This window comes from Ambystoma mexicanum, chromosome 2q (genome assembly GCF_040938575.1).
Source record: "Ambystoma mexicanum isolate Mex_15411 chromosome 2q, UKY_AmexF1_1, whole genome shotgun sequence".
In the NCBI taxonomy this organism is placed as follows: domain Eukaryota; kingdom Metazoa; phylum Chordata; class Amphibia; order Caudata; family Ambystomatidae; genus Ambystoma; species Ambystoma mexicanum.
Window position 1 is genome coordinate 1,076,003,732 of NC_090924.1, and position 144,179 is coordinate 1,076,147,910.

Consider the following 144,179-nt stretch of genomic DNA (forward strand, 5'->3'; position numbering starts at 1 on the left):
CTAACTTCAGCCACCAATGCTGTGGCTACAGCGAGAATCACAGCTATGACTCGGTTATATAAAACAACACAGGTGAAATTTTGAAACATGCAATAACAACTTAGACAGATTTAATTTCAATATATCCGAGAGAAAGCATTCACAATCTAATACAGGGTCCACAGGAATGTCTTACTTTGAAACAATACCTTTCTCCTCTTAACCCCAACCCTTCAGGCCTCAATTTAATATGACCCCTTTGATTGAAAGGCAAGATGCAGGGAGTGAGGACACAATGGAAACGTTGTTTTGATGTTGATTTAAAAAGACAATGTTGGGAACAAGGAACCCAAATGAAAATCATTTTTCAACACACTTGAAAATAAAAGGCAGGACTTGATAGTTTGAGGTCAGAGAAAAATGACAACAAAAGAAATATGTTGTTTTACACCACACATGCAGATGAGATACAATATTTTGTAATTCTAGTTGAAAAAGAATGGGGAATTTCGTTTTTCACCCTCCACACTGACCTGAAAGGTGGTGTTTTATGGATTACTTCTTTTTGGGATGATGGACACTCCGCCTTTTTCTATGCGGAAGTCAAGGATTTCAGAAACAGTCAACCAGGTCGTTATGGGCCATACCAGCTCTAACACACTGGGCATGAGCTATTGTTTGTTTGGAATATTAACAAACCTCCTCCCGTGATTTTCTATATGGGAGTTCATTGATTTACTTTAATCAAATGTGCTAAAGATCTACACAGTTTCCCCCCTCCCCACACTTTAATGGAAAGGTTTAAGGATGGCTGCTCACAACTCAATGCAATTTCAACAGAGGGGTGATTTTCTAAAGGGGAAATAAATTTGATTACGATTTAATAAATTTGCGAAGGGCCTACCCTGTTTTATCCCCCTCTACCCACTAATGGAAAGGGATAAAGGCAGGTGGCTCCCCATGCAATTGATGGCTTTGGGATATCTGCTTACATGGGAGGCTTTGGTGAGGGAAAACAGCAGGGCTCCTCTGGTGACAGCACATGTCTGGTCAAGGGCTTTCAGTCAGGGATTTTCTCCTGCACCCAGACTCCTTCTGCTCCTCTGGTTAGGGTCCCCGCTAGCTTCTAAAAGATAATTCCAGACTTGTATTAAAGGACACAGAAGTCTCCTTTGAATCATGTTAAAACAATTTTTGTGTGATAAACATAACAGAAGTTATTAAGAAAATTTGATTCAGGCCTTACCATGATTCAGAAAGATTTGGTGTAAGGGTGAGGGACACAATTAAAATTTGTATGATGAAGTGTCATATTTTTCAGTTGTACAGTGTATGAGGAAATCAAGAAAAACAGTAAACCTGCCCAGGAAGGGCATGCTGAGAAAAAATTAGTATGGTCTGATTCGCCTCAAAGTATAGAACTTATAAATATATATCATCATGGGGTTATTCGAAAGACACAGGGAGTTATTACAGTATGAGATTTTTCAGAACAAAAGATGCAGGAATTCTTGTCAATTTGAAATTATGTATCTGTTCCTCTCCCTCAGCCTACATCATGCATATCTCTCAACTCCTAGTCCTATCAGAAATCAGGGGGGTGTAGTGGGGGGAGGTTAAGGGAACAAGGTAGCCAATCCTGGTAACGGGAATCATGACAAGGTTGCCGTGTCACTAGCCATATAAAAGGATCAGTTTGCATCAGAACTGGACTTTTTGTGAATTATTCTGTGAGAGAGCTGCTGCTGGACTCTTGTGAGGAACAACTCACAGAGAGGCCTCAATCTTTGCATTCGAGACAGTGGCTCGGTTAGAGGCCCTCTAACTAAAGAAGGGAAGGAGAGGCAATGAAAAGATGGTTTCTGTATGTATTGTGGGACCAGAGGCCATTTTGTGCAAGAGTGCCCAACCAAACCCAAGACCCAGGGAAAGGCCTCAGCTGGGCTCTAGTAGGGGTCACACAGCCAAGCATTGTTAGTGAGGGAACCCCATCGGTAGGCAATACCAACTATGTACCACACAGTGTGCTATCTGGCCTGTCAAGTTATCTAGACTGGAGTCAGTCGGTTATGATGTTAGTCAATTCGGGGGGAGGGTGGGCACAGGAAATGTCATTGATGCTTTTTATGCCCCCAACATCGGGGCCCCCATACACTGGAAGAATAAGCTAAAATCCATTAGGATAATGGGTGGTACCCCACTAAATTCTGGTCCCATAGCCCATTGTACCCAGCGGAGACAAACCTCGAGAGGAGCACTGTTTTGATGTCATTGCTGCACCACAGTTCGGGCCTATTCTAGGACTACCATGGCTCAAGAAACACGATCCTCAGATTCAATAAGCTGCTGGAACCATTAGTCTTGTCTCCTTGTATTGCCAGGAACACTGTGTGCAGTCTGTTCCGTGGTCTTCGAGCTCAGTACACATGGTACATAATGTCAGTACAGAGTCGAATAGCCCAGCTAAGGAGACAGGTCTCAGCCCCCTACCGTGTGAATACCATGATTTTTGTGACTTATTCAATAAGCAGGTGGCAGAAACATGAATTCCCCACTGGACGTTTGACTGTGCGTAGACAGGGAGCCAGGTGTAGTAGTACCCTGCAGCCGAGTTTATGCACTGACCTGAGCCGGAAACAGAACATCTGCAGAAGCACATTGAGGCAAACCTCTGGAACAGGTTCATAAGGCACTCAAACTCAATAGTACCCTCGCCCCTTTTCTTTGACCCAAAGAAAACAAGGGACCTCTGCACATCCATAGATTACCATGAAATCAACTGCATTACAATAAAAAAAAACTATCACCTGTCCCTTATTCCGGTTCTGCTGGACCAAGTAAGGCATGCGTCCTTGTACACTAAGCTGGATCTAAGTGGACCTAAGTGGTACGTACCATCTGGTGCAGGTGAGTGAAGGAGACAAATCGAAAACTGCTTTCCGGTCTTTACAAATATCAGGTTATGCCATTCAGTCTCTGTAACGCACCAGCCACCTTCAGGGAAATCTCGATGTTTTTGCTGTGGTGAATATCAAAAATATACTCATGTTTCCTAGAACATGCAGGACCATGGCAAACATGTCAGAGCCTTGTTGCAACGGTTGCGGGAGCACCATCTATTCGCTAACTTGAGAAGTACACATTTCATTCCGCAACAGTGGAATTTTTAGGATATTTATTGACTCCCTCAGGAGTTCAAATGGATCTCCGGAAGGTGTAAACCATCCTGGATTGGCCCTCACCCACATTTTTAAAGACATTCAATCATTCTTAGGATTTGCAAATTTTTATCAGTGGTTCATCAGGAATTTTTCTGAATTCTTCACACCAATAACCACATTAAGTCGAAAGGGGCAGAAGTTTTGTTGTGATGCCGCATCCGAACACAAGTTTCAACAGTTCAAAGCAGCCCTTACTGCAGCCCACAATTTTGCGGCACCCCAATTTGGTGCAACCATTTACCATAGAGACAGATGCATCGAGTCATACCCTAAGAGCCATACTCTCCCAGAGAGATCCAAAGACCGGGTTGCTCCATCCTGTAGCGTATTATTCCCACATGCTATTACAGCAGAATCAAACTACATCATTGCTGATCTAGAATTGCTGGTGGTAAAGTCCGCCTTCGAGGAGTGGCACCATTATCTCTTAGGAGCCTGCAACACTGTGACCGTGATGACGGATCAACACAATTGGCAATTCATCAGAACCGCTTAGACCCTGAGCCTGCGGCAGCTTCGGTGGGCACTCTTATTTGCTGACTTTGATTTCTTAATCACTTATAGACCAGGAACTGAAAACCAAAAAGCAGATTTTCTCTCCCACTATCCAGAACCCACCGATAAGGCACCCACCTCTGACTCTCAGCCGATTGTCCCATGGGTCAAATCATGGGAGCTACAAAAACTACACTGGACTTCTTTGTGGCAGTCAGGAATGCCATGACCATCAAGGGGCTGCATGACTGGTGAAAGCTCTATGCACAACACACTATGAACGATGGGCTTCTTTTCCATTCTCAGGCCCTATATCTGCCCACTTTGTAGTTCTGAATAAAAGCCATACATTGGTGTCACAATTCCCCACTAGCGGGTCATCAGGTTATCACCAAAACACAAGACCTGGTAGCCCGGCATTTCTGATGGTCAATAAATACCACCAGAAATGTCACACCAATGTCTGAAATGTCTGGTGGTCACACCAGGATGTGTGGCATTATGTCTTGAATTGCAAATTCTGCTGTAGAAACAAAGCTGACCACCAGAAGCCAGCAGGTCTACTCCTTCCCCTGTGAACACCGCCCATGCCTTAGCTCGTCTCGGAGTTGACAGAGATTTCTTTCTTTCAGAACTGCATGCACGGACTCAATGCAGTCTGCCTCCTCTCTCCATCACTGTAGCCAGTGGATTGACTACTGTGGACCTTAGTGTCCTGGTTGGGATTTCCTCGCTGGATGGAAACGGTACGGCACTTCAGCCTCCGTCTGTTTTTAGACTTTTAAAAACATATCCTGTTTGATAGCATATGGCACGTTTATTTTCCTTTTAGGCTACAGGTTGTACCTGGTGCTGTGGCGTGTGACTCAGCGCCTCTCTGGCTTGCAGACATTTAAAAATATTTAATATTTTATTTAACTTTTTATTTTATTTCATTCTTATTTCCTTGTAAGGCTAATCCCTCTGGCTGAGGATGCCTGGTCTCAGGGCATTCCGAGGCACGATTCTGGGCTGCCAGAGCTTTTTTTCTTTCGGAATTGCATGCATGGGTTAATTGCAGGCTGCCTTCTCTCTTCATCACTGTAGCCAGCGGATTGACTAAGGTAATACTATGTGTAGGTTAAATGTAGTGAGGTGCCAACAGCACAGCGATCGGGTGCAGCGGGCGCGGGCTTCCTTTGCTGAAGTCGAGCCAAAGTCAAGCCTGACCGAGCCCTTCTGGGCTATAGACGGGTCGGGCTGGTTCACTCGCCACTTAATGCTTGACCTGGCTCAGAGAGAGACTATATTCCCTCACAACTTTGACTGTGTTGGGAGGATACAGGCATCTACCATGGCTACCCAATTAAACTTGCTACCTCTCAATCCATGACCACTAATGGCTCATGCAGCCTTTGTTCATGAGCAGCTATCTAGTCGGGCACCTGATATTCTATGCCTATCATAAACCTGTCTTTCTGAAGCCTCAGCCTACATGCTGAATACTGCACTCCCTGATGAGTACAGTATGGTTCATCTTGACAGGATAGCACTTCACCTTGGAGGAGGTGTTGCTAGTATTGCTAAGTCACCTCTGATTCTCACCCTAATTCCTATTTCACATCCCATTAAGATGAATGCTCTTTTGGTGTGTATGAAGGGTCCTGGGACCATTGGTTTGCATCTTCTTATAGTGCACCAATCCCCTGCTGCCTACTGAGTTTTCAGATACATTTCTGGATTTTATCGCTGTGCTTCAACTAAAGTGTCTCAATGTACTGATCTTGGGAGAACCCCCTCTTACCGCCGGTCTGGGTCAGTTTTGTGATTCAATGGCAGACCTGGGGTTGAATCGCTTGGTTTTAGAGCGGTAAGGGAGGCATGGTATCACAAGTATGACACTGATTCAAGAGCTACAAGTTTCAAACCCTTTATTCAATTATTGGGGTTTGGATAAACTGCTACTTTGCCCTATAGCTATGATGGGAGTAGTCTCTCTACCATCAAATAATGAAGAAAGCACAGTTCTAATCAGTCTTTGTTAAATCAAAATTGCCTATACTAACAAAACCTAATGCCTGCCCTATCTCTTATACAAAAAGTGTGTTAAGGGGAATGTGGATGCAAAGGAAAGTCAGTGTTTCAACATAAAGGATCCAGGTGGTTGAGTCAGATCTCCTCCCCACGTTGGACAGTACGGAGTAAGGCGGCCCCCATAAATAGAATGACACACTCTGGCTCAGGTTATCGAAACAAAGGCAGTCCAGAACATGGGTCGAGGCCCGCTTGGCCTTCCATGTTAAAGTATCACTTATTTTCACTTCATAAAAAGTTCTTTAACAGTTCAACAAAAGTACATGTAGGTCTCTCTCTGTCGGGCTCGGACCTCTCAAGGCATCAACAGTTCACGTAGGTCTCCCTCAGTCGGACTTGGACCTCTCAACATAAAGTACCTGATTCAAAGTAGATCTCCCTCAGCCAGGCTAGGACCTCACAATCACAGCCCTTGCAGGGGTTCCCTTCCCCAAGCCCCATTCACATTTTTTAGGGTTCCCTTCCCCTAACTTATTTCATGTTTCCGGTCTACCTCAGTCGGGCTCGGACCTTTCACTGATGTTGAAGACTTTTGAATGTGCAAGGCTTTTTCCATAGACTTCCACAGGGCCACTTCAACTTTCACTTGAGCTCTCCCTTATGTTATTTGCCCCAGTTTCTCCTAGTCTTGGTAGTTCCATAACACAATCAGAAATCTTTCTCTTAAAGCAATCACCTTTTAACTTCCCCTTTTGACACAATTAATCTTCACCATGTGCATTTCAGAGTTTGTTCACTTTTGCCGCTTTATAACAAGACACAAACCTTTTGCGAAGACTTTCAAGTGGGCTATTTCTTTTCGCCGAACCACTCTGCTACTCTGATTCACTGGATTTGCAGTTATCTGTAACTTTAAAGTTCACTACTGGTTTGCTTTATTTCACATCTCATCAGCACATGCGCAACCTTCAATTGTGAGATACACTGTTGCGGCTTCAATCTTTCCTTGACAAAAACTAACCTTTCATGTCTTTCACTAACTCACCGGTTGTATGCATTCCTTTCTTGTCTCTGTGGCTTTGATTCACGAGTCAAGGTTGATACCACAGGCTTGGCCTTGCTTCCCCAACTCTGTCGTTCACCCGAGAGGGTCATTGACATCCTTGAAACACAATGCAGGCTTCTTCTTACTGGGATTTGGCTTTCACCATGTATTTTTCCCAGAAGCAACAACCTCCTGCAGGGATCTTCAGGGTTTCTCTACACTTTGCTCTGGTCCCTCGATCAGTCGTCCTGCTCCAGTGGGTTCGCCTTCACCCCGGAAGATCTGCTCCTTCTTGCATCTCACCTGGCTCAGAGTGTGTCTCTATGTTCTGTCTTTTACCCACGTGGAGGAAGCTAATGGGTATCAGATGTATGTGATTAAGGTCAAGTGCCTCAATTTCCATGACCTTATTAATAGGACATGTCCAATGAGATATGCAAGTGTTAGTCTATTTACTCTCAGTCATCCTCTTCCTCTGGCCTGTTTTTTTGTAGAAAGGGGGGGAGGCAGTTGGGACATTGGAGAAACCTATAAAATAGGATGAGGTGTGGGTACAGGAAAGGGGGGAATACTGCATCTCACCATCGGTTGCCTCACCCCCACTCCCCAAAGATCCCTCATCCAGGTGATGCTCCTGCACTGGTCCACCCCCAGGGGCTGGATCCAAAGGTGATGGCCGTGCCCTGGCCACCTGAGAGAGAGATCCCAGGCACTAGTAAGTGAGACACCCTTTGGTTTCTCACAGAGCTCACCCATATATATGGTGGTATTATTGATCTTATTTTTACTGCCGAACCTAATATACAAATTGATCCACCTAGGTCAGTGATTTGGTCCGATTACTACCTTTTATCCTTTCGTATCACAAATTCCCCATGCCCTCCCACTGTATGCCCTATGGCCATTCTACGCAGTAACTGGCAGGGGTTGACCGTAGGGCAATGGCAGCTTTGACTACTGAAAAATGTAACCTTGCTAATACACTAGATCTGCCTTTTCCGACCCAGACTCACCTACAAGTGGCAGACATTGTTGCCCCCCTTAAACTCATTCACCCATGGAAACATCCCTCTGCACATTGGTTCTCGGCAGAGCTGAAAACATCCCACCTGGAGCTAAGACACACGGAACAGAAGAGGCGTAGGAATTATGATATGCAGGAGAAGGCTTGCTTTGAGAAGCTGACTTACAACTATCATACCGCAATTAAGCTTGGCAGCACACTTACTTTATGGGCATAGCTCTATTGGCTCTTAATCAGTCGAAAGAGCTGTTCTCGGTTGTTAAATCATTCACCTCCACTGCTGCAATTACATCTAACACTGACACTGTGATTCCTTGGTGGAATTCTTTATTACCAAGGTTGCAGGTATCCGCAATTTAATCCAGAGTAACTGCTCTGAGAGTGCGTGTACTAGCATAAGTAAGCCTAACACTATGCCCTTACCCTCCTTGTCTGATTTCCCAGAGTTCTCTTCTGAGGACATGCTCAACGTGATTGTCAAAGTGAAATCTGCAGCCCCGTCAGACCCTATCCCGGGCGCCGTGCTGCAGAAAATTCTTCCTGAGGTAATTACCTGTGTCACCACCATGGTAAACCACGGTACCTAACACTATGCCTTTACACTCCTGGTCTGATTTCCCAGAGTTCTCTACTGAGGTCTTGTTCAATGTGATTGTCAAATTGAAATCTATAGCCCCATCAAACCCTATCCTGGTAACTGTCCTGCAGGAATATCTTCCTGAGGTAATTACATGGGTCACTACAACGGTAAACCACAGTACCAAACCCTATGTCCTGACACTCCTGGTCTAATTTACCAGGGTTTTCTTCTAAGGATGTGCTCAATGTGATTGTCAAATTGAAATCTGCAGCCCTGTCAGACCGTATCCCGGTCGTCGTCCTACAGGAAATTCTTCCTGAGGTAATTACCTGGGTCACTACCACGGTATACTGCTCCTTTCAGCAGGGTATCATTCCCTCTGAGCTGAAACGGGCCTATGTTCTCCCACTTTTGAAAAGCCCTCACTTGACCCTGTGGTTTTGACCTATCATCGTCCTATCACACGTCTTCCTTGTGTCTTTAGTGTCTCCCCTTCCCTCTTTTCTCGAACACTCAAATGGTATTGATCCGTTTCAGTCTGGTTTTTGACCAGGGCGGGGAACCGAGAGAGTCCTGGTGTCGGTGATGGATGATCTCACCATGCTGGCAAATCATGGGTTAATAGGTGCCTTGATATCACTAGAGTTGTCAGCAGCTGCTATCCCACCTAGCTACTGCAGGCCTCTCGGGTACCGTCCTGGATCTCCTCTTTTTTATCGGATCACGGTCAATCACTTTCCCTTCCTCCTTTCCTGTCATTGTCTCATGCTGTATCTTGTGGTGTTCCTCAAGGCTCTGCCTTGTCCCCCCTTCTATTTAACATCTACGTTCAGCCGCTAATTGCTCTCAACTGCTCCCGCAGCTTCAAATACTATGCCTACGGGGATGACATACAAATTTTGGTGTGGTTAGATCTTGACCGATCTGAGGTGTCGTAGAGGTTATGCGAGTGCCTGTGAGCCATGAAGTGCTGGATGGACGGCAACTGGCTCAAGGTGAACGGGGACAAGGCAGAGGTGATGGTGGTGGGTTCTTCTTCCAGGGTTTCTCTTTGGACTTCTTCTTTTGGGCCGTCAGCCCTGGGGGATCCCCCTACTCGGTAGCGTCATTCAGGAACGTAGGGGTGTTAATGTCATCCACTTTATCAATGGTCTGGCAAGTGAGCACCATCTGTAAGATGGGGTTTCTTTCGCTTAAGCTTCTTCGCAGGATCCTGCCCTTATACCGTAGGCCCTATGCACCCAGGTGGTTGCTCTTCTGATAACTAGCTGCATTGGATTGGACGCATCGTTTAGCTCAGTGGCAACGTGCATGTCTTGGACGCAATATGACACAGAGCAACACAGTTTCGAATCCTGGGTCTATGCTTAGAAACCTCTTTGGTATTAAGCACGTTATAAAGAAACAATTATAACGATAATTGACTATTGTAATGGCCTTCATGTGGCTCAACCTAAGGGTGTGATTCAGCGGCTTCAGCGCCTACAGAACATGGTTGCAATGGAAGCTACAGGATCACTGTATGGAGCCCACATTAGACTAGTCATTTGTGCCCTTCATTGGCTCTCCCTGGAGGAGAGAATGAAGTTTAAGGCCTTTTGCTTAGTCCATCATGCTTACTACAGACTTGGCACTGAGTTCCTACAGGACAAATGTATGCCTTACATCCCGGCCCAGTCCCTTTGCTCTGAATAGGCCAATGTGGTCATCATCCTGAAATCTCTGAGAGGCCGGGTAGGTGGCTGCTTCTTCTTGGTTGCACCGGGCAAGCTCTGCAACGAGCTGCCCACAGCAATGCAGACTTAAAGAATCATCTGCAATTCTGGTGCTATCTAAAAGCTTTTCTTTTCTAGCCAAGGTAGTCTGCCTTCTGCCCTTAGTGTCCTAGCACCAATATGCCCTTGTGGTGTATGTGTGCTGTATAAATGCTTTTAAAATAACACAGCATAATATAGAAATCACAATGGATCTCATAGTAGACCTACCTCAGGTGCAGGAGTTTATTTCAATACCAAGATGAGTCATTTTGTCCCATGTCAGGGTGTTCCAACATTAGGAGCAGTAGCCAATCTATTTTTACAAAACATAGTACGATTCCACGTCATACCAACTCGAACCATCACGGATAGGAGGCCTCAGTTCAGGTCATGATTTTGGCACTCGTTCTGTAACCTAGTAGGTGTGGATGTGCGTTTTTCCCCTTGATTGCACCCAGAAACGGATGGAAAGACAGAAAAAGTAAATCAGGGACTTGAACGATTCCTACGTTGTTTCACCACAAATACCAAAACTTCTTGGGTCCACCATACATGGCTAGCTGAAGTCATCTACAACAATGCGATTCATATGTCTACCAAACAAACTCTGTATTACAGCCTGTATGGTTTCCATCCATGGGTTTTGCCCATCACTACGGCTTTGCCGCCCACCGAGCTGCCTACACTATTGGGCCAACCATATGTAATAGGTGTGGAAAGACATTCAGACTAACCTGACCTTTGCTAAAGACTCTTATAAACAGTATGTGGATACACACTGTACAGGCCCTGAATACCAAGTAGGGGACAGAGTAAGGTTGTCCACCCACAATATCCCTATGCAACGCCCGAGAAAAATATATCCACGTTATCTGGGCCCATTCACTGTAAACAAAGTCATTAACCCAGTTGCTGTGCGACTTGACATACCGCCCACATGAAAATTCACCCTGCGTTTCCCAACACCCTGCTAAAGCCAGCACGATCCACTATCGGCACAAGAAAAGCCCTGTCAGTGTTGGTACATGGACATCCGAAGTACGAAGTGCAGGCCATCCTCAATTCTTGACAGCAAAAGGGTGGGCCGACATTCTACTCAGTGGACACGGTTGGATATCGTGATGAAGATCGGTCCTGGGAACCGCCCCAAAGTTTACATGCCCCAGGACTACTGTAATCACAGTAATCACCTTGAGAAACCTAATTATGTACCTTCTGTGAGGGGAGAATGTTTACAATTGTTTTGTAGGGTAACACCAATCTAAAAATCCAATACATGCAAGTCACCAACAGTGCACAGGAACATTAATGCTTTAATTAATATAATGCTTTGCTATTAAAAATTCCATGCCACAATGAAAACATGTCCATCTGTCTGCACAATGTACAGCAGTCTAGACATGTAACAACATATTACAGTAAAGCATGCCAGGCCACATTTAGACTTACCTAGACTGGTTGCAGCAAAATGCCAGTTTAAGCAATAACACTTATCATGTTTATTGTATCACAGATGCCCAGAAACATATTCAATGCTGCAGTAAGAAATGGCTAGACCGGCAGCAGCCAAGTGCCAGCCTAGCCAGGTAATAACACTTAGCAGGACGTTTTTTTATCAGAGATGCCCAGTTAAAAAAAAAAAGCCAAACTGAGAAATTACTAGACTGGCTGCACCAATATGCCTCTCTAGCCGCTAATACCACATGGCAAGCCTGCTTAGCCTGGACATGGATGACCATTATGATTTAACGCACAAACCCCATCCCAACCCATCACCCCACACATCCCCTCTCCCTCCCACCTCCTGCCACAATCACCAAAATCAGCTTCTCAGCCCAGAATTACCTCCACATCCCTTTTTCTTGTCCCAGTGCTCAACTATGAAGCTCCTTGCCTCAACGGTAAGTACTGGGATGGAGAAGAGTGGGACTAGGAGTATTGAAGATTACTTGTAACTAAGCCAGGCATTACATCCATGCCGCTCTACCTCATCCCCCTACTTGTGTATCAGTCAAAGTGCCTCATACACAAGCACTGTGACGAGGAAGAATAGGGCTATGAGTAATGAAGATTACCAATAAGTAACCAGGATTTAAACACAAGTAGTGGCGCAACACCATTGAGCTAGCTTGGCTTCAGCCCTCTCTTTCCCACCACCCACACCCCCTAGATATTTTCGGCTATGTTGACTCGACCTGGCTGACCTACAGAGTCGTTGCCGGACAGAACAAGACAGAACAAGATACAGATGTTAAACGGTACCTGGGTCAGGAATTACTAAACTAAAGCATTTCACTGTTAGTACCCACATTCAAATGCATAATTCTTTAGGCAATTGTAATCTTGAAGTGGGTTTAGTACTTGCATGCCAGGGAAGTGATTGGAAAGGTAGAGAGGGGGCAGGAGACTGCTTATTCTCACAGCAGTCCATAAGTGGGTGCTTTCAGACTTAAAGGAGAGAGTTAACTGCTTGTTACATTGAAGCTGCACTAGAATAGTCTAATTAGAATGCATAAAGAAGTTAGATGCCCCACACAAATAAGTTTGACCCTCCCCCACCGCCCGTGAAGTTAGCACCTCTCCCAACATTTGAAGGGTAAGCAGCCCCCAAAAATGTAGGTTTTGTTGCCCCATGAACACAAGCGCACACACCATTCAACATACACACACGCACACCCAGCCACCGATACATTTAAGTGTGTACTGTAGGGAAAACATGGTATCACAAGTACGACACTGAGACAAAAGGTACAATTTGTAATACCTTTATTAAAGTTTCTGGGTTTGGAAAAACTCTTACTTTGCCCTATAACTAGGTCAGAAGAAGTCTCGACCATAAAACAATGAATAAAACAGTCTTAGTTCTGTCTGTCAAATCAAAATGGCCTATGCTAAGAATAACCTATCCTACCTCTTGTACAAAAAGGTGTATAAAGGAGATATGTATTTAAAAAGGAAAAATCATTGTTCAAATATAAAGAATAAATGTGGCTGCGTCAGCTCTCCTCCTCACATTAGATAGCACAGAGTAAGGCGGTCCCCATAGGCCTGAAGACACGCTCTGGCTCGGGTTTTCAACACTCAAGAACAGTTCAGAACGTTGATCGAGGCCCGTCTGGCTTTCCACACTAAAGTCTCTTTTTAGTTTGAAAGGGGCTCAGACCTCTTCACAACACAAGTTCATGTTGCTTCCCCTCTGTCGGGCTCAGACCTTTTACAATCAGAAGTTCACATGGGTCTCCTTCTTTCAGCCTCAGACCTTTCACAGGTCCGCCTCTGTCGGGTTCAGACCTTTGACAGTTCAACAATGCTTGCAGGGGGCTACCTTCCCCAGACTTATTACACTTTGGGTCTCCGTCAGTCGGTATCAGACCATTTTCATATGGTGAAGGCTTTCGAATGTTTGTGGCTTTCTTTACAGACTTTAGCAGGACGACTTTGACTCAAAGTTCAATGTCCAACCTTTTACTCTCCCCTTCTCTCAGGGTTAATTTTGATCACTTTGCTTTTACAGCTGATTCACTTTACTTCTACAAAAAATGTACCTTTCACTGAGATTTTCGAGTGGGCTGCTTCCTTTCCTTTCACTGAGATTTTCGAGTCGGCTACTTCCTTTCGTCGGACCACTCCGTTACTCAGTATCGCTGGTTTTACAGCTGCCTTTACTTAAAGTTAATTCACAGGTCTGTCTTTCTTTGCATCTCATTCACGTGTGCAGCCTTCACTAGTGATATAATGTTGCAACTTCAATCTTTCGCTAGCACACACCGGTCTCTCAGGTCGCTTGCTAACTCACTGGCTGTGTGTGTTAGTTTCTTATCTTTTTACTTTTCTAATTCACGAGCAATGGTTTGTACCACGGCTTGATCTCACCTCCCCAACTCTGCCGTTCACCTTGGAGGATTGCTGGTGTCCTTTAAACACAATGCAGCCTTTTGCTTTGGGACATGGCCTTCTCCACAGGTATTTTGCAGCCTTTTGGATGCAATGACCTTCTACAGGGAACTCCAAGGGGATCTCGACCTGCGGCTCTCGTTCCTTGGTCCGTTTCTGTGCTCCAGTATGTACACCTTTGCCCCAGAAGTTCTGCTATTACTCGTGTTCTACCTTGCTCAGTGTGTGTCTCTCTGCCCTGCCTTTTATCCATGTGAGGAGAGATAATGGGTATCAGGTGCACGCACTTAAAGTCAAGTGCCTGACTTTGTCTGACTCGATTAGTGGGACATGTCCAGCGTGATGTATAAGAGTTAGTCTTCCTCGGCTCAGTGTTTGTGTAGAAATGGGGGGTTTGGACATTGGATAATCCTAAAAAGTAGGATGGGTTAGGTGTACCAAAAATGGGGAAATGCTGCATTTCACCATAGGCTTCCTCACCATTACTCTCTGAAGACCCAGCCATCCATACATTTCATTGTGCACCCTTTCACCATACACTCACACAGGCAGCCAACTATACATTAAAATGTGCACCCTTACACCGTACACTCACACAGGCAGCCACCCATATATTTAAGTGTGCACCCCTGACCATACAGGCATACCCAGGCAGCCACCCATACATTTAAGTGTGCACCCTTTCCCCATACACTCGACACGCACACCCCACCACCCATACATTTAATTGTGCACCCTTTCACCAAACACTCACACAGGCAGACACCTATACATTTAAGTGTGCACCCTTTCACCATACACTCACACACGCGCATTTCATGGGATTGAGGGGAGCCCTATTACATCAAAGAGAAATTATTTCCATTAAGCACTAAACAATAATGGAAATAATTGCTTTATCAAGGCAGAGTGACTTCAAAAAGAAACTATTTCTTTTTGAAGTCATAGAGCTCCCCCACCCCATGACATGGAGGTGTACAGCCTAGAGGCTTCCATGTCATGGGGTGGGGGGAGCGCTCAGAAATACATATTTTCTATTTGTAGTCACTCTGCCTTCATAAAGAAATGATTTATGTTATGCTGGAACAGAAATAATGTCTTTATGAATGCAGAGTGACTGTAAAAAAGAAATACCCCAAAAAATGTTTTTTAAAACCAAGGGTCCCCCTCCCAGGACATGTGGTTATGGGGCCCCCTGCACAGTGGGGGTGCAGGGGCCCCCGTTATGCCAGTGCTAGTAGCAGTCCATGCAATACTCTGATTCTTCCAGGGAAGGAAGTTATTGCTTTGTCCAAGACTTAAGGGCTGTCAATGCCATGGTGATACCTTCCAGCCCAATGGTGCTGAACCCTGCCACCATATTGTCCTTGCATGCCACCAGAGGCAAATCACTTCACTGTAATTGATATCTGCTTGGCCTTTTTCTCAGTACCAATTTATTTTTCATTCTCTCATAGAGCAGTCCAGTACACGTGGACCTGTTTTCCCTAGAAACATACAGAGTCCCCCACCTTTTTTTACAACTTTTACAACAGCTAAAGAAAAATCTGGATGACATGGAACTTCCAGGGAAATCAGTTCTGGTACAGTATGCTGACGTATTACTGATTGCCTCACCATCATACGAGGCTTGCAAGGAAGACACCAAAGTACTATCCATAGCATTAACAGAGAAGGGGCACAAAACATCCAAGAAAAAGATCCAGTTTTGCACCCGTAACGTACCTTATGTAGCTCATGATATCCTGGAGTGATATTGGCTAATATTCTACTCCTAGAAAGGGACTGTTTATGAGATTCCTAAAACCAAGACACTCACACAAATTCAAGTATTTTTTAGGATAGTCGGTTACTGCCAACGGTGGATCCTGGGATATGCAGAGATAGTCAAAACACTTCAAGCATACACCCATCTGAATACCATAGAAGCCTTGCAGTGGACATCAGAGGCAGAAGAAGCATTTTCCAAAATCCAGTCACAGCTGGCAGAACTGCCTGGTCTGGGCCTGCCTGATTATAAGAAGGGATGTACTTTGTATTACCTTGAGAGGAAGGGTTTTGACTTGGCTGTTTTCACTCAGAAGTATGGGATCCACTATAGAACAGTAGCATACAATAGCAATAAGTTAGATCTGGTTTCAGCTGGGATGCCACCCTGTTTATGCTCAGTGATGGCTGATGCACTGGGCTCACCTTTAGAGGTGACTGTCCCACATGTTAAAATGTCTTTACTACTGAAATGGAAGACCCAGCATGTGTCTCCATCATGAGCAAACAAACATGAGACACTTTTACTAAATTCATCCAACAGTACCATAATTAGATGCTCTGTCTCGAACCCATAATCTCTGTTGCCCACCGCACTGTAGGGAGAGCCACATGACTCTACCCCACTGACTCTGTAAAAGCAAGAGGAAATATCGAGGCTGAGTACCCCAAAAGGAAATATACCAAACACAAGCTTATAAAGATTCACAGATCTTTATTTTAAGACTGTACATTTTCACAAAGAAACAAAGTATCAGATAGCTATCTGGCCCCTAGTACATCACAGCAAATACCAGCCCTTTCGATGTGAGAAGTGAGTGGTACTGGACGTCTAAACAGTTGCACATTTTATACATTTCCAATTATAATGTCCAGCCCCTCTACAGGTTAATCATACTCGGTCTAGGGTTCGTGCTGAGTTCACTTCTAGTTTGTCCAACTATAGGCATATGGATCAACCTAAATTCACATACAAACAAGTCACAATGGCAACAGTGTATTCACGGGATTAACAATAAGCCTTAACACATGTCCTATACAATGCAGTTCAGCTAGTGTCCACGTTCAGTATTGGTACTACATTGTAGTCGATTTATGTCCGCGGATCGGACATGTTGGCGCAGACAATCCTCTGTCTACAATTCAGACATGGGACAAGGTCTCTTTACTCAACCCATACATTCAGCCAACGGACAGTTTATACATTAACTCATGTACAAAGTTCAGGACAGCTCAGTTACAAGCGGTAAACACTGCCTAACATTTTAGAACACAGAATTACTTTAGAATAGAAATCAAAATGGCGGACGGACCTAAAATGGCAGCTAAGTCGATCTAAGATCGGAACTTTGCAACATGGTTTTCTTCGCAGAGCGACTGGGCTTAGGCCAATATGTACAATAAAGGAGGCACAATAAGATATCCCATTTAACAACTCTCTGGTGATGCCCTGGACAGATCTATTTAATTTCCACTGCAAGATTTTGACCGTGAGTATTTTGTGGATAGATCTTGTTTTGGAAACCAAAGTGCTGTGAAAAAAGGGGGAGGCAACCCACCAATGCTTATTCTGATGCACAAACCCCAAAGTGGGATCATGAAAGAGACCAGGAAAAAACATGGGTATGTTCTGCAATTTCATCTATTCTGTTATACTACAAAAACCAATATGACAATATTTCAAAATCATTAAACAATTTAAAATTTAATTTACACATATACATAAAAAGTAACGTATAAAATATAAACACATTCACATAAATAGCATAATGATAAACATGAAAAATAAAAGAAAGAAAAAGAATCCCATTGGAACAAAACCAAATCCTACCACCGAATTAAAGAAAGTCCAAAGAAATGCCAAAGAATAAGAAAATCAAAAGAACACCCGCAAACCTATAAAACGATCAAATATCCTCAAAGAACACCTTGAGTTATACTTGTGTACCAACACATGCATACATATACAATCAAAAATGTGCAGTACAAATGACTAGCATCATGTTCAATGGAAATCTAATCAACAAATGCTTATGTATTGTCATCAATTTACACAGAAAAAGCCAAGGAAAAGTATTTTTCAATTAGCAAAATGTCTTCAAGAGTGATTGCCTACTCGAGTTTTGGATGAAATGAATCAATCAACTATATTAGCTGTCCAGCCTTCTTCAGGGCAACAGAACCTACTTGTCAGTGTGGTGATTTGATAAAATGTGCTGCACAAGAGGTGCCGTAATAGCACCATTCTGGATCTGCAACCTATGTTTCCCCAATCCTTTTGGAAACATTTCACGTGGTCATGCCAATATTGGCTTTTTTGTCAGGGACAGAGAATCATGAATATCGCATTAGTGGTATTGCAATAAGTGTTCTCATGAGTAATGATGAAAGACATTTGCGCTGCACTTTTTTGAATTTATATGGGTGCATGAGTTGATACACAATTACAACACGAGATGTACATTGAGGATTTTTTTATAGGTTGGAGGGTATTCTTCTGATTATATTATTCTTTGGCCTTCGTTTGGGATTACTTTATTATGGTGGTAGAATTTACTTTTGTTGCAACAGGGAAAGTTGCATTATTTAAAAAAAATCCCTTTCCTTCTTTTATTTTTTATGTTTAGCAGTATGCTATGTATGTGAATTTGTTTGTACAGGACATTTTATGCATATGTGTACATTGCATTTGAAATGTTTTAATGTCATATTGATTTTTGTAGTATAACAGAACAAATTAAATTGTAAAACACACCCCGATGTTTTCTCCTGGTCTTTTTTAGAAACAAAAAAGGTGGTTGCAGGGTATGTGGTCTGTACTCCTGAGAAGGTGGTGGAGAGTGAGAAATATCTCCAATAACGTCAGAAAACCAAGCCAAACTAGCAGCTCTCAGTTAATCCTTCTGGCTAGCGGCTCAGCAATCGGTTAATACTTATAAAGACTTACGTTATATGGAAGCAGAGTGGTTTAATGACCTTGAGTGGCATGCCCATAAAAAACAGTCATCATGTGGTGACACTATTATATGCCAGAATTCTGCCAGAGCAGATTACGATTGTCAAATGTGCAGCACATCAGTCGTTGGATGATCCTATTGGTTGTGGTAATGAGTTTACCGATAGAACAGCCAAGCTGGCGAGCACTTCAGAGAAGGTTGATGCATACATTTCAACTGCTAAATCTATATTGGAACAAACTCTGTATAAATGATTGGAGGTCTGGCGGATATGCAGGAGATTGCCCCATTATGTGGAAAGAATAATTGGATTGAAAAGGGCTGCCTGCTGCATGAGCAATTTCTGTGGCGAGATGGGCAAGGTAGGTTAGTGGCTCCAAAAATAAAAGTGTCACACCTTGTTACTGTGCATCATGGACATGCACATGTAGGAAGAAAATAGATGACAATGTTAGTGGGTCACTCTTCATTTGCACTTTATTTTAAACTATGGCACAGGAGTACTGTAGGTGATGTGTTGTTTGTTCACAGAATAATGTGGAGAAAACTGTGCCAACCTGATCTGGGGCACACCCTCCCCTCCATGCACCATTTTTTGGGCCACCCAATTAGATTACCTACAGTTACAGCGGTATAACCAATGGCAGTATTTGCTTGTGGTGGTCGAGGTGTTTTCTGGTTCGGTAGAGGGTTATCCTTGCAGAAAAACAGACATGTGACAGCTGCAAAAATACTGATATGTGAATGTGTAACCAGATTTGGGATTCTGGTGTGCATTTACAGTGACCAGGACCCACATTTTGTAAACAATGTTACCAAAACATTGTTGTCAACTGTGAAGATTCAACATAATGTACATTGTCCCCATCAGCCCCAGTCAGTACTAGCATTTGAGAGATGAAATGGGCTCTTGAAGAACAAGCTAGCCAAACTGTTCCAGGAGACAGTGTTTAAGAATTAGTGAGAAAGAACGCGCTCTGTTGCCAGTTAAGTTTTCCTACATTAACTTCTCCTACAAACGCACATTTTCATGACTCTATCAATCTTCAGGGAGGACGTGTTTCTTTGCTTTTTCAGGCGTGTCTTAATTTCCTTTTCAGGTGTGGCAAGTTAATAGACTCTAACCATGGCTTTCCCCCTCCCCCCATCAAGGGGAAGATTTGTGCTATGGGGGAGTTGTTTCTTGCCACCTGCAAGACAAATTAAGTGTGAAAAATATAAGTACCAGAATCCTTAGAGTCAATGAACTTGCCACACCTGAAAGGGAAATGAAGACACGCCTGAAAAAGCAAAGAAACACAGCCTCCCTGAAGATTGATGGAGTCATGAAAACATGCGTTTGGAGGAGAAGCTAATGCAGGAAAACTTGACTGGCAACAGAGCGCCTGCCTTGTCACCAATTTTTAAACATTGTTCCAGGAGTCCCGGGCTCAAAAGGCAGCAGTAGCAGGGCCATCATGCCTTACAATGGAGAGCCACAACCATGGCATGCCCCCACCCCCCATCAAGGGGAAGATTTGTGCTATGGAGGGAGTTGTTTCCAGCCACCTGCATGAAAAAGTAAGTGTGAAAAATACAAGTACCAGAATCCTTAGAGTCAATTAACTTGCCACACCTGAAAAGGCAATGAAGACACGCCTGAAAAAGCAAAGAAACACAGCCTCCCAGAAGATTGATGGATTCATGAAAATGTGCGTTTGGAGGAGAAGCTAATGCAGGAAAACTTGACTGGCAACAGAGCACCTGCCTTGTCACCAATTTTTAAACATTGTTCCAGGAGTCCCGGGCTCAAAAGGCAGCAGTAGCAGGGCCATCATGCCTTACAATGGAGAGCCACAACCATGGCATTCCCCCACCCCCCATCAAGGGGAAGATTTGTGCTATGGAGGGAGTTGTTTCCAGCCACCTGCATGAAAAAGTAAGTGTGAAAAATACAAGTACCAGAATCCTTAGAGTCAATTAACTTGCCACACCTGAAAAGGCAATGAAGACACGCCTGAAAAAGCAAAGAAACACAGCCTCCCAGAAGATTGATGGATTCATGAAAACGTGCGTTTGGAGGAGAAGCTAATGCAGGAAAACTTGACTGGCAACAGAGCACCTGCCTTGTCACCAATTTTTAAACATTGTTCCAGGAGTCCCGGGCTCAAAAGGCAGCAGCAGCAGGGCCATCATGCCTTACAATGGAGAGCCACAACCATGGCTTTCCCCCTACCCCCATCAAGGGGAAGATTTGTGCTATGGAGGGAGTTGTTTCCAGCCACCTGCAAGACAATTTAAGTGCGAAAAATACAAGTACCAGAATCCTTAGAGTCAATAAACTTGCCACACCTGAAAAGGAAATGAATACACGCCTGAAAAAGCAAAGAAATACAGCCTCCCTGAAGATTGATGGAGTCATGAAAATGTGCGTTTGGAGGAGAAGCTAATGTAGGAAAACTTGACTGGCAACAGAGCGCCTGCCTTTTCACCAATTTTTAATCATTGTTCCAGGAGTGCCAGGCTCAAAAGGCAGCAGCAGCAGGGCCATCATGCCTTACAATGGAGAGCCACAACCATGGCTTTCCCCCTCCCTCCATCAAGGGGAAGATTTCTGCTATGGAGGGAGTTGTTTCCAGCCACCTGCAAGAAAAATTAAGTGCAAAAAATCCAAGTACCAGAATCCTTAGAGTCAATTAACTTGCCAGACCTGAAAAGCAAATGAGGACACGCCTGAAAAAGAAAAGAAACACATCCTCCCTGAAGATTGATGGAGTCATGAAAATGTGCGTTTGGAGGAGAAGCTAATGCAGGAAAACTTGACTGGCAACAGAGCGCCTGCCTTGTCACCAATTTTTAAACATTGTTTCAGGAGACAGGGTTAATGTGGCCAGAGGCACTCCCTTCATCTTGATTAGCATATGAAGTCAACCGAACAGAAAGACAGAGCTCAGTCATTATGAGGTCCTTCATGGAGGACCTATGAGATTACCTATAATCCCACCATTGAAAACTGCACTTTGCAGCCGTCGGGTGACTGATAACTGGAGTATGCAAAGACTTTAATATCTCCTGTCAATCTCGTTCATAATCAGGTTCAAGCTGCTCCTAAATAGGAACCAGCCCCTCGATATAATTTGTTACAGCCCGTTGAGAGCGTCACCAGTCTTGCTCACCTCCAACTCAGCTGTAAAGGTTCAGTGGCACCCAACATGGGTGCATCTGAGTCACTATAAGTGGACAATAACCCCAGCAGTGTAGTCTTTGTGGTGTCAGTGATCTGTCTGCTTATACTGACTTACACTAATGTAGCTGTAATAGAACATGGTTCCCTTGCAGACAATCTTAGCTATGAAGATTTTGACTAATGTAGTAACCTCCTCTGATGTCAGGGCCTGGCTATGTTAGAATAAACACTATGTAGGACATTGACAAGGTGGCACTTGTGAACTGAACAGTGCTTGGAAATGTGGGGTGGATCTTCGGTTATGGTTTATAAAATAACTTGCCAATTGGGGTTGTTCCGTATGTATGTGATGCTCGTCCAAATTGGATGAGGATTCCCCCAAAGCTTTAAATGCTCCATTGGATGAACCCAGGTTAACACACCAACCTAGCCTTAGAGATAGAGTTTTGTCTACTACTACAACTAACCTACTTACTACTTCTAAAAGAATAACTGTCAATTATCCAGAGCCTTCATATCTCTGATTTGATTCACTACTGCTACTCTGTCCTTTTAAACAGGAGAAGAAATAAGATGATTTCAAAATTCATTTACTGGTACAAGCAATGGCCCGGCACCACAGTGGTGACAGCCCAGTGACAACTTGGTGGCAATGTCAGTATGGTATCATATGCTTTGAATTTACCCTTTGAGATGGACTGGGTGGTGTTGCCACGGTATTGCAAGTTAGAGTATCTAAGACCTATTCTAGGGAAGAGTAGGGAACTAGCTATACATAGAATCTTGCTTTTTACCTGTTCTAGACTGGAGAAAAGTCACCTGGGTGGTGAACGTTTGCTCCAATTCGACAGATTTTAGGGGATTTAGACAATAGAACATGTAGTATAAATCAGCATTTTCAGTCGTCAGAGATGGCTATAACGGAGTTTCTGAAATATGTACACATGTATATAGTCAGAAGCTGTGGTACAATACAGTGGCGAAATTGGATAAAACTGAATACAGATATTTGGTGATGAATGCTGCGGTAGCCACCGTGTTACTTGCTGTTCGCATGTCTGCTTTTCAGGTTACCAGTCATTATCCACACTGCACAAGGAGGGATGGAATTTGGTTGGAACAGCAGAGAGAGGAGATGTTTGGCAGACAACAGAAAAGGGAAGACATTTATCAAATATGAAATCGGGCTAACACTGCTCTTGAAACAAGGGATATTTGCAAAGGGTCAAATTTAGATGTGGAATAGATCAACTCGAAAAGGCCATCGGGCTTATATCTGCGGCACAGCATTCTAGCAGTGAGGGACACATTGGTGAGTTACATGTAATTGGCACCCTCAGCCAGCCGATTTCAGTGGCTCTTCAATGATTGATGTGCGGTGTGCTGGAGGTTGGTAGGAATCTGGAGTGGGACAAGGCATGTAATGAAGTGCACGATTATCTGAACGTGCAACTGCTGTCGATCAGAGAGGACACACTAAGTGACAGGTGGCCGAGGCTGTTGGAAAAAGTACTAAAATGTTCTCTAGAGTGCCAGAACACATGTGGCTCTGGAGAAACATCTGGTAGTACAGTGGCTGGTTCTGTGTATTTAAGCAGTGCCCTTTCACTGCTTAGTGTCCGATCAAAGGATTGTGGACACTAGCAAGCAGAATACTGCCTGGTCCGTGGGCAGGATGCAACTGGGAATGGGTGACCCATTACAAAGTATGGGATGTTAAGCCACCTAACAGTGTTTCTTGATACCTTGTCTCTGAGCAGATGATGGCCCCTGTATTGTGGTTTAGTACTGCCTTGTATTGGGAGCTATGGCCTTTGCAGCCCGCACAGTTACAATGCTTAAATAGGTTGAATAAAGGACTGATAGTACTGGTAGGAAATAGAGTGGATTTGGAAGGAGAAAGTGCAGGATACAGTTTGGTAGGGAGAGGGTTGTTTAGGGGAAAAGATAGGTGTGTAGAACTGGTAGTCCCCAGACACAGATGTGCATTTTACTGTTTCACACAGGGGCAAAAACTGTTCACGGTTTTCTGGCCAGCTGCAGAACGACAGACGGTAAAGTTGTATGTTGAAATTTTGAAAGGATGGCCTAAGTTAGTGCCACACCGGTGCGAATGTCTTAAAGAGGTAGACAAAGTGGTTTGAGAAGTGTCAAAAATAACAAAGAGTTTGAACATTTTAAAAATAATATATAATAATGAGATGCAGACATTTGAAGTTGCTCATCGCACTTCTACTATATGCTCTCTGTATATGTGTTCTGGGGGATGGTTTGTGTGCTGTAAATCAGGAAGTGTCTGTACACCCTTAAATTCGCACCACTTTGTGTCTCACAGGGTTTTATTAGCAGGGAGGGCTAATATTATGTTGTAATCAGTGCTGTCAGCGACAAGGACCCATGGTAAATAAAACTGGACTCTCCAGCTCACCTCCCCTTTGGTTGACCACTGACAATTGTGCTTCTTTTGCCTTTGCCCAAAATCCAACGGCAGACTCAGATGTTGCAACAAGATTGTGGGCAGTTATAACCACTATGTTTTGTAGATGTAGATAGTTGATTGTCGCAAAGCAAAAGCTGTCTGAACCATATTTTGAGGGACAACAGGTAGAAGTCCCTGTGCAAAGGAAAAAAGGTGAATTGTGGATGAGAGTAAGGGGTTAGCAAGGAAAGTGCTAGGTTAGTTGTACAGTGAGTGTAAAAGGGGTTCCCGAGGGTGGGGGGATCAGTGACATTGTAGTGCCATAAAGGTATCATATGATATATGCTGCTTAATATGCGGGTAACATATTTTTCGTTTTGGACAGTTGCCCCAGACATTGAATACCTGAATCAATATTAGCATCATACAAGCCCAATGTTTATTATTTTTCTTTAAATCTTAGCGGACATTTGGTAGGGTAATCCCCATCTATGGACTTGGCAATGCTTGCATTCAAGGGCTCTCTGGTGGGGCATGTGCTGCAGGACTGCTGAGACAGTGCTTTGGGAGGCTCTCTAGGTCACTGGGTGAAGGCCACCCAGCCACCTTCTTCAGATGTCAAAATAAAACATTATTTCCCAGTGGATGAGAATAGGGAGGTGGTGGCTTGACCCCCAACACCTGAGGAGGATGACACCAGATGTTGTCAGACCAAGGCTGTTCAACCGGAAGGGGAGCATCATGTGACTGTTAATTGTGTGACAAGGAACTGGAAATAGAGGAAGAACTCAGATGGGTACATAGGTGCCCATTGTTGTGTTGAGGGGCGGGTAGGTTTAAGCTGAAGACAACAGGGGGTGTTATAAGGGCAGGTGAGTTGGAGGGCGGGTTGAGTTGTCTGGGGTAGTTTGGCAGGATGGTGTACTGTCTGTTTGTTGACCTGCAACTCTAACAAATGGCACACGTTTTGTTAATTCTTTACATGACTTAGTGATTTCTTGGTCTTTATTAAATAACCATTTACCTCTTGTTCAGCATGTTTCCTCTTGTTGTGGGTATTTTTTTATGGGTAGATGAATGGCCAGCATGAGCCACCCCATCCCTTTGCTAACCTCTATCATAGATGTAGGGAAAAGGATAACAGGACGGTACTTGGCTATTGATCTATCAATAACCACTGTAATCATATTGGTGGATGAAGAAACTGCTGTGCCATCTCTGTCTGCTACAAAAGCATCACTAAAACCAATGGGCCTCCTTTAACAAACCTATCTATCTTGGGGAGTGTCTGAATTCTTAGTTTATCCCAAAGAGGGTAGTGGATCTGCTCTGAATTCTCTATGACTGTAGGGAATCCAGAAATAATAATCCATATATGTCATAGAACTATTAGCCCCAGAACAGAATCAGATCGTAGACATATAAGTATCGGTAAGACTTTGATTCTCCTAGTAAATCTGGCTGCGCCTCTTCCTCCCTGTGTGGCCTGATAACACTGCTGTGACTTTTCTCTACCCTCCACATGTTGACTGGCAGTGTCTAAGTGCACCTCATAACACAGCTCTGAATGGAGCACACTGAGCAAGATAGACCAGTTCTAGTCCACCTGGTAAGCGGGTTTAGGGTCCCATAATTCATGCAATAAAATGTAACCCAAAATGCAATAGCTTCCTGTTCCTTGTTGGAGCAGTAAGAAAAGAGGTGGAATGACTGGCTCGAGATGACTATATAGATCAAGATGGAAGAAGACCGGACAAAGGGAATGGGACACAGGCAAACGCGAAGAGGGGGGTTTTGGGCTGTGCCAGACCTATCAGCGGCAGCACCCCTGGAAGTGAGCCAAAAAATGTGGCTCCCTCCACACCTCTGGTCAATGCCGGGCCAAATGTATTTGTAACTACCTGCTCCCGCGCCGGAGCAGGGAGTTAATCACTGAAATAAGGTGCTGATGCTAATGCATCAGTGCCCTTTTGTAATAAAAACTGACCTGCTACTGCATTGCAACAGAGAGGTGATCACGTCAATAGGGCGCTGATGCAAAAGCATCGGTGCCCTATTGTTATTAAATGCACCCTGCTCCCGCACTGGGCGGTCCTGTCCTACAGCCCTGGTTGTTGGATCTGTAGTTCACTTTTTCAGCATTGTTTCTTAACCCTACTTAATACATGAAAAGACTAAGGGCCTCATCACGAGTTTGGCAGTATCCCAGTGATATTACCGCCGGGATACAGCCTGGTCTAATAGCGCTACTGCCAACCGGTCCGTTGATATTAGCGCTGGATCAAGGGTTGGGTGGTAAAGGGTATTCCCCATTGGGTCAGTTGGACCCAATGCAGCATTTCCGGCGTAATTAGCACGCGCTAATAGCGCTGTGCTGATTGAGCCCGAAAATGGGTGTTAAGTTGGTGCATTTACCCCCAGTTTAGAGCTGGGGGTAAATGCTGCCAGACTCGTGATTGGGCGGATCCTTAAATGCAGAAGTAATAGCGTTACCACCGCATTTATGGGCTGCCCCCCAACTCCTGATGAGGCCCTAAGGTCCTAATTCACAGCGCTTTTTCCAATAGGGTTTTTGCATTTTTATTTTATTTGGGATTTACAAAGCGCTTTAAACCAATGACCTGTAAATAGATTCTTAAAACAGGTACAATAAAAGGAGAATACAAGCGAGAATAGAACAGCTTTCAGCCTTGTATAACAGTTTGCAGTAAATCCGTTTTGGCAAAATAAAACGCTTCTGTGAAATAGGCCTTAGATGGGCACCAGGAAGACTCGCGCTCTGCCATAGAGTTAGGCGGCTGCCTGTCACATGGGTCTGGACGTGTACTGCACATCACATGTCAGCGTGAGCTCGCAGCACCTACCCTCTCATGTATTTCCACCTGACCATCCTCCGCCCGTTATAATATTGGGTATTTTTGCGTGACTATTCTGATTATGGCACGGTTTCCATTTTGTGCTTGATTCTGTTTAATTAAAACTTGCAGTGGTGTCAAACACATGTCTGCATCTGAGTTTGTAATATGTGCAGGTTTTAGTAATAGTCAATAAGGCAGCTATTAAATAATGAATATGCAAGTTATTATTTACAAGGCCACGAAACTGTGAGATCTTCCATTCCATGTATTGTATAAAAACTCCAGGGGCCTCATTACAGAAACATCTCCACTCGTGAAAATCCACATTATAGAAAAAAATGCCCCGTCTCAAAAAACATTTTTTTAAACGAATTCTTAGACCAGGGCAATTTTTGCTCTAGTTTTGTTTAAAGGAATGGCATTGCCACGAGCGCAAGCTTTGTCGTGGGGCCCCTGCATGTATACCACTGCATGGGTTTGGTTGCATCACTTTGCGCAAAGGCACGTGCCATGAACACAGTAGCACTTTATCTGTTACTACATTATTCAATTAAGAACATTGTCATAACATGCCCACGTGTTGGCGCCTAACATCATAAATAAACGTGAAAGTACAAAGTTATTTGGCAGATAAAAATGAAAGCAAATAAATACTGCTAACTCGATAAAGGAGGCCCGCAATCAAAAACACGTGCTCTGTTACTTGCTCTCCTTTTATCCAGCAATCCCAGATGTGTTTCATCTGGCGAACGATGCCATCCACGGCCAAGGGGAGTTAGCGCCTAGTTATTTTAGATCGGTTGGGTGGGGTTTGTCCTTGAAAATTAAAAAAATAAATGTGTCCTCCCTTTTGGCTTTGGAATGTTCCGCTTGCTTGTCCGGCTCCTGTTCGGCCACAGGCTGGTTGGCAGCACAAGCTCGGACATCACTTCCAGCGTCCTTGTCTAACTCCCCAGCATCAATGTTGCTACTCTGGGAGGAGATGACGCACCGAGGACGCCCAAGGCCACTCATAACGTCCTCCTCTTCTTATGAACACATTCTCGGTATTACTGATGGGACAAGAATTTAATCAGCACTCTGTATTAAGCAATTGAACAACATGTCACATTTTCAAATTCTGCTATTTTTGTACTTCCAAAGGAAAGCGTGTTGTAGGTTGAAAATGTTATCATAGATTGAAGGACTGCTGTTTTTAATTTCACGTGATTATGTGTGGGTAGCAGAGGCGATATTAACTGCACGCGGCGCAAATGAAATACTGCATGCGATATGTCTTAGTACAGCATCAACATGCTGGCAAATACCTCTGATATTTACCACCACCCAAACAATTTCAGTAATGACTAGCAAAAGATGTCAATTCAGCCCACACGCAGCCCATCACCTGCAAAGTGGAGAAAAATGTCACTAAGGAAAGGAGTGTTCAGCAACCTTGTGCATTCATGTGCCATAGGTTCTAAAGTACACAGAGGGGATACTTTTTGAGCGCCCCGGGTGCTAAAGCAGGTGTGAAAACATGCATAAAAGGTTTAGGTACATACTTGCTTTCTCACTTTGTGGAATGTTATCTGTGGCCAGTGGAGCCTGGACATGGAACAAATGTTACCTTTCTGCCTCTACCATCCATTGCGACTGGCAGAAAAACAATGCATTAAGGTCAGCACCCATTAATGCATAGGGTTCCCGTGGAATCCACCAGTTTTAGCATATGCATAAAGCTGTTGGATTCCATAGGCAATCCCTTCCACGCCACGTGGTTGGGGATGCATTTACACATCTTAGTTGCACAGGACACGGTAAGGAAAAGAGGATCCTCCAATGATAGTTGCCAGGCTGTAGCCAATTCCAGGCAGAACAACATTCTCAGAACTTTAAGAAGGCAGCTTCATTCATTGGTAATGCTCCTGGAATGGGCAAACATGAATTGATCAATGGCAGCGTTCAATACCCGTAGAAAAGCCTGTTAGTATTATTCTTATTACAGGACTGGTTGCAACATCACTACTGACATGTAAGAAGCACATTACATCACTACCCCTCCGTAAACAGTTATTGCAATTCATTTGCGATGTCACAATGCCTTCTGCTTGAGCCAACACAAAGCAGAATTCCAGCTCACTATTTGATATAGACATAAATAGTATTAGTATTATAGTCTTTCAATCGTGTTGCATACCGCTCCAATATAGTCCGATACAAAGATAGCAGGCGAGTAATCAAGTCCAATGATTTCCGGCAATTCCAATGGGGCAGATCAGAGATTCCATGACACAGTGAGACACAGTGGGACACAGTGGGACACAGTGAACAGCACTCGATGCGCACTTGCTTGATGTGCGCGCACGAATGCCTTTGTCACCTGATTGTATGCCGGTCTGGGTCAGGAGGGGGTGTGGCTTATCACTAGCCAACCGCTCCAATATAGTCCAATACAAAGATAGCAGGCGGGTAATCAAGTCCAACGATTTCCGGCAATTCCAATAGTGCAGATCAGAGCTTCCAGAACATAGCAGGATACAGAGAACAGCACTCAATGGGCAATCGCTTGGTGCGCACGCGCGTAGGCGCACGACTGAATGATGATTTGCAGGTACGGGTCAGGCGTCAGGAGGCGACATGGATTATCACTGGCCAAACACTCCAATATAGTCCAATACAAAGATAGCAGGTGGGTAATCAATGCCAAAGATTTCCAGCAATTCCAGAAGTGCAGACCAGAGTTGCCAGGACACAGCTGGACATAGCGGGACACAATGTTCTGTTATGTGGCTCAATGTGTTGGGTGCCTGTGCAAAAACTTGACAATGGTGATCTGGACGGTTAAAAAAGGTGGAAAGGATGACAAGGATACTTCTAAGCAGCCTGATGTTTCATGATGGATGAGCCACCCTTCAAGACATTGTAGACCATGTATTGGTGGATATGGGTATCATTATTTTACTTTATCTTTCCCTTTATCAAAACCCATTTACTTTGTATAAAGAAACATCATCCCATATTGTCTTTTTTTCTCCTCTGAAACAACAAACATCATGATATTTTAGCAGTAACATTTATATTCGAAAGACCCATACAGTCCTGCCAACAAATACAACAGCACCAAACACCCGCAGTTCATGCCTAACACAGCACACCGGATTTCCTAGTTGGGTGCTTTCAAGGAAATTTGGAGCAGAAGCAAGAGTTGTTCTGCTATGGTAAAATGCCTCCTTGGGATGCTCTCAACCAATGTTACAATATGTTGGGTTATGTTCTGTTATGTGACGTTACTGGGATTTGTGCCACATAGTGCTGTAATGGTCTTTAGTTGCTCTGGCTGTTGAATTCTAACAAAACAAACATAGAGAGTGGGTCCATCTCTCTCTTAATGGAGAGAGAGGGAAAATGCAAGATAACGTTGTTGTTGCATTGATGCCTGCTGAGTGGATCTCTCAGTACTGTTCTGTTTCTCTGTGTTCTGTTTTCAGAACACAGTCCAGAGGGGAGCACTATTTGCCTGTAGTATGTAAGAGGTGTAGTGTTCTATTGGTTGATGTCTGTTGGGACATGATGCAATTGCTGCACATGAGTGGCTTAGTTGGCATGTTTTGCTTTTTCATGCCTAGCGGAAAGCACCCATGGATGGCAACAGTGGACGAGGTAGCAGTGTACTGGTGATGGGGTGACAGTGATAGAGGAGGAGTTCAAGGCCGCTAGCTGACATGTGCCATCTGCACCAATCTTTCCTGTTCTTCATCCTTGCAACACACCCCTCCTCCACATTTCTTTCGGTTAGTTTCTCAGAAGCTGCGCAGGTTAGAAGGGACAGGCAAGATATAGCTGTACTTAAAGGCATTGCATGGCATGGCCTTTGCTAATCATGCCATTCACATGTGGTGTAATGGTCAATGAGCCAGTAACATTTGATGCACATCTGAGGTACATGAAATCATTTCATTTGGGTATGATAATTTTAAATTTGGGCCATCCTTTACAAAAGCCCATTTCAGAATTTTTATGGTGAATGATGGCCTTCGACATGTACCTTCATCCTCAGGTGACTGATGGCTATGTGCATGTTAGCAGGCAATCGCCTATTTGGTATATGTACTATGCTAATTGGTTAATACTGCACAAAACTCTGGTTGTGATGTATCTTGTTCCCACTCCAGAAGTCCACCAGGCCACCACGATTCAGAACAAAGGCGGTCTTTCTATCCATGAACTTTATCAGCAGACACTCAGATTTCCAGTGACTGTGGTCTGGTCTGGTGCTGAGGCTTAGCCAGGATTCCCTGCAGTCTCATCTTGAGGTTGGCTACCATGTTGCTGGTTGTTTGTGCCATGACGCTGTCAGACAAGCTTGGTGTTCCCATGTCCAGCACGTGAAGCTCTTTCAAAGTGAACTTCACCTTGTACTTCACACCAACTCCCAGATGCTGCTGACATTTCACTTGGATACTGTTGGGATTGGTGGACTCAGAACATATTATTGCGTGTTTTGGTTCAAGACACTGTTCACAAACAGAAACAAAGTTCACAGTGATATCCTAATTAGAAATACAATCAGTGAGCGTATTATAAAATACCATATATAGACATCAGCTTATACTCGAAAATGTTCGAAACATTTCAGTCAGTTAAAACATCCTCTTTGAAATTCATTGCTGCTACACATAGTGGAATTTGATTACCACTCATTATTGATTTCCAAATCTGTGCTACCTCTGTATATATTTAACAATATCTATGAATCTTATAAAGTGCTTTGTGCGTTGATGAAAAAGATGAGGGTAACCATGAATAGATGCTCCAGCCTTTCAACTTCTGAGTCCTACCCACAGTCGCTACAGAAACTCGGCACCTCCCAAATTTTATACAGTTGTTTCCCATGTAGGAAGAAGGTTCAATCTTAATCTCAGCATATTATATCGTCAATGTGTGTTGGGAAATTTCTTTAGATATGTATCAAGAAAACCTACACTTTTATCAATTATATGGTACATATGGAACTATTTATATTTCATAGATGTCTCCCTTGTTTTAATCAATCCATTTGGCAGAGCTTATTTTTTACTTGCTGTGGAAAATCCCTTAATTCATCTGCTGTCGCCTCAATATTGTTTAGGATTCAGTGATTCTCATTCATCCACAGTTTTAAATTTGTGCTTGTACCCTTAATCATAATCTCATGTAAGCTATTATACAGTGAGTTTTCTGTAGGCGACAATACCTTGGAGTATAATAGAAATGATTTCAATAAACAGCAGGTTTCAAGGGACCTAAGACCTAGTTCTAACCAAGTGGATTTGATCAAAGCCCCTGTAGGTAAGTTTAGGACCCCTTTATATATTTCCTCTTTTAGTCTGTCCAATTGAACCTTTTTCAATTTTGCCTCTAAACCATACAAGATGGTCGGAACCACCTTACCTTATAGCATTTAATCATGGGCAAGACGGAAACCTTCCCGTAGCTGTTATCAATTCTTTTCAGTTTAGAGATTAAAGGTATACTTTTCAACACCAACTCTTTATTTAGTGCCCTCTGAGTAGAGAACGATTCATAATTAATACCCAGGAATTTCCAATTATTAACCTGCACTAGCTTGGTATTGTTGATACACAAAGAGAAGTTCCCTATCTTGCCGCTTATCAGATTAAAATTCATAATTTTAGTCTTTGCAATGTTCAATTCCAATTCCATCTGACACATATAGCTAGAGACAACATTCAAAGGGCATTGTAGCTGAGTGGCAGTTTGATATAATAATATAATGTTTGTCAGTGTAAGCCATATACCGTATGTGTAGATGGCCTAGCTTTAGGGGATGAGAAGTACTGGATTCCATTGCTATTCCTAGGTCTGCTATGTATACATTAAAAACTGTGGGGGCTGGAATGCATCCCTGGTGGAGACCTCTGTAAGAGTGTATTGGCTCTGTCAGTGCTCCTTTTGAATTTACACAAACTAGAATAGATGTATTTGTGTGAAGGTGCCTCAAGATGTTAATCAGGTGCAATGAGTATCCCATGGATTTCATTTTAAATCACAACCTTTCCCTATTGACCTTATCAAAGGCCTAGGATAAATCTATAAAAGCAACATAAACGGGTTGGTGTAATGTCTTTACTTGTTGCAAAATGGACAATATAAAGGTGTTCAAAGAGGTATCCAGTCCCCTCCTATTACCCGATTGATTCATATACCCAATGTGTTAGTCATTTATCCATTTCCTCATATTCATTAACACAATAGAGGAGAAAATGTATTTTAATCACTGAGTCAGGAAGGGTAACAGGTCTGTAATTGGAGGGACAGGCCCTTTTTAAAGATTGGAACCAGAATTAAAGTTTTCCATGGTGCATGGTTTTTTATTGTTCTTAATATGTCTTCAAATGTGTCAAATAGAATCTTAGACCAAGTCTCTGGATTTTGCTTAAATAGGGTAATCAGAATTCCATCAGGTCAGAGGAACTTGAGGAACTCGACCTCCTAAATTACACTGATTATGTCATCTATATCAAAATTGAGACACCACTTGGGGTTTTCCCTGTTAGAATCTCCTAAACCTTCTCCAACCGGTGTGGAATGCATCTGGGTAAGGACAATCTTCCACGCAAGACACAGACAACACAGACAACAGATTCAAAGTTCAAACAAAAAATGATTTATTATCTTAAATGTCAGGATGGTTGAAGGCCTAACATGCCATATGTTGAGGTGTAATTTCCCTACCTAAAGAAAATAAGGATAGTCCAAGTCAGTAAGTTCAACTTAAAAGGATCTGTCCAAAACTATGCTTGCCCTCACAACTAAAGCTAAACAATGTGTAGGGATGTCAGCATCAAAATAAATAGTGTTCCAAATAAAGTTCTGAGCTTCTTCCAGTTCTGGGCTCATGTTCCAGCTCCGCTTCCCCAAGTTCAAAACAGTTCCACAAAGTCTCAAAAAGGAATCTCAGGTTTGTCTTCACCAAGGACACAACACAGTTCCACATAGTCTCCAAAGGAATGTCAGAGTTCCCTTCCCCAAGAAACCAACACAATTCCAAAACAGGATCTCGAAGTCCTTTCCACAAGAAGACAGCACAGTTGAAAATGAGTCTCAGGATTCTCCTTCCACAAGATACCAGCTTGCGCCGCTTACCAACTTGTACTAAAGGTCAGTCTCTTAATATATAAAAAAACCTGTTTCTGGTTAACGTTATACTTCTTCTAGTTATTGATAGTTCATACAGATTGCTTTCTTCCGTTTCACTTCAGCAATCTCTTTCAGACACTTGTAATTACTTTCTGTTTATTTCTTTGGCTTTCACAGATAGGGCCTGATTCATAGAAGCATTTTATAATGGTGCAATCCCATTGGAAAATGCTCTGTGAATCAGGCCCATAGGGTATACCCGGTCCACGTGCAGTTGTCACACCACACGGACCACCCATCACAGGTCACACAACCGATCACGCTAGGCTTGCTTGCCCACAGAGGTTTTTCGGCAGCTACCACAGTGAAACTATGTGGTGCCCTGAAAACTCAGGTGTCAACGCCAACCGTGCCTTCAGCAGTTAAATGCTCACCGCATGAGGCAATGACTGACGCCAGCCAGTGCTGAACAGGGGAAGAGAGACTGATACCAATCAGTGATGAGAGAAAAAAGAAAAAAAGTAGCAAATTGCTGTGCTACCTAATATGCTGAGCAATAACTTTATAGGAGGTAGATGAATGGACAGCAGTACTACATCTGAAGTTGATGACCTGTGAACATGTTTGGAGGTACACTTTGTAAAAATCACCAAAATGTACGAGAAAATACTCACTAGAATGAGCTGCAAAAGTGATGCGGTGCTGGCCTAGAGGTATATAGGCTCATTTTGCATTTCTGAATTGGGATGCATGCTGCGGGTACAATTGTGGATCCTCATTCAGGTACAATTGTGGTGGTTGGCACTGCGTGTAAATGGCACTGCTGGAGATCAAACCACCCCAATACCGAGAAGCCAGATGATTCAATATCACTAAGTGGCATTCTAAATGTACACATTCTTGGTTCTGCGCACAATTCGCTCCTCTCTTTCTCTCTGTGTGGGTTGCAGGCAGCTCTGCTCACATCCCACGGACGCTGCAGGCGACTTACAATGATCAGATTTCTTTTCCAGCCTGTAACCCCTGATGCTGGCACCGACAAGTGTGGCTCCCAATACTGTGGCCTTCGCCTTGCCCTATATAAATTTAATTGTACTTCAAATTATCAATGACATCTGTTTTTCCGGCATCTGATTGGCCTCTGGTTTTTAAGCACTGTAGGAATGCACTCATCTCTATTTGTTCTTTCCTTTCTGAAACATCTCTATGCTTTTTATGTGCCAACTCTGTTCAAGTAACTGAAATTTAAAAAAAAATTAAAAAACAATTGGCAAAATTGTGCACAAGTTGCAGTACCTCTACATCTACGGCAACGTTTGTAAACACATAGGCCGTATAAATGAAGCATTAGTAAATTCAAATTTCCCCAGCCTTCCTTCCAACTTTACTAAACGGAATGTTGAAAATCTTAACTCTAGATAGTAATGGGTGGAGTGTGGCCACAGGAGGCCATAGGGAAAAATGCTGCTGCCAAAGGGTCTCTCGGTTCAGATCAACAGCCAAGCAAATGTAATTTTCTGAGCGTGGGGCTGCCCCGATTTTGCAGATCACCATCTGTAGTACCACGATTGGCCACTAGAGTCCTCTTGCTGGGAAATTAATCTGTCTGGAAGAAGAGCTGTCAAAAATGTAGATTACCACCTTAGGCCAGTGCTGGTCAAATAATTCTTTAACTTTTCCGCTGTTTATGATGGGGACGGCTATGTCCTGAACAGGGACTATCTATTGCACACCTCATGGAAGGGCCCGTCCTCATAGATCCCGCTGTAATCGAGGGCACCACAGAGCAGTCATAATTTTCTGCCACATTCAAAAATGTAATCTAGAGGTGGAGAGAGAAGTAGGCAGAAGAACGGCCCCTCCGACCTCTTAAATGTATGTATATGGGTAATAGCGCTCAACAATGGCCTCTGGCGGTGGCTGTGGGAGCGGAGAATGTTGTGTTTTGGTGCGGATAAGGCATCTGTCCAGGCGACGTCATATCACAGGCATCATTTACAGCCTAAAATTGAACTTTGTTCAAAATCTCAAAATGTGCACATTTGCAGTGTATTGGTTTTGAGAGAGGCACGAGCATACATCAGAGTAGTAATTCCTAACTCCAGTGTTTACAAAGGGATTTTTTTTTACTAAATTCAATTTAGTAACACTTACATCAGCCACTGTAATTAACACATGTACCTTGGATAAATCCAACTTGTCTAAAACATGCACCTACGTTAATGCCCATTTGCTCCTCTTGAAGGGTTTGGTTATTTTGAAGGGAGCAGCAATGACAAAGCCACGCCTTCGCACTTTAAGCACAAGGAGTGCAAAACACAGAATGTGGCGCAGAAAAAATCTGCCAAGGGAGTCCCTTGAGATAAAAAAAAATCCAGTTTTCGAATAAGTCTGGCATAAAAGTGAGAGGACAAAAACATCTCCGTTCTTTACACATCCTGCACTTGAAGGGCTCACTTCAAAACTCTCATCCCTTTTATCCCTGTTTTCTCTAGAATTTTTGCTGGGCATGGTTTGTGTGAGATAGGACACACGTTAGAAGGGTCTTACAGGTTTCCAGCAGTGATATTTTGGTTGTGTTTTTGACGTAGGCTGTCTTGAAAACATTTGGTAATATTCCTATTTCCAGCGAGCAGTTCATTAATTTGCAAACGTAGAAAGCTGGTCTTTCCTTGTTAAGGATCTGTTTGAAGATGTTCAGGGGTAGGGGTCAATTGGAGATTGTGCTTGGATTTGAATATTGGTTTAAAACTGCTCATGGGTGGGGCTGTAGGCTGATTGTCATTGACTGGAGTTTAAATGTTGCTTCCAATTCTATTCATTATTGTTGCATTGATGGCTTTCAGTAGATGATATCATCACATAGTTTCTGGGAAGGTGAAGGTACTTTGCTGCAGGAAGTGGTGTTTAACATCTCATTAATGATTTGGTAAAGTTCTTTCTTTGGGGTGGGTTATTATTGATTAATTTGGAATAGTGACATTTCTTTGCTTCAAGGATTTCTTCTTTTCAGTTATGCTATGTTATGCTATTTTATATTTGTATAGCGGCAACTGCCCTTGTTATGGATTTGAAACAATGTGTGGTGGGAGGCTCTTTGGAAGACCGCAGTCTGTGCTTGCATGGATATAAAAAGAGCATTGCATTGCATACAACTAGTAAATAGATGTAGGCGACTATTTAATTAGTAGCAGAGATGACTAGTTTAAAACATTATAAAAATCATGCAGAGCATTGTGTTCAGGCACATCGATTGCTGCTATGTCAGTGACTGTGTGACAGCTGGACCCAATTTCTTGTGAGGCTCAGCTTTATTCTATGGGTTGCAGTACAAGAGGAGAAATGGGTATTATAAATAGTCTATCAACCCCTAGGCCAACTGTCTACCGTTAAGGGCTCTGCATTAGAGGACATGAATACTGAATAACATGCAGCAAAGGCAAAACAACCTGCAACCCTGCACTCCCACCACTGGCCTATTGCATACAAGTTCCATTTCACTAGCTCACACTGCACCTGCCAATCCCTCTCTTCCTTTCTCTCTCTCTCTCTCTCTCTCTCTTTCTCTCTCTCTCTCACTATCTCTCTCTCACTCTCTCTCTCTCTCTATCTCACATTGATACATAGAACCCCATGTGCAGCAAAACAACCACCCGTGAGTTGGTAGAGGAGGGGGAAGGTTCAAACTCCAGTCAATTAATATAAGCAAAAGCTAACGGTTATGGAAGGCAAGAACCTTTGGTTCAGAGAATGGGGTACTTGACATTTGGGGGTCACAGACACCCATTTTGCCTTGCTTTGCATGCTGGTTGGCAGGCGGAGTGTGGGATGTATTGACCCACTCCGCTATGCTATGCAGCATCAGTCTGATAGTATGGTGCAAGGAACTGCAGCAATGGCGGCAAAACTCTTGTGCACACCATAAACCTACAAAAACCGTGTTCTCACATATACAAAAAGATGGATGCACAACCGGACACCCATGGTGCATGTGTGGTGGAATAAAGCACACACTGCAGAAAATGTGCCAGTGGGCTCCATGACCAGCAAACAGCGTGCAGAGAGAGAAGCAGCGCTTTGAAAATGAAACTCCAAAATGTGCCTATAACTGACATTTGCACTGTTGCTAAAAACTCCAAAATGCCTATAACACAACACTTCTCAACATTCAAAATCTTGTCTGGAGCTAAAATTCTGAAGCATTGTGAACATACAAAGTCCTAATGTGAAGAGAAAAACATTAATCAGACAAACTGGATTGTCTGTAAACTGACAGCCCCTGTCAAAATCTGGGTGCAGTACCTTGGGCTACCAGAATGACAGCTGTCAGATGAGTTACTGATGAAACTTCAAAGTGATCTAAACTAAAAAGTCTGCCGGATTAGCAAACATAAAAAGGATTAAGGCTAAAAAGAATACAGATCTCAGTTGCTTTTTATCCGACAGAGTTAAAGCTAAGAAAGTAATGTATTTATCTTTAATGCAACAAGTTTGGTTTTTCCTGGATCTTTAATTAAGAATAAATTAGCTTGGCTGAGCTGCAACCCTTGGAAGTGGACAAACAGGTTTCTCCCAGGGGGAGGGAAATTCTCTCAGCTGAAACTCACGGGTAGATTATAATTGTGGGTTACCCCAGACTTTTATCTACAGAAAGAGACCAAACAATAGCAGACCCTTCAGCCCAGGAAACAGAGGTGTAAGAGGGTCTTAAATGGCTCCTGGAAGGAACTTCCCCAAGGAGGGGGATGCTCCTGTACGCCAGGGAGAGAAAAAGGGGAGTACCATTTGCTTTTAAGAATGAACAATTAACAATTTTCAGAGACTCATAACTTGTGATTAAAAGTGGTGAAAAATATGCAAATGACAGAGTTAGTAATCTAATTTTTGGCTGCACGTTTTAAGAGGCGGCAACACCATGTAACATGTTCTGGCAGGAATGGCAATATATGTGGTTTTATGTGAAATGTATTAATCCTAGAATTGTGAAAATTTACGCACACATCCCTATGTTAAACACACACATTTGTGGAAATTTGCATAAAGTTTGGAAATTGTGTTCATAGCGAAAAGGACACAATTCTGTAGAAAGTTGAAACAAGATCCCACAGCTGCGGGATTTTGAGGAACCGATGCTACATAAACTAAGGAATCATTGTGTGTGATTTGTGTAAAGGTGACCAATGACCAGTGGCTAAAGGGAGGTCTCTAAGAACTGTAACGCAAACCATAAAATGTGACATCATCCGGCCTTGATCCAATTACTCAAATGCAAGGCGGAGATGAAGTTTTGATCCAATCCCAGCTCACAGGGGCAAGCTTAGCTAAGCCGACCCATACACCCACTTTGTGATGTCATTTGAAAGGATAAATAGAGACAGCTGACAAAACATAGGGACTCACTGATTCACTCACTTTCCTGATTCCAGCGAAGCACTCTGATCCAGCATTCTACATCCAGCTTTAACATCTTTCCAGATCCAGATGCCAAGACTCTTGCAAGCAGTAGAGAACTATTGACTTTCTGCAAGGCCTAATCCTCAAACTTATTCTTGCAACCCAGTGGAGTGTTGTGGTGTGAGAAGGCCTTATGAACTAGTTTCCTGAAATTCTCTGGCTTGCTACCACAGGACTTGCCTGAGGAACTTGCTATCCAGCTGATTGAACTACCCACAAACAAGAAGGGCAGAACCTGTGCAAATCCAGTGACCGGCCTAGCTGATCCGTTCCCGTGCCTGATGTGCTGTTCTTCCTAGACCAGATCCAATCCATGATCAGAACTGACGGTCCAATTTAATAACTTATCCTGTGAGTATTGATAGGAAGAAAAGTGACCCATAGTATATTTTCATTGTCTTATCCCAATCTCAACCCAACCTATCTGTAAATTCAGAATCATAGTATTGTCAGAACCTTTCTTGCGCTGATTTTTCTCATTTGTTTTATAAAATCATAAGTCATTAGTGATTTTGAGTAACTAAAGTGAATCCCAGAAAGAAATTGAGTATCCACCATGTGAAGGGTTACACCAGCCACGTAACTGTGGAGATTCATGTGTGGCATCCTCTTTTTCATAGTCATAATATAGTGTAATCAAACCCATTTGTCATTTTCAAAGTGCATTTCTGTTTTCTATTCTCGTGCCTATTTTGCAAAAACGCCTCTCACTAAAACCTCTATAACTCCCTCAGTTTTTATGATAGAAATTTCAACTCATACTTGTACCTAACATCCTTAGCTATCCATAGAACCCAAAACTGCATTTCAAAACAGTGTGATTCTCCCATTATAGCGAATATCGCATAAGGAAAAGTTTGTCGCGATTTTACATTCTGAGAAATTGTACACGTGTGAAATAGCTTTAAATTGTTTCCGACTTGGACTTTGAGATTTCAAATGTTTTCATTGGACTAAATCATTGATTGTGACTGTTTTCAACTGTTCAGAGTGGCTCCCATATGAATTCATCATAATTTAAGTATTTTTGACCACATTTGGGGCCTCATTACGACCCTGGCGCTACTGGGTTAACGGCACTGTAAAAGGCTGCGGCGCTGTTAACCCAGTAGCGCCTTACTACGAGGTCCCTTTGTGGGACCCGACCTGAATGGCTGGTCTAGACCAGCCATTAAAGTAGGGACCCGCAAAGGGACATTGGTGCTAAGTACGGTACCGCAATTTGCGGTACCGTACTTAGCGCCTTCCCCAGTCCCATTGAGCCCTATGGGGCAAAAATGGGAATGGGGAAGGGCCAATGTTCAATGGGGAATTACCGCCCGCCAACCTTGGAATAGGGTGGTAATTCCCCCTTGAACATTGGCGGACTCGTTACGATACCGGCACCAACCATGGCGCTAAAAGCGCCATGGTTTAGCGCCAGTATCGTAATGAGGGCCTTGGTGTTTTTGCCCAGCCAATTCCAAAGACAATTGCAAAGCCATTCTGACAGTGAAAAGTCAATTCCGTTTTTCTCTTGTGTTTGAAGGGGGAAGGTGGGACTGATATTCTGTTTGATTTGTGCTATTCCTGAATACCTGCTCTCGCCTCACATCTATTTAATTGCCTATTTAGGGGTTGAGGGGTGTTGCAGGGGGAACCCCTAACCATAGTGCTATCTGTTCCAAACCAACATAAAAGTATTCTTTTCTGTGCTGCATTTGTTTTAGTGTTCATTATTTGATTCCTAGTGTATTAAAGATATTATTCAGTGCTCTGTCACCCCATTGGTGATTGTTGTTACCTATAAAATATATTATGATTACATTCTAAATACATAAATACATATTTACCTTTACAAAATAGCCTGATTCCTGGTTCAGTGTGAGCAGGGGTTTGGGGGGTTCCAGGAGAAGGGTGTAATATGAGTGGTATATCGTTCAGAATATTGAATTTATACATAAAAATAAATAAGGGTTTCAATTGCGCACTAAATGCAGGGCTTGAGTTGGGTGTGTGCCGGATTGATATCACTTACAGCTGAGATGCCTCAACCTCACTCTACCATGCTCAGGTGCTGTGCTCACTGGCCTGCTGAGAGTTCTGCCCATCAGGGCAGGGCTCGTCTTGAGCAGAACCCATCTTGGGCAGGGCAAATTGAAGTTTGTAGTGGCAGATCTATGTTTGATAGTTGACCTTGTCTTGTGGCTGCAATGCTTCCTCCATGATTTTTCAAGTATTCAGTTTCTTTATTTCAGTGCTTGTAGGTAGGATGTGAACAATCTCAATAAAGTCATTTGTTTGTGACGTGGTGATGTGCTTTAGTAGTTTGGGATGTCTAGTGCTTTGGTTTTCTAGTGTCATTAAAATTCTTTCCAGCAGTAAGAATTCTGGATCGCTTGGGTTGGGCTCAGGGATGTCATTTCACCAAAATGCCAGGGGTACCGGCAGGGATGTCATTTAGGGGTCACCAGAGGTCGCAACTGCGACCTCTGAGGTCTCCTTTGCGACCTCTGTGGTCTCCATTGCGACCTCTAAAAAAAAAAGAAAACAAATCTTTTCTCTTTTCTTTTTTTGTAATGCAAGCTCCTGGGCTGTGGCCAGCTCCAGGTGGCTCTTTACTTCGGGAGTGGCTGGCTTTCTTGTTCAGGCCCCTTACAAAAAGAAGAAAAATAAGAACAGGAGTGCCACAAGTCTAACACTTTCAAATAATGTGTCTTTCTGGAATTCTATACAATAATTGCTAGACTCATTAAAGGTTTATTTGAGGCACACTTCACCGGGTGAGTCACTGATGTAGTCTGTTCTTAAACACCTCAACTCAGCCGTTTCGCCTTCTGAGGTTGATAAATGGGTACCAACACAGGTTGGGTGATATTGGGTATATATTTTTTCTATAGAAAGCGCTTAAGCATAAGTGCTATATAATAACACATCATTATCATTTGGTCATGGACGTCTGCTTGCATTCAAAGTCATTTGGTAATATGGGCCTATACACACTGATCTTAATGATACATATGGCGATCCATTCTTGTATGAAATGTACATCACATTATAGTGATATTGTAACCATATTTTTCGTAGTGTACAATGTTATGTGATGCCACTTCCTGTATTCGCAATTGGTGAAAGGTTGTGTTCCATTTTGGTGAAATGACATCCCTGGGTAGCGGAAGTGACATCACATGCCCCTTAACCTCTGATGACATCACAGGAAGTGATGCCATTCGACCCCACCCTGAAGTGACATCATGTGAAGCAATGAAACACGACCTTTCACCCATTGACAAAATAGAAAGTGGCATCACAAAGCATTGTTCCTAAGTACAGTATGAAAAATATGGTTATGATATCATTATAATGTGACATACATTTCATACACGAATGGATTACAATATGTATTGTTAATATCAGTGTGGATAGGCCCATATTACCAATTTACTGTGACTGCAGCCAATTTACAAGGGCAAATGATAATTATGCGTTATTATATAGCACTTACGCTTATGCGCTTTATATAGAACAACTATATTTTATATACTTTGGCTTAAAGCGCTATATAAACTCAATAAACATAAACAATAAATATAAACATATCACCCAACCTGTGTTGGTACTAATTTATCAACCTCAGAAGGATTAAAGGCTGAGTTGAGGTGTTTAAGAACCAACTAAATCAGTGACTCACCCCCTGAAGTGTGCCTGAAATAAACCATTAATGAGTCTAGCAATTATCGTATAGAATTCTAGAAAGAAAAATTATGTGTTATTCCTATTCTTTATTATTTAGGGTCACTGCATTTGTGGACCCCCCTCTTTTGTTAAGAGGCCTGAACAAGAAAGCCAGCTACTCCAGAAACAAATAGCCACATAGTGCTTGCCACGGCCCAGGAGCTCACACCTAAAAAAGGAGCTAACACCTAAAAAAAAAACATTTAAAAAACCTTCATGTCTAGAATGCTAGGGCTCCTGCACTCCAGCACATCCTGTAGTCGATCCAAATACTAACTACCAATTTTGCTTTTTAAAGAGGCTGCACCTGCTAAAAACCCGTGATTGCTTGTATGTTCCTGTAACGCTCACTTTAAACTGAGCGTCTGTAACATCTAAGAACAGACCGCCTTCAAATTATGCATTTAGATAATGGCTAATTCTTCATTATGCTGGTTCGACTCCGAGGGGCGATCTGATTATGCACATAGATTCCTCTTCTAATGTGTGCACGCTTTGCATGATTTATAGCCCCCCATGAATTATGCACCCTGTTTGCAGCATCTTTCTCGAAACTTCAAAGTTACTTACTGCTCTGTCACCAGAAAAGAATACTCCAGACGCTGACCTTGCTGCCCCTCCCTGCCTTGCTTAAAAACTCACGCAGAAAACAGGAGGAAGCAATGCAAGAACAGACTATTCATTAGTAATATACCTTCTATTTTGAGGCAGCTCCTTCTGGAATTAAAAGGTAATATAATGGAAGATATTAATTGCAAATTATTGTTTCAACCAAATTAATAAGCCATTTAATTGGCCAGCTGCACCATTAACGAAATCTGTGCCCCATTATAAATATTTGTTCACATATTGCATTGGTACTTATGTTTTCATGGATTCTGCGTCGAAGGCTGTAGTTTGTAACAACGTCATGTGTTGCTGTTTATGAAATGAGTGGCCATGGAAAGCTATTATAAACGGTTGGTAAAAGTCATTAGTTAATTCGGGAAACAGGTTGATATCATTTCAGGACCTTTCAGGACTCCATGGGTGTCGAATTGTATGTCATTTTATCTGACATGTAAAGTGCCTTGACACCACAGGAGTAACCCCCTCATGGACTCTTTCAATTTTGGAGCTGAAAGAAATGGTGTGGATGCTTCCCTCAAAGGGTGTGCAAGATGGTAACATGTACATTTGTCCTGAAAAAGAAAGGAGGGTCTGGAGACAAATAATGCAGCCTGTGTGAGAGAACCTTGAAGGTGACTAAAAAATACAGCTGCTTTAGTGCTGTGGAGGCAGGCTCTGACAGTCTTGCCTTAGGTAGGAGGCTGGTGCTGTGTTTCCACCCTCTGGAGGCAGCCACTTGGAATTTCTGATACATCATCACCTGGATTAGACCTAGAAAAGTGAGATAAGGGATTGCTTTTTAGTGTCTAAAGTAGAAACACAACACTATCTTGGCTTGTGTTTCGACTCGAGGCACTATCGACAGGCATTCATCAATCGAGCCACAAAGTCTCCTACCTGTGTGATATGTGGGTACGACCCTAGTCCAGTTGGCCAGAGTCTACCATCAAGGCACCGGCAGGCTTGGTACTGATGGTGGTGAGGGTCACCAGGTCAAGCCAGCAGTGTTTTCAGATAGATTAGGCCTGCAGCCGCATGTGCCATTCTCCTCTGGTGGGTCTCTTTTACTGGAGTTCATTGTCAAGCTGTTCTCCTCGATCCATAAGGAGGCTTTCTAATACATATACTGCCTTCTACAAAAGGGATGTGATGCCATTGGTCCCAGCTTCTCCTATTTGTCTTCTTCCACGTGGGGTTCCTCTTTGTACGTCATAAGGCTCAAGTTCCTAAATGGCAATTACCAACACAAATTATTGAATTCCCTATCTGTGGCCTAATGTGCACCTGTAACTGCAGACATGGGTGCAGAGAATACTTTCGAGGTCATAATAACTTGCAAACTTCAGCCGAATTTATGTACTGTGTTTGGGGCTGACTGGTACCCTGGAATTCTGGGTCTTGGGGCGGGGGCATCTGGGTACTATAATTTAGGGTTTGGACTGGTGAAGGTCGGTTGCTCGTGCCCTCCTTCTCGTGGGATAACTTTTCACTGAGAGCTCTCAGCCCCCTCATGGCCTTGCAGGGTGCATTCCTTCTGGGATACAAGTGCTAATAGTATGAGACAATGAGAGGTTTATGAATCTCCGTGGGTTTGGTCTTTCTCACTGCTGCCTATGCTGTAATCCGACACTGCATGCACACACTTATCTCTATGTTCTGGGCCCGGGCCTACTGCCCTGGCTGCAGAGCAGCGCTAGGCCTCGATTTCAAAATGGCTGCTATTTTCTAAGATGCCGTTTCACTCCCAGCACAATCTATACCCAAACATATAGTAACCTGCCCATAATGCAGCTTCTATCTTCACCTCCCTCCCCCATATAACCACCCCAAGCACCTATGACACACTCTTATGCCTCTGCCTCACTCGGAACCTCTTGGAGGCCTTGGATGATCGTCCCTGCTCCCCAACAGTCCCCCCTTTTCGTTAATCCTATATTAGCAAACTGCCATGTAATTCTTTCTCTGTCCTCCTTCTCCATTTTCCCCCTCTCCAACCTCTCAACTTCCTGATACGCCCATTTTCCATTCTTGGGCACCCATGCTTTGCACACAGATTGTAAACTTTACCATGCTTGTGTATACTGCTCTGGGGTACAATTTGAAGTAGATACACCCTGGTCTCTAGGTCAACCCAGTGTTCATCATAGTTCTTGGGGTCTGGCAGGGGAGTGGTGATCATGCCGGTGGGGTGAAGACGCTGCTCTATCCTAACCATGCGGGGCATGGTTGAGTCATCTGCTTGTACCTGGCTGTCTTTTGTACCACAAGGTGTGCCATGTACCCCAATTGAAACCATCATCATTGCACTGTTAGGCATTTCTTTGGCACAGCATTCAAGTCCCATCTAGCATGTGCAGAAGATCACTAACGAGAAAACCATCACTGGTACAAGTATTTTCACTATCGCTCCCATCCATAATGGTGCCCAGGAAAAAAGGTCATTGTACCAGTCACTTTTTTGTATGCCAGCTTCTATTTGCACGTGGGTGCCGAGAGTGTGCAGGGCCACCATTATTTGTGGAAGAAGCTCGCCTCCTTCCATTGTGGTAAGCAAATCCACCAAATAGCGGTTCTGCTGTGTCATCAACCTCATCGCTCACATTTCAGCCTTTATTGCACTCATCCCTTGTTCAGTATCATTTGCAACTGTACCATTTCCCAGCGGACTATCTGAAGCCACTTGGCATTGGCGGCTGCTTGTATCCCTGGCATTGATAACAATGCAAAGAATGTCTCCTCCTTGTTAAACAGTCTGTATTGATCTGGTATTTCTTTCAGCAGCTGTGATGAGTCTTGAGACAGACAATTGGATCAGCACTTTCTGTGCAATGTTTTCTTCTTGTTGTTCTCTGGCATGATATGGAAAATTGGATGTGGCGGCGAAATCATGTTGGAGACATTTGGTACTGGTGCTGTCGTTGGGGCGAGCAATCCCCGGGGTCCAATTATTAAGTGTTCTTCAGGGACCACAAGGAGAGCAGAGTGCAGCATGTCCAGCGAGCAGGTGCCTCTCCATAATGGCAGGAGGAGCAGAAATGCTTGCTGATCGCAGACCGAGTAATTGGCCATCATTGCAGCTGTCCCTTTCCTGAGGTCTGGGATGTATAATGTCCTGTTGCATTTGTTTTTGGCCCCCACAAAGACACATCCCTCATTGTAGAAACAGAATTCATATTCTTCTTGCTTCTGCACCTTCACTGGCTTCTCCATCGCCTCAATCCATGTTAGGTTTGCCACATGCTCATTCCAGTATTCTGGCCACACATCGTTCACCCATCGGATAATTTCTTCACCAAATCCCATGCAGACTCTTGCCATGCAGCTCATTGTAGTATCCTGTCATCTGTTTGCCACAATCTTTATTCCTTCCAACTTCAGGTATGTGCTTTGTGAACACTGTATGCTTTTGGGATTCCGAGTACACTGTAATTCATCTGGGTCCATCCCTACATATTGTATGCTTCGTGCCTGAAAAGTGCTTCACAATCTCCATCACGTCAGATGGACCAAACACTGGGCCTCCAAATGTTGAATTTTGTGCAGCATCAATACCTTGGGAGCCCCCGACGAATGTGGTATCCAGGAAGAAATGTAACAGCTCTAATTAACCCTCTTTTTCCCCACCAAGCTCATGTCTGGTACCAGCTATTACTCAATTCTGCATGGTGCACATCTTCTAGTCGTCTATACTCATTGTATTTGGCTCTTTTCACTTGTCTTTTGAAAAGGTTTAATGCACTAATCTGTGAAGTAGTAGAGGGAAAACTCAAATTTGCAAGCATGTCAGAAAATACATTAGGAAGTAATAATGACATAGCCAGCTTAGTAAACTTCCCCATTTCATCCAGAGTGGCATTCATATTAATGACAGTGGTGTTGGTTTTCATTTTAATAACAATGGTGTTGTCTTTCCCAGTTTCCCCGTTCAATGAAGAGATATTGGCAGTATTGGATCGCCCGCCGCCCCCCTTTTATATTCTATCCCCATATAAAACTATATCCTATATATACCCAATCCAAACATAGAAAGAGCAAATAGTCCAGCTACACAATGTATAACACAGGTATAGGTCAATAAAAACACGATTACTATAGAATGTTCATGAGAACAAGGGTATGACCATTCTCCAACTATATTTTTATGTGTTTGTATTTTCATCATGGAAGAAGAGAGATGAAAAATTGCAGATGTAAATGAGAAGGTACAAACAAAGTGCAAATTGTGCAAAGTAGCATTCATATTGTGTGCAGGTTGCAGAAACACATTAAAAATTGTACCATACAACAATGTTTTGTCGCAGGTTATAGTTATATCCACATGCTCTGAAATATCAATCGAATCAATAGATCAGTTTGTGTCACCGTTTTTACACCTCTAACGTCTTCTCAACCTGTGTGGAGGGTGCAGCATAGGGGACCCTCTGGCTATCCACCAACCAGGGCTCATGTATCGCCTTTACACTCTTTAACATACAGTCTCTCCTCAGTCTCCTGGACCAACAGGGTGCGCATTACACCAATTATGTGAACGAGACTCAGGTTGTCCTCAAGCTTACTGGCGATTAAGCACAGGACTCCAGTAACATCAATAACATCTATGAGGCAGTACAGATCTGGATGGCTGATATTTCATTAGTCCTCAATAAAGACAAAATAGAGCTCCTGATTGCTGCCTCAGCCCCAAGGTTGAATAAAATTGAACCCAGCATATGGCATCTTTAACATTGCTGGCAATTCCATCAATGTAGCCAAGAGTGTGACGGCACTATGTGTATTTTTAGATGCTGAACTTTCCATGAAATCCGATGTCACTCACACCCTCTCCTCACGTGCCTTCACAACAAAGCATCTACACCATATACCCCCTTTTATCTTAGCCAGAAACTGCTCTCTCTTAGCCACTGCCTTAGTGAACTAGAGGCTGGATTATTGCAATAGTCTCCTGGCTGGCAATACACAAGCCAATCTCTCCTCCCTTCAGGTTTCCCAAAATGGTGCAGTTCGCACCATTCACAGTCTTTCAAATCAAAACCATGTATCCGCTGCCAGAAGGGAACTTCACTGGCTTCCAATAAGACATAGGATCACCCACAAGATCCTGCCACGTTCCTATAAATGCTGGACAGACATGGCACTACAAAATTTGAAGGATTGAACAAAGGTAAACAATCTGTGCTGCCTACTTCACTCTCAGGATAACCTTAAAATGTTCCAACCAAGGTACAATCTATATTCAGTGAAAAAACTTTGTTAAAGGGATGTTATGGTTAAGTTGCGCTACTAAAAACCTATGAAATTCAGTGAAAAAACTTTGTTAAAGGGACGTTATAGTTCCAAGTAAAACTGAAAACCCTAGAAATTCACCAGTTATGGTAAGCTAAGCAACCATGACTCGCGCCACCACCGTGCACTGCTAAGCCTAACACCCGATCCATTTTGGTCACCCTCTAGCCTGGCTTCTGTTAGACCTATCCAAGGTTTTGTGATAGAGCAATTAAGTGTTCTGCTAGTCCCATTTAATCGAGGGATAAGTGCTATTTTACCTTTCATCCATCTAAGGTGTTTAATGAGAAGAACTTGGAATGTACTTAATATGTTTAAAAAATCTGAGTGCATATAAGCTTCCCTCTATGAATGGCACCTTGTGCTGTTAGTCCCATTAAATTGAGGATACGTGCTATTTTACCTTTCATCCATCTAAAGTGTTTAATGAGAAGAACATGGAATGTACTTAACAAGCTAAGAAATCTGTGTTCATATAGGCTTCCTTCTATGAATGGCACCTGTTGATACATTTATGCATCAATCTGTTTTTGCTTTGATGAATTGTATAACATAATCTCTGTACGATTTATGGGTCCATATAATTTCTATGTATGTAGAAGTGTACATTCAACTGAGGAGAGTAAAATAAAAAACACTCCCAGTTTCATATTAACCAAGTGTTTGTGGTATATATATCTCTTCTCCTTGGTGCTTTCTCATCTTTCCCCTGGATATGTATAAATAAAAGATATAACAGGAGAACAGATATACATCTAATTTTATTTGCATCTGAACTAATTGCAATTAGCTTTGACTGTTTAAGTCAGGACAACCCCCCTTGTGTGTTTTTTTTTTTTATTTTTTTTTATTTTTAAGCCTAACACCCAGGACATCAAAGATGACATCACAAGGACCACCTCTGTGGGACAGTGTCTTCCTCAAGCTGCCTCACAGGCCATACATAATGCTGATGACCCTTACCTTTCGTGAGTCACAGTTGTGTGTATGTACTGCGACACAGCTCGCCCTTTCTTATCCCTGTGGTTGGTGTCCCCTCCTTTCCCCTCCTCTCCTAGTGTGTCGTGCATAAAAAACCCAAAAAAATATAAAATAACAAAAATCAAAAAAAAAATAAGGCTCTTTTCAGAGCCGCCTTTCACAGTTAAAAAATAGAAGTGAAAATAAATGAAGCAGGGCCCTTTACATTGTTTAGAAGTCTGTGGACAGTCAGCAGACATCTGAAATTTTGGGGTGCTACCCTATCAAAACCATTGCAATTTTCTCTGGGAGGAAGTAGTGGCTGTGAAAAGAGCCTTTGGGAGGTGTTTGTGTTTCAAAAATTATAAATACTCAACACCTACTTCAAAATGGATGCTGTCATTCTAAAAACAGTTGCAATGCATTTTGTATGTTTCTTAGAAAAATCTGATTGCCAGCATAAGTTAGATGTACTCCATCTCTACGAAAAATGTATGTACTACGAAACATAATATTTTCATTGTGAAAATAGGACATGCCAAAATCTCTTAGAAAGGCAGAAACAGCCTTATTGACATTGCGCCTTGCTTTCTCCATTTGTGGACCAAATGAAGAAGAACAAAGCCACATTTGTCTCTGCGCAATCCGTGAAAAAATTACTTGAGAATTTTGAAACATGTCCATGACCTTCCCAAGTCCTTCTTTCATTGCAAATTGCAAAGAAATTCCAGACACATGTCCTAAACTGTTCCCTCCACAATGAATTATAATTATATCTGGATGTTGCTCTGTCTCCAAAGTAGCACAGAGAGGTAACAAGTCCAACCACTTCATTCCACGTACTCCATGCCAGTGTACTTCCACATGTGGGAATCCAAGATCTACAGCTACTCCACAGGTTTCTACATGCACATTCAACCAATGTATCCACGAGTCTCCCAAAATCCAAACAATCTTTTTTCTGAAACACAAAGCCATAGCTATCTGTTCTTCTCTCAGCAAAAAGAGTATCTGAGAAACTCTATCCTGGCTCAAAACACCCACTACACTTTCCTAACCAATCCCTTTCAGTGCTCATTCTCATTTGCATGACTTCTGAACCCAAAAATCCCGGGATCTAACTCCCGATGTCCGCAAACTACCGCCATTTCCGCGACATATCGTAACATGAACAGCCCTTCTACCATTTCCAGTTCACTCTCTGTGCCATTCCCTCATTGGATGTAGCTAAGAAGTCACATGACCATCCACCAATCACATTCACTCTGAGTACAAGTGTCATATCATTGGCAAACACCATCTACAAGAAATACTGTACAAGTCTCCAAGATTTCGACTTGCAGCTTCATGCATATCTAGATGCATGAACACAAACTACAGGTATGCATATTTTCTATACAGTACATGAACACATTTTCTAACTGACTTTTAGCTTGTATAATCTGTAAAATGAATCTACTGTCTTTTTTTCAATCTCCTAAAATCAACTGTCACTTACAAATCTTTATACTATTTAATTTCTTTATACACACACACACTCAAATCATGTTAAACTAACATTTTTGAAATGAAATATATAGACTACATATAGTCAAACAAAATTGCATGCACACTTTATGTTCAAATCTCAAACAATAATACTTGTACAATTACATAATTGTTTTTAATGTCTTTATTTATTTGATTACTTACATTTATATAGGACAAGCAGCCCATGACATTGAGGCACTATTACTTGGAAGAGCTTAGTTACAGGAATAATAGTATTCAGTGGTACATTATGAATTTCACCAGACACAGTAAAGATATTTTGTTTGCTACAGTTAGTCATTGCAATACAATTTGTTCATTAAGAACATATCATATGTATTCAACTGGTGCGACGTATCTTATGTAAATAAGGTAGTTTTAATGGTTTTGAGGAAGGCGCTGAGGATTTCAATTAAAAAAATCAATGTCTAAATTAAAAACAGCGCTATATGCAAACAAAATTACTAATTTGTTTCATTTACAATGGCAGTGAAGACCATTCTCCTGAAAGGAAGCAACCGAATTTGAAGTACAAACAATAACTAAGAAGTAACCTGCTCATTTTAGAAAAAAAGTAAGTAGAATATCACCATAATATTTGTATTATTACTCAAACATACTGTAAGGTTAACTCATCCTATTTCTATGCCTAAAATTAGGCATTCTGCACCATTCTGTCCAAAAATCCCCATGTCTTAAACAGCGATTTACAGCCAGAATGGCCCACAAATTCCTATTTTTCGACACACAAATTACCCAAGTCAAATGCTAGAATTTAGATGTTATAGAACAAACAACTGTTTTAATTGTACAGCATTAGATATACTATTAATACTTCTCCCCACCACTAGCTTACTTTTTTCTGTCATCTTAACCCCAGTTTAGTAACACATTAATTCAAGAATACCCATGCCTACTAGTTGTAGTTCCCAATGCACAATCATACACCATTACATACATCTTTATCATCTTACTCAAACACTCATGCACACAGCACACATACATTGCAGAACACCACAACCCATATCTTCTTTATTTTTTCAACAGACCCTAAAGAATGCCTACCAAAAATCAAGTCCGTAGAAAGCAATGCAGAAGTAGAGCAAATGAAAATAAAAGTGTCCAACATAAGCATCCATCTCTAGCACAATTTGTAAAAAAAGTTGAAACAAAACAGCTAATACAGTCATTTAGTGAAACAAAAGAAGTTTCAAGTACAAAAACTATGCCTCCTCTATCAAAATGTAAACCAAACCAAAAAACAATAAGCAGAAAATCAGCTATCACTACAGATAAAACTGCGTCTTTAAATCTTGATATAGTTCAAAGTAAGCATACCAAGAACAGTATTTTAGCCAAAATGTTCCGTCACAAAGTCTTTCAAAATCTTCTAAAAACAGGAGAGAAACCAGGTTCAACGCTTAAAACCTATCGTAGGAAATTAATCTTAGATTAATCTTAGAAGCGTTGATAGACAGTGCAATTCTTCTCAAAAGAAAGTTATTTATTTTAGTGTTAAACAAAATGAAACCAATAACAAAACTAATAACTAAATCACAAAAACGACTTCTCAATAAATGAAATGTCAACAGAAAGAACTTCTTAAGTATCTGCGGAGGTGAATGGAGTCACACTACGAGCACAGAACCATACTTTAATGAAGAAGCGTACAAACAAAAGCAAACAAATACAATTGCCATACATAGCAGCGGTCGAGGTTATGAAAAAGTTAATAATACCATAATGGAACAAGAAGTACTCCTTCCAAAAATATGTCCTGAAAACTTAGAATCACCCCTCCATTCAACTGAATCAGAATATCTAGTGTACAAATGGCCATGCACGTCAATGTGTAACATTCCCAAACAATTTTTCAAGTCTTTACACCAATTCCTCAATCAATATGTGAAAAGCAAAGACAAAATGAAAATTAAACTACTGCAAAATATGGATGGATACCTGTCCAGTACGCAAGTACACAGGACTACAAGGACATTCATTGGCCTGCTTTACAGGACCTACTTGCAAAACCACCTTCCATGATATCAAAAGGATATCAATACATCATTCAACTATAAGAAATCTAGTTTATAAACTGCACTATACTAAAAGTCCTGCGTTAGCACTAGACAATTTAAATAACATTCTTCTACATGGAAGAAATCGACTATATCCAGATAAAATATTTTGGAAGTGAAACCCACTTACAGAATGAAATAGCTATAAACCAAATTAGTAACAATTCTACACATGGCAACCATTTACTACACACATACAAAAAAGAAATACAAACATGTAAAAGTACATCAGCTGAAGTACCAAACCATGTGTGTGTATGTTGCCGCAGAACTTTTTTATAAAAGTAACACAAAAACTGTAGACCTATCATACAAAATAGAAGACAATGAAGATTCTAAATGGTTTGAATTAGCTCTCTACCTTATAGCAGAAAACAAATACGAAATAACTGAACCCGTAATACTTTGTAGTTACTGCACTACAAAACTGGACAACAACCAAACTCCCTAACGTGCTATCACAAATAATTTGGAAATATATCCACTACCAAAACCCCTGCTACAACTTAATTTATATGAGAGCATCATAATTCAAAAGGTGCACCCATTTCAAGCAATAATACACCTTCAACCAAAAACTGCAAAATTACCTACCTCTGAATTAGTGAAAGGGATTTGTGGAAAAGTAGTGCATTTACCATTAGATCTAAAAGAAAATGTGCACACTCTAGGAGTGCAACGTCCAATGCAACAATCTTTCATTATCTTGGTAAATGGAGTACCTACAAAAGACAAAAAAAATTGGCAACAGCCGGTAGATTTACATAAAGTAGAGAAGCCTTGCAATATCTTAAAGAGAATAATGAATATTACAAAGAAATTAATATTGAAGAAAACTTGAAGGATACAACTGAAATAATTCAAGAGAAACAAGAAGCTGGTCAATTTGAGCTCCTAGATCCTGCTACAATATCAAACACTTTAGACCATTATACAATTCATCCATTGCACTCTAATGACACCACAGAAGATGCACTGGAAACGTAGCAAATGCGTCAAACAAAAGGATCGCCAATCAGCATATGGGAAAAAAGTATTGAAGCACGTGCTTTTCCTCTACTCTTTCCTACTGGCAAAGCAGGAAGGTAAGATGATAGACCTATTCAAATATCAGAATACCGCTCATTACGGATGTATTCTGAAGATCCCAGATTTAGACAAAATGTGGAATACATATTCCACCTACTCTTTGAAAGTGAACTAGCAACTTTATGTTACAGAGTTGCACACATATTAAAATCAGGATCACACTTTCAAAATATGACAACTACACAATTATTACAAAAAGTGCAACAAAAAGATGAGGTTTTACAATCAAATATTAAAAATCTATTAGCAAATATGCATGGTACTAAAGAGTACTGGTTTCGACGTCACGGAGATGTATGTTGTATGATCAGAAACCTTGGCCCACTTACTTGGTTTGTTACATTAAGTTGTGCAAGAAGATTTACATGATTTCCCTCACATATCAAACAAAAACAAAACAAACATAGATATACTAACACCTGGAGAACTGTTTTCTCTAGATCACGTTAATGTTTCAAGATATTTTCACCATCCCTTCATTGCTATGCTACATTTTATTTGTAATAAAACTGTTCCTCCCTTGGAGAAGTGCAACACTTCTTTTGGAGAAAAGAATACCAAGCCAGAGGAGCACCACATATCCACATGCTTTTATGGATTAAAGATGCTCCTAAATTTGGTCAAGACAGTGATGCCACTGGTTTACAGTTTATTGAAAAATATGTCACTTGTGAAATTCCATCGGAATCCAAAAATAGTGATCTTGATGCACAAATTTTACAATTTCAAAGACACAAATGTGGGAAATATTGTCGTCGCAAATACAAAAACAAAGGGAAATACTACACCAAATGCCGATTTGGTTTCCCTAGACCAGTTACAAATACAGGTCAAGTGAACAACCTCATGTCTTCAGTTAGGCATAGTGTTAAAGGTAAGTCACCTAAAAATACATATTACATAAAAAGAAAAGAAGAAGAACAATATATCAATGATTACAATGCAATCATTGCCCACTTATGGAATGCAAACATAATTGTGCAGTACATTGCAGACAATTATACTGCAGTTGCACGAAATGTCACAGCATACTTAACCAAAGCAGAAAAGACAGAGCTGCAAGACCTCTGGAATGACCTGTCATCAGATAAAACAGTGTCTCAAAAATGATACAGCTTGGGCATAAAAATGCTGTCCCATAGAAAATGTGGATCCTATGAAACAGCTGATCGTTTAACAGGTACTGCACTGTATGGTAAATCTGAAAATATAGTATGGTTAAGTCTTGGTCCAGCTAAATCTAGAAAAAGAGTTCTAAAATCATACGAAGATATAGAAACAATAGCCAAACATGATCCCAACAGCCAAGACCTTTTAAAAAACAATTTATTGGACACAGACTACTCAAACAGGAGTACCACTTTGGAAACCATGTGTCTATACCACATAGCCCAAAACTACACATACAAAAATAATATAAAACCTGATGAAAAAAACGGTAAATACAAAGTGACAAACTGTGAAGGCAGCTTAGTAAAACTCACCAAACCAAATTTAATTAATCATATCAAATTGTCATTAAAGACTCATCAACATAAAGAAGCATAAGACATGTCCCTGCTACAACTCTTTAAATCATGGAGAAAAGAAGAAGAAATACTAGATAACTATGACTCATATGAAGACGCTTTCAAAGAAAATGAAAGCACTATAACTGATGTAAACTTTACACAGTACAAAACAATTTTGCACAATGAACAGCAACACGAAGAAGAACTCCAGGCCCAACTAGATAAGGACACTCCTGACTGTAGTCAACCTTCTGTAACAGGAAGTCAAGAACCACTGGGAGAGCCACTAATAACAAATGAGGCAGAATTAGCTATGATAGAAGTAGAAACCACCATGTGTCAGTATGAAGATCAAGAAGAATTAACTATACTACAATCAAAACTAAACAATGAGCAACGTAGCATTTTTCAAGAAGTAACAAAAGAAATTGCACATGGTGTACAACATGAAAACAAAGAATGCACCTGCCAAAATTACAAACCTATACTATTGTATGTCAGTGGTGAAGCTGGTTCTGGCAAAACATTCCTAATCAAAATCATCAGTAAGTTCCTTCAACAATTGACAAACAACAAACTGTCAGCTTTTGTCACTGCCCCCACAGGTTTAGCTGCCTACAACATAGGTGGTGTCACTTTACACCGATTACTACTCCTGCCAGTAGAACACCAAAACAAATTAGACTATTACAAACTTTCTACAGAAGCTGCAATGGAACTACGCAGAGTATTGAAACAAATGGAAATGCTTCTAATAGATGAAGTGAGCATGGTGTCCAACCTAATGTTGGTTTTGATTCACCTCAGATTACAAGAAGTACTCAAAACAAACTATGAAGAGCTCTTTGCAGGAAAACACATTATTGTTTTCGGAGATCTTCTAAAATTGACACCAGTAAAAGGTGAGCCTATTTTTAAAACATTAGGACACAAACCCTGCCGTAAAACTGTTGGCAGCATTGGAAATGTCAACCTTTGGCAACATTTCCAATACAGAGAATTAACAGAAAACATGCAGCAATCTGCAGATCTCACTTATGCCAACATCTTAAAAAGTATCAGGGTTGGTATACTTTCTAAAGAAGCAGAAGCAATATTGAAAACCCGGCACATTCATGGTGATAATGAATGTTATACAGATGTTATGGAACAATTAGCCCACAACAATGTCAATTGTATGGCCTTAATGCCAACTCTTGCAAGCTGTTTCAAATTCAATGAAATAATGTTAAGTAAAGAAATGCAGCCAATAATGGAAATTAGCGCCACAGACAAACTAGTATGATACTACCCATGTGTGTCCAAGCCACAAAAAGACTAAATAGTTTAGAAAAATCAATCTCAAACACAGCAGGACTGGAAAAGATATTAAAATTATCCTTAAATTGCAGAGTAATGCTTAAACATAATCTTGACGTGGACAAAGGACTAGTTAATGAAGCACTGGGTACAGTTGTTGGCTTTCAAACATACCCACGTGACAACAAAATTCAGTTTGTCAATATTCTCTTTGACAAACTTTCAGAAGTAAAAAGGATAGGATGCTCAACAGCTCGATTCCTTCTCTTCAAAGACATGTATGTACACAGAGAACAATTTTCTCTAACTCTTGCATACACAGTCACCATTCATAAATCACAAGGTCTTACCCTAGACAAAGCAATGATAGACATTGGTAACACAGTAGCACAGTCTTTAAAGAAGGCATGATCTACATAGCACTATCACACTTACGTACACTTGACGGTCTATTCTAATTAACTTTGATGCAAGTAAAGTAAACGCTGATATTCCTTGCATTTTAGAATACAATAGACTTCGCTCACTATACACCCCCCATCTAAACACATATTCAGTACCACAAAAAGTAAAACGTTGTAAAAGAAAACTAAATCAAACAGAAATGCAACAGGATGTCACTGCAAATCCTCCAAAGAGAGTAAAAGAAACAAAATCTTCATCAAGTACCACAAACATAAATGAACCCATTAGGGAAAGTAAACCAGGTACTTCATCAAAGAAGGAAGACAAACTAAAAAAAAATCAATCAGACACAGAACTACCTGGTCCATTTAAACTCTCAAATATAGATGGAGTATGTTGCTGTGCAAATGTAGCAATGAATATTCTATTTCAATTGCCACCAATTGTTGACAACATTTACTTACACAGTACAGACCAATTGTGTTTGCAAATGTTAGTACTTCAGAGAAATGCAACAAACAATCCTGATAAACACACATAGTGTTTATGGAATAAGACAACAATTGGACTACTGTGCTGGAATGGTTAAATTCACTATAAACTCACAGGAAGATCCACAAGAATTTCTAATGTACTTACTACAAGTACTGGAAAATAAAAACATACCTATAAATGAAATCTTCCAGATTTCATACATGTGGAAACATACATGCACTCTCTGCAACAATTTAACACAAGAAGAAATCCCCAATGAACGCTTCATATATATATATATATATATATATATATATATATATCAATACCTAATTGTGAATCCATTCCATGTCAGCAACTTGTACAAAATGCAAACCATGGTAGATTATGTACTACCTGCAATTCGGATAATCGCTCCACGTTAGTAATGCAAACACATAGTAAATACGTAATAATAATGCTTCTACGTTACAATGCAGATGGTACCAAAAACAACTGCAAGCTGACTGGATTCACACATGGTCAAATATCATTTGGTAAGAAAACCTTCACAACAATAGGTATAATCTACCACGGAGGAGCCACAACCAATTCAGGGCACTACACTGCATATATAAAAAAGAAATGTGGATGGTTTGAATGTAATGATAGTACCATTACTCTGAAGCAGAGATTACCAGCAAATCTTACAAACACTTATTTAATGTTCTTAAAACCAAAATTTGATAACTAAACTGTACTTAAACCTTAAGTAAACTTATAGTAAACAAATATAAACTGTTAGAATATTCCAAAAACTATCTAACTGCCCAAAGATTCTACAACAACTAATCAGATAAATGAATACCACTAAATTAGACCAAAAAATACACAGTTAGAATACGCCAATTGGTATCTAACTGTCCCAAAATTTAACAATTTCCAAATAGATAAATCAATACCACTAAAATATATCAAAAACATAGACAGATAGAATACGCCTACTGGTATCTAACTGCTCCAAAATTTTACAATATCCAAACAAATAAATAATATGTTACTGCTCCAAAAAACTGCAACAAGCCAATGTATAAAGCATTAGCCAGAAACAAGTGAACACTGAAAACAAACAAACAAATAAACTGTAGCATAACAGAAAAAGGTTTTTTTTTAAACCAACATGGATTTTTTTTTCTCCCACAGACCCAATGATTTTAGCAACAAACACAGAAACTGAGCAAATTGCACAGTACTCTGGTTTGTAATCGACTAAATATGAGGGTCCAAAAAAAAAAATTTTGATTATACAATGTAATAAGTCATTACAAAATACTAATACTAACATGCTATTTTCTTTTATCACAGAAATGAACAAGAAATACATGTACTCCAGTTACTAAACCAAACAGTAAGTATATTATAATAAGTACAACCATCGCAGCATATCACACCCATAGTGGCTTATAACTTTGTTCCTTATAAATTTGTTTTTGACTCAAAGTTATAAGCAAGTATGAGTGTGAAATGCTGTGGTGGTTGTGGCCAGGGCATGCACCCAAGACTCTATGCCCTAGCCACAACCACCGCAGCATATCACACCCATAGAGTCAAACATTTCAACTATGGCCTATGGAAACATTTAGGGCCTCATTACACGGAAGGCGGTAATGGTTAACGGCCACCGTTAATGGTAACGGTGACCGTTAACCATTACCGCCTTACTATGAGGTCCCTTAGCGGGTTGGTGCTTTAACGCCTGCTTTTTGCAGGCGTTAAAAACCAACCCGCTAAGGGACCTCGGAGCTAATTACGGCACCGCAAAATTGCGGTGCCGTAAATAGCGCCTTCCCCATTCCCATAGAGCCCTATGGGGCAGAAATGGGAATGGGGAAGGGCAATGGCGGAAGGGGGATTTACCGCCCCTCCAACCTTGGAATTGGGCGGTAAATCCCCTTTCCTCCAAGGCGGTGCCGGTATTTTACCGGCATGAGCCATGGCGCTAATAGCGCCATGGCTCACCGCCTTCCGTGTAATGAGGCCCTTAATGTCCGCAGACATTATGAGTGTTCTTAGAACACTTTGAACTTGCCAGTGAACAATATGCATAGCGTCCTCAGAACACCCCCATTTTTTATCTGCGAACATTTCAGGACACCGCGAGTGTTCTTAGAACACATTCAATTTGACAACGAACAATATGGACAGCGTCCTCAGAACAACCCCATTTCGTTTATTTGCGAACATTTCAGGACACCGCAAGTGTTCTTAGAACACATTCAACTTGCCAGAGAACAATACGGACAGCGTCCTCAGAACACCCCCATTTTTTTATTTGCGAACATTTCAGGACACCGTGAGTGTTCTTAGAACACATTTAACTTGCCAGCGAACAAAACGGACAGCGTCTTCAGGACACCCCATATGAACATTTCAGGACACAGCGAGGGTTCTTAGAGCACTTTCAACTTGACAACGAACAATACGGACAGCGTCCTCAGGATACCCCCGAACAATACAGACAGCGTCTTCAGGACACCCCCTACGAACATTTCAGGACACCGCAAGGGTTCTTACAACACTTTCAACTTGACAATGAACAATGCGCACAGCGTCCTCAGGACACCCCCATTGTGTTTATTTACGAACATTTCAGGACCCCGCGAGTGTTCTTAGAACACATTCAACTTGCCATCGAACAATACGGACAGCGTCCTCGGGACACCCCTATTTTGTTTATTTACAAACATTTCAGGACACCACGAGTGTTCTTAGAACACATTCAACTTGCCATTGAACAATACGGACAGCGTCCTCAGGACACCCCAATTTTGTTTATTTACAAACATTTCAGAACACCACGAGTGTTCTTAGAACACATTCAACTTCCCATCGAACAATACGGACAGCGTCCTTAGGACACCCACATTTTGTTTATTTACGAACATTTCGGGACAGCACGAGTGTTCTTAGAACACATTCAACTTGCCATTGAACAATACGGACAGCGTCCTCAGGACACCCCAATTTTGTTTATTTACAAACATTTCAGAACACCACGAGTGTTCTTAGAACACATTCAACTTCCCATCGAACAATACGAACAGCGTCCTCAGGACACGCCCTACGAACATTTCAGGACACCGCGAGTGTTCTTAGAACACTTTAAACTTGACAATGAACAAAACGGACAGCATCCTCAGAACACCCCTATTTTGTTTATTTACGAACATTTCAGGACACCACAAGTTTTTTTAGAACACATTCAACTTGCAAGAGAACAATATGGCCAGCATCCTCAGAACACCCCCATTTTTTTATTTGCGAACATTTCAGGACACTGTCAGTGTTCTTAGAACACATTCAACTTGCCAGCGAACAATACGGACAGCGTCTTCAGGACACCCCTTGCGAACATTTCAGGACACCGCGAGTGTTCTTAGAACACTTTCAACTTGACAACGAACAATACGGACAGCATCCTCAGGACACCCGCATTTTGTTTATTTGCAAACATTTCAGGACACCGCAAGTGTTCTTAGAACACATTCAACTTGCCATCGAACAATACGGACAGCGTCCTCAGGACACCCCCATTTTGTTTATTTATGAACATTTCAGGACACCACAAGTGTTCTTAGAACACATTCAAATTGCCACAGACCAATATGGACAGCATCCTCAGGACACCCCCATTTTGTTTATTTGCGAACATTATAGGACACTGCGAGTGTTCTTAGAACACATTCAACTTGCCATCGAACAATACGGACAGCGTCCTCAGGACACCCCCATTTTCTTTATTTACGAACATTTCAGGACACCACAAGTGTTCTTAGAACACATTCAACTTGCAAGAGAACAATACGGACAGCGTCCTCAGAACACCCCCATTTTTTTATTTGCGAACATTTCAGGACACCGCGAGTGTTCTTAGGACACATTCAACTTGCCAACGAACAATACAGACAGCGTCTTCAGGACATCCCCTACGAACATTTCAGGACACCACGAGTGTTCTTAAAACACTTTCAACTTCCCAACGAACAGTACGGACAGTGTCCTCAGGACACCCCACATTTTGTTTATTTACAAACATTTCAGGACACCGCAAGTGTTATTAGAACACATTCAACTTCCCATCGAACAATACGGACAGCGTCCTCAGAACACCCCCGTTTTGTTTATTTACAAACATTTCAGGACACCACGAGTGTTCTTAGAACACATTCAACTTGCCAGAGAACAATACGACAGCGTCCTCAGGACACCCTCTACGAACATTTCAGGACACCGCGAGTGTTCTTAGAACACTTTAAACTTGACAATGAACAAAACGGACAGCGTCCTTAGAACACCCCCATTTTGTTTATTTACGAACTTTTCAGGACACCACAAGTTTATTTAGAACACATTCAACTTGCAAGAGAACAATATGGACAGCGTCCTCAGAACACCCCCATTTTTTTCATTTGCGAACATTTCAGGACACTGTGAGTGTTCTTAGAACACATTCAACTTGCCAGCGAACAATACGGACAGCGTCTTCAGGACACCCCCTACGAACATTTCAGGACACCGCGAGTGTTCTTAGAACACTTTCAACTTGACAACGAACAATACGGACAGCGTCCTCAGGACACCCGCATTTTGTTTATTTGCAAACATTTCAGGACACCGCGAGTGTTCTTAGAACACATTCAACTTGCCATCGAACAATACGGACAGCGTCCTCAGGACACCCCCATTTTGTTTATTTACGAACATTTCAGGACACCACAAGTGTTCTTAGAACACATTCAAATTGCCACAGACCAATACGGACAGCACCCTCAGGACACCCCCATTTTGTTTATTTGCGAACATTATAGGACACTGCGAGTGTTCTTAGAACACATTCAACTTGCCATCGAACAATACGGACAGCGTCCTCAGGACACCACCATTTTCTTTATTTACGAACATTTCAGGACACCACAAGTCTTCTTAGAACACATTCAACTTGCAAGAGAACAATACGGACAGCGTCCTCAGAACACCCCATTTTTTTATTTGCGAACATTTCAGGACACCGCAAGTGTTCTTAGAACACATTCAACTTGCCAGCGAACAATACGGGCAGCGTCTTCAGGACACCCCCTACGAACATTTCAGGAAACCACGAGTGTTCTTAGAACACTTTCAACTTATCAACGAACAATACGGACAGCGTCCTCAGGACACCCCCATTTTGTTTATTTGCGAACATTTCAGGACACCGCAAGTGTTCTTAGAACACATTCAACTTGCCAGAGAACAAAACGACAGCGTCTTCAGGACACCGCCTACGAACATTTCAGGACACCGCGAGTGTCCTTAGAACACTTTAAACTTCACAACGAACAATACGGACAGCATCCTCAGAACACCCCAATTTTGTTTTTTACGAACATTTCAGGACACCACAAGTGTTCTTAGAACACATTCAACTTACCAGAGAACAATATGAACACCGTCCTGAGGACACCCCCATTTTGTTTATTTACGAACATTTCAGGACACTGCAAGTGTTCTTAGAACAGTTTCAGCTTGCTTGCGAACAAAACGGACACATATTGCGTCCTCAGAACACCCCCCATTTAGTTTATTTAGTACATTTCAGAACAGCTGTGTTGTCCGCAGACAAATCAAATCGAACACAACAAGAGCGTCCACCATATGAAAAAACACAACATTTAACCTATCTCATACTCTCCCACCCTGCCCAAACACTCTTACATACCAACACACTCTACTAAATACAAATTTTAAACCAAGTTTCACCGCGCTGTCCGCGGACATCCACGAATGCAAGATGGCAGGCGCTACTGAAAATCTGACGCGCTTCACGCTCCACGCCGTCCAATCAGCGAACATGTGCATGTCCGCAGACATCACGCAAGCCGATTGGCCAATCAGGACGCTGTCCGCGGAGTGAACAGGGAAGTGTGTCCGCGGACCAAACACAGATATCACACATTTTTTATGACTTACTTTGTGGTCATTTTAAAAAAAAACTACTGGATGGATTTTCACCAAATCTGCAAAAGCACGCTTTCGGGACCAAGCCGCTACTCCTGGTCCAAATTTGGTGAAAATCCGTCCAGCGGTTTGGGCTGTAGGCGCGAGCAAAGTTTTTTCCCCATTCAGTCTATGGGGAAAAAAAAAGTTTTGGGACCCCCCGTATAACTTTGCCCCTACTGGACGAATCCTCAATACATTTTGCAAAAATATTCAGAGTGGGCCATATACTTTTTTTGCAAAGTTTGGTGCGGATTCGTCCAGGTGGAGCGAAGTTATAAGCCGCCCAAAAAGTGCTCTTCCTATGGAAACAGCAACTTAACCATAACTACATGACCACTACTGTGCCCATGTAATATATATATATATATACACTAACACAACACCTTGTTAAAGGGACGTTATGGTTAAGTTGCACTAGCAAAAACCTATGAAATTCAATGGCAAAATGTTCTTACAGGGACGTTATGGTTACAGGTAAAACCGAAACCCCCCAAAATTCGACAGTTATGATAAGCTAAGCAACCATAACTCATGCCACCAGTGTGCACTGCAAGGACTAACACCCATGACATCAAAGATGCCATCACAAATCTCATTCATGACATCACTGATGACATCACATGTGTGGCTCCCTCTATTTTTTTCACTACCATAAGTAGGCCAGGTGCTTTTCTTCACTAACAATCAGGAACAAACAATTCAAAAGGTTCTATATTTGTGTATGGCACCCTTCTCATATGTTCTTACACTACTTTCCTTACGGTTCACTCACATCATGTAAAACACAGCACTGGTTTCTGTTCATGAAGATAATGATTTATGTTATGAACAGTTTCTGGTAATACCGCTCCTTTTTAGCTTACTTTAATTCCCTTGTATATGGTCATGTTTGTGTGCATTGTGGTGTCTTTATGGTTTCTGTGCAGTAGTGCAATTATGTAGTTATAAAGGCAATGTTAGCTACTTCTTACATGTTTCACAGTACCCGACACTCTAAAATGAATGCATTCATGATTTCACTATTTACGACGTTTGCACATGAGTTCCTTCATGTACAGTGAAGAAGTGTGTAATTCAATGGTGTATATAGCAATGCATTCCTCCATGACCTACTTATCTCATGATAGTTCTTCCAATAATCTTTGATAGTTTTCTGCCACCTTTTACAATAACAATCCCTTGTGGAGTCTTCCTATTAAAAGTAAATGCACATGTGATGTCATCAGTGATATCATGAATGAGATTTGTGATGGCATCTTTGATGTCATGGGTGTTAGTCCTTGCAGTGCACACTGGTGGCACGAGTTATGGTTGCTTAGCTTACCATTACTGTCAAATTTTGTTTTTTTTCCGGTTTTACCTGTAACCATAACATCCCTGTAACAATTTTTTCCATTGAATTTCATAGGTTTTTGCTAGTGGGACTTAACCATAACATCCTAACTGTATAACGGCCACTGCTAAACAAAGAACATCAACCTGCACTGTGACGTGGGCTTGTTAAATGTGGCATTACTTAGATTTATCTGCTGCTTCCCTTTACATGACCAGTGAAACTGATACATTGTGTGTACACTGAGAAGTGAGACAGCAAGTACGAACAGGTCAACTACTGATTAAATAGTTTTGTATTTGTATTTGTTTTTTATTTATATCGCGCCCCGAATCCTAAGGTAACTGGGCCCTTGAAAGACCTAGGAGTTACATAAATGTTGAGGCAATATACAAGGCAATATACATTGACAAGCAAATATGGAGACAGAAGGAGGGACCCTGGTTACAGATGGGTCAGTGAGCAAGAAGCATTTATACAGCAATATAAATAGAGGTCAAATAAACAACAGTTCAGCCAGAGGTGGGTGGTAGTGCGGTATGGTAACAAGATAAGGTAAGTAACCTCTTAATGTAGGGGTTTGTTACTCAGCCAATATTTCATTTTAGCTTTAAAAGTGAGGAAGGAAGGTTCTTGTCTGAGAGAAATGGGTATGGAGTTCCATCGTTTGGCAGCTTGGACTGGGAAACTGGCTCCTCCCGCAGTTTTTAGGCTGAACCTTGGTACCACAAGGCTGTGAGAGTGAGCCGATCTGGTAGTGTGTGAGGGTTGGTGTTTGCAGATTTTATGGGACAGATATTTAGGGGCTGATTTCATGAGGCATTTGTGTGTGATAGCCAGGGTGCGTAGTGTGATTCTATCACGGTTAGGTAGCCAGTTGGCGTTGTGTCTAATAGTGGAGATTCGGCTGGATCTGGGTAGACTGCGTGCTGCTCTCAGTGAGTTGTTCTGGAGGACCTGGTGTCTGTTTAAGTTGTATTCAGAGTAGCCTAGGAATAATGTGTTACTGTAGTCTAGTTTAGACAATGCCAGTGCTCTGGCTAACGTTAGGCAACTGCTAGTAGATAAGTACGATTTACAGCTGTAAATCAGTTTATTGGTGTATGTTGTGGAAGTCACCACACTGCTGACTTGTTTTTTAAGAGACAGTGTTGAGTCAAGTTAGACCCCCAATGTTTTTATCGCTTTGGATACAGTGATCACGTTACCGTCAATGTTAAAAGATGAGTACCTGGAGTCAAGTTTATTCAATCATGCCTGTGTGCCCACGATTATTAGCTCAGTCTTATCGTCATTGAGAAATAAGCTGTTGGTAGCGATCCTTGCTTGGATTTCAAGATAAATATCATTCTTTTTTTTATTTTTTATTTACGTTAGTTTGCAAACAAAAAACAAACTTTTTTGTCATTCCTTCTCAACTTCCGAAACTCTTACAATTAATTTCAATTCATTTCATTTCATTTGAGACTTCTATAGCACTTAAAACACATAAGTTCATAAAGTCCTGTGATCTAGCTTATTCTAACTTGAGAGTATTTGGTAGTATCATGTCAATGAAGTTTACTACTGCACAGGTTAGTTGAACGTTTGTCCCTCATTCAGTAGTTTTGAGTCTTGGTCGTAACATCCAGTGGTGAGGATGAGGACTTGAGTGTCATCCGCATAGTTAGTGTAGATGACACCCAATTTGTCCAGATGATCGAATAGCAGCTTCGTAAATATATTGTATAATGTGGGTGACACACACAAGCCTTGAGGGACTCCATCCACAGAGTGTGGGTGTTTGGTCTGCTGAGGCTGAGGGGGAAAAACCTCTAGTGGTCCAATTGGAGAGAAAAGAGTTAACCCAATCCGAGGCATTAGTTGAAGAAAATATGTAACTGCAAGTGGGACAGTTTGTAATAAGGCTTCAACATTGCAAAGCTGGTGCACCTTCCACATGGACATACTAGTGCATGTAAAGGCAAGTAAGGAAAAAGCAGAATATGCTGAACAAAAACAAGCTCACTGGTGGTTGGAAAAGCGCTGTATTTGCATGGGTTGCACAGAATAAATGGCTTTGTGGCATAGGTAAAGAAGCTGTGGTTGGAATTGTTGTAAACATTCTTGTATTCCACAGTATTGTGACAAAATGATAATGGCCATTCCTATGAACCATGCCCTAAACTCCTAATTCTCTATTTCCCACATTCCATTTCCATTTCCACCCTGCTCATAATGGGAGGATGTGCACATGTGCTTTCCCATCTACAGTGAGGGCCATGGTCCAATAAAGCTGTGCCAAAACTTCTTCCCTTTGCACTGTCACTTTTTGCAGTACTCCCCAATTTGGGTTCTGTCACATTTCAAAATACGCATGCACCAATCGCATACAAAACTTCCTCATTGCAAACTGTTGTTTCGGTACACCATTCCTTTTTACTGTTCAACACTCTCAGTACACGTTCCGTTTGTTTGCAAAGCCCCTCCACCAGAAATGTCTGCGAAAGAAGGCAGTATTGCAGCATCCACAAACATCCTAACATGCCCCCAGCACACCTTTAGGTATGCAGACAACATTACAACCCTTTCCACACCCATCGCAACACTGCACATCCAAGCAAGCGACCATGTGGGCACCCAACATTATGCACAAATGTTACATACGTAGTGCCAGTTCTACCCATCTCCCTCAAACCATAAAACACCCATGCACGAAAACTTGTCACATAAGCCACAACCATAGTGCAGCCTGCACAATCCCTACCCACTACAGATCACACGCTATTGTGTCAATGCCAACCTATGCACACCACATTCACAACATTGGGCCTACTTCAATAAATTTGCACACAGCAGAGTAACCAGCCACATATAAACTGCCCTTCAACCATACCCACTTCCATAGTCACATTGTGTACGCACTGCACCCTGTGGCCACACTACCCAAATTCTCCTGCTGCATACAAAATACTGTGGCATGTTCCAACTATCACCACAACCACAGAATTCACAATTCACCCTTTGCAACTCACTTGGTATGCTATAGCATGTCGACAATGTGCTCCACACACATCACCACCCTGTGCCGCATGCACTGCCAAACTTGCATTGCTCCAGTGGGTCTGCTCCTTGCACACATTGCCCGCACATGCACCACTGGCACAAGCATTGCACCCAGCGCCCACACAGAGTGACTTTTCTCTGCAGCAACTCCAACCAAAGAGCACCACCATGTAGGTACGCAGTAACAAATCGCAACAGTTAACATAATGTACAAACAAGACACTCTCTCCTGCATCCCTGTACACTTTCAATCACATTCTATGGGCGTAACCACTACCATTCACAAAGTATTGTGCCACTCCCAACCCAGCCACAATTAACTTGCAACAGGGGCCTATAATGGCTGAAATGGGCTCCACACCCATTCCTTACATGCCACCACCCTCTTACTCATGCACATTGAAAAATGCATTACTGGCATGTGTGTCTTCATGGGCTAGGCTCTTGAATGCATGGCCTGCGGCCTGCGGTCTTTGGCCATGCATCCAATGGTCTGTTAAGGATTTCATTCTGGCGACACAGACCTTAGTCTCGGGCCAGTATAGAGCGCGCAATTGGAATGCTTATGTTTTAATGTTAAACTCAATATTAAGTTTGTACACCACTCATATCACACGTCTTTTTCAAATACTCCGGGTCATAATTGGCTGGTTGATAAAATGTAATATTTAATAATTAATTTTAAAAATCAAAAGGAATCATACAATTTTTAATATGGGGCAGCAATCACCAATGGGTTGATAAGAACAATAGGAATGTAAGCAATGTACTTAGTTTAACCTTCTATTGATACAACTACAAACACCAAGGAATAAAAACACTTTTTGATTTTAGGTAAGGCACTTGATTTAGAATTTCCCCCTGCAATGTTCCCTCAACCCACAAATAATCCATTCTAAGTGGATAAACAGAGGTAGCAGGTAATCAGGAATGACAGATGGACAACAGAATGGAAATCTGACCTTCCCTCCCCAAACAATAGAGAAAAACTGATTTTAAACCCTGGCAATGCTAAAATTGACACTCGGAAATACATGAATAAAACAATGAATGTGTATAAAGCTCTTGAAACAAAAACAATTCTTTGCTTGCTGGAGCAACACTGGAAAGATAGTAGCAATCACAAGCAATGGATTGAGCAAAAGCATACAATTCGAAATTGAATGGAAGATTTAAAACAGTTCATAATCAAAATGACACGTTGGAAATTTGGCAAACTTTTGCAATTCCCGCCTGAATTTACCAAAACGGTTTTTAATAAAATATTGTAAATTGATGTGTTGGGGCGCAGCTATGGATCATAGGTACAATATCAAAGCAAAATTAGGTCTCTAGCTGGTAAATTGAGTGAGTTATGCAAGATCTAGTGAGGTGTGTTTTTGAGAAAATGAAGGCATGAAAAAGGAAAGGAAATCAATTTTGACTAGGAGAGGTTTACTCTGCACTAGAGCATTCAGGCTAAACTACCAGATTAAGACACAGTAAGCTCCAGGGTTGACTCGTGAATTCAACCCTAGCACCTCCGCGCCCGCCCTGGCGGAACCAGTCTGGTCACCCGAAAGAGGACTAAGGGCTTAGGATTTCACAAGACAAATTTATTAAAGAAGTTGTCGCTAGCACAGAAAATCAAAGGCAGGGTTTCAAGAATGATTTTTGACAATATTACACATTATCAGGGTGAGGATAGGATGACTTAGAGAGTGGAACTAAAGACAAGGCAAGGTATCCTATAGTTTTCTATGGTTCCTATTGATACTCACCATCCACTTTTTAGTTTGGATTTTGGACAGTCAGCCGTTCTGGTCACCACACAAATCTGGTCTAACAAAGGACAGCTGGACAAAATCAGCGGGACAGGATCAGCTGGGCAGAGACTGGGTACCAAAGGATAGATCCTCTGGACTGGCAATTCTGGTTACTGGATATTATAGGTCATCAGGGTAGGAGAATAGCAGCAGCATGCAGTGAGTGGTGGCAAGCCAAGCTGGATTAGGATGGCAAAAGTACCACAGTTTCTCCTGGTTACCGAGAGATTAGTGGGTTTTAATATTGTAGGGTAGCCCTTGCTGGAGCAGGATCAGCAATGCCTGGGTTTTGCAGTGGACCCTGGCATAGGATCAGCAATGCTTGGCCTTGTTGTTGGAGTTTGGAGTCTGAGAGATGAAACAGGAACAGGAACAGGAACAGGAACGCAGCGCAGAAAATCAGGAAGAGTGTCTGTGTCTAGAGTCTTGTCAGGGACCCTTATTTGCAATGCAAAATGGCATCATCAAGTTAGAGGCTGGGCAGGGTTAGCTATGCCTGCCCCTAAACTACTGGGATTGGGCAGGGGATCTAGTCTCCGTCTCACTCTCAGTTGGTTGGACATCTAATGGAATAAAGTCAGATTTATGAGGTGAGGTTTAAAACGTCCAAACACTCCCACATTTACTTTACTTAAAATCCAATTTTGCCAAAAACATACATTTCTTTACTTGTAATCTCTTGACAACTTATACACACAGGTTACATATTATGTGCATCACATTTCAGTCCAATCCTCAGGTCTGTACGACCTTGTTTCACCTTTCTGATACAATTTGGTAATTTTACACATTAAAGATTTGGCCTAAAATTCTACAATGTTATACCCAAATGCGAATTTTGTCCCCAGGGATGTATGTACCAAATTTTATGTTTGCCACATTAATACTTTCCTTGGAATCTGTCATATTTCATAACTTCTGTTCCCCATGCGGCAATGAGCTCTACCACGTTTGTAAAGACAGCCCCCAGAATTAGATTTAAAACTGCAAATTTTTAAATTTCTGCTAATTCTTGCTACAGAAATAAAAGTCTTTAAAGTTTCTTTATAACATTGTCTCCGACACCAAAAGGCAGTCACTATGTTACTAGATCCTGTTTTTTTTATTTCCTCCAACTGCAAGCAGTTGTCATTTCCTTCCAGACAAGATAGGTTTCCAGTCTTAATTGAAGGTTTTATTGCCCCTTCACACTTGACAGGTGAGTGTCCCAGGACTGCTATTGTCCCAGCCTGGAGCACAGACAAATGTCTGTTGAGCTTGTGAACTTTCATTGTCCTGTCCCATACAAACATTTTCAAGCTGGCACTTTGCACCTATGTGTCCTGGATTTATGGTGTATCTCCCTCCCTTGGAGGAGTTCCATGGCTGGAAACTGGAATAACAGGTTGTTCTGACAGCTTGCAACTCCAGCCTATGTGTTTTAAACTGTTTCATTTCTTACTTTGGGTCTTGAATTAAACAAACCTATGACAGAAGAGATCCTATGTGTGTGTTACCACCACTAACATAATTCCTTTACATTGCTAAGTAAACAGGCTTTCATTAACAATGTAGTTTAAAACAGGCAATTTTTTTCTCTTCAGTCAGCACAGCCGGTATCCAGTGATTCCATTGAATACAATGCATCGAATGCGAATGCATTGAATGCAAAAGCCTCGAAAAGATGCATTTTTTTGTAGGTAATGGATTTTTTTTAATTGAAATGGGTTTTAAGGGGTACAAAAACAGGGGTTGGTGGGGACCCCCCATTAATTTTTTTTTAAAAAAATGCATTTTTTCGATGCTTTTTTTTTCAAGGCTTTTGCATTCCGTGCTTTTGCATTCGATGCCATCACTATAAACCAGCACAGCACATTTTTCCACATGTGTTAAAAACTGCTAGCATTTCTTTCTTTAATTCGGTTTGCTGCTCCTCAGATTGCCACTGTCTTTGCAGCGGAGGCATTTCCTTGAATGCAGGAGTTTTATCTAAAGCATGGATACATTTATCCTTCACCTGGCTCAGAGAGTAAAAAGTCTCTTTGAACTGCTGCGCCTGGATACGTTTTGGCAAGAAATAAACGTGTGTTCCCATGCGGGTGAAAAGAAAGTTGCTTGTTGATTTCTTTCAAATCTACTTTGACAAGACCTGTCATTCAGGAATTATGCCTGGTTTTTCTGAGGCACAATTAATTATCCTGGGCCTGGCAGGGCTGTTTCCATCACAGTGGTTTCAGAATGCACAGAAGGAAATAGCTTAACAAAGTATTTTGAAAGGGTGAACAAGGTTTCATTTTGAAGGGGAATTTTTGGCTTTTGCAGCAATGCAGTCCTGTTTACTTGATACCATATATGTTTCAGAACGCACTTGCATACTTTTTCAGTGTGTCCCCTTGTTCCATTTTGCCTGAAATGTACTAGGCAGGCTGGTGCAGCCATTTTTTGTTGCTGCCAAAATGCAGTTTTGAAGTCCTAGTGCGCACAGGAGCAAGTGCCACCAGGTTGCTGTTTCTTGCGCAAATGCAGCTTGGTGATGTGGTGTCATAACGTTGAGTGGGCCAATATATCCCACACACACACCCCCGACTTCTCCTGGGCTTTCAAGTCGAGGGGGAGTCGGGCAAGTGGGATTTCTCGTTGGGCCACAACAGGATGCAGCAAGTATGAGTCCCTATTCCATCAGAGACTGCTGCATCCTGCTCCTCTTGTTGTCTCTGGTCGGAATGAAAAACGACATTCCTTTCTTTCCCTGGGATCTTCCTCTCATGGTGTGAAGCGACACTCCCAGATCTCCTTTGGTTTCTCCCTTCCAGACTGCTGGGGCGGTCCTCCTTGGTTGTTAGATAGGCGCAACCAGTATGAATCTATGACGGAGAAAACAAACCGGTTACGACAATTTCCCACTAACTGCCCACCAATTGGGTTGACAGCAGTGGGACACAGGCGTTTAATAATAAGAATTGATAATGAAGAAAATAATCCCTGTTACATAATCAGATCTATAAATGCTATTGGCTCCCTTCTGGTTCTTCATTTCCTCATTCTCATGTTTCGGATGTCTCATGTTGGATTCTACCTGGGCTCCTCAATTTGTTGCAAAGTTTGCCTATGGTGACAGCTCTTTAGTTGATTAAGATGGACCCATTTCTCTTCTGTCAATTCGCCTTTGGGGATGCAGATTCTGTAGGTGAGGCCTGGGATGGTGACCTCCTCTTCATTTTTGAACTTCAATCTCCTACAGTAGCACTGGGACTGACCGGAAGGCTTTCTTTAGGACTGCCAGGGCCTTGAAATTTACTCTCCAGTTGGGACTGGTCTTGGCAATAACTGGGATCCAAATTAATCTCGAGTCAGTTGAGGAGGTGACTGCCCATGTAAAAGGTGGAAGGAACACCTTGCACGACCCAAAAATTGTGGCTGATGCTTTTGTCACCTCTAGAAATTTTTATCATACAACTGCTAAGCAGAAGATTTTTGGAACGGGGAATTTCCAGGCCCCATACCCATGGACAAACTGACTCAACGGCTGGCAGGGCAAAAACAAAGAGGTGATGGCTGGAAGGTTTAGACTGAATCTTAACCACTGGCATTGCTCGGGGCAACCCTCCAGACCATCGTTCTTCACCTGCCAAGCCATTACAGAAGGGGAAAGACCATATGCAAATCAGGCTTGGCCCCAGCCCAAAAGGGGAAGTCCAGCCCGAACTGCTAGGCCACATCCCTTCTGCACGAGACCACAAGCATCCCCAAACATGTTTCACCCTGTTGGGGCTCATCAGTGAGGAGTAGCTTGGGTCTCTAGGCCCAGCAGGCACGGGACCCACGTCTGGGCATACCCGTCCCACTCGGGGTGACAAAGCAAAAACAAAGAGGTGATGGCTTGAAGGTTTAGACTGAATCTTAACCACTGGCATTGCTCGGGGCAACCCTCCAGACCATCGTTCTTCGCCTGCCAAGCCATTACAGAAGGGGAAAGACCATATGCAAATCAGGCTTGGCCCCACCCCAAAAGGGGAAGTCCAGCCCGAACTGCTAGGTCACATCCCTTCTGCACGAGACCACAAGCATCCCCAAACATGTTTCACCCTGTTGGGGCTCATCAGTGAGGAGTAGTAACGGCTGGCAGGGTCTTGTCTTTTGGAAGTTTCTTGAATACTACTTCACTGATGAAGCATTCTTCGCTATTCAAGTCAACTCGGGTGAGGACAGACTCCTTCCCGTCATTTAACTGAATCAGGAAGAAGAGCTGTTGGCCCTTCTTCTGAATGCCAGCTACACTTGGTGCTGGTTTCTCATCACTCTTGGCTATGGAATTGGGATTTTCAGATTGTGGATTGGTATACAATTTCAAAGTATTTCCAGCCAGTGTGGAATGTCACTTGGGACTGGGAGGAAGGTTCATTTCAGGAATGGAGAGGAGTTCCCATCACCAGTTTGCTGTCCCACTGCAATTATTGTGACGTCGGGTATTTCATTAATTTGAAGATGGAACTCAATTTGATCTGGTTTTTGTTCAACCATGTGGCATGTGCCATTTAGACTAACATGGTTGACACTCTGTTTTAATTTGATTGGCCTGTGAGTCTGGGTCCAGAGTACCTTATTCACACAGTCTATTATTTCCTTAATAGACAGGGGGTTCCCTCTGGAGCCACGACTATGACCGCATGCTTCATCTTGTGTTGACCTATTTTAATTTCCAGCTCTGCAGACCCCTCGACAGGAATTTAATTCCCATCGAAGTTCTGAAGTTGTCCAGGAAGAGGGGTGAGAGGGATCTGGTATCTCTCCCCCTTCCTGAATTCAGCTGATCAAAGGCCCTCTTTGACAGAAGAGTGGCTTGGGATCCAGTGTCCACCAGTACCGAAAATGTACATTGCCCTTGCCCTTGGACAGGGGCATAAAATCTACCCTCCTTCTCCTCCAATGGGCAAAGGTAATGGGCATTCTGGGCAAGTTTGGTGGTCACTTTCCTTATTTTTGACTCCGACACAGAGGTAGTTGGGTCATGATTCTGTGTTGGAGTTTGGGGATCTGAAAGAAAAATTTGACATTGGGATATGTGGGGAGTTTTGGGCTCCCCTTTTTCTGATTCTGGGACGCCCCATCTCCCCTTTTTGGAGGCAGTCGCCAGACTTGGTTTGGACAGTGTGGCTTTCTTGGTGCTCATTCTGGGGTTCAATGATGGGCGATTCTGACTCAGTCCCCACATTCACCCAGTCTTCATCTGGATCTCTTGGGACCCATTTTTCTTTGGGAGGTGTCCCCCCTTCACTGAAGGAGAAGGTCTTTTTCCTAGAATCCTCTGAGGATTCTTCCCCTTCAACTTGGAGAAGTCTGACTTCTTCCACAAAATGGGCCTTTTTGGATTCTTTATTTCTCCTACACACCCTCTGTTCCCTGGGTTGCAGACTTCCGGTGGCAGGAGATTTTTGTTCCGGTTCCGGGGTGTCCAGGGGCTTTTCACGGGTGAGGAAGGAAGCTTCCTCAAGGGCATTACACCTCCCTTCCCCTTGTGCCTCCTCCTCTGGAACCAATGAGTGGTCGGGGGACTCTTCCCGTCATTGTTCTGGAGTACCAGACCCTTGGTTGGTGGGGTTCTGAGCCGCCATGTTCATCTGAGGGTTCTGTTGAGCCCTCAACATGCGACCCAGATCCTGGGAATGGTTCTGGACCTGGCGCTCCAGTTGTGACACCAGTTCTGGCTGGTACGGGGGTCTCTGGTCAACCCTAGGTGAGTCACGGGAAGTGTAACTATCCCTTCTCCCATAGGATCCTGGGTATTGAGAATTTGGGTAACCTTCCACCCTTGGCCTCCCCTCTCCCGGATTGGGCTGTCTGGTCTCCTGAAAGCAGGGAAAGAAAGGAGGGTTGTCCTGCAGGTTGGGGTTTTGTGGGTACCAGGGAAAGAAACTCAACCCGGCATTTGGGGGATTACTGCCCTGCTGTGGAAAGTTAGGAGGGAAGTTTCGTGGGGCGTTACCTACCTGGTTGGATCCCCCCCTTGGGTCAGGGGAGTCCATGCATACCCCAGGATTGGTCTGTTACCGTTGTATCGGGGGCTGATGTAATCAGGGGAGTTAGGGGTCCCATTTGTGGGATTAACTCCCTGACTACCACCTGTGTGGGATTGGCTCGAGGGCCTTCTGGGTCTTTGATTGGGTTGATTTGGTACAGATATATTTTTAGGGCCTCCCATCTCCAGATCTAAAACGGGGCAACCTTCACCTCCGCCACCTTAGCAGCAGCAGGGGTGTTGGCTGTTTTGGGTTTTTTTTTGGATTTTTGTTATCTGCAGGTTTTTGGACCTCATAAATGCGGGTCGCCTGCTCTATGACCCAATCCAGCGATATTTTCTCATGAAAGTCCCTCACCAGCTCGGTCATTATATATTTTGGGAGGGCATGAAAGAAGGTGGTGATGAACTACCGACTATCTGTGCGCACCCTCCTGTTGGTCTGTGCAAAGGTGCGTTTGAGCGAGTGCACAAATTATTGTGGGTCCTGATCTTCGCTGAACTGCAGATTGTAGGCCGCCTTGCGGGCCTCTTGGGGGTTTCTGTGTGCAGATTTTTTTTTCAAGATGGCCGCCCCATAGGGGGACCATCTTGAGTGGTTCTGGTCCTCCAGTCCCGCAAAGAAGCTGGAGTATTCAGGGGAGAAGGTCCATTTTACATACTCTATGCAATTCTGGCTGTCCTTCACATGAAAAGTGTTCATCATTTGCTCATATAGTTCAAAGTGTTCCCAACAGAATACTTTGTATTTTTATGATATGGAGTCATAAAACTCCTTATGGCCTTAATCTGCCTAATGGGATATTTGTTCATAGCTCTCTCAAGTCTGTTTGCCTTCTTTGTTTAAGTCACCCGTGTACACTCGCCCTCAGACATAGAGGTGCTGCTACTTGAGGTCCCCTCTTGATCCTCCAGGCACTCCCTGATTCTGCGAGCTTGAGAAAGGCTTGCAGAATGTTGGGGCCTAGTTTCCCTTCTCCTGTGGTGCTCAGAAGAGTCTTCTGACTCTTCCCTGCTCCTAGGGTTGGTGGAGTACCCCCCCACTGCTCTAACTGGGTAGAGGTCTTCAGGATGCTCATTTTGGGCCTTATTTCCTTTAGTTCGCCATCAAATTTAACCGACTGGTCTCTTGGAAGGTGGTATTTCAGTGGATCTGATTCCCTGACCCTCCCCTCATAGGAGTCTTCCTTGTCAGAGATATCAGCCCTAATATTTCGGTATCTGTACAGGGATGCCCGTCCATCAATTTCTGGGGGGCGCTGATCTGTCAGTCCCATCTTGCCAAACCAATTGAATTCTACCAGCCCCATGGCTCCCGGCTCATGTGAGCCAGTAGACATGAAATTGACAGTGTTCATGGTATTGAATGGTTTTCAGTCCCTCAGTACAGAGGTCCTTATGCTAAGATCAGGGATTGCCCTGTCCCTCTCTACCTGTTCAGGGTCCCTCCAGTTAGGATTTAGTCTAGCACCCTCTTTCTCCAACCTTGCAAAGATCTGAGCCTTTTGTTCATCTATACTGGTCTCAATGATCCGCTCTTGCTCCGCCACTTGTTGGTGGAGCCCATCAATTTTGTCACAGAGGGCCTCATTGCACCTCTGCACCTCCTGTATGGTGTGGGAATACTGGGGCAATTTCGGCTGCAGGAGTCTCCTGATCTTAGCATCTTTGGCCTGGGTGTTTTCTTCCAGAGCACCCTCTACCCATCTGGTGTGCTCCAGTAGCTTCCCATACTCTGTTTTTAGTTCATTGAGCTCCTGGAGGGCTAACTCTCTTCCCTCTAACTCGGTTTTTAACTTGCTTATTTTCTGGCCTAAGGAATCTATCGCTTGATTTCAGCCATGTCATCCCTTTGTTTTTTGATGGCATTGGATTTCTGGCGCTCCTGATCAAATTCTGCTTGAGATTGGAGTTCTCTCAAGATTAACTTATTATTTTCCTCTTTCAGTTCATCTATCTGATTTTGTAGAGTAATTATCTGCTCTGTGCATGCCCTGCTAAATGTCAACTGTTGAGTAAACTTTCGTAGACTCTCTTCTAGAGCCAAGTCCTCTTTTAATATGATGATGTATTTGGCAGATTCTAGATTCTACCTCCAATTCTTGGCTCTTTTGTAATATTTGTTATGCAAAACCTAAATCAATCTGGATTTTATTTAACAGTTTAGATTGATTCTGCACTAAAATTACATTTTCCTCCTGCCTTTCCCGCATCACTCCCATGTGGAGATACAGGTAGGCCGTGATTCTGGCAATTTTGCTGTGCTCCTCTTTGATTTTTGGGGTCATATATAGCTCACTCAGAGCTTGGTGTAATAGGCCACCATCCTGCCATGTATCCAGGTCCATGGCAGTGACATGTTGGGTTATGTCTTGTAGCCAGACTTTCTCATCCTGTTCTGGCCACTCACCTCTGACAAATAGTTTGTGCAGAAGGTGCCCCCTAGCCATATTGATCTCTACTGGAACAGCCTTTTTGGAAATGTTCTGTCTTTATTAATTATTTCGGGATTGATTTAATTTTACTTTATAGACAGGCCTGGTGCTTATAGTATTTGTTTTGAGAGGCGCTTGTACAGTGTAACACAGTTTTCACACCACACAAAGTATTACTACCCTGCAGGTTAGTCTGCTGTGTTAGATTGTCATGGGTGGTAGACGAGCCCCCACATTTGTTAAGGATTTCAATCAGGCAACGCACTCCTTAGTCTCGGCCCAGTATACAGCGGGTGATTGAAATGCTTATGTTTTAATGTTAAATTGATATGATATGATATGATATGGTATTTGTAACGCGCCTATACACAAGTGTTTCAATATTGAGATGGTACACCACTCACTACACACCTGCTTTTCAAATAGACAATGGACCATGAACCAGGCTGGTTGATCAAATGTAATATTTATTTATTTATTTTAAAATTCAAAAGAAATCATACCATTTTTAATATGGGGCGGCAATCACCAATGGGGTGATAAGAATAATAGGAATGTAAGCAATGCACTTAGTTTAACCTTCTATTGACACAACTACAAACACCAGGGAATAAAAACACTTTTTGATTTTAGGTAAAATAGCACTTGAGTTAGAATGTCCCCCTGCAATGTCCCCTCAACCCACAAATAATCAATTCGAAGTGGATAAACAGAGGCAGCAGGTAATCAGGAATGACAAATGGACAACAGAATGGAAATCCGGCCTTCCCTCCCCAAACACGAGAGAAAAACAGATTTTAAACCCTGGCAAGGCTAAAAATGACACATAAGAAATGGATGAATAAACCAATGAATGTGTATGAAGCTCTTGAAACAAAAACAATTCTTTACTGGAGCAACACAGGAATGATACTAGCAATCACAAGCAATGGATTGAGCAAAAGCATAGAGTTCAAAATTGAATGGAAGATTTAAAAACAGTTTATAATCAAAATTACACCTTGCAAATTTAGCAAACCTTTGCAATTCCCGCCTGAATTTTCCAAACCGGTTTTTAATAAGAACGGGTGAAATATTGTAAATCGGGGTGTAGCTATGGATCATAGGTACAATATGGAAGCGAAATGAGGTCTCTAGCTGGTAAATTGAGTGAGTTATGCAAGATCTAGTGAGGTGTGTTTTTGAGATAATGAAGGTGCAAAAAAGGAAAAGAAATCAATTTTGACAAGGACAGTTTTACTCTACACTAGAGCATTCAGGCTATACTACCAGATTGAGACACAGTAAGCTCCAGGGGTTGACTCACAAATTCAACCCTAGAACCTCTGTGCCCGCCCTGGCGGAACCAGTACGATCACCCAAAAGAGGACTAAGGGTTTAGGATTTCAAAAGACAAATTTATTAAAGAAGTTGGCGCTAGCACAGGATGATTTTTGACAATATTAAAAGTTATCAGGATAAGGATAGGATGACTTAGAGAGTGGAACTAAGGACAAGGCAAGGCATACTATAGTTTTCTATGGTTCCTATTGATACTCACAGTCCACTTTTTGGGTTGGATTTTGGACAGTCAGCAGTTTTGGTCACCACACAGATCTGGTCTAACAAAGGACAGCCGGACAAAATCAGCGGGACAGGATCAGCTGGGCAGGGACTGGGTACCAAAGGATAGTTCTTCTGGACTGGAAATTCTGGTTACTGGATACTATAGGTCATCAGGGTAGCAGGATAGCAGCAGCATGCAGTGAGTGGTGGCAAGCCAACCTGGATTAGGATAGCAAAAGTACCACAGTTTCTCCTGGCTACTGAGAGATTAGTGGATTTTAATATTGTAGTGTAGGCCTTGCTGGAGCAGGATCATAAATGCCTGGGTTTTGCAGTGGGCCCTGGAATAGGATAAGCAATGCTCGGCCTTGTTGTTGGAGTCTGGAGTCTGTTAGTTGAAACAGGAACAGGAATGCAGTGCAGGAAATCAGGAAGAGTGTCTGTGTTCAGAGTCTTGTCAGGGACCCTTATTTATAATGCAAAATGACTTCATCAAGGTAGAGGCTGGACAAGGTTAACTACGCCCGCCCCTAAACTACTTCGATTGGGCAGGGGAGCTAGTCTCCGCCTCGCTATCAGTTAGTTGGACATCTAATGGAATAAAATCAGATTTATGAGGTGAGGTTTGCAATGTCCAAACACTCCCACATTTACCTTACTTAAAATCCGATTTTGCCAAAAACATACATTTCTTTACTTGCAATCTCTTGGCAAATTATACACACAGGTTACATATTATGTGCATCCCATTTCAGTCCAATCCTCCGGTCTGTGTGACCTTGTTTTGCCTTTCTGATACATTTTCCACATTAAAAATGTGGCCTAAAATTCTACGATTTTATACACAAATGCGAATTGTCCCTAGGGATGTATGTACCAAATATTATGTTTGCCACATTAATACTTTCCTTGGAATCTGTCATATTTTGTAACTTCTGTTCCCCATGTGGTAATGAGTTCTACCAAGTTTTAAAAGACAGCCCCCAAAATTTGATTTAAAACTGCAATTTTTTAAATTCCTGCTAATTCTTGCTACAGAAATAAAAGTCTTTAACGTTTCTTTGTAACATTGTTTCTGGCACCAAAAGGAAGCCCCTTTGTTACTAGATCCTGTTTTATTTTCTTCCTCCAACTGCAAGCAGTTGTCATTTTCTTCCAGGCAAGATAGTTTTCCAGTCTTAATTGAAGGTTTTATTGCCCCTTCACACATGACAGGTGAGAGTCCCAGGACTGCTATTGTCCCAGCCTGGAGCACAGACGAATGTCTGACGAGCCTGTGAACTTTCATTGTCCTGTTCCATACAAAGTTTTTCAAGCTGGCACTTTGCAACTACGTGTCTTGGATTTATGGTGTATCTCCCTTCCTTGGAGGAGTTTCATGGCTGGCAACTGGAATAACAGGTTTTTCAGAGAGCTTGCAACTCCAGCCTATGCGTTTTAAACTGTTTAATTTCTTACTTTGGGTCTTAAATTAAACAAACCTATGACAGAAGATATCCTATGTGTGTTCTATCCTTATTTGTTTTAATATGTAATTTACCTTACATGTATATTCCTATACTTTGATTGTCCTATGGTTGTTAGTCCTGTGAGAAAACCCGTTTTGACGTAAATTCTATCATTAGCAAACCCCCATTTTTATTTCTGGGCCCTTGTGCATTGTATTCGGCTACACTATTCCTACTTTAAATTTGTATTGCTATTTTTTTACTCTCATTACTTCAGTATTTTTGCACCATTACCTGTATTTCAGTAATGATTTTACAATAGCACACTTCATTCACAATATGTGTACCTTTCTCTTCATTGATCCTAACATATTAGATTGACACTATCAATATGGCCGATCCCGTACACTTACTTACGGGACTAGTCCTTTCTTTCTGTCTATATTCGTTTGCAAATAAATTCTTCAGTAACATGGCGCTGGCCGTCACCGTAGTAAAGGACCTAGAGGCCGTCCGCCGAGACTTCTCATTCCATCTGCGTTCGCAGTCAGACAAGGTATGTGTCCTTGCTGCAGGCTCTCTTAACATGAGGGATCCTCTTCAAATTACAAGCCTTTCTTTACACATATGCTATCTTTTTTTTGTCTCCATAGAATCCGTTCACTGAAAAAGCGTCTGGGAATTATTTGCATTCTACATTAGCCATGACAATATTTTCGGACAAGTTCACTTTCGCCCTCAAGCATATGGTTACTCTTAAACACCATAGGTAGGCAGATTATGTTTTGCTCTTGCCTATACTGTTTTGTTTCAAACTTTAGCGATTTACATGTACTATTTAGATCTATCATTTAGATCAACCTTATATACCTTTTTTACTTTGTAATTTTCTACAGGTACTGGAAATTGTAGTCTACGCTATTTGAGCACTTTTATGCATTTTAGCGCACCTATGTAAGCCAGTTGATTTCAGCCGCGACTATATTTTTGGACAAGTTCACTTTCGCCCTCAAGCATAGGTTACTCTTTAATACCATAGGTAGGCAGATTATGTTTTGCTCTTGCCTATACTGTTTTGTTTCAAACTTTAGCGATTTACATGTACTATTTAGATCTATCATTTAGATCAACCTTATATACCTTTTTTACTTTGTAATTTTCTACAGGTACTGGAAATTGTAGTCTACGCTATTTGAGCACTTTTATGCATTTTAGCGCACCTATGTAAGCCAGTTGATTTCAGCCGCGACTATATTTTTGGACGAGTTCACATTCACCCTTAAGCGCTTGATTACTCCCTAATACCATAGGTAGGTTGATTCAGTCTTGCTCATGCCTATACTCTTCCATTTCTAACTTTAGGTATTTACATGTACGATTTAGATCAAACTCATATATCTTTTATATTTTATTATTTTCTCCAGGTGTTGGAAAGTGTTGTTTAAGCTATTTTAGCACTTTCACGCATTCTAGCGCACTGATCTGATCCAGTTAACTCCACCATAATATCCTCCGAGACTCCTTGTATACCTCATCTTTGCAGGTGAGGCTGTTACCTCTTCTCACTACCTGCATTATCCTTACAATTTTTTGTATTAATGACAGGGAGTCCAGTCCCCATCTTACGTTCTACTTTGCACTCTTCTTTTATTTTTCTCAGAGTCCTGTTACTTTGTTCTATTGATTTCTTATTACATTGGCTATAGTCCTACACACATACATGTCTTTACACACGTTATTATACATTATTTTCTCAGATCTGACTTCATATCTGGCATACCATAGAGTCCTCCATACGACTGTTTTTTTGAGGCATGCGCATTGAAGAACTACGACATCCATTGTAGGGGTACCCAGTTTCGTGATCTCCTACTCATCGCAACTCTATAGGTAACGTGAAGATTCCTGTATTCCTTGCCCTCTCTTACTGTTTCTGTTCTATTACTGTTCTACTCTCATTTTTGAGCAGTGGGGTTTTCTCAACATGATGCCAGCTTTTGGGATTGATCAAGGTTTACTATTTAACCATTGGTGAAGTAATCTTTAGGCAGTTAGAATTTGTGACTATTATTAAGCTGATTGTCTTATCTAGAGTAGAAACAAGATCATACTACCTGTTTTGTAATACTGATGTCATCACATAGGTATGATCAGGTATAGATGTTGATCCTATGCAAATATATTTGTTAGACTTTACAACTGTGGAATTTAGTGATTAAAATATTATAAATGGCTTGATGCCTGTATTATTTAAATCCTTGTGTATTGGTTCCCAATCAGACTATTGATATGTGAATATTGGAAGTTGAATTTCCTGCATCTGATACTAACTTTGATTTGATTGTGACATTGTAATTATCTCTTTGTTTTAACAGTCCGTACTGGCCTTTGAAGAAGGGGATTAATTCCTCGAAACGCATCGCCTTAGAAAACTGACAACTTCTGTTTGCTTCTCTGTACATTTATTTTTGTTGTACCTGTTGCATGTTTGCAAATTTATATAACCTTTAAAACAACAATTACATATATGTTTTCTAAAAACATTTTGTGTGATGAAATAATTTCTGCCTAAGATGTTTACAAATGTATCATTTATTATATTTGAGTAATTGGCTTGAGCCAACACCTGATAGTGTGCAGGTGATGGGAGGATCCCCAGGTAAAACCGTCTTCTCTTTTTTATTATCACCACTAACATAATTCCTTTACATTGCAGTCAGCACAGCCCATTTTTCCACATGTGTTAAAAACTGCTAGCATTTCTTTCTTTAATTCGGTTTGCAGCTCCTCAGATTGCCACTGTCTTTGCAGCTGTCGTCATTTCCTTGAATGCCAGAGTTTTATCTAAAGCATAGATACATTTATCCTTAACCTGGCTCAGAGAGTAAAACGTCTCTTTGAACTGCTGCCCATGGATACATTTTGGCAAGAAATAAACGTGTGTTCCTGTGCGGGTGAAAAGAAAGTTGCTTGTTGATTTCTTTCAAATTTATTTTGACAAGACCTGTCATTTAGGAATTATGCCTGGTTTTTCTGAGGCACAATAAATTATCCTAGGCCTGGCAGGGCTGTTTCCATCACAGTGGTTTCAGAATGCACAGATGGAAATAGCATAACACATCATTTTGAAAGGGTGAACGAGGTTTCATTTTGAAGGGGAATTTTTGGCTTTTACAGCAATGCAGTGCTGCCTGTTCACTTGATTCCATATATGTTTCAGAATGCACTGGCATACTTTTTCAGTGTGTCCCCTTGTTCCATTTTGCCTGAAGTGTGCTAGGCAGGCTGGTGCAGTCATTTTTTGTTGCTGCCAAGATACAGTTTTGAAGTCCTGGTGCGCACAGGAGCCAGCGCCGCCAGGTTGCTGTTTCTTGCGCAAATGCAGCTTGGTTATGTGGTGTCATGCCGTTGAGTGGATCAATATATCCCACATGTCAAGGCCCTGAACACACTCACGGCAACGTAATGCCACCATGCATGTCCCATATCAGCTTCTGCGACAATGCACATAGACATTCCTACCCAACCTGTACACCGCCATGGTGCTACGCAGCAGAAAATGCCAACAGTTAACATGATGGCCACGTGGGTAGCTACCATTTTGCACAAACGTACCACACATAGGTATCAGCACTTCACCCCAACTCCCCCACACCATAAAACACGCAATCACGAACCTAGGTCGCACTTACCAGAATGCACAAACATACTACATCCTCTACCACCTCTACCCACAGCCATTCACAAAGCACTGTGTCACTGCCAACCTACCCACAATCAGTTTGCAGCACTAACACTACTGCAACCAATCAGCACACACCGCTCTTTCCAAGCACCGCCCTGTACCGGACGCAGACTAAAACATGCCTTCCTGCGGTGTGTATGATGCAGCCTTATGCTCCTCAGTGCATACCCTACAGCCTAAGGGCTACAGCCTTTGCCTATGCACCCAATAGTGTAATCAATCCACACACCCACTGCACCTTCCTTCAACCATGCATGCCTCCATGTGCCCAACTACCGCTTTCCATCCACAGCGCACCGCCACCCGCGCTCCGACGCAACCAATCTCATGTGCAATTCTCTCCTCATCTGTACATGAGCTGCCACCACTCACCACGAAAACATTTCTCCGCAAACAGGTTGTGGAAGAATCTAAGGGACCGTTACAACAGCTGCCTCTAATCACCACAGAAAATACTAGCCTATGTATGTCACATGAAACACTTCTCACTCCCCCAGCCATTCCTTCCTTTATGGCCACCGACACAATGCGTACGGTACATTTTGCAGACCATGCCGACCCTGCCGCTGCTGCACTGTCCTCCGATACATCATGGCGGCTTTCCCAAAAAATGTTGATGCACAACATGCTTCCCTCCAGCAAACCACCGGCCGCGTCCAAACTTCTCTGACACCACGCCGTACCGCAATCAAATGACACTTCGGTTCGTGGAGCGAACAGGGAAATGGGTCAGTGGAGCGGATCGAGATATCACACATTTTTTGGGACAGACTTTTCAGTGTTTTGTAACATATTTGTAACATATTTACTGGTCCAATTTCCAATGAAAACACAAAAGCATGCTTTCTGGCCCAAGCCCCTGCTCCTGGTGCAAATTTGGTGAAAATCCATCCACCCGTTCGACCTGTAGCCGTGCGCAAAGTTTTCTCCCACTCGGTCTATGGGAAAAAAGAAGATTTGGGACCTTGCCCAACTTGGCAAAAAAATTCAGAGCCGCCCATATACTTATTTTACAGAGTTTGGTGAGGATTCGTCCAGGGGGAGCGATGTTATAAGCTACCGAAAAAGTGCTCTTCCTGTGAGTTTAGCAACTTAACCATAACTACACGGCCGCTACCGCGGGCCGTGTGATATTGAAGGGGAATGGTGAGAATCCCGAAAACTATCGGCATATTGCCCTTCTGGATATCCCGGGCAAGATTTTTGCCCATCTCCTATTAAGAGATTTCAATCATTGGGTGAGACTGAATTATTTCAGACAGTATTTGTTTCTGGGTTGGGAACCTAAGTGCCAGCACTTTCGTTAATCAAAGAACATAGTAAACAGATGGGTCAGCGTATTTATGTGGCTTTCATTGATTTTAAAACTGCTTTTGATTCTGTTGGGAGAGAACTGTTGTTTGCGAAAATGGAAGAGGTAGTATGTCCAGCGCATATTCTAGCCTTGGTCTCACAATACTATACGGGCAAGCCCATTCAGATTCGACATTCTCAAGAAGGGATTTTAACCGAGCCCATTCCAACGTATAGGAGGCTTAAGCAAGGCTGTATTTTGGCCTTAGTTCTTTTAAACTTCTTCATATCCTGCAAAGGGAAACATCTTAAGAACGCAGTCTCGGACCCTCCTAAACTAGGCACACCTGTAGCGCCTTGGCTCTTATATGCAGACGATTTGGTGGTTTTATCAAAAACCCAAAAGGGTTGCAAAATGTGTTATCTGCCTTTAAAACTTATTTAGACCAGAACCAACTTACCATACATTTGAAAAAGACCAATATACTTATATTTTTCTACAAGTCGTCTTCTACCAAGCGCACCTTCAAGTGGCACCTGCACAAGTCTTCTCTCAGTGTAGCCACTGAATACCGGTATATGGGCATGAATACAAATAATAGCCCTCAGGATCGCCCCTATCAGCTACAAATGTAAATGAAAGTCTTAATAGTGGTGTCTGAAGCCCGAATCATACACAAAAACAATGGGAAATGTTCATATGTACCCGTAATTATCTTTTATAAGCAAAAAGTTGTACCTATCATAATGTATGGGGCAGAGACCAAGGTACATGAATCTGCACTGTCCTGGACTAGGCTTGAAGGTCTATTTGGGAAAAGAGTACTCTCTCTTCCATTATACAATTATATGATATGAATTGGGCCTTTTGTCACTAAATGCCATCTGTATGTGGAAAATGCTTACCATGTACAGGAAATGTGTTATGCCAACTGCACCAGATAGATCACTATCAGCTCTATCCACGCTACTGGAATCTGGTGTTGACAAGTCCTCATCTTCTTGAAAAGCTAAAACTATAACCCTGATGGCAGAAGCCAATATCTCATTAGATTTACTTATAACAAACCCCAAACGGGCCAAATTGAAACTGTGGTTATATGATTGGCGCCAAACTTGGGACATGTGCATGAAATATAAGCATGCGAAAAGTGGACATTTTAAGATAAAGTCCTTCAATCATCCTGAAAAGTATTTAATCAGGTTCCCAGCGCCTAAATATAGACCCTTGTTCCTTCGTTTCTGATTAAACTTGTGGCCAACAAGAGACGTCCAGGGCACTAGGTCTAAGCTGACAGAGAAGAAGAGGGCTTGTAGATATTGTGATGTTGGCGCACAAATTGAAACGCTAAAATATCCATTGGTATACTGTCCAGTTCTATTTCCTCAAAGAAAACAGTTTCTGTACCATCTGTTTAAGGACTATCGCATGTTGACACCTGAAGCGTTGTGGCTACTAATCCTAAGCGGCAAGTGAATAGCAGTAACCCTAGCAGCTATGAAATATCTAGAGTCCTTACAATTCGATTGACTGATCTAGGATGATCGCTGTGTGTAAATCAATCAGGTGCCTTGAGCTGTGCTTCCACTCTCCGTGTTGAGCTCTGCAATGTACTAAGTTATATATAATGTTGTTTTATTAATTGTTGAATGAGAAACATTGTATGACACATATTAATTGTAATGATAAATCAAAGTTTTATTGAAAGGTTGATAATTATTTCAACCAAATCAAATAAAAAAATAAACAAATAAATATATTTTTTGAAACAATTAAAAGAAGGTGTCTCTATGAAGCTATTTGTGGCATAAAATATTCTGTTACATATAGTGCAGAACCTTCATGATTTGGCATCTGACAGATGATGTCAAGTGTTCTCAAGTATTGTGCTACATCCAACAGTTAAGTTATGTGGTTTTGAATTTATCCTACAGGGTATAACATAAGCAAAACCGCATTGAATAAACCTCCACCAGACAGCACAATGTTAAAAAAGAAACCTTATGCTGAACTCTGAAATCTTAACATTGAGGTACCCCAGTAGTTCTAGAGGGTGGACGGAGCAGAAATGCTGCACTGTGTTTCCAAAGGCTCACTGCTGAATTGAGGATGGACAATCAGAGAAGTATGGGAATATTGAATCCTGGTAATGAGTGGGGAACCTGCATAGGCATGTATTCTGGGAGTGAGAAGGTGCATGCGCACAGGGATTGGAAAGAACCCCACACTCTGCTTGGAGTGAAACACCATCTCAGAAAATAGAAGCCATTTTGAAATCGAGGCCTAGCACTGCGCTGCAGCCAGGGCAGTAGGCCCGGGCCCAGAACATAGTAACAAGAGTGGGCCTGATTCGCAGAAGCTGGAGGCAAGCAATTGAAGGTTTTGGAGAGGATATATCACCAGAAGCAATGAGCTCTTTGAAATTCTAGAGGTGGCAAAAAAGAAATACAAAGAGCTTTGGGTATCCAGTCAGTTAAAAATGTAATAGCATCCTCTTGCTCTGTTTTTTCAGGGTTTCTGTATATTCGAATATTTTCCCTTCTATTCCCAACACTTTTTGCTGCATATGTTCAGGGAGAAGTGGGAGGACAAGTGGTCCTTTGTGGTGCGTTCGAGTATTTTTTCCCTGGACACTAATCTGGAGGTGGAGCCTTGCAGCAGTGAGCAGCTACCAACTCTACTTAACATCATTTCCCGCGCGGAGCGCGCGCGGAGAAGTGGGAGGACAAGTGGTCCTTTGTGGTCACTTGTGGACAGCGGTGGACAAGAATCTGAAACCCCTCCAGGATCTACATAAGGGGCACCGAAAGAGCGGTAAGGAACGCACTTGTCACACCTACAAAGGCGGTAGTTGGGCCGGGAGACTGCGGAGGGCGATTCTCCCTCTTTGATCCCTATCAACGCTCAATCTGTCACAGTGGGCTACGATACATATCGGTGGCTGATATATATCCAGCATAGCACGATCACAGTTTTACCGTAATTTACGGCATATTCCACTGACAGACGTGCGGCGGTGCGGCCAGTAAAGAGAATGACTAAAACAAAAGCAGGAAACACTAGGTACAATCTGCAAAAAGGCAATGAGGAAAAAGTGGAGAAACAACCCCCCAAGATAGCGAATAAGGCAGCAGTACATGGGGACAGTGGTATACCAGACAAAGGTACTATTCCTGCCATGTTTGGGAAGGGTAAGCCTAAAGCTAATACGGGGGCGGATATTGTTGCACTAGAAAAAGAGACTCTTTCGCCCACTCACAATGGCAGTGATGTTTTAGACTCTACCAATTATCAAGATATCGACAATAACTCATTATTGGACCTATGTTTATCTATCCAAAAATCAATGGCAACTTCAAGTAGACCAGTAACCTCAGTTGGAAGATCCCCAATTATGGTTGAAGCGCAGATCCTGAAGCCGGCTCATAAGGAGCAACAAAAGGACAGAGAGATCCCCAGTCCTAATTGCACAGGTAACTGCACAGGCAACTCAATTTCGGATCTGTCAGGTATACTTTCCATCCAGCCTACACCCATCTCACCAGCAGAACCAACGTTGGGACGACTGTCTGCCTCCCCTAGCCTCTTCATGGATCCTGAAGAATTGGACCACACGGGTGAGGGGTGCAATGGGACGCCGAAAGACTCCAATGGCTTAGCCATAGCGGAGTTGCAGGCTTCCATGGCATCTCTCCAATTTGCGCTGAAAATTCTATTACAGTTATGTGGGAGGATTCACACAAACACCATCATTCAATTGGGGTCACCGAATCCGACTAGGAGCATGGATCCTGCACCGTTAATACCACCTGTAATGGAGGAAGCTCCAATACTCACGGATCCGCCGGACATAACAAATCCAGAGGAGTCTGAGGAGGTTGATACGGTAGCACCATTAACTAAAAAGCAACGCAGACAACAGAAACGAGATGCTACGAAGAACGCAGTGGTAGAAATCGCCTCTCCTCTACCTGCTACCATCCCCCTGGCTGCTCGATCAAAAAAAAGCAAAAAAAGGGGTCGGAAAGCAAAGAAACGTGCAAGAAAGGGGGTGGGATCTTTATCAGGCTGGATAATTCCAGACCCATTGCATGAAGCTAAAAGCGTGGCCCAAGAAGTCGCGGATTCCGAAATATCGATCAGTATCATCGGAGAATCGACTAAATGCTCGACACCAGGCCGAATTGAAAAAACTGATGGTGAAGAGGTCTGTGCATCCGTGGTGGGAGAGGAATCTGAGGAAGTGGAGGACACCTATGCAAGTAAAATCGGCATAATCAAAAACCTGAACCAGAAAAAAAGAGACTTATGGCTGACAAGGACGGAAGTTCTGGCTAAACTACGCATGATACCACAGTTACGTGTAATATGCTCGGAAGACTTCCTTTTTGTCGAACCACTGGAGGTGCGTAATCCAAATGTTTCAGCTCTTCACTGTAGCGTGCTAGCATCGGCACAGCTGATTCGAACCCATAAGAAATCTCTAATGCAGATTGGTGTGGAAGTTGATGCGAATAAAGATAAGGAAGATCCCTGCTTGCCCAGCAAGGATTATGTGACATCCGAGAATAAGGTTGGCAGACCCCCGCAACCATCTAAGGAGAAGGTCCAATTAGCCGATATTCAGAGCACTCTGAAATGGATAGCCGATTCGTTACCGATGGTGCTTCGGCAACCATGAGATTGCTCTCTATTGAGCTGGAACACCCATGGACATCAGCATCTTCTCTCGGATAAGGGCTCTCTGGCATTCATAAACAATTACCCTATTATATTATTGCAAGAAACTTGGTGGACATCTCCCATGGACATCGATGGGTATACGACATATCACACTCTGGCGAAGAAAGGAGATCGGGGGCGTCTATATGGGGTTCTATCTGTTGGAGTGACGAATAAGATCTTGAGTAAACGATACCAGCGGTCAATTGTGATTATATATGTGCCGTAGAAGTGATTCTCAACATAAAAGGACTAAATGAAAGAATACTATTAGTCAATATTTATAATCCCCCAGGTGCAAAGTTAAGAGAACTCATCCAAGAAACTACGCATTAACTTCTTGCTGAATGGAGATCAAACAATGAGAAGTTCTTTGTTATTGTTGCTGGGGATTTAAATTGTCATATCAACAATGGTGGAGGCACTGGTAATAACCCTCTGTTATCCAAGAACAGCCTATGGGACCTCCGGACTACTGATAAGGAGGGGGAGGGTTGGCTGGGTTTTTTTGGCTGCTGGGAAATAATTAATGGGCGCACACAAAGTGACAGGCCTGGTAGGAATACTTGGAGCAATGGTAGATCGGGAAGTACTCTTGATTACATCTTCACTAGTTGGGAGGTGGCCCTGATAGTTTGTGATATGGTGGTAAAAGAAAGTGAATGGAGTGACCATGACCCCCTGATTCTGACTATGGGAGTCTCGGCCCCCAGAAGGGAGGAGGTCAATCTGGGGCACTTGTTGAGTAATCACTCCCAAAATCGTATTTCCTGGTCGGATAAAAATATATTAAAGGCCACTATGGCTATGGGAGAATGGGGCCCTGATTTGATCAAGCAATTTAATCATATGTCACCAGTGCAAATTGAGAAATGGATTAGTGATTTCTCGGGCAAACACGGCTCCTGTAAAGTGAGAATGATGGTGGGAAAGACCGAGAAAGAGGTTGTTTATGATAGGGACATTAGAGATAGAAAGCGTAAGCTTAGGAGTGACATTCGATGGATTAGAAATGGCCCTCTAACTAGAGTGGATACTGCCATTAAGATGAGGAAAGTGAAAAATGATTACCGATGGTGGTTAAAAACACATAAAAGGTCGAGAAAATTGGCAAATTGGCAGCACACGGTCAGTACATTGTGTAGCAGAAACACTCGAATATTTGGTCTATGCTAGGTGAAGTCAAAGGACAGAAATCTGCATATATGTTCAACCCTATAGGTAACAGTGAATGGACCGCTTACCTGGAAAAGCGTAATGGTGGGATTAGTAACAATATTAACAACTCTGTGCATATGAAACCTAAAGCTCCCCCTTTTGTGGTGACTATTAAAGAGCTACAAAGCAGAATTGAAGAGTTAAATTCGTCCCGTGCCCCGGGGCCGAATGGACTCTCCAATGTGGTGCTGAAGCGAAATCCTTTCTTCTGGGCCTGCCTACTTAAAATACTATTTAGGAAGATTCTGTATGAGGGTCAAATACCGCCATCTTGGCAGGTAGCAATCCTCATACCTGTGTTTAAAAAAGGCAATAGAACCGAACCGGAAAACTATCGGCTATTGTCTATGTTGGATTGCACTGGCAAGATATTTGCTGCTCTTATACTTAGTGAACTCCTGAAATGGGTGGAGAGTGCGGGCATTTTGGATAAATTTCAGTGTGGCTTTAGGGCAGGTTACTCGACCACCCATAATCTGTTCATAATGAATACACTTAGAATCAAGGCCTTAACACATTCTAATCCTCCATTGTATGCACTCTTTATAGATTTTAGGGCTGCTTTTGATTCGGCGAATCGTTCTCTCCTATGGAAGAAACTCAGGAGATTGGGCTGCCCTGAAACCTTACTCTATTATTTAGAACTCCTACATACAAATAATACGGTACAGGTGCGACTAGATAATTCTGGGGCAGTGACTAAACCCGTTCCCCAGACTAGAGGGGTGAAGCAGGGATGTGTCACAGCCCCCACTTTGTACAACTTATTCGTATCTGATGCGCCAGAATGTTTACAGGGAATCAACAACTGCCCACCAAAGATTGGCCCTAGTCATTGCCCCATGCTTGCATATGCGGATGACTTAGTGATCCTCGATCATACCTTTAGTGGGATCCTAAGATCTGCTAAACAGCTATGGGATTATGCTGAGGCCAATGAACTTGTGATCAATATTAGTAAAACAAATCTATTACTGTTTTCGGCAGGAAGAGTAGCCAGACCCCGCATGATGATAGGAGTGACTGAAATTAACTATACCCCCAGTTATAAATATTTAGGTGTCGAATTTGATCATAAGGGAAATTATCTTACCTGTATTCAATTGTGCAGAACAAAAGCGGCACAACTCACAGCACTCATATATAAATTCACGCGAGAACAGAGTGGTTTCTCAATATGGGCGGCACGACAGTTGTATATCCAATGTTTGGCCCCGATGGTCACCTATGGGCTTGATCCCCTCTACAATATGAACTTGGGATGGCTACAGTTGGTTGAGGGTAATTTCTGGAGGAAAATTCTTGGCCTCCCCCAGTGGATACCCATGGCCTTGATTAGAATGGAACTAGGAATTAGTTCTCTCAGGGCCATGGTTTTGAAAAAACGGATGGAATTATACATCCGTCTTAAGAACAACCCTGTGAACGGCCTTCTAATTAGTATCAGCAGGGATATGGAGGCAGGCAAGCTGGAAAACTTTGAAACCCAGCTGAAAAAACTATGTGAGGAAACCTGCTGGCAGCCGGAGTGGGGTCGAGAAAACAAGTGCCTGTTCAACAATTTTGAGTACCGTCTCAAGCTATGGGACTGGCAATGTAATTATATTCACCTTGAAGGGCTGAAAAGCTACAGTTTTGTCTCACATGTTCTCTACACTTTTATGAAGGCGCAGCCTTATTTAAACCTTTGTCCGTCGGATCAATTGAGGCGCTTCCTTCTACTCCTTCGTATTAACCATCTCCCAATATTGGCGGCCAGGGGTCAGGAGATGGGCCTAGATAAAATGGAGAGGTATTGTAGAATTTGTGATCTGCCCAATGAACTTGAAACTGCTCGACATGTTCTAACATCGTGTAATGGGATGAGAGCTAGTTATATTAAACATCTAGGTAGATTTGTGCATAACTCTGAATTTATAGAGCAAGCAGAATTTTGGATACCATGTGTCAATACCCTTAACCCTAAACTACAGATGGCACTACACCAGGTGTGGCGGGATGCTTTTGCTTGTGCACAACTAAATCGTAGAGGGAACCTTGGAATAATAATTATGTAATAGGAAATATGCATGCATGCTTGGCTGTTCCTTTTTTTTATCTATACTTGTTCAAGGAGCATAGTTAAACAAAGATGTTCATGTATTTTATTCAGGTATTTATAGGAGGCTCTATAGCTGCAAATCTTGTACATTTTGAAATATTATATGATTATAGGATTCTAGGAGGATGAATATCTAATTATTTATTTATATTTTCTTTTATGTTCTTCTATGTGGAATATGTGTAAAGTTTGTACGTATGTATTAAACTATATCACATTAATAAATATAAATAAATATATGTTCAAGTCCTTCCAACCTGTCTTCAGCAAAGGAAATATGTTCTTCTGCCTCTTTTATCCTTCCAGTCATCACTTTAATTTCATTTTTGAATGAAGGAACATCATTTTGAATTGCTAGGGAGCGGGTGTCTAACATTGATATGGAAGCTTGAATATCGGTTTGTTTGTTTAGATTTGTTCCATACCTTTGTTAAGTGTAGACATCTCAAAAGTTGGTGCAGAAAGGTCAGATCTCCTTTAGCTGTGGCGATGCTTAAATAATAAAGCACTCTTTAAACTAAATGTAAAGTTAAAAGTTTGAGTAAATTTAACACAGATAAATACTTATCTGAGATGTTATAAATGAATTGGTCACCAGATGTCAGCGAGGAGGAGGTCACAGGGAGCTTGAATCAAGCTGCATCTCTGCGTACATTATGCTGAGTAATTAGCTCAGCAAGGTGGATATGTACTGAGTCGTCAGGACGAGAAAAGACGCATTCATGAGATTGTCACGGCCTCGGTACTGTAAAGACTTATCCATGTCTTACTACGTGCATTACAAATAAAAAAGAAACACCCCAACGGGGAATGAGACTAAGAGAACAGGTTGCGAGAGTTGAATCATTTATCTAAAATTGGCATCCAGAGATCTCTCCTGCCTGAGAGTGCTCTGGCAAACATTGCAATTACATCAGTTTATCAAGGCAAAAGTCATCATCAATGACATCATTACAAAAGGGACTGCAGGGACACAGGATTGGATAAAGATTGAATAATATAGGCCGCTGTAGGTGTCACTCCCTCTGGATTGGCTGTTCAGTTGGCGGAAGGACGAGCATCACAAGGTCCATCTGCCTTTGTCCGGCGGGTGAGGGTCAGGTCGCGTGAAGCATGGCGGCCCCTAACTATGCTAACATGAGATATTACCATTAGTCATGCACTAAATAATAGTCACTACTGCTCCTTTGAACAAATCATTATAAACATATAAATTGCATATATATATATGATTACAACATTATTTATTAAGACTTATATGAAGCACCAGGCTCAGGGGTCTTGACAGGTGTGATAACATCGACCACAGGGTAGGCCTGAGTACATCAAAGAAACTAGGGGGCATACTGGCATTTTGTTAGTTCTAGGGTGCAATGTACTGCAACAGAGGTCTGAATGTAGTTGGGGGCACACTGGGGTGGGCTTCATGGCACGGTTGTGTGTCTGGCACATCAAGAGAATACCTTGCAGGGACACATGGTTAAACTGGCAGTCATTTTCCAACAGCGAGGGTGAGGGGGGACGCGCAGGTTTGTGGAGATGGATGAGCTACAAGGCCTGGCTCAGACCGGTTCACACACGGGGCAGTGATCCCAGGGGAAGAGTGAGATGTTACATTTGTTTTTGTAGCAATTTACTCTGGCCCAAGCGTGACAATGGAGCTGCGAAACCTTCAGACACAGTGAGAAAAGGTAGGGGTCCTGTGTGCGGTGAGTGCGGCACTGCTAAGGGCAGAGAAGCCTTTTTGTATTATCGCAATGAGGCCTAGTTCACAAGATGGAGTCGAGGGTGCACAAAATGGATGCCACGTTTCCCACGCAACAGCCCTATCTACTCCAATGTCAGCATAAGGCTGATATGAACATAAGGGTGAGGGAGGCGTCCCCCACCATTGGGAGAGCACATGGTCCAAGCTGTACTGAATGTATAGTGGGGGGGCCCAACGACCCCTCACTCCCCCACATTCCCCCCTTTCGTTACATCTAAAGTAACAACCTATTTATTATTCTTATTCTCATTTCGATAATACTCTGCTTCTGCAACCTCTTCATCCCAAGCAGGTGTTCCTTTTATTGGCATCCATGCCCTACACACACTTCTTAAACTATGGCCCTTCCTTGCGTATTCATCTGGGGTGCATGTCATATAAATTCTTCCATCCCCATCCAGGTCCAGTGACACTTCACTGTACCATGGCAGCTCCCTTGGTTCTTTTATGGTGGTGTGATATAGGTTATCAACCCTGTCCCCATTCTGGCGATATACAGCTGTCATGCGATATTTTGGTGGGTTAGATTCTCCAGTTTGCATTTGTGCATCTATCATGGTGGCCACCATTGTCTGTCGGCCATTGTTACCATCATCATTGTTGAGTTAGGCATAGATTTTGCTCAGCATCGGATACCTAGTTGGCACACACAGAAAAATAGTAAAATAAAAACGATGACAGGAACAAAAATGTTCATCACAGTGTTGAACCAGGATGGTATCCAGTTAAACATATTGTCAAACCAGTTGTTTGGCTCTATTGCTCCTTCTTTCGACATCCTCTCCCCCAGACTGTGAACTGCTGAGATCACATGGGAGAGGGTCCCATTACCTGCATCTTCAGAGGGTACGAATGCACAGCATGCACTCCCGATTTTTCGGGAAACACCGCCGTCCATCACTGTGAGAAGGTCTAGGACATATCGGTTCTGCATTAACATTAGGCGCAAGGCGCGAAGTTCCACCTTGATCACATTGAATCCCTCTTCAGTGTTGTTGGCCAGTTGCATCAGGTCCCAGCGGACTATCTGTAACCACTTGGCATTCGTTCGTGCCTGGAGTCCTGGCGTTAGGAGGGAAGCAAAGAATGTCTTTGCAGAATTGAAAAGCTTGTACTTTGGCGGGATCTCAGCGAGGAGAGCAGACGATTCGTTGTAGATGTAGTTTGATTACCTCTTTTTGCGAGAGAGTCTGGCCTTTAGATCACTTTTTGACAACAGATTTTATGAAGGAGGTTCTGTTATTGCTAGTTGGGGTGCTGCCGATGTGTCAGCCAATTGCCCTGCTGCCTATATGCCAGCTGAACCTTTCCCTCCTTGGATATGGCTTTCTGGGATTACCATCAGAGCTGAATGCAGGGTGGCCAGGGCGCATGCACCTTTCCATGATGCCGGTAGATGCAGGTAGGCTTGTTTGCCACAGACTCAGTACATGTCCATTAAAGCTGCTGTACTTTTTTCATGTCCGGAATAATGATTGCTTTGTTGCACTGCTTGTTGGCACCCATGGGCACCTTTCCTTCTCCGTGAAAACAAAGCTCATGTGGTATTTCTTTCTGGGTCTTGATGGGTTTTTCTAGCACGGTGACCCAGGTGAGTTTTGCAATGTTCTGGGACCAGAAGGAGCACACGTTTCTTTGACCCATTGAAAGTTTTCTTCAGTTAGTCTCCTGAATGCTTCAGCTTTGCACTTGATGGTTTCGTCATGCCATTTGTTTTCTGTGAATCTTGTTCCTTTCATGACGAAGAATGTTTCTTTGATGCATATTACTCTTTGGCGCCTGCTGGTGAATGTTTTCTCATTCTGCAGCAGTTCTATTGTAACCGTGTGTGCCTGGGAGCTGCTCCGAATTCTACATAATACGAGATGAATTAAAGACTGGGCGTCTGACAATGGTACTTCTTGTGGTACAAGTATTTTGGGTGTGCCTGATGCGTGCGGTATGAGAGAGCAGACATAGCAGCTCTCATTCGTGGCTTGTTTTGCTGTAGCACTCATGTCTGAATACAATTTATTTGACTGATCTGGGTGGTGGGGGTCTTCTGGTTCATCTAATCCCAGGCCATGGTAGATGGCATATCTTTTTCTCCCGCCCCTCTTTTCCGTCTCCTCCTCCCCCCTTCCTGGTCATTTATTGTTTTTACTTTTTGAATAATTAGAATAATTACTAACAGAATAATTGTGTTTCCACATGGTTTTCACACATACCCATATAAGTAGTGATCCCTCTCGTATTAGGTTTGCCCCCCACTTTTTCATGTCCTCCACAATGAAAAACACAGTATAGTACCAAGCCATAAAAAATAACATAACCGAAAACAATATTGCATAATATTTCACGCCGCACTCTAAACTATAATATTTATTTGCTCTATTAACTACCCTATCACTAAGATTGCGCTGTTATCTGTGAGTGCACTTCTTTCGGCCATTGTCTTACCTAGAGGGGCGATATGAGATTGTTAAGTGATAGTCATACATTTCTTTAATCATTTCATTACCTTTGTCATTTTATTATTGATATCTACTGGTTGCTAAGTAATACACCTTAATGCTATATTTCTATAATTCTCGTGCATTCCATTGCTATCATATTTCTTCGTGATTAAACATCATTTTCTTCCAATACTGAGCATTATTTATTTATACAGGCTGTTAATTGTTTCATCCAATTGATAAACAGCAAAAGAGCAAGAGTGTGTGAGAGAGAGAGAGAGAGAGAGAGAGACACTTGCATATATATATTGTTTCATTGCTTTTCAATTCTTCCTTTTCATTATTTTGCTCTTTGCATAGTTCTTTTCCTACCCACTAGCAATGTCATTGCTACTAGTCTGCTCACATTGAGGGAATGCACTATCATGTGCTCTTCTAATATCTGACAGATGCACCCAATATTTCAATCCCTTAACTTTTACAGCTGTAGGTGTACAATAGACCATTTCATACGGGCCATGAAATCTTGGTGAGTTCCACCTCCGAACAAAACTTTGTACATACACATTTTCTCCTGGCATTAACTGACCCTTTGGACTGTCTTGGGCTGGCATTGCAGTGTCAGTAGCAGCATTTGCCGTAAAGGGTGGTGCGACTTGTCACTTGTCATTACCCAGTTAACACTGCGCGTGTTAACTGGGTAAGGTATTCCTTGAATTGTTCCCCCAGCACTGTGGCAGCTCTGTGCGCATCTGAAGCTTTTCTTATTGGTGAGAGAGGTGTATGGATGCATCTACCGTCACTATTTCGTGCGGGCTCAAATGGTGGTCTTTACTTGGCTGCGTTCTGAGTTGGAACAGTGCTATGGGCAAGTAATACACCCAATTCTTTTTAAGTGTATTACACAACTTTGATAACTTACTTTTGAGCAGGCCGTTGATTTTTTCCACCATTCCGTTAGCCATTGGGTGATAAATCGAACACAGTTTGTGCTTGACCCCCAGTAATAACATCACTTCCTTGAAGAGGTTATTCACAAAGTGTGTGCCATTATCCAATCTTATAACATAACATATGCTCCACCTTGAGAACACCTCCCTCACCAAGAACTTCGCAGCACACTTTGCATGTGGGTGGGGGCATGGTCCAGCTTCTACCCACCTTGAAAAGGCACAGACTATCACAATTAGGTATCTTGCTCCATTAAATCTTTCTCTTATGTCTGCGTAGTCAATATGGAGCTCTCTGAACGGGCCCACAGGACGCTGTAATGTTCCTCATAGTGCTCTCAATGTCATCCCTGGACTATATGTCTGACAGGTGGTACATTCTATAGTGAATTTCGACAAATGTTCATGTAGGTTCAGAACAAACCAATGTTCTTGTATGTCTGCTGCGATATGTTGCTTAGTTACATGCTTAGTTACATGTGTTGGGAAGTGTAGCTGTTGGAACGCCACTTCCAGCAATTCCACTGGCATCACCACTTTCCCTGTTAGTTCCTGCCTCCATATTAAATCTGTTGATGACTACTTACACCCTCTCTAGGCCCACAGTTCTTGCTCTTCTACTGGTGCACGCCTTTGAAGCTCTATTATTTGGGATATTGGTGCATGGTTGTATCCCTCTTCTAACGTGTCTGTACTCAGCGTTTTGATGATACATTCAATTGCTGGTGGGACATTGAAATACCCGGCGTCTTTCGCTGCTGTGTCTGCTGCCGCGTTTCCCAATGAGATCGCGTCCGTGTTATTGGTATGAGCATGGCATTTCACCACTGCTACTACTGATGGTTCTGCTAGTGCATCTATCAATTCATTTAGTAATTCAGCATGCTGTACTGGTGACCCATCTGCCCTCCGGCACCCTCTCCGTCGCCATCGTGACAGCCCTGAGTGAACTGTTGTTGTGGCATACGCTGAGTCTGAATGTATCATTACTGCACATCCTTTCGCAGTGCGCAACTCCTCAATTATTGCGATCAATGCTGCCGCTTATGCAGAGTAATAAGAGGGGATGCATTTTTGTACAATGATCTCATATCCCTCTTCCCCCATCCTTACAACCACTATTCCCACATGTTTTTCTCCTGTTTCACTATCTATTGTTGCTGACCCATCTATGAAGTATATCACTCCTTCCTGCAGTGCATTTTTACTCGCTTTTGCAATGTCATCCTCTTCTCCCTCATATGTAGCACAATCGTGTTCCTGCATGTCTCCTACAGTGCATGGCTCAGTAATGAAGGTGTCAGGGTTTACTGTCTTATATCTGACCACATGGACATTAGGACTGGATATTATTATTTTGTAGGCTGTTGCCCTTTGTGTCGTTAATGATCTCTCTAGAATAGCAAAGAGTGAGTGCTCTGCAAATAGGGTCACTGAGCATCCCATCAAAATGTTGTCGCTTTTTTTGATTGCGAAGCCCGCTACAGCAAGAGCTTGTTCACATGAAAAGTGTCCTTGCATCACTGAATCTAATGTTCCGCTGTAATAGGCCAGTGGCTTATGGCCTAATGATGTTTTCTGTGTTAGCACTGCCATCATTAAAGTACCATTGCAATGCAAAAATAGGTAAAATTCCCTGTCATAATCTGGATTCGCGAGAACTGGTGCGTGTGCAATAAGATCTTGTAATTTGAAATACTGTGTCATCATCTCATTTCTCCATTTTATTGGGACATTATTTTTCTGAGCTTCCTTCAGTGCTTAGAGCAGCGGGTGTGTGTACGCCACGTAATCAAGTATCCGTGCGCGGCAGTAATTACAGATGTCGAGAAACTTTTGCATGTCTTTTACTGTTTTTGGTATTACCATATGGTGTATGGCTGCTGCCCTGTCAGGCAATATCCTTTTGCCATCTTTTGAAATTAGCTGTCCCAAGTAGAGCACTTCTGCTAGGCAATATTGCAGTTTGCGTTTGTCTATTTTGTACCCTTTCGTGGCCAACAAATTCAAAAGTGTTATGGAATCGCCCCTGCACTGCTCTTCACTCTTGCTGCAGACAAGTAAATCGTCCACGTATTGTATTATTGTGCTTTCAACAACAATGTTTCCAAGGTCTTCATGCAAAATCCTACTGGCACATCAAGAGAATACCTTGCAGGGACACAGGGTTAAACTGGCAGTAATTTTCCAACAGCGAGGGTGTGGGGGCACAAGCAGGTTTGTGGAGATGGATGAGCTACAAGGCCTGGCTTAGACCACTTCACACACGGGGCAGTGATCTCAGAAGAAGAGTGAGATGTTACATTTGTTTTTGTAGCAATTGCCTCCTGCCCAAGCATGAGAATGGAGCTGCGAAACCTTCAGACACAGTGAGAAAAGATGGGGGCCCTGTGTGCAGTGAGTGCGGCGCTGCTAAGGGGAGAGAAGCCTTTTCGTATTATCGCAGTGAGGCCTAGTTCACAAGATGGAGTCGAGGGTGCACAAAATGGATGCCACATGTCCCGCGCAACAGCCCCATCTACGCCAATGTCAGCATAAGGCTGATACCAACATAAGGGCGAGGGAGGCGTCCCCCACCATTGGGAGAGCACATGGTCTAAGCTGTATTGAATGTATGGTGGGGGGACAACAACCCTCACTCCCACACAGTACCCTGCTTCAAACACTGCTGGAGCAATATTAATTCCAGCCACATGCTGACCGCAACAAGCCCCCGGATCATGTCAGTTGAACATGGTCACTTCAGCGAGGTTGATGCGCTTCCTTGATCCGTTTAGATCACTGAGGCGAGGTCCATACGCTGGGGAGACATGATTAAAGGTACGTAGAGTGGAGATTCATACATCGAAGGATAGCATGTGAGTACCCTTAAAGCTCTGTTTGATTTTAAGCAAACACTTTGTGAAAAATAGGTCTAAATAGTTAGTTTGCTCTTCTAGCCCAAAGAGCCGAAGGGATTAGGCATTCGTCTTGTCGGAGTATAGCCACATCCCCCACTCCTTTTTACTGTCTCCCAACTGCTTTCCTTTATTCAAATCTCCTTTAGATTCTTTTCTCCCCTGCCCAGTCCATCCTTGGGCAGGGGAGTTCTGTTCCTTTTTTTTCCCTTTCAACATTCCATTCACCCAATGTTAGGCTGGATGGACTTATAAAACACACACTACATTTAATAAAAACTTTTATTGAACCCTAGTGTCTGTCTTTATTTCAAGGATTACCCTTAAGGGAAAAGCATGCAGCCCTTCCTACCCAGTCCGCAGGTGGGCCACAGGCTATGTAGAGCGTACTCAACATTTCTATTTGTCGGTGATAAAGGTGACAGTCAGGACATTTTACTTATTAATTTATATTTGTGGCTACCATGGTGGAGATGACAGCACCTGACAACAAGGATAAGCACAGCTTCTTCTAAATATTATGTAATACTATTTGTGGTTCATCCACAAGTTTGCCGATTGATCCCAAAAGAGCAGGATGATGTTGAAGGAAGCACTGCATTTGCATGGGACACAGTGGGTAAACACAGGACCTGAGGAAATCTGAGGACGAGCTTGCGCGCCCAAGGTCCATGAGAAATCCCTTTGGGATTAGCAGTTAAGTGGTTAATAGTGCTCTATCATGGTGTATGTTTGGCATAAGGTGCACGTCTCATGTTACATCAATGCCAGAGACCATGGTCTGACAACCGAGCGAGACCTATTCATTCTGGAATTGCAATCCGAATTCAAATGTTTGTGTCAGTCTCGTGATAGACGACTATTTTAGAAGTTGTAAGGACAAGGCAACTTCACAACAAAGATCACCTGAGTGAAAAACGTTTAGCAATATTTGAAAATAATAATAAATCCTGAATATGGTAAACACCGGAAAACGTGATTTAATTATTAGACATGATTAGTAATTTGTATACCTTGAATCGTGCTGTACAGTATGACAGATCAGGCACAGTCACTTTTCTTGTGAACCACCAGTATAAGTAGTTACTAACCATCATTGGCTTAGCAGAACAGCCAGATGTGTTGGCTATGTCGATGCTTGTTTTACATGCTGCTTTTGTGCAGCAAAAAAAGAGTGCATCTTTTGAAGAAACAAAAAACCCCAAGTTACTAAATAAATGGGCACTGGTCTAAGGAGCTGGAGAATGGAGGAACAGAGGGCATGCTTAGTACTTTCTAGCAGCTGTACCCTAGCCTTATTCTCAACACATTTTTAGCATGTAATCTGTTATGATAGGCTCCAAACCACACATACTCTTGTATCCAAATGAAATGAGACAATGTCACTTCTTCGTAGAGTGGCTTGTGATGAATCCTGCGGAGCCCTCACAGAATCCCAGCCTAAAGTCTCCTCCCATTTGTCCAGGGAAAGGTAGTCGCTACCTGATCCCTGTGCTTCTACCATTATCAAAGCCTGCCCTCCCACACTGGTGCATGCCATATGCATATTTGTCAACTATTCACTTCTCAATGGCATTGTTCCAGATGAGATGAAACAAGCATGGGTTACACCTCTCTTAAAAAATCCTAATTTGGATCAAAATGTCCCAACTAACTATAGGCCAATAACCAACACCCCCTTTCTGTTAAAAATATTGGATCAGGTTGCATATTCTCAAATCGCTCAACATCTCAATTTGCACCCTATCCTCAACCCCTTTCAATTGGGTTTCAGACAAGGTTTTGACCTCATTACTTAAATCTCAACTCCTACAGAGATTGGATAAACAGAACATTTCACTTTTAATCTCTCTAGATCAATCTGCGCCGTTGGACCTGGTCGATCATTCTATCCTGGCAGATAGGCTCATGCAATTTCTCCCAGGCCGCCACCCAATGGGTACTCTCTTTTCTTTCAAATAGATTCAGTAGGGTGTGTGCCAACGAGGTGAAGGCACCTGCTATGCAGGTACTCTTTGGAGTTCCGCAAGGAGCCAGTCTATCACCTTGTACCTATGATATCTTTGTGGCTCCCTTCTTCGCTCATCTCGCTCAAGAGGGTATACTTTTCTCTAACTATGCAGATGACACACAATGTGTCATCCCTCTCACTAATCAGCATGACTTGGATGAGAGTGAACTCGATTGGATATTCTCCATCATTGAACAGTGGATGATGCTAAATAACCCCACACTTAACCGTGGTAAGACCGAACGCATGGTAGTGGGTTCTGAGGGCATCTTAGCTAAACTTGATCCAGCCTTTAAGCACTTCCTGTTAGGGGATGTTCAAATCTCCACACTCCCCAAAGTAAATATTTTGCCAGTGGTTCTGGATCAGTCGCGTAATATGAAGCCCTACACAGCCAGCATAGTTGCATCCTCCACCTACTATATTAAACTGTTGGCCCACCTGAGACCGTTTATCTCCAAACCAAATGCTGAAACTATTGCTCGAGCCATTGTAGGAGCCAAATTAGATTATTGTTGCAGTCTGTTGGCAGGTTCCAGCAAATCTACCATTAATCGACTTCAGGTAGTTCAGAACGGAGCAGTTAGAGTTGTAGCTGACCTTTCTTATCGGTCCCATGTTTCTGAAGCACGTCGAGCCCTGCATTGGTTCCCTGTGGAGGCTTGTATCTCCTTCAGACTTTTGGTCATTTCCTTCAAATGCCTTATGGGAACGATGCCTCCATATTTACAAAGGTACATTGGGAAAAATCCTGCCTTAGAAATCTGCGCTCTAACAACCATAACCTTCTCCATCAGCCAAGGTTTAAAACTAAAAAAGCGCAACTGGGTGCCTTTGCTTTTGTGGCCCTGTCGCTCTGGAATTCTCTGCCCAGCGACTTGAGAGGTTCCTCAATTTTGAGCAACTTCAAGAAGGAACTAATAACCTTCCTCTTTAATTAGTACCTTCTCTGACACCCCCCCTTTTCTGGCATCCTCTTTGGTTCTAGGACAGCCTCTGCTTGTTTTTATGTCATGTTTATCTTGTCTGTGCCCTCACACCCATGGGTCTATGGCTGCGCACTGCAAATGCAATAAAGTAAAGTAAAGTAACCCCGGGGGTGAAATCAGGAGGGAGGATGACATGGAAGGAGAAGGCTATAAACGGAATGTGATGACTCCATCAGGAGGGACGCAGTATTTATCCTCTTGTGCGGATGAAGGTAACCTAATGCCTGAGTTTTTAATAGCAGTTTTCTTTTTAAAATTTGGCATTTCTTTGTTATTTTTAATTCATTATGATTCCATTTGTTATTTATTTTTTGTTATATTCACTGTATACCTTTAATAGCATGTTGCCACAGTGAGATTTGCCCTCCCTGGATTATTCAAGGTTCCATGTATGAAATTCATTTTTGTTAACCTGAACAGGATGTATATAAGTAACAGGGATATCATGCAAATTTAAGTAGTTATGATTTTCCAGTGCGTTTACATAAACCTAAGAGAAAGTCATTATATCCTTTAAAACATTCCCTTAGATATATGTCCTATAAACCACTCAAACAGAATGGATGAAATGATCTAAAAATAACTAAGAACATTATGGACTTCATGTCCCATAATGTTCTTCTTAGTACTGAGATGAAGAGGAAGCGGAGCACAGAGTCATTAAACTGTAGTGAGGAGTCCAGTTGTTCTAATGACCCATACCTGAGCGGGACCTTTAAACATGTAAGGGCCCTTCAGGATCAGGTCAGTAAAAAGCAGTGTGAGCAGCAGGCCCAGAAGGAGAAAGAAGAAGCAGAAGCCGTTGCTGTATGTAGTACAGAAAACGTGGTGGAGTTTGAGGTTCCTGTGAGATGCGGAGGACGCGCAGCGTGAAGTGGTGTAAAGCCCAGCTCTCCCGACGGAGAAAGAAGCTCTCCTAGTCCTGCATTTAACTCCGGTGTGAAGTTTAAACCAGGATACAGGGGGAGCACTCGAAGCTTCATTAACAGACCGTGTGAGTGTCAGAAGTCTTTCAGGGGCTGTGCAATGCAAAGGAATCCACAGCGCTTGAAGAAGCAAAAGCAGTGAGTCCCGAGGAGACGCTAGGAAAGACCACTGAGTTTACTTGCCATAGGTGACCCCGGGACGCTCTGAGATAAACTACTGGATAAGAATAAATGTTTTGAATACTGAATGTTTGAATTGAAGCAAGTTGGAAGCAACTCTAATAAAGGGGGGAGGTTGAATGAAAGAACATTGTAACCAGCATTCCAAAAGCCAAGCGGGGGCAATAATTAAGCAAGGAGACTATAATATCCCAAAAGGGAGAGATCGCATAAGTGAAAACTATAACCCACAATGCCCAAGCCAAACAGGGACTACAGTTAACAGGGATGAAGGGGAGAGAAGTTGTATAACCAGCATTGCCTATGGCAAAGAGATCAATATGAGAAGCATTGTCCTTTTGTATGATATACATGTTGACGAAGTATTTTGAAAGTCAGGAAACTGAATTAAGGAACAGTTGCTGATATATCTTCCCCATTAAAGATTTCAGTCTGGAAAGCTGGGAGCAAGCCTTACCACAGTGTACAAGTAGTAGTGATAGGAGTTGTTTTGCATCCTGGCAGGAAAGGGATAAATAGTGGTTAGTCCTGGCAGGGGAGTGGACCAGGAAGAATATGATGTGAAGTACTGTCATGTGGGAGAAGGTTGTGGTGGAAAAGGAAGAAATTATTCCACTACTGTGTTTTGATGAACTGCTATATAATCATCCTGAAAAAAGTATTGTTTATGAAGAAGAAATGTACTGTGATATAAAAGTGGTCAACCTTTTGAAAAAAGGATACATACATATATTGAATTTCAGATTGACATATTAATTAGAAATTGGATAGTGAAAGGAACTTTCCTAAACTTGATTGGTGGTTTGAAACATCCTGAATTTATCCAGGGAAAGGGGATCCAACACTGGTCACAATGATTTCTGTTTATAACTTTTGATGTTTGAATGTACATGTTATTTTCTGAAGTTTAATTACCAAGTTATTCCTGTATGCTTTTATTATGTGTATTCCTTTAGCTTTGATTTATTAGTCTAGGGAAAGATATGCATTTTTCTCACCCTTTATTATTTAAATAAAATGGCGACTTTTGAGAAAATTCCATCGATGTGCCTGCCTCGCATTTCTGACCACTAACAGGCATCTGTTCAAAGTCATGGTTTTGTCTTCTCAAAGTCATAATCATTTAACAGTTATTGGGTGCTTTTTTTATAAAGCAAAATGCACATAGAAGATGAAAGTAGAAGCCGAGCACATCCTCACTTGGTGTTAATTAATTACTAGCATTTATGGCGCTAGGAGCAGTTTATAGTGTGCTTTATCAACAGATAACTTTCAGAAACAGGTGTACATTGAATATACCTGTAGTTCTTACCATACTCCTTTCAAGTCAAAAACTCAGAACGTGAATTCTTCACTGTGGAGTGGATGCATGTTGTGCCAAATGTTTCTGTTACTGTTTGGAAAGATTTTCTTTTTGCATCTTTCCCTCCATAGTTTTCTATGGGACCCCATTATTTCTGCTTGTTTTGATCCCTGTTTTGACTTTTTGGAGTTCAGTAAAGTCTTCTGCTTTCCTACGCTTTCCCGTTCTGCTCATTCTTATGGGGAAACTCACTATTCCCTAAGATTGTTGGTACTGAGCCTCTCTGTAAAAATGTTTGTATTTTTACAATTGCACACATCACCTTACAGTGAAGTGCATTTGGGATACTTTTGTAGCTCCTGTTCCACGGCCCTAAACCAAGCTAGGGAGCACATCCGATCCTGGCTTAGGTCAGGGACAGGTCCCATGGAAACCAACCCCCCCATTGCCCAGCCTGCTGGGTAGGGAGGGGCGCTGCACCTGATAAATAGAATTGCTGAGAACAGGAGATGGGCTACATCCTGAGTTCCTAGATCACTAAGGTACACAGTACACAGACACCAGTATGAATTCTATAGGGATCCCAGCGGGGACCCTTCTTTATTTAATAAAGCCACTTCTATCTTGTGTACCTTTTAATCTGTTTTGTTTCCCTAGGATTCCCCTGGGGGGACCTCCAACTGACTGAGAACCTGCTCTGTCAGCTCACCCTTCCTTGGAGTGGTCTGAGGGACCCTTAGGGGGAGTCTGACACAACAGACCCCCTATCTAAATTCAGGTTCAGGCAGGCCGCCACACTATCCTGCTACCTCACGCCAGACTACCTCCCCTATACCCCCTATTTTAAATAATGGCCATCTTTATATATTGTCCTACCCCTACTTAACACTTAACCATACTTGGAATTCCCCCAATTACCCAACTCAACAGTACTTAAATATATACATATTCAATGAAAAAACTTTGTTGAAGGGACATTATGGTTAAGTTGCACTAATAAAAACTTATGAAATTCAGTAAAAAATCTTTGTTAAAGCGATGTTATGGTTAAGTTGCGCTACTAAAAACCTATGAAATTCAGAGAAAAAAAGCTTTGTTAAAGAGACGTTATGGTTCCAAGTAAAACCGAAACCCCCCTGAAATTCGCCAGTTATGGTGAGCTAAGCAAACATAAATCGCGCCACCAGCGAGCACTGCTAAGACTAACACCCAGGACATCAAAGATGACATCACAAATGTCATTGATAACATCACTGATGACATTACATGTGTGTTTACTTTTCATGAAAAGTCTGTACAAGGGATTCTTATTGTAATATTAATTTAGAAAAGAGTCAAGGATCATTGGAATAAATATCATGAGGTACATAGTGCATTAAGCAATGCATTCATCCAAATATGCCAAATATACCTATGTGAGGACATGCCCATGCTCTTTATCATGTCCTGGCTGATATCCTTTGTGGTAGGGGTCTGCTCCCACTCACCACCATGCCCAACAGCCCTTACTAAACTTCTGGGTGGGTCCTGTTGGTTGGGGGGCTCAACCGTGCTCACCGTCACACCTGTAGCTTATATATATATATATAGCCGGTAATTAACTGTTCACTGACACTGGAACCACCGTTCCCTGTGTGAAGAGACCTAGGGGTGGAAAGAAGCACAGGAGCAACGCGTTGGTCTTGGAAGCAAGACCTCGCAGAGCAACAGAGGTTTGAATCCCGGTTTCATACTTAGAAACTGAACTCATGTATGGTATTTGCCACTTTATATAAAAAACAATTGAATACATAGATAAATAACTTGAAATTGTGAAATTATTCTGAATGTTTGCAATAGTTGAAGGTGAAGCTGACTGCGTAGAACCGTGCTCATTCTATTGGTTAAAATGATAGCTGTTGTGGAATTGGAAGGGCACACAGAGGTGCACTTTGCCATTCGGACAGCATAGGGCAACCTACCATTGTATCAGATGGTATATAAGGAGAATTTCATTTTGAAGGATCAATTTTGGAGCAGTATTCTATAACCAAATGCACAAGTAAAAGAATACAAAAAAGACGAAGATTTAATTTGCAAAGCACTTTGAAAGTTAAGATGGGAATGAAAAGTACTAACTCTGAGATGGAACTTTTATGTTTATTTAGAGTTCAACCCTCAGTGGAGGATACCTTTCATTTTTTATTCAGTTTCATCAGTGACTGCTATTGAATGGAGATAATAGAGTTGAAACCACATTGGTGTCTCTGGTTTTGCTTCCCAGTGGCTTTATAAGAATCACATTTAATCTGGCTGTAAACATAATTTTGACAATGGCTTTCAGCATCCTAAAATGAGGAATCAGTTCACCCAGTAGTCACTACTTGGCCACCATTTCTAAGTAAATGGCGAGTGGTCCAAATTTGGGAAATCCTCCCCTCTTGGACCTTAAAGACAACAGAAGATATTCCCTACCTGACCTAGAAGCTGTGAAAGGTAAATAGGATTTTCGTGAGTCTTAGTTGATTTGGAGTTATGGAGATAGGGATCCATAGACCATCCAAAGCTTGTAGAAGCTATATGATTGCCAGTATCTGTTGTCTCTGGAATCCCCAGGATCCAGAGTTTGCTCTTCTGTTTTCCAGGTCTTTGTGCATAACCAATACTTAAGGCTGGACAGTGTGATGCTTAACAGAAGTTTCTGTCATGAAAGCAGTATCTTAATTGTCAATTTTGTCAATCAACATTAGTCTCTCATCCATGATAGTGCAATTACGCTTTTGTTTAAAGAATTCAGTATAAACATTTTGGAAGTGTGCTTCTATTATCAAAATGACTGTATATCCAATTGCATCCCCTCCAGGAGGGCCAGGGCAAAGGACTGAAAATTAATCACTTCTAAATTTGCTGCCTCTCCCCCGTCACTCCACTTCTTATGAGATAAATATGGCCTGAGGAGTAATAATACCCCAGTTTCAAAACTTGCCTCCGATCTTAATTCTTCATTGCACGTTTAATGATGGGTCAGTAACTGACCCATCAGTTAATGGAGGTGTTGTAGACAAAGGGATACCAGACAGCAACCACAGATCTATGGAAAGCTATCTGTGTGCATCTCTTGGCCTTCAACCCCCCCCCCCACCACAATAATCTTACCAAATAGAGACAACATCAGTGCATAATCAATATCAGTGGTATATGATGCTGAGGTTGAATCACTTGAGCTGGAACAACCATGGCATAAAACCCAAGAGAAGAATAACGCATTAGAAAAGCAGGTACTTACATGTGAGAGAGAGGCCCAATGGGGGCACAATTACCCAGTAAGTCTCTGTGGACGATGTCCCAAGGAAACACATGATGGTGCATCCTCCCTGTGTGGCGGGTGGTAACCAGTACACCCACAAAACCATGCCATTGGCACCCACACTGCCCTCTCTGGAATCCAGCGGCAGCCCCTCCCAGGAGTTTCCACAAGCGGCAGCGCCCCCTTTCAAGTAAACCAAAAGTCCCTTGAAAGAAGAGGATGCCCATATGTTCAATCTATGCACAGAGTGCAACACAGCAAAAAGCAGAAGCCCTTCCCAGTCCATCCCTGCATAAACACGTGTATTCTGGCATCGCAGCTCTTTGAATGGCATACAATTGCATGGACCAGCCTGGAAAACTCAGCCAAAAACTCCTCATCCCAGAAAAATATCAACAACAAAAAATACCAAACCATTACCCTCCCAGATGGGAATGAACACCAGGAAACCAGTACAGAGGAGCCAAGCCAAGATGAGGGTGCAGAGGGAACCTGAAAAACCTGGCAGCCCTAGGGGGAAGTTGTCCATGTACAGCAGTACCACCAAACATACCTAGGAGAACAAATGTACTTATTAGTTTATAGTTATTCTATAAGCAATGGTGACTGGTGCTTTATTTCATTAGGGGGGGTGCGTAAGTTTCCCATGAAATGTGTGCAAATGAGATAGAGCCATAGTCAACCAAAAGGGCATTTGGGAAACTTATGGAGTGTTCTTCAATCTCTGAAAAATTCAAAATAATTGGTTAAAATAGTGAATTTTACAGCACAAATTCGATGACAACTCAAACTATTTTCAATCTTTTCATAGGGAGGTGATCACATGATCAATAGATACTAGGTCACCAACAATAGACAGGACCATGTTCATGATATACCCACAATATGTGCCAGTGTTCTACCAGTGTAACAAGACATTTTCATTTGGGATGTGCCCATCAGGCAGACTTCAGAAATTCAAAAACGCAACCATTCCCCTTGCCCCACAGACTTCTAAAGTGCTCCCCAACAACCAAGTGATGAAGATCAATACGCTCTGCGTCCCAGGTAAGCTAGTTTTTCTCATTTTCATTGAAAATAATGACATCAAGGAAACATGTCTGCCTATCCTGAAGGCAACATATTTCATAAGGAAGAAGACATCTTGTAGACCAAGTTGTGTCAATCTGCATTTCCAAGCACCCTCCACTTCTTTTGAGCTCCATCACTGTCAATGTTTTGTATGGGTTGTACGCAGAGGAGTTGCATGTTGCTGCATGCCACAAGGTCTCTGAAGTTGCCATACCCCATAACCCATGGGGAGAAAAGCACCAAGCACAGGTATGTGTAAAGAGTTCCTTACAGTGCAGCCCAGTGGTCTTGGACAAATACTCTGATGCCATGTGAAGCATTTTCTATATAAATAAACTTAATGAAAATGTGGTTATATAACTTCCTATTTCAAAAATGAGCCATACTGCAGTAAAAAAATATGTCATGCTCATTTTTTGTACTAAACTAGTCGTTTGATTGAATTCTACTACTCATTTTGTGATGCTGGTTCTTTAATAGTCGCAAAATAGCAAACCCTGAAGAAAGGCCAATTCAGCAATACTATTGCTTGTGCGTGTATGTGTGTGTGCATGCGTGTGCGTCCTGATTGGAGGGATGCTGGGGAGGAGGAGTAATAAGGGCCAGATAAAAGACTCCTCTCTGCAGCTGTACTTGGTCGTGTGGCTCCAATGAACTGGAGAGAGCTCCTCATTGGGAAGCTGTTGCAGTATTTAATCTACCGGGCCCCATACAACCTTAAGGAAAAGTGAACATAACTCCCCTGTACCCTACACAGAAGCATACCAGAAAATCAGATGTTCGCGACTGCAAGAAGGCAAAGCGCCCCCATTGACAACTGCTGCATTTGATGTAAATGCGTACGAAGCTACTGTTCTAAAATTAAGGCAAAAAAAGATGCCAGACATGAATGCAGTTACTTCTTAGCATTCCAAGTAGAAGGAGGAAAAAGGTTAATGGGAGGGGGCAGAACAAAGCAGCTCAACCTTCATTCTTGAAACATGGGGAACCGTTATGTGCAGGGGGTTGGGGAAGGGGACTGGGCACAAATATATTAGATACAAAGCAGGACTAATCTGTGAATAAGTGTAGCATGCTAGGAGAGCCAGGAAGTCCAAATAGGTTTTGGTCTCACAGTAATCGGAGCAGGCTATCCCACATATCATTAACTAAAGAAAGTTTAAAGAAAGAAATTCTCATGGAATACACATGGACATTTACATCTATTTCACAAAGAAAACTTAACCTTAAACGCAGCCAACCTAATCTGTTTGCAAGAGACTTGGCTAACGGAGCCCCCTATTTGCGAAGGTTATATCACACAAACAAATCCGGCAATAGTAAGGAAAATAGGTAGACCCTCCGCAGGCCTCCTTACTCTAATTAGCCATGACTTGCCTTATGAAATCATAGACTACACAAATATTGAATGGTGGGCCCAAAATACAATATTTAAGAAGACAAACATCTTGAATCAACTGGGAAATACGATTGACTTCCATCCTAATGGAAACTATTTAAGTATTATCAACATATATTGGAATCCCAGAAAACAAGAAGACAAATATGTCATCGATAAAGTGTTATCTGTAATCGACATCAACTCAGAGAAATACGAAGGCATCAAACAAATCATATGTGGAGATTTTAACTTCCACATATTTGATGTAGCCGGAAATAAATTAGAAGATCATCTTCTAAAACCTTGAACCCAGAGATGGTCAAGTGAAATAAGACAAAGGAATTTTGACCGTATAGATGCATTCCAGGGAAACACGACGATCCCCGCCCACACCTGGTCTTGTGGACAAAGAAAATCAATAATTATGTATTTACAACGAAAGGGATTTCTAAAAGTATCATAGAGGCAGAAAATATCTCTACAAACCTAAGCGACCATTGTATGCTGAAACGAAGCTGGGAAATAACTGGTCTTGCTCCAAGAAGAATAAACGCCCTGTCACTTGATCTAAATTGCCGAATGAATCGTCTCAAAATCAACCAAAATGATCTGGAAAATTTGACAACTAATTTTGTGGCCTCTGAGCTAGAAGAAATTACTAAATTAAACTATGGATGGCTACTCAAGCAATTCAAATTGACGATCGCGCCTAAAATGCATCAACAACAAATGCATAAAAATCCTTATAATGAGTCGATCGCTAGAAAAAAAAGGAATTTAGGAAAGCTGTGAAAATGGCAAAAAAGGAACATATGGGTGAAAGTAAAATGGAAGAAATTCATACTGCCAAACAGAAATATAAAAACTGGTCAAAAAATGCAAAAATGCTACGTGAACAAGAAAAAGCTGAGACAATGATGGCGGCGATCAAAATTCAGAACACAACCCGCTTATGGGAATTGCTAAAACCTAATTCCCATGTAAAAGAGAACATGATAGTTGATGTCCCGGAGGCTGTCTAGAATACCCATTTCACTGAACTATACAAAGAAAGAAAAACTCATGAGAATGGAAAAGTGAGTATAAAACAAACAAGATGGAATTTAGTCTACGAGACCACTGATCTAGAAAATTCGATAAAAAAATGGAATGCTTCCAGAGCTCCCAGTCCAGATGGACTATCGAATGTGATATTGAAAAAGAATCCACAAATCTGGGCTGAATTCTGAGACGCAATTTTCAAGTTAATCAACAAGACCAAAAGTATACACACATCGTGGCAACTGGCAACTATAATCCCCATACATAAACAGGGTTCAACCAAAGATCCTATGAACTATCACCCTTTGGCACATTTGGACCCACTGGGAAAAATCTTTGTCAACCATCTACTCACTAAGCTCAATACTTGGTCACAGCAAACGAATCATCAAGCTATCTGTCAAACGGGCTTTATTCGAAAAAATTGGTACAGGTATTAATTTACTAACAATGAATATGTTAAAACACGAAGCAACCAAGTCAAGAACACAAACATATGTTGCATATATGGACCTTTGTCTTGCATTCGATAAAATCAATAGACACCTATTATGCAAAAAACTTGAGAATTGGGGCTGTCCTAATGACATACTATCACCTATAAAACTACTATACTCAAATACTAAAATCCAGGTGAGAATGTCATCTGATGGGATAGTCTCCGACAAAATTAATACATGGCATGGGCTAAGACAAGGTTGCCCACTCGCTGGCTTTATTTAACTTGTTCATGTCGGATTATGAAGAAAGCATTTATACCCCATCCATCAATCCTCCAAAGTTGAACAATAACGCAATCTCGTGCTTGATATAGGCCGATCATATAATACTTCTAGCAAAAACACCACGAGGGCGACAAATTGCTCTGGACAGAACACAAGTATATATGGAGCATAATGAGCTGTAGATAAATATTTAAAAATATATAAAAAACAAGACCATGGGCCTCGTTAGGACCCTGGAACTAAGTGTTTAACGGCACTGTAAAAGGCTGCAGCGCCTTAAAACACTTAGCGCCTTACTACGAGATCCCTTTGCGGGACCCGACCTGAACAGCTGGTCTAGACCAGCCATTAAAGTAGGGACCCGCAAAGGGACCTTGGTGCTAAGTACGGTACAGCAAATTGCGGTACCGTACTTAGCGCCTTCCCCATTCCCATAGAGCCCTATGGGGCGAAAATGGGAGTGGGGAAGGGCCATGGTTCAATGGGGAATTACCGCCCTGCCAACCTTGGAATGGGGTGGTAATTCCCCATTGAACAATGGCGGGCCCGTTACAACACCAGCGCCAACCATGGTGCTAATAGTGCCATGGTTTAGCGCCGGTGTTGTAATGAGGACCCATCATGACACTAACCCAGAAAAAACATAAGAAGCAAAAAGCTCAAGTATTTTATCTTCAGATCTTCAGAAACAAAAATACTTAGGAATTTGGATAAATCAGTCCCTGACTGAAATACTGTGGGAAAATCATTTAAAATCCAAAGCCAAAGCATTGGGCAGACAAGGCCTTATGATTCATAGAAAATTCGGGAAATTTTCTATCAAACCCGTGTTAACATTTTATAAACATTTTATAAACGAAAAGCTACCGCCATACTAACATACGGAAGTGAAAGTATGATTAACATTGACCAAAAAAATAATGATAGAAGTGGAGGCTATTTTTTGGCAAAAAACTCTTTCCTTCCCGCAAGCCACCCCGATGCCTCAAATACCTTACAAACTCGGCTTGCAATCATTACACTCAATGGTCATATGGAAAACCCTCGACACATATAGAAAGTTGGAAAATAAAGACAAGATAGCAACTTTGGATATATTTAGAGCATCGACCATAGAGTCAAATAACACAGTATTGACAAAATGGAGAGAAGCAGTTGAGAATATATGTGCAGAAAAGGGAGTTCCATTAGAAATGCTGATCAAAAGGCCACAGCATGCTAAAAACCTACTATCGAGACTTGACTGGATTGAAACCCAAAACAAAAAGAACAAATATGAGCTCAACCTCACATGTGATGGCGAAACTAGAGCAATAAATCAACTACCACACTGTCTAAATTTGTTTCCTGATCGCCAAATTAGAGATATGTTCCTTCGTTTTAGGATGAATCTCTTACCAACGTGACAAATTCTGGGAAAAAGAAATGTATCCTCAGATTACAACATCAGCTGCAGATTCTGCAAAAGGAGCGAGATAGCAGAAACTATTCGTCATCTGATAATGGAATGTGATGCATTAAACCAGAAAAGACAAATATTTAGCAAAGTTATGCTGCAGCACCTCACAAATTGGAAATGGAAGAACGCTGGAGTGATATTCTGATGGGAAACAACAGAAAGATGGTGACTGCAATTATCCCTTTCTGGAAAGACATAACCTCAGACAATTTTAATTTAACAGATATTTTTCAAAGATTGTGTGATATTGTATAAATGTAAAGGTTTAGGAAATAAACCAAAAACATTTTAAATAAAAAAAATAAAAAATAAAGAGAAGTGTCTTCAGTTGCTTCCTGTACTGGAGATAGTAAGCTCACCGCCACCATTGTTTCTGGACCGGCAAACTACAAGTCTGACTGCCAGAGCCGCTGTGTCCGACAGGTCTGACCCTGCCGGGTGAAGTGGCCATGATATGCAGACTTGTCACGGGAGCACCGGCATCGTTGCTAACGGTGCTTGTGCTCCCATGTCCCCACTCCCATATGGGAATGGGGATTAAAAAGTGTACCGGCGTCTGACTACCTGGCCGCCGAACTTGGAATAGCCCGGTGGCACCGGGAAGTCAGGCGCCAGTAAATTATATACAGGTCTGGCGGTAGCACCGGCAGGGTTACCATCGGACCCGTAATCAGGCCCAATGTATCCCTCAGAGTTCAGCTCCATGTCACAGAACTTTTTTCTGCAGTGGGACAATAAGGCAGAGACAATATGGGCCTCATTACAACCCTGCTGGTGCTGTAAAAAATGTGCCGGTAATTCAATTTACCGGCAAGTTACTGCACCAGCAGAGTACAAGTTTGCCAGTCGGGTGCCCGAGTTACCTCCAGCCAAGGGCTGAAGGTAAGTCAGGCCCCCCACTGGCAAGAAACAGTCAGTTTTACTAGCACTGATATTACTGGTGATGAGGCCAACACAGGGAAAGATAGTGTGACATGGTCTCTGGATCACAGACCTAGGATCAGAGTAGGAGCCTCCTTCTGAATTACTTGGCACTGATGCACCAACCCTTTAAGTAGACCCAAATAGAGGCTGTTTCAAAAGTCAGTACAGGAAAGCCCCATGTCCCTCATCATCTCCACTTTATGCAATATATTTAACAGAAGACGGATGTGTTTCAACATATGGAGGTGACAGTGTGATTTCCTTGTAATGTCTTGTATATGAGGGCCAAATGAAAGAAAGCTTTCAAAGGAGATGTCTTGTGGCTGCCACCGATGAAGCAGAAAGCATGGAGATAGAGGCAAGTAAGGCAATAAAGTGCATTACAGTGCAGACACTCACAAATAACATTCCAAACCCCACAGAACAAACACAGAGAGCACAATAAAACACATTATCCAGGACCCAGACCTGACCAAACCATGCATGAAGTTCACAGATTCAGTGATCCAGCAAGTCAGGAGGTCTGGGTGGCAAAATGTGAGCAGGGAACCAGCAGAAAAGTAGGAGCAAGGTTTGGGGAGCAAGACATTCTTTGTCAATGCAACACGTGATAACATGAGAGTGAATGGAGTGAGGGAACAGAGCCAAGGACTAGAAGCTGGTATATCATGGTGACGGCAAACAAATCATTGAAGTCACAGGACACTTCACAATAACACATCAAAGGTGTGTCAATCTCTGTGGGAAGTGAACCATATACAATACAAATATGTTAAAAAAGTGATATTTGTATCGCTGGGTTTGCACAGGTACTCCAATTCCGATGCATGCCCATTTGGAGCAAGCAACTTGCAATTTATTTGTGAATTAGTTTATTTTGCGTATGGCTGTGTCTCTCTCTTTGAAATAACCACCCAATTTTACTTGTTTGTGAATTAAGCACAATTTCCATCGTTCTCGTTTGATTTGTTTCCTGTCACAAAGGCGTTTTCGGATACAAACAGAATCAACACATTTCTAAATCAGTTAATTTCTAAATCAGTTAATTTGGAAGAAAATGTATCTTTAAAAACTGTAGAAAAAAAGGAAAATCTTCAGATTAAAAAGAATATATAACATGAAAATGTACCTAAACAGTAACTCGAACTGCAACACTTAATCTATTCGATTGGTTAATATCACCTGTTTTAGGTTTCATTGCTGAAACTGAAGCAAAGCAAATTGCCTCGAGCCTTCTCCCTGAGGGAGGAAGAACGTAGCATCTTGTGACACCACATCTGAAGAACCGGCACAGCCGAGCTATGAAAGAGAGAATTCATTATAGACGTCTAAGCATCACTCACAAAGCAAGGCATGATACCAAATCCATTTACTTTAGAATAATATTTGATTTGGCCTCCACAGAAAGCACATTGCGATCTTCTAAAAGCATTCCCCTCGCCGCTCTTTGTTTTAGCACATCAGCAAAGGATGCTTAATGGGGGTAAATACTGCTCAGAGGAGAACAAAATAATCAAATGTTTAGCAAATGCCTCAGGAGGTGCAGAGAAAAGCAAGAAAAGCAGTTTCATTAGATAAGTTGTCAACTCAGTCAGTTACACATCTGCAGCAACAATCGCTGGGGATCCACTCCATTCCAGACCTGTGTGAGAATGCGAAATTCAAGACAAAGGCCTCATTGTGAGTTAGGTGGTAAGTTGTCAAATTTGTGTTAGCTCAGTTAACACCAATTTTACCACTGCGCTAAATCATGAGTTTTGGTTTTGAGTAGAGGATTTACCTCCAGCAAAACCCTGGAGGTAAATCTTCCCGGTCAACGCCGAGAAATTGGCAGAATTGGCGGAATTATTGCTGCAGTAAATCTGCCATGGTAATTCCGCAAAAAAAGCCTCAGTTGGTCCAATGGACCCAAAATAAAAGAGAATTATACCACCATCATTCTGAAACTCCGCCTGACCAATTGGCGGTAACATGAATTCCTCAGGGCTATTTTTGAAGGATTTACCTATGAATTTTCGCCTAACTCATAATGAGGCCCGCAGAATGCTGGAAAGCATAGCATAATTTAGTTTTCACTCAATTAGCAACCTCGGCTGGTTAGTTTAATTATGAGTGCTTTTGATCCTTATTCCCCCTTGTGTGTGTTTGTTAGGCCTCTTTTGTCTTTTCTTTTTTTACACTTGCCTTCCGACATAAAAAAGGAAAAAAAACCGCATTAAATGGTTTACTTGTCCTTTACCCCCGTTTGTCTACCCAAAAAAGCGGTGTCGCTTCTATTTTTTTGGCCCAACAATTTTAACAAAACATGAAAAATCCCTTTCTCCTTTTGTATTTCTAATCTCACGTGCGTGTATGTTTATCCTAGTAGTCTTTTCATGTGCTCCATTTACTTTGCCTCCCTCAAAAGAAATCCTTTTTGCATTCCTTCTTGTTTGTAAAAAATATACAACATTTCACCCCAACTGTTTGTGAACCAGAAAATCCTTCCTGTCTTTCCGTCAGCTTCCATGAACCCTTTGCAAATGTCCACATGAATTTTGTGAGAATCCGCTTGAATTACCTAATACATGTATTTGTTGCATTTGGTCTTGTTTCAGTCCTTAATGAGTTGAACACATGAATCATCACTAGGCATTGTACTAGGAGGGAGTGGTGGAGCTGGGTGGGGGTGTTCACTTTTCAGCGGATGTGAATGTTTTTCCAGGACTTGGAGGAGACCAGTGAGTCTCTAATTCTTTTTGGGGCAAGCCATAGTACCCCATTACAAGTAGTCAATGAAGACAGGGTGATTAGTCGATGCAAACTGACCCTTATGTAACCCCTTCTTAGACAATAATGGGTTACGAATGTGTCACTCATTACTACATGCCAAAGATGCCCAAAGCAATGCTCCCTCTAATAGCCATCCAAATAGTGCCTGTCAATATTTCTTACATCATAACATCCACACACAGGTATGTCAGATGCATGGCCAATGAGAATATGGGAACAGGTCCAAAGACGGTCAAACGGTTCTAATAAGAAGTCCAAATGGTGGCTAGAATAGGAACCACCTTTTGTTTTAACACCATTGTTATATTCACGAGGTATATAGTATTACAAATTTTTTTTATACATGTTATTGTGATCTATTTAAATGAAATGATGGCTTAGATTATTTTTTACTGATAAAAGAAGATTGATGTTTTTTTATCTGATATTCATTCTTACCCGACTGCACAGGTGTTTACAATACTTGACCTATAGGAATTCGCTGTACAGATTTTGGAATGTTCTATTAGGGGGATTATTCCATATAGATCGTTAAACAACCCTCTAGTCTCTATTTGTGATATTGCCAAAGACAGTCATGACATGTTTTGCCTACAGACATGTTCATATATGACATCATGTCCTAATACATGACATCTACTACATCAAGTGATCGTTGGGCCCCAATACTTGAGTGAGAAATCACAAATGCATATTGGATAACCTTTTAAAGACGTCGCCTCTTGCAACATATCATTACATTTGGGTTGTAAATCTGCTAAAATACTACAAAACGGAATTACTGTTTGTGCCACTTGGTCTTGTGGATTTGCAGCATGATTCTATAGAACTCCATGGGTATTTTGGATGAATTACTACTGGTGGTAATTCCATCAATGTTTTAGTACAGCAGTGCATTAATGCAATGGTAACAGAGTTACTACTGCATTAGCACAATTTCTTTCTGCACCACCATACCTGTAATGAGGCCGATATTGCCAGTCATCCACAAATAGAGCAGGTGTTACCTGAGGTGGGAGAGACCTTTAGTGATATCTCAGAAAGAGGAGTGGACACTGATGAGGAAGGAGGATTTGCCACTACTGCAACAGCTTGTTGGTGGTGGTGGTATTGGAGGTGTGGGATTATTTGGATAGTCAGGAAGGCATGTAACACCTATATTATCATATATTACTCTGTTGGGTCAAACTGGCCCCCACAGGGTTGGAGAATGCCCTTTAAGGGACACGCCCCAACACCATCCTAGCTTCGTGGTAGTAGACTGAGTACGATGAGCGGGAAGGAAAAAGACAGACATGGTGGTGTCCCCTTGGACTCAAAGGGCTAGTCCCAAACTTTTGCAGGAATAGCGTTTTGTTGTGGCAGATTTCCTTCAATAAGTATCTTTCACAGCCAACCATTTTGCAAAACAAATGTTACCATACTCAGCACTGTAAATTGTCCCATTGCCTGAAGAAATTGAAAAGACATAAATCTGGAATCAATTTAATGGATCGAATTTCACTGAATCCTTTTGTTGGTCCATGATAGCATATTTACAATATTTTCTGTGGTAGAAATCAAAGGAATAGCATTCAACTATCCTTAAATATGTACAGTTTTCATCCATAGTATGCAAAATGCTGTCAGCTACTAATGGGCCCATTGTGTTATTCTTCTGCCATAGTTGCAGGCAAGCATAAACAATATTGGAAGTGATGGAAAATATGAAAACAGCATTAAGTCACTGGATCTATTGTTGGTATTAACGCACATAAACAAATATGAATCCACAAATGTAACACTCTGACGAGAATGTAAGGTGAAAGACTGCAAAAAACATTAAAATATCCAAGATTGTAAACAAAGGTGTTGAAACAGCCATGACACTTGTGTACCTACCTTCAGCACTTTCTTTATGGACTTATGAAAATAAGGCCCTGTGTTGTTTGCCTCAACTCATCAATAGCTACAGACATCAACTCTTCTACTCATTCTGTCTCAGCGACAGAGGGCGAAACCTCCACCTGCTCCAACCTCAGTACGTGAACATGTTCTACTTATTTATTTATTTTGTCATTTGTAAAGCACACCAAACCCGAAGGCATCAGGGTGCTGGTTACAGTAAGCGCAGCTTTGTGAACCAGATTCAGATAGTACAGACATACAATTCATGAGATAAACAGTTGCAAACTTAGGAAATATAATGAATCACTGTGCAGTGATTGATGCTAGTATTTGGTTATAAATCTTGTGAAAAGAGCCAGGTTTTGAGGCATTTGAGGAGGTCCAGAATGACGGTTCCGATCTTAATGGTAGAGGCAAGGGCATTCATTTGTTTTGCAGTCATGACCGGGAAACTGCAGCATCCTGCTCTTTGCAGTTTGTATCTGCGGATGGTCGGGAGGTGCTAGTGGGTGGCCCGGGTGAGTCTTATGGATAGTGACTTAGTACATTTTCTTGACAAGTATCTAGGTGCTGTGTTTGAAAGGCATTTGTGGGTTAAAGGGAGGATTTTAAACAGGATGCACTCACAAATGTTCGACCACTGAACATTTCCTCTTGCCGGTGATATGTGGTCTTTTTTTGGAATGTTCACAGTTTATTGTTTTGTGTGATCTGCAACTTGTATTGTTATAGGTGGTGTATCTTGCAAAAAAGGCTTTTCAATAGTTTCATCTAGAGACAATGAGGGCTCTTGGGGTTGTTACACAACTGTCAATGGAAAGGAAGGGTCTGCAGGCATTGATGAGTTTAGTCGTGTAGGCCACAGATGAGGCAATTGCATTTACATGTCTAGTTAATTATAAGGAGGAGTCCAGATAGACCCTTAAAATTTTAACTTCTGCGGAGACTGAGATGGGGATACCTTTGATGACAAAAGACTTGTATGCTTTGTCAAGTTTGTTTAGGAGTGTTTGTGATCTAATAATAATTAATCTGGCACAATAGAATGACATGTTGCCAAAGGTGGTGCAGATGAATGGAAAACTGAAGCCTTCAATTTATGGCACATACTAATAGAAACCCCAATTCACACAGCAAACCCATGTAAAAACCACTGCACGCACATGCTTCTCTCATCTTTTGATACTTTGACCACACTGGACCCCTGAATGGTCTTCACTTAACTATCTTCAATATTTTGACTGGTGTGTTGTGTACTCAAGTGTAGACACAAAGGGGGTAATTCATAGAATTCAGCGCACAAGTGGCGCACGCGGATGGCGCACAGTGTGCGCGTGCAAATCCCTGCGCCAGCCGCATGTGCCAAAATCCATTTCCGCGCACAGCGTATTCATGGATTCCAGCCACCAAAACCAGCTGTGGCGCACAGTGGCGCAGCGACCCTGCAGCAGCGCCAGTTACGCCCCCAAGAACGCCTCTCGCGCAGGGAAAAGCCATCAATATACCCAATCCAGCACAAAGGGCTGCGCTAACCCTGTACCAGCACGGCAAGCACGCTACGTGTATCACTGGGGTGTGCGGGAACTACCTCACGCGATTGGCCCCGTGCGAGCAGGGTACGCGTATCTCAGGGGTGCACGGGAAGTGCCACACGCGATTTCAGCAGGGTACATGTATTTCAGGGTGCGGGGCAAGTTTCACATGCGATTTCAGCAAGGTACGTGTATTTCAGGGGTGCGTGGGAATTTCCACACGCGATTGGGCCCGTGAGAGCAGGGTACGCGTATCTCAGGGGTGCGCGGGAAGTGCCACATGTGATTTCAGCAGGGTACGTGTATTTCAGGGGTGCGCGGGAAATTCCACACGCGATTGGGCCCGTGCGAGCACGGTACGCATATCTCAGGGGTGCGCGGGAAGTGCCACACGCAATTGCAGCAGGGTACGTGTATTTCAGGGGTGCACGGGAAGTTCCACACGCGATTAGCCTGGGTGAGTGTGTTCCGGGGTGCCGGGAACTTTCACACGCGATTGGTGGAAATCCACGTGTGTTCTGTCATCACGTGCAATGAGGGAAACACCCACGCGCGTCATGTCACAGACGCGCTCACGCGCTAAGGGCCTTTGGTCCAATGAAATCACATATGCGTGCAGCCGTGCATACGCGCTAAGGGCCTTTGCTCGAATTACACGCTGACGTGCAGATTTTTCATGTGCCAAATCACTCTGTATCAAGCTGGCCACGCGTAAGCACACGGAAGACCACGCTCCTGCCCAGAAGGCCGAACTACAGCCCCCCAGAGCCCCGAGCACGCTCCCACGTGCCATCTGCTGCTGCCTGACTGCCTGCTGCCCACGTGCCCTGCCATTTGCTGCCTGCACATCAGCCAGGGGTGCTGTTGCTGTGACCACCCCTGCTGGAACCGAAGACTCCCGACTGGGATTCCATCACTCCACAGCCCAGCCCCAGGACCCAGTTGCCCACCCATTCCTGCCTCTGGGGTTATCATGACAAACACCATCTGAGACCACTGACAACCCCCGGCCAGAGAGGCAGAGGGGCACCAGCTTCAGTGCCACTGAAGTTGAAGTTGGTGTCCTGGTGGAGCAAGTCCTGGGGCAGTATGATGCCCTCTTCGGAAGTTCCCGCGCCGACAAGGAAGGATGGACTCGGATCTGGACTGACATCGTGACTGCCATCAACGCGCAGGGGGTGGCAGTCCGTGACTTACAACATGTCAAGAAGCGCTGGGAGGACTTCAGGTCCAGGACACTGAACAAGGCCCGGCGCCTCTTGAAGGCAGCGGATGCCAAGGGGCGCCGGGGCCACTTGTCGGAAGAACAGATGAGGGTCCTGGAACGCATATCCCCAGCGCTCCACATCCAGGTCCTTGAGGGGCAGACCCGTCTGGAGTCGAGCGGTAAGTGTACATGCATCCTGATTGTGAGCAGTGCGTGTGGTGATTTTTCAGTAGTGTGCAGGTTGCACATCTGTTTGTATGGGGTCGAGTATGGGTGGGGGTGTACAGGGCCGTGGGGCTAACACATGCGAGGGCTGGAATGTGTGAGACATGGATGGTGCTTGTGTGTGTAGGCTTGCATGACAAATGCAGTTGTGTGGGCACACATGTTTGGATGAATGTGTATGTAAGTAGACATGTCCGTGATGTCACGCATGTATGTTGTTTTCGGCTGCATGTATCAGCACTGTGTACATGTGCATGTGTGTTTATTTGACAAGGGTGCAACAGTGATGCAACATGGATGCATGTGAAAGCAGTATGTGGAAGCCTGATTGGCAGATGTGACATGGATGCCCGTCTGAACACTGCGACACTTGGCAGAGGTGTACACATGCATGCAAGTGTGGTGGTGTGTGTACATGTGTGGTGCACTTACTGTGTTGCATGTGATGTCTGGCTCACCTTTGGCTGCTCATGCTGTTGTATGTGTATGGATGGTGCTGGCAGTTGCGATATGGCTGTGGTATGGCTCATGTGTGCAAGTTGAAATGACATGTGTGTTGGGGATTGTGATGACATGTCTGAGGTTTGCCAATGCCACTCATGTACAACTGTCATGTGTGTATGTGTCCATTGTACAGTGCCCTGATGCCTGTGTTTTGTTTCTCCCTGTCTGCAGCGTCAACTGATGAAGAGGGCGGAGAAGGTGCTGTGGAGCACAGCGGCGGGGATCCCACCGCCAGCCGGAGACGCAAGGCCCGGCTCCCCTCCCATGTTGTCATCTTGTCAGGGATTGAGGAGTCCGGTGCCACGTCCCAGGCCGCAGCTGCCGGGGGGAGGTCCAAGAGGCGGAGGTTGCAGTTGGACTCCTCGGCAGCAGAAGGGGCAGCTGGGACCCCACAGGGCCCAACAGGAGAAGATGGCACGGAGTCATCCAGGTTGGTGGGGGGTTTGGTGGAGGAGGAGGCCGTGCAAGCACCAGAGACGGGGTCTGGAGGTGGGGATCCCACTGGTGCTAGTGGTGCAGTGCAGGACCAGGGACAGGAGGCAGCACAGGCCACCGTGGAGGTGCCTGTGTGCAATCCTGTCCCTGATCCTGTCCCTGCATCATCTTGTACCAGCAGGGATGCCTACGTCCAGACCCGTTTTCAGGCAGGGGATGAGCTCACGTCAACTGGCATTCCTCTGCCTGCCGACGTGGCTATCCGGGTCCGGGTTGAGCCTGTCCTGACTGGTGTGGCGGTGCGTCAACGGGCCATGCGAGGTGACCTGCAGTCTTTTCATGAGGAGACTGCACGTCATCTCGAATGGCTCGTTGACCACGTCAGCCTGCTGGGACAGGTCAACAGGCCGGATTCCTCCGTATGATGGGGCTTGCAACGACCCCCTCCTCAACTGGACCCCCTACGTGCCAGTCGTCCTCCGTGCCATCTTCCCACCCATCAGTCACCTGGGTGCCCTGTGGAGCTGCCTCTGACAGTGCGGCCAGGCTGGTGGAGGAGGCATCCCTGCCACAGTCGGGAGTCGGACGTCCAGCAGGGGTGGCCACATCAACGACTGCACCCCAGCCGGCGGAGGATGTGCAGGCAGCAGGAGGCAGTGCACGGGCAGAGGCACAGCAGCAGCAGCAACGTGGTGGGAGGCATGAAGGCTCGGGGCCTTCAACATCGGAGGGGCAGGCATCGGCCGGAGGGCAGGAGGACCCAGGACAGAGAGTGTCTTCCGTGTGGCAGCGGTTGGGCCACGCCATAGATGCGGAGCGGCAGTGGGCGGAAGAGGCACGGCTCACAATGGCCAGGGCGGAGAACTCCATGCGGAGGGCCCTGAGGCGGGCCGAGTGCCTCGAGGCAATCCGCAGCGGTTTGGAGGTGGACACGTCGACGGCCCTGCGGACCCACGGGGCCATGGAGGAGGACCGCCTCCGGGACATTGAGCAGGAGTTCGATGATGCCCTGGCCCGGGACATCCACAAGTGAGCCGTGAAACTAGCCCGCTGCCCTTGTACATAGTTATGTAGGTAGTGTTAGGTTTCATTTTTGTTTTGATTTTATTTGGACCTTTCGGACATTGGCCACATTTATGTATATAGTTTATTTTATTAGTTAGTGTAGTTAGGTAGGTTTCCTTTCTTTTGTTGGGATAATGGACCCTGGCTTGTTCCCATGTACATAGTTCACTGTTGGATTGTATTTTTTTTTCACATTTTAACCATGGAGCAATGGCTTTCTTTTTTATTTCCCATTGGATTTTGTTTCGTGGACAGTGACTTTGGACACCATTACTTTGGAATTTTATTTTTGGTTTTGCTTTTTTTCACGGACATGCTTCTTTTAATTTTTGTACATTCACATTTCTGTTTCTTTATTTTTGATTCTATTTATGTTTCCTTTAATACATATTTTTTTTGGTGGACTTCAATGTTTGGTATCTCATTGGTTTCATGCATTTCATGATATGGGTTTTGAGATTCACTGACACCCATTGGGTGTATGTGAGGGAAATGTGTTTGTTTTGGAACTTGCAATTGCTGTTCTGTGATGTAATTGCAAATTATGAGTGGGTGGATGCAATACTCGGGTGGGTGTTTTGCATTTGGAGGCTGACCATAGGGACCAGGGATCTAAATTGTGATGACATTTTGGCTGGGGAACATGAGTTGTACATGGGTGGGGGCCTGCTGGCAGGTGCCCCACAGTGCTGGGGGGTGGGGGTGGTGGGGAACATGAGTTGGACATGGTTGGGGGCCTGCTGGCAGGTGCCCCACAGTGCTTGGGGGTGGGGGTGGTGGGGAACATGAGTTGGACATGGGTGTGGGCCTGCTGGCAGGTGCCCCACAGTGCTGGGGGGTGGGGGTGGTGGGGAACATGAGTTGGACATGGGTGGGGGCCTGCTGGTAGGTACCCCACAGTGCTGGGGGGGGGGGGGGAGACATGGGTGGGGGCCTGGTGGAGGCTGCTCCTGGTGGCTGGGGTGTGGGGGTGGTGGGAGACATGGGTGGGGGCCTGGTGGTGGGTGCCCCTGCACTGCTGGTGGGTGGGTTTGGTGGGGAACATGAGTTGGACATGGGTGTGGGCCTGCTGGCTGGTGCCCCACAGTGCTGGGGGGTGGGGGTGGTGGGAGACATGGGTGGGGGCCTGGTGGAGGCTGCCCCTGCACTGCTGGGGGGTGGGGGTGGTGGGAGACATGGGTGGGGGCCTAGTGGAGGCTGCCCCTGGTGGCTGGGGGGTGGGGGTTCTGGGAGACATGGGTGGGGGCCTGGTGGAGCTGCCCCTGGTGGCTGGGGGGTGGGGGTGCTGGGAGACATGGGTGGGGGCCTGGTGGAGGGTGCCCCTGCACTGCTGGGGGGTGGGGTTGGTGGGGAACATAAGTTGGACATGGGTGTGGGCCTGCTGGCAGGTGCCCCACAGTGCTGGGGGGTGGGGTGGTGGGAGACATGGGTGGGGGCCTGGTGGAGGCTGCCCCTGGTGGCTGGGGGGTGGGGGTGGTGGGAGACATGGGTGGGGGCCTGGTGGAGGGTGCCCCTGCACTGCTGGGGGGTGGGGGTGGTGGGAAACATGGGCGGGGGCCTGGTGGAGGGTACCCCTGCACTGCTGGGGGTTGGGGGGGGTGGGAGACATGGGTGGGGGCCTGGTGGAGGGTGCCCCTGCACTGCTGGGGGTGGGGGTGGTGGGAGACATGGGTGGGGGCCTGTTGGAGGGTGCCCCTGCACTGCTGGGGGTGGTGGGAGACATGGGTGGGGGCCTGGTGGAGGGTGCCCCTTGTGGCTGGGGGTGCAGGGGGACATGCATTGGTGGGCAGTAGTGCAAGTTGACATGTGGGTTGGCTGGGGGGCATGGCCATGGTGGATGGGGTGCCTGCAGGACATGTGCAGGGTAGGCCCCTGTGGTGTGAGCCACCTGCAGGGGCCGTGGAGGGTGTAGAGGGAACACCTGGGAGGACCCACACGTGCAATTCACGTGTGGTGCTCCCCGCGCACCCCTGTAATACACGTACCCTGATGAGATCGCCGTGTGGAACTTCCCACGCACCCCTGTAATACACGTACCCTGATGGGATTGCGAGTGGAACGTCCCGCGCACCCCTGGAATACACGTACCCTGCTGATGTTGCGTGTGATACTTCCCCCTCACCCCGAAATACACATACCCTGATGAGATCGCGTGTGTAACTTCCCGCGCACCCCCGAAATACACGTACCCCGCTCAATTGCATGTGTAACTTCCCACGCACCCTCGAAATACACTTACCCCGCTCAATCGCGTGTGTAACTTCCCACGCACCCATGATGTACACGTATCCCGCTCAATCGCGTGTGTAACTTCTCGCGCACCCCCGAAATACACGTACCCCGCTCGCACAGGCGAAATTGCTGTATGTTGCCACTTTTGTGATGCGCTGGGACTCTACTGCCTGCCTTCGTGTGGCGGACGTGTTTCAGCCTGTGCGTGTCTTTGGCTGTGGGTGGCTTTGCCCTATTCGATTCCATGAATACGTGTGGTTCGAGTGCGTGTGGGCGTTCCGTCTGCTTCCCTGCAGTACATCCCCAGTTACGCCCTTATTTTTGCGCGTTGTTCCCCATTCCGCGCGTTACGCCCCGTGTCCCGCCCACTTTCTGGTGTATGCGCCGAGGTTGTGCGCTTTCACTGTGCGCGTCGCGCACGCCTTTCGGGATGTTGCAGTGAGTTGTGCGCCATGCACGGGTTTGGCGCACATCCCGAGGTAAACACGCGCAGGGACTTCCATGAATCGCACGGGTGCGCGTGCGCCTGTTTTTTTGCGCTTGTGCCTGCTTGCGCAAAGATTTTCGGCGCATGTTGTTCCATGAATCGGCCCCCAAATTTACTTTCCTTTCTCCAAAGAATTCTAAGAATATTTCTCTGCAACTAGTATTTTGTCTCATCACAAATCTTCAAAACTATGTTTTCTCTCGTTCATAACAAAAAGTCACCATACTTAGTCACTGCTTTACATGTACTCTTCTACTGCCCCCCAGAAATTGCAAGAATTTATTTTTAAATAGTACTTTCTCTCATCAGATAAAATTAGGACACCCAAACCCAATGAAAGTCCCTTCAAAATAATCTTAAACATTTTCTACACAACTAGTATTTTGTTTCCTCACACAATGTTTCCCACCAAGTGACAACACTAAAGCACTTTTTTTCTGACTCCAGATGAGTCTAAGATTGTTTCTTCACAACCAGGATTTTGTCTCATCAAAAGAAGATAGCACATTCAGTTTCAGCAACTGAATGTGTCTCTTGCCTCCAAACAATTATAGGAATTTTTGCTCACTGCTAGTATTTGGTTGCATCACAAATCTATACAACATGCATATTATCTTGCCTATCTCAAAATGTTATCACTTGGAAATACACACTAAATGTACATCCATTTGTCCCAAACAATTCTAAGAAATGTTAACCTAAATTAGCGATTTTTATTGAAAGAAAAAAGAAAAATACACCATTTCCCAGCAGAAATCCAGTAATTCTAATGGAAAGTTCAAGTTGTGCCTGCTACACTTCAGTGGAAGCCAAATTATGTTTTGAGCTAGTGAGCTTATTCAGCATTAATAATTGCTATTTACAACACATTGGGCCTCATTACAAGTCAGCCGGTCCGGAAAGAACGGTGGTGGTAAATCCGCCACCGTTCTTTCCCCGTAATGTGGCCGATAGTGCCAGTCATCGACAAATAGAGCAGGTGTTACCTGAGGTGGGAGAGACCGTTAGTGATATCTCAGGAAGAGGAGTGGACACTGATGAGGAAGGAGGATTTGCCACTACTGCAACAGCTTGTTGGTGGTGGTGGTGGTATTGGATGTGTGGGATTATTTGGATATTCAGGAAGGCATGTAACACCTATATTATCATATATTACTCTGTTGGGTCAAACTGGCCCCCATGGGGTTGGAGAATGCCCTTTAAGGGACACGCGCCAACACTGTCCTAGCTTCGTGGTAGTAGACTGAGCACGATGAGAGTGAAGGAAAAAGATAGACATGGTGGTGACCCTGGGACTCAAAGGGATAGACCCCAACTTTTGCAGGAGTGGCTTTTTGTTGTGGCAGATTTCCTTCAATAAGTATCTTTCACAGCCAACCATTTTGCAAAACAAATGTTACCATTCTCAGCACTGTAAGTTGGCCCATTGCCTGCAGAAATTGAAAAGACATAAATCTGGAATCAATTTAATGGATTGAATTTCACTGAACCCTTTTGTTGGTTCATGTTAGCATATTTACAATATTTTCTGTGGTAGAAATCAAAGGAATAGCATTCAACTATCCTTAAATATGTACAGTTTTCATCCATAGTATGCAAAATGCTGTCAGCTACTAATGGGCCCATTGTGTTATTCTTCTGCCATAGTTGCAGGCAAGCATAAACAATATTGGAAGTGATGGAAAATATGAAAACAGCATTAAGTCACTGGATCTATTGTTGGTATTAACGCACATAAACAAATATGAATCCACAAATGTAACACTCTGACGAGAATGTAAGGTGAAAGACTGCAAAAAACATTAAAATACCCAAGATTGTAAACAAAGGTGTTGAAACAGCCATGACACTTGTGTACCTACCTTCAGCACTTTCTTTATGGACTTATGAAAATAAGGCCCTGTATTGTTTGCCTCAACTCATCAATAGCTACAGACATCAACTCTTCTACTCATTCTGTCTCAGCGACAGAGGGCGAAACCTCCACCTGCTCCAACCTCAGTACGTGAACATGTTCTACTTATTTATTTATTTTGTCATTTGTAAAGCACACCAAACCCGAAGGCATCAGGGTGCTGGTTACAGTAAGCACAGCTTTGTGAACCAGATTCAGATAGTACAGACATACAATTCATGAGATAAACAGTTGCAAACTTAGGAAATATAATGAATCACTGTGCAGTGATTGAGGCAAGTATTGGGTTATAAGTCTTGTGAAAAGAGCCAGGTTTTGAGGCATTTGAGGAGGTCCAGAATGACGGTTCCAATCTCAATGGTCGAGGCAAGGGCATTCCATTGTTTTGCAGCAATGACCGGAAAAATGTGACACCCTGCTCTTTGCAGTTTGTATCTGGGGATGGTCAAGAGGTGCAAGTGGGTGCCCCATGTGAGTCTTATGGATTGTGATTTAGTACATTTTCTTGACAAGTATCTAGGTGCTGTGTTTGAAAGGCATTTGTAGGTTAAGGGGAGGATTTTAAACAGGATGCGCTCACAAATGGGTGACCATTGATCATTTCTTCTTGCCAGTGATATGTGTTCTTTTTTTGGAATGTTCACAGTTCATTGTTTTGTGTGATCTGCAACTTGTATTGTTATAGGTGGTAGATCTTGCAAAAAAGGCTTTACAATAGTTTCATCTAGAGACAATGAGGGCTCTTGGGGTGATTACACAACTGTCAATGGAAAGGAAGGGTCTGCAGGCATTGATGAGTTTAGTCGTGTAGGCCACAGATGAGGCAATTGCATTTACATGTCTAGTTAATTATAAGGAGGAGTCCAGGTAGACCCTTAAGATTTTAACTTCTGTGGAGACTGAGATGGTGATACCTTTGATGACGAAAGACTTGTATGCTTTGTCAAGTTTGTTTAGGAGTTTTTGTGATCTAATAATAATGAATCTGGCACAATAGAATGACATGTTGCCAAAGGTGGTGCAGATGAATGGAAAACTGAAGCCTTCAATTTATGGCACATACTAATAGAAACCCCAATTCACACAGCAAACCCATGCAAAAACCACTCCACGCTCATGCTTCTCTCATCTTTTGATACTTTGAGCACCCTGGACCCCTGAATGGTCTTCACTTCCCTATCTTCAATATTTTGACTGGTGTGTTGTGTACTCAATTATAGCCACCAAATGTACTTTCCTTTCTCCAAAGAATTCTAAGAATAGTTTTCTGCAACTAGTATTTTGTCTCATCACAAATCTTCACAACAATTTTTTCTCTCGTTCATAACAAAAGGTCACCACACTTAGTCACTGCTTTACATGTACTCTTCTACTGCCCCCCAAAAATTGTAAGAATTTTACTTTTTATTTAGTACTTTCTCTCATCAGATAAAAATAGGACACCCAAAGCCAATGAAAGTCCCCTCAAAATAATCTTTACATTTTTCTACACAACTAGTATTTTGTTTCCCCACAAAATGTTTCCCACCAAGTGACAACACTAATGCACTTTCTTGCTGACTCCAGATGAGTCTAAGATTGTTTCCTCACAACCAGGATTTTGTCTCATCAAAAGAAGATGTCACACTCAGTTTCAGCCACTGAATGTGTCTTTTGCCTCCAAACAATTATAGAAATTTTTGCTCACTGCTAGTATTTGGTTGCATCACAAATCTATACAACATGCATGTTATCTTGCCTATCTCAAAATGTTATCACACTTGGAAATAGCCACTAAATGTACATCCATTTGCCTCAAACAATTCTAAGAATTGTTATCCTAAATTAGCGATTTTTATTGAAAGAAAAAAAAATACACCATTTCCCAGCAGAAGTCCAGTAATTCTAATGGAAAGTTCAAATTGTGCCTACTACACTTCAGTGGAAGCCAAATTATGTTTTGAGCTAGTGAGCTTATTCAGCATTAATAATTTCTGTTTACAACACTTTGGGCCTCATTACGAGTCAGCCGGTCCGGAAAGAACAGTGGTGGTAAATCCGCCACCACCGTTCTTTCCGGACCGGCTGATCTCGAGTTCTGCAGGCGGGAGGTGTCACTCCCGCCAGGTCTGACTTAGCGGGTTTAACACCACCCGCCTGCGGGCGGACAATGGAAACACTGTCACCATTGCAACATGGTGCCGGTGTCTCCACTTCCCCATTCCCGACTCCATAGGAATGGGGACTTACAGAATTCCGCCTCCAGAATTCCCAGGTCACCGGGGTCGTAATGCCCCGGTTATTCAGGGAATCACGGAGGCGGAATGGTAATACGAGTCCGGCAGTAACTTGCCGGTTTTTACGGCTCGGTTACTGCCGGACTCGTAATGAGGCCCATTGTCTCGGGAGGATAACTCAGCGCAACGTGCTTGCCTTGGAAGCAAGATGACAAGGAGCAACATGGGTTCCATCCCCGGGTGCGTGCTTAGCAACCTCTGGGTATTAAGCGTGGTATAAATAACTTATCATATCATATCACAGGTATCTCCAAGAAATCCAAAGCTCTACTGTATGATGCATGACAGAAAGCATTTATTGAAGCACTATTATTAATTTATTATATTCATGAGGAAGTTCTAATGCACACACTCTGTTGTTAATTGAATGTGGTATATGCACCTTATAATGACTTTTCGGTGTCAGCTATTTTTCTGTCACATTCAGTGCACTAACAGCCGCAGAAAAGTCCATAAAGCAAAAGGTCTAGAAAATCATATTTTTATCTTTGCATCTCTTCCAGGGCTATGGGAGATCTGTTATTTCAGAGAGGTTGGTGTCCGGTGTTCTGCCTAAGCTCATAGGTAGAATAATACAAGTTTGATCAGGCACCCAATTTCATCAGCCCTGTTGGAGAAACTCTAGTCCTTGTACGCAGACAACAATTACCAGCCGGCATATCGACTTGATTATGGTACACTCCCCATCCGTCAGTGATTGGGACGTTTGGCCTCTTGGTAATGGATGACTATGCCATAAACGCCAGATAAGTGATTTTCACTGAGCAATTGAAAATTAGGACAAGCTACTAAAGTTCCTAGAAACATAAACAACTCACCACAAGGGTGTGAGCCTTTAACAGTATGATCAATAGCCAGGGCAGGGAGGGGCAGAGGGACGGTCAACCTCTGGTGCCCCTTTTTCCATGTCCCATCATCAGTGTTCCAAGTGGGCTGGAGCGGTTGGGAGCGGTGCTCCTCTACTCCACTGAACATTCCCATAAATAGCAGGTGTGTTTGGGGGTTTGGATTGCACGTTTGAGGGGGCGTGGTGATGGGGTTTGTGAGAAGCGGGGGCAGACCAGCACTGAACATAGTTCCACTACTTTTCTTTTTACACTTTGGCCATTGCCCATCATGCCATCACTGCCACACACTGGGCCGGAGCTGTGAAGAACTATTTAGTTTGAAAAGAACCATTTTAAAACATTTGTGCACCAGAGTGAGTGCATGGCCCTGATGCCACTCATTGCTGCTGGGAATTTGCTAGATAATTATGTTGTGGGCGTAGCTTCATGAAAGCCATTTATAGTGGGAATGCTGCTATATATTCTCGGTGCAACCTAATGAAAGATATTTACAGTGGCATAGTTGTATTTGTTATGACTGCAACATCATCAGTGTACTTTGCAGTGACAATGTCACATATAATGTGGAAGTAGTATCATGAATGTGATTTACAGTGGTAATGTTGCATATACTGTGAGCACAGTATACACTTTTAGAGAAGAAATGCAGGCAATATCAAATTAATTTGCAATGGCAATTTTTGCAATGGAGATGCCAGAATAGTTTGTAGGGGCATCATCATGACAGTGATTTACAATAGGAATTTTAGCACATATTATCGGCACAGATTCATTTAAGTGTTTTATAGTGGAAATGCTGGCATATATTGTGGGTGTATCTTCATAAAAAATATTTACAGTGAAAATGCGGGTATGCATTGTGAGAGGAGCATCTTGAATGTGATGTACAGTGGCAATGATGGCATATATTTGTAGCACTGATTAATGAAAGTGTTTTGCAGTAGCAATGCTGGCATATATTTTTGGTACTGCTTCATGAAAGTGATCTACAAGGGCAAATCTGGCATATATTGTTGCTACAGATTAATGCAATTGATGCATTGTTAATGTTTATTTGTAAAGTGCTCAAACCCTCGGGCAAAAGAGTGCTGTTGTCAATAGCAATCATTGAAAATGTTTCCAATAGGAGATGGGAAGTAACATCAAGGGGAAGGAGGACAACATTTGGGGGGAAGTTGGAATTAACATCAAGGGGAGGAGGAATATATCCACAAGGAGAGTGGAAACGACACAGAAGTAGTGAAGGATGAGGGTTAAGAAGGAGGTTGAAGGAGAAGGCTAGAGAGAAGGAAGATATGAGAATACAAGGCGTAAGGTTGATGGGTGTGATCGGAGGTGGATCACACAATGAAGAATGAATGAGGAGGCAGTGTGAGAGAAAGGAGATGAAAATACATGAGGTATCACTCGGCTTGAGAATGTTGATGCTCAGTGAGGTTAAGGTGTTCAAGGCTAGAACCAGGACTGTTGGACAGGCATATGAGCAAAACACATGTCTCAACATGTAAATATGCTCAGCTGGCTAGTCTCCGGGTCAACACCTTTGAATGTACCTGGGTATCTACCAGCTCTAACTGCTGATGCAACCCAGGTTAATATCCAACATGTATGGGGGTCAAAAATCCAGGAGTGGGGTATCCCCTCGATTTGAGGATGAGAGGAAAACATGAAGAAGCCAGGGGACACCCACCCCCCAAACTGTGAGTGACTGAGAGGGCAAATATCCATCAGAGAATGGAACCCTGGGCGGACAATTACGAAAGACTTTAGTGATACCAGAGACTGTGTTAAGCTATATACTTTCCTATTTGAACTCATAGCAGCGATAGCCCTTTGCTGAGTGAACCCCAAAACGTGTTACTTACAGAAAAGACCCCCACCCCTGGGAATTGCCACATATTTATTTCCAAGAGTTTCTACCCTGTTAAATATCTGACCTAACTACTTTGGGAAAGTTTCTAGAAGTTAGGGTTAGTAAGAGGTCTATTTAATTTGGCTAAGGGTGTCAATTCCCTCAATAAACCTTTACCTATTCCCATGTATGTTTGATGTTGAGCCCTCTCAGATTCATGCCAGTAGGTGTTAGAAGAGGGATCATTTTACAGAACCACCCAGGCTGTCCAAGTAGATGTAAACCCCTATGTTTCAGTTTGTGAAGGAAATGAGTTCATCCATAAGACCATCTTTCCCCAATAGAAACTTCTTCCCACCCCATAGTCTCCTAAGGACCTTGGGTTCCTGAAATCCATCAGTAAACAGTGTTTTTGCATGAACGGACAATGATAAGAGCCCCATTGCTAGCAGCACCACTTCAGATAGTGATGTCATGCATCCTTTAACAATTCCATGGAGAATAAAATAGCTACCCATCCCTTATAACATTATAGAAGAAGGAGGTCCTCGACAGGTCAGTGAGAACTCAGATGCAGCAGACAGCAGCAACAATATTTTTTTTTAGAAACAAGGGGCCTCATTACGAGTTTGGCAGTAGCCGTGCCTGTTTTACAGGCACGGCTACCGCCAAACTCGCTAACGGCACCGCCACCCATGATTTGGCAATAACCGGCCCATTATGAGTTGAATGGGCTGATGATTGCCCATTCGCGGGTGGTGGTATTGCCAGGCTCCCAATCCCCATTCTGCCCAATAGGACAGAATGGGGGTGGGGAGCATGGCTGCACCGGCACAGTTCATAACGGTGCCAGTGCGATTACGAGTTCTGCTCGCGGGTGCCGTAATTGCACTGGCACACGTAATTCGGCGGTACGGTATGAATGGTGCCTGTGCCTTACCGGCACCGTTCATACTGTCTACTGAGACTACTCCTGGCAACCAGCCCAAAAAAAGAAAACTCCCATCACCATCTGGCCCCTTGATCTACGTGAAAGTAAGTCTAGAACTCAAGGGTTCTACCTGATCCTATCCTGGCTGGTGCAGCCTCAAGTACCAGAAACATTCTAGGAGGACATCAACAAAGACCAGATTGGGTTGAAGAGGGAGTGGCATAGTCGTAGAAGATCAATAGGTACCAAAGAATTATCCCACCTAGGTGATGAACCATGCCTTATCCACGAGGTTTAATGGAGTCTGCAAGATCCAGAATGGAGATGGGACTGCTTCAAGGGGAGCCATAACTCGAGGCAATTCAAAACAAGCCAATGACAGTAAAGCTGCAGGTAATGGGTTATCTGAAGGTTGCCAGAAATCAGCCTGCCCAAACCCCAGTTTCCGTAGGGACAACTGATGCTTGGCCCTTTTGGACTGAGGGAGCAGACATTTAGACTACCTTTTGTATTTTTTTGTACCCAGAGCCATTGATGCCATACCAAACCTGCCTGTGATGTATGTTCCTGGCCAAGAGGTCTATTCCAAGGCCCTGGTTAACGTGTGCATAAATGCACATGAGTTCAAGGTGGAGAAAGCAGTCATGGATGGCTAGGAAACCAGAACTGTACATTCTAACGACCATCCATCTCCATTTCAAGAAAGGGTTCTAGTAACCCAGAAAAGTAGAAAGAACCGCAAGGAAAACCAACCCAGTGCAGTACTGTTGGATGCAAAAAAGTCTTAAGTGACCTAGGAATGGTCACATGCTTTTGGGAGTTTTTCATCAATGCTTTAAACTCCCTTTAAGAATAATAACCTTGCAGTACTTAGGTTCATACACAAATGGAGAGCTTAAAAAAAGGTGGGGTCTGTTGCAGGGTTCCCTGCCTGGCTCTTGTGGTAGAGGATGAGGTATATGATGCTGGGCCCTGCAGCAATGTGAGCATGTTTACCCATGCTTAGTCTACCATTCACAGTTTTTCTGGCATGGGTTTATCATGATAGGTAGGAATGTGTCATTGTTCCTAAAGTTTTTTGACTGCATGGAGAACAATTTTCAAGTGATACAAGAATATTAAAAGCACAAGGCATGTTTTTAAGATATTATTCCCTGCACTCACACGGTATGCACGGACTACTGTTAACCAAGAAAGCTCTCTGCTACAAGTTAGCATTCACAACTGAGCAATACCTTATGTGACATGAACAGAGTGCAGTCCCTAGAAGGTGTCTGGTATTGATCAAGGCTGGGCCAACTTCTGTGTAAGGAAAGGGGAAAGGCAACCAGAGTGAGTGAAGGAGTGAGTGAAGGTGGTCAGAGTAGAAGATCAGAGAAGGAAGAGAAGAGCAAACACACATAAGATGGAGGTGTATAAGTGGAGGATGGGTGGAGGTTCAAGCACAAGATAAAGCATGGAGGAGACGGGAGTTAGAGAGAAAGTAGGGGAGAAGATAAGAGGTACAGGGAATGTCCTAATAACAGATGGAGTGCTAGGGGCTAGAACCAGAACCCTGAGGCAGGGCGGTGCAACCCTTAACTAATCTATAAAGAGGTTCAGCTGGTCATCCTGCTGGTAGAATCTTTGTGTGTAACCCAGTATCAATCAGCCCTAATTTTGCCCCTACCTGGCCTAGCGTGCTAGTGTACCTTGGGCCCCAAGACCCAAGTGAAGGGACTCCCTAGAAGTCGATGATGATAATTAGAGGGTCTGAATCTATAGAGAAAAGCAAGGAAAGAAATGTATAGACACTCAATCCCTCCAAACTGCGAGTGACTGAGAGTTGGAAAAACCTCTGAGGAAGGGAGCCATCAACTGAGGGTTATACAAAAATGGCTGCATTCACCTTCAATTCCTGATTGCAATCATGAAAAACAGCGCAATGGGTTCTAGTTCCAGTATTATTAAAAGATGTTAATGTCCATAACATGCCCCTATCACCAGTGCTACAATGTAACATCCATGTTGGATGAACTCACAAGTTCATCCAACATCTCACAATAATTCCCAAAGCCAGCAAGATCTTTGTTTTTATCATGGGACCATAGATATCTAAACTACACCTGTGCAACTCCGTGTGCCCTTAGGTAAGCCACTGGAGATGGAGAAAGAGCTCCATCAGACTCTGGCTACAAACACAGAGCAGCCTTATGACTATCTGTGAAAGGATTGAACAGAAGAAATGCCAGAGTGGGAATAATACAATGAATTGAAAAGTCACACTGTACATCAAAACTGCCTATAGGTCTATGGGATGGACCCCAATAGAAACCATTTCAGGCCTTAATGTAGTGACCTTGGTAGATGTTCCTGCAAACCTGGTCAGTGATTCCAAGACTTTGCTAAGGTGCAATATGAACATCCAATAGTGGTGTCTTAAAACAATCCGCTAAATGTGTTTTTTTTGTAATTAACTGTGTATTCTGTGTGGCATAGAGGGGAAATGGTTGTCATTTATTATTTTGTTTCATTTTGTTCTAATCCCTCTTCCTTCTTTCACTACTTCTGGAGTTTCAACAGTGGCACTATCTTAGCTCGGGCCTCAGGACTGTCGGGGCGGGAAAGGGTTGTGGGAGGTTGCATATTCAAGCTACTTCTGTAGTTGGACTAGACTAGTAGACATGATATTATACCTTGAACTAATTCTACTTAATTCAAAAATAGTAATCTCATTATAGCAGCATGGGCTATTCTTAAAACATGTTCTATAACATTGTGAATTCCATAAAGGACTTTAGGTTTTCTCCCAGAAGGATGGTAGCCAAGGCTGCCTTCAATTTCACAGGGTCCATAGATAACCTAAAGAGGAGGAATCTGCAATATTTTACTTTTGCCTTCTCGTAATTCAACATTTAATGTATTGCAGACAACTTGATTCTGATGAAAACATTCAAAAGCTCTTGTACAGCACTTGATATCCATATTTGTGATATCACCCATTGTCTTGATATGAGAATTTTGCCTTGCTGGGCAGCAGCCAGGACATTTTATTATTTTCCCCACATTGCCAACAGTCATATACAGAAAGTAATGGCAGTTCTCAATTTTACCCAAGGTGTGAACGTGAATGCAAACTGCAATGTCCATGGACAAGGTTCTGCCTTGGCCATCGCTTCTGCCTATATGAGTATGATAATTTTCCATGCTGTGCTTGCACTGATTTGAGCTTGTACAAACTTCATGGTCACAGACTTTTTCTGTAGATGGGTGGTTTGAGCACTCTTCTTTTCTGAAACAGGCACAGCTGAGGACTAAAAACGTGCCTTCAATTCCCTTTTGTTGATAGTCTAAAATGGGTTGCAATTAAATGTTTTTGATTAACCAGTGTGGACTCAACCAAAATAAGCATAATTGACTGTACTGCATGTTTTATTTATTTCTGGATGCATCATGGCTTGGCAGTTTAATGTTCGTTCGTTGTGCTTGGGTGATTAAATATGTCCATGATGTTATAACATGCTCATTGAGCTCTGGGTTAGAAATGGCAGACAGCAACTTGAGTCTGTCTTCAGAGCTGTCCTTGGATTGGGGAAGAAGGGGGGAAGCATAACCTTGGTCTGTGCTCTGTTTATGCAAAGTGTTTGTCTGGTCCCAGGAGGATAGCTCAGGGGCAACGCGCTCGCCTTGAAAGCAAGACGAGGCAGAGCAACACAGGATCCCCAGGTCTGCGCTACGGGTATTAGGCGTGTTATAACTAATTACAGTACAGTAAGGGCATATTTTTTTAGGAAATCATATTGTTCTTTTGGACTCTGGGCGATAGGCTTTAACTGGACTGTAACCTGGGGGCAAGGCGGCAGCCTTATATTGTGTGTGGTGACAGTATGCTTCATTTACGTACAGTACAGTCATGGAGTGCTTTTGTAACATTACAGGATGTTACTCATGAGCCGTGATACAGACAAGGAGAAGCGGTTGTTGAGTGCAAAACACTGGAGAAAGACAGGTGAGGACATAAAAGACATGTTTTTAATAGACCAGCGATCTATTGCAGAAGAATGTGTTTTCAAAGTGCGCCCATTTCAGATAAACCACAGCTAAAACAACTGGCGAAAATTAATCTCTGGGGGATGAGCGGTATCTCAACCCTGGCCAAAGCAGGCCCTATGGTCAGCTTGGAAAGGCTAATGGCCACAGGGCTTCATTTTTTTTTATTTGTTTATTTGTTCTTGGTTTAAACAAACCTTTACAAAATCGATCTTACAGAGTAACACTTTTTAGAAATGAAAAGAAAAAAGAACAAAACACTGTTAAAAATTTACAATCAAAATCACAACGAAAGCATCGTAAAAAAAATATACACATTTTAGAAAAAGTAAAAACATTTCTAGCTCAAATCACATACTATTTTTAAAAACATAATTAATCTAATAATCAGAATTGATGAGTAACCATTTCTCATTCTATACCATATGAACTTAGGGTCATTACAAGTACCATTGTCAAATAACTCCATAAAATAATCTGATCTTTGTTTACGTAAATAGGAACATTCCACCAAAATATGTTCTAAAGTCTCTTCCATTTCTGAGATGTTGCAAAAGCGACACCATCTCTTTTCTTCCAGAGGATTCCTTAAGTTTAATATACTACGAGTGTACATAACATTAAATCTAAATCGCATAAAAGAATTTCTATACCTTCTAGATGGATATTTGTTTAAGTAGTTTTCCATAACCATATCAAGTTTCCAGAAAGAGTGTACCTGATTATACAATTTAGAAGCATATACTTTAGATTTGGAAAGAGACCAGTCCATCCCTTTTAAGATCCTTTTACATTTATTAGGTTTATTTATCACTGTGCATTTAGCTATACCACAGTCCTCAATCATTGATTCGATGGATTTATTTAGGTCAAGCATAAAAGGACATGAAGTGTCGGTGCCTGCTTCTAAATAGAAGTTTGTGGGGCCTGATAACCTACATTTTCTCCATAACATGCATCTTTTGGTTACAACAATTGAATGAAGTGATTGTAAACCCAATTCATACCTTAGGACTTCAAAGGGTATACAGCTAGGCAGAAAGAATAATAGACCCCTCCATATTAGACTTTCCAGGGATTTCAAAAAGTCTACAATACCTACATGATAGAATTCCAAACCATAAGTGATCCGCGGGACCACCTTTCTCAAATAAAACTCTCTCATTGGTTTCAAAGAAAACCCCCCAAATTTTCTCTCTAGCATTCTCATCTGTCTTAGGGCCACCTCT